The sequence below is a fragment of the Spermophilus citellus genome (genome assembly GCF_964194105.1).
Source record: "Spermophilus citellus genome assembly, chromosome: 17".
In the NCBI taxonomy this organism is placed as follows: domain Eukaryota; kingdom Metazoa; phylum Chordata; class Mammalia; order Rodentia; family Sciuridae; genus Spermophilus; species Spermophilus citellus.
In genome coordinates, this window is record NC_138199.1 from 11,376,509 (window position 1) to 11,509,402 (window position 132,894).

Here is a 132,894-nt window from a genome sequence, read left to right on the forward strand (position 1 = left end):
ATTTTAATTATTTCTTGCCTTCTGCTACATTTGCTGTTGTTTTGCTCTTCCTTTTCTAGGGCTTTGAGATGAAGTGTGAGCTCATTTATTTGTTGGTTTTTTCTTTTTTTGAGGAATGACCACCAGGCGATGGATTTTCCTCTTAAAACTGCTTTCATTGTGTCCCATAGATTCTGATATGTTGTGTCTGTATTTTCATTTATCTCTAAGAATTTTTTGATTTCCTCCTTTATGTCTTCTGTAACCCATTGATCATTCAGTAACATATTGTTCATTTTCCATGTGATGTAGGATTTTTCCTTCCTTCTTTTATCATTGATTTCCAGTTTCATTCCATTATGATCAGATAAAATGCATGGTATTATCTCCACCCCTTTATATTTACTGAGGGTTGCCCTATGGCATAATATATGGTCTATTTTTGAGAAGGATCCATGTGCTGCTGAGAAAAAAGTATATCCATTTGATGATGGTTGATATGTTCTATATATGTCAGTTAAGTCTAGGTTATTGATTGTGATATTGAGTTCTATAGTTTCTTTATTCAACTTTTGTTTGGAGGATCTGTCCAATGGTGAGAGAGGTGTGTTGAAGTCACCCATAATTATTGTGTTGTTGTCTATTTGATTCTTGAACTTCAGGAGAATTTGTTTTATGAATGTCGCAGCACCATTATTTGGTGCATAAATATTGATAATTGTTATGTCTTGTTGGTGAATGGTTCCTTTTAACAGTATATAATGACCTTCTTCATCCCTTTTGATTAACTTAGTCTTGAAGTCGATTTTATTCGATATGAGGATGGCCACCCCTGCTTGCTTACGAGGACCGTGTGCGTGGTATATTTTTTCCCATCCTTTCACCTTCAGCCTGTGTATGTCTTTTCCAATCAGATGTGTTTCCTGGAGGCAGCATATTGTTGGATTTGTTTTTTTAATCCGTGATACCAGCCTATGTCGCTTTATTGGAGAGTTTAAGCCATTAACATTCAGAGTTACTATTGATATATGGTTTGTACTTCCATCCATGTTTGATTGTTTATCCTTTTTTTAAAAAATTTAGTTTGTCCATGATTATCTTTCCCCTCGCCCTCTGTCTTTACTGAGGCACTTCCCACTGATGGTTTTGGTTATTGTTTTTCATTTCTTCCTTGTGTAGTGTTTTGCTCAAAATGCTTTGCAATGCTGGTTTTCTGGCTGCAAATTCTTTTAACTTTTGTTTATCATGAAAGATTTTTATTTCATTGTCATACCTGAAGCTTAATTTTGCTGGATACAGAATTCTTGTTTGGCATCCATTGTCTTTCAGTGTTTGAAATACATTGTTCCATGACCTTCTTGCTTTCAGTGTCTGTGATGAAAAATCCGTTGTTAACCTTATTGGTTTACCCCTGAATGTAATCTGTCTCCTTTCTCTTGTAGCTTTTAATATTTTCTCTTTGTTCTGTATATTGGATATCTTCATAACAATGTGTCTTGGCATTGGTCTACTGTGATTTTGTGTGCTCGATGTCCTGTATGCATCTTCAATTTGTATATCTGTTTCCTTTTTTATTTCTGGAAAGTTTTCTGTAATTATTTCATTCAGCAGGTTACTCATTCCCTTGGTTTGAATCTCTGTACCTTCTTCTATCCCGATGACTCGTAAGTTTGGTTTTTTTATGTTATCCCATAACTCTTGGATGTTTTTCTCGTGATTTTTTACCAGCCTTTCTGAGTTGGCTAGACTGTTTTCAAGATGATATATTTTGTCTTCATTATCTGACGTTCTGGCTTCTACTTGCTCCACTCTGTTAGTGATACTCTCAATTGAGTTTTTAATTTGGTTTATCGTTTCCTTCATTTCTAGAATTATTGTTTGATTATTTTTTATAATCTCTATCTCCTGATAAAGATGCTTAACTTCTTCCTTTATCTGTTTATGTAATTCATTCTCAATGTGTTCTTTCGCTGCTTGAATTTGCTGTCTTGTATCCTCTTTAAGGTTCCATTCCATCTGTCTAAGGTGTTCCTTGAGTTCTTTATATGACCATTTTTCTGATGACTCTAGGTCCTCCTGAATATTTAGGCTGTCCTGCATTGTTTGTACTCCTTTTCTTCCTTGCTTTTTGAAGCTGCTTATGTTACTTCTTGTTCTGTTTGACTGCTGAGTTACTGTTTACTCCTATAAATTTATTTGATGCTTGGGAGGAAATGTATTAGAAGGGAAGAGAAGAAGTCACTGTAGCCGCAGGTTTCAATGAAGTTATCTCCTCCGCCGCATTCTGATGACGTCAGTTCTCTGCCATAGTGGTGTCTCTTGCAAATGGCGACAGTTCGTTTCCCTTTGCCGGGTGACCAATGCAACGGGTGGGTCCTTACTGTCTCTCCCAAGCCCCGTTTCAAACCTGTGGCCACTACTTATGAAGGCTCGGTAGGCATTTACCTCCGTAGGATGAGAAGGGCTGACCAGTTGTTTCAGCCGGATGGATTAATGCTGAGTCACAGCTGTTTGTATGCAGGAAGCAGGCGAACGGGAGCTTGAATTCAGCCGATCAGGGTTCAGTGTGTGTTCTGAGAGGCCCAGACTGTTCGCCCCAGATCCACATCAGCTCAGCATTGCCTAGTGATCCACCTCGCCCTGCTCCGCGGACTTGTACACTCCTGACACCATCTCGTTATGCAGAAGCAAAAACAATGCCTCGTCCGCCATTTCCTGCTTATTCTTCCCGACAGATTTTCTGGCATGCGTGCGGCCCAAGTTCGATCCTCAGCATCACATACAAACAAAGATGTTGTGTCCGCCGAAAACTGAACTGGTGCCTGAGTGATGCTATTTAAATAGCTCTGCTCTGAACACAACTGGAGCATGGCTTTAGTACAAACAGTTCTGTAGGCAGACAAAAAAATCATTGGAAGAATTGGAAGCATGTATACATGCAAGTTAATGTGATAAAGTTAATATTTTAGATCAAATAGGAAAAGATGGACTATAGTCAGCCCTCTATATCCCTGGGTTCTGCATCTATGGATTCAACTAATCACAAATGGAAAATATTTGTTAATGAATTGTATCTGTAACAAACATATAGAGACATTTTTTCAACATTATTCCTGATACAATACAGAACAACTATTTATATAGCATTTGTGTTGTATTAGGTATTATAAGTAATCTGGAGATGATTTAAGGTATAGAGTGAGATGTTCAAAGGTTATATTCAAACTCTACAACATTTTATATAAGAAACTTGATAATCCACCAATTTTGATATCCAGTGGGGGTCCCAAATCCAAACCCCCTTAGATACCAAGCCATAACCACATTTAATAAATAACTGGGAACTAATTTATCTGTCTTTTAAAAGTTTGATTTGATTATCATATTTATAAAAATAAATTTCAATTGCACTAAAAATCATATAAAACAGGATTGCAAAAGTACTTTTCAGGAGTGTGTGTGTACATGGGTATATACAAGAATGTTTGCAGAAGCATTGTTTGTAATAGTAAAGAGAATAGTGTCATGGAGCATGCCCATAATTCTAGCAACTCAGGAGGCAGAGGCAGGAGAATCACAAGTTCAAGTCCAACCTCAACAACTTAGCAAGATCCTCAGCAACTCCACAAGACCCTGTCTCAAAAATAAAAAGTACTGGTTATGTAGCTCAGTGATAAAGCACCCCTGATTTCAATCCCTAGTGTCCACAGACAACTGGGGGAGGGGTGGGGAGGGAGAGAGAGAGAGAAGAGGAGAGAGAGAAAGGTATGACCATCAGAGGTTCAATAATATTCATAGTATTGAACAGGTACATCAAATATATGCTGTGACATGGAAATATTTTTAAACATAGAAAAAAATGTACAGAATAATTTTTTATTATGCAGATAGAATTAGAGCAAATTATATTCCATCCTTGTATAATTATGTTAAAATAAACCCTAATATTATGTATAACTAAAATGAGCTAATAAAAATATGTGTATAAAAATTTTTTGTATGTGCCTATTAAAACTGCATACAATTTGATCCGAAGGGCTAGGCTCTAACTGCTAACAGTGGAATGAAGGAGAAAGGAAGGAGAACATTCTCTTTATATCTCCATTGACTTACATACTTAAGTTTATCAATGTATAGAGTTATATATTACATTTTTTTAATAAAGAGTCCAACTAATAAACTTCACTACCACATAAACAGCACTAGGAAAGAGAGCTGAAAAAGAAGTCTTGGGAAATGGGAGAAGGGCTCTCTCAAGTCTATGAGTCTCCTAAGGGAAAGGACATTTAGAGCTAGGTCATGCCAGATCCTTCTTGGCTAGTAGGGCTTTTTTCCAGGCCAGAGCTGTTCCTTTGCCATCCAAGGCCCCAGTTCCCTAGTATGAAATAGTTGTCCAGGAATAAGGGCACTCTTCTAACTAAGCGCCAGGGTTAGTGTATATTTACTGATTTGTATTTTGATAAGAAAAAGCAAAGCAAAAAAAAAAAAAAAGAAAGAAAGAAATTGAAAAGAAAGGCAGTGATAAAGTATGAAAAGAAAGTTTCTTGTGATTTTATATATGATGACTTGCCAAGTTAGAATCAGTGTTACTGAGGTTTAGCGAGTAAATAGGTAAGACTGGGTCACTGAGATCACTCAATAACCATTTTCCATGGGATTTATAAAAGTAAGCCGATAAAAAAATCAGTAGTAACACAGAAAAACAGACAGATGATAGACAGGTACATGAGAGAGAGAGAATATGTTTTTATTTGCAAAAATCCCCTATATGCAACTTTGCATTTGATTTGTAAAGCATGACAAGTATATTATCCTGACCTTACATACATGACAATAGAAGCTTAGAGAGTCAAGATTTGACTAGAGTTCCCATACCTAGTCTCAGGTTTATCCAGCCATCTCGCCTCAAGGAGGAACTCCTCATAGAACACAAGAGAAAACTTTGCAGCTTCTTCAGAAATATAAAAAGAAAGGACCATCTCATCGAAGCAATGGAAAGAAAGACATGGTTATAAAAATAATCATTTAGTGATTATATGACTATATCCCATATATTTATACCTACACATAAATTCCTCTTGTTGTAGTTTACTGATGATTAAATAATAAGAATTAAAAATTACTTCAACAATGCTGTCACGGTAAGTCAAATTCTGCCAGTGTCTTAAAGCGTTTCAATGCTTTAAATTTTAATTGTAAAACATATTGCTATCAGAATCAAAAAACAAAACAAAACAAAACATTGCTATAAGGAAGAAATCCCTTTAGCTGTTATCCTGACTTTAAAAGTTCTTTAATATTGCTTGAGCAAATTGGACTTATATTTGCATGTCACAGTGAGTTAATTATCAAAAGGTTGCTGGGTAAAATTATCTTCTTATGACAAATACAGTTTACCATTTTAGGTCAGCTAACATAGCTCTTTAAAAATTTATTCTTTTTAGTTATACATGACAGTGAAATGTATTTTGGCAAATTATACATACATAGAGTATAACTTATTCTATTTAGAATCCCATTCTTGTAGTTGTACATAATGTGGAGTTACCCTGCTGGTGTATTCAAATACAAGGCTAGGAAAGTTATGTCTGATTAATTCTACTGTCTTTCCTATTCCCCTCCTCCCTCCCTTGCCTTATTCCCCTTTGTCTAATCCAATGGATTTCTACTCTTTGCCTCCCCTTCCTCCCTTATTTTGGGTTAGCATCCACATATAAGAGAGAATATTCAGCTTTTGATATTTGGGATTGGCTTATTTCACTTAGCTTGATATTCTCCAGTTCCATCCATTTACCAGCAAATGCCAATATTTCATTCTTCTTTATGGCTGAGTAATATTCTATTGTGTATGTATACCACATTTTCTTTATCTATTCATCTGTTGAAGGATACCTATGTTGGTTCCATAGCTTAGCTATTATGAATTGAGCTGCTATAAACATTGATGTGCCTACATCACTGTAGTATTCTGCTTTTAAGTCCTTTGTGTATAGACCAAGGAGCAGGATAAATGGTAGTTCCATTCTAAGTTTTTTGAGAAGTCTCCATACTGCTTTCCATAGTGGTTGCACTGATTTGCAGTACCACCAACAATGTGAGAATATTTCTCCCCACATCCTCGCCAACATTTATTGGTATATGTGTTCTTTATAATTGCCATTCTGACTGGAGGCTAACACAGCTTTTTACAAATAATAACAAGAACAACAATATTTAAAAGTGTTCACATTTAACATGCATACTTTTTTCATAAAAACCATTTATAGCTTCAAGATTAAAAGTCAACAGTTTTTGGAACTATTAAAACACATTTTTCAATATTGCAGGGAGTTGATTTGCTTATCTTAACAAAGAGACATGGAGATATTAAACATCAGGTGGGAATGCAGAGTATTTGTTGATATCCCTTAAATTTTATGTAAAATGTGCTAATCTGTTTCTGTCTTCCTGCAAGATGTGAGGGCTAGCTGAGGACATCTGATCTTCTCAAACGTGCCTGAAGACATCTTTGATATCTTTTCAAAGCACCTCAATCAACAGGCTCTTATTTCTTCAAGACTTCTTTTGAACTGCCAAATGAAGACCTTTATTTCCATCATCAATGACTATTTTTTGCTAGGGATGAATTAGAGATGATGAGGCTTAAAATGTTCTGATTTCATAACAGCTAACACACTTAGTGCACTGTGCCAAGTGTTTAATCTCCATTGTGTCCTTCAGTGGTCACACTGTTACAATGGAGGAAGTGACAGAGGTTGTCAAAAGTTAAGTAATGTGGTCAAAGCTACAGGATAATAAATTTCAACAGTAAAACTAGAACCTTTAGAATCCATGTGAATCCAGAGCGCGACTCTTCCTCAGAAAACATGAAAATGAACACCTAAGTGTGGAATCTAATTTTTGAAAAGTAGTAATTCACATGTTTAACTTTGTGTTTTCTTCATCAGCATTCTAAGAAATATTTATTGTGTCCATCATGCTCTAGGAAATAATCTCGCTGCTCATCAAAAATGGTAGCAAACCAGATCTCTTAGACTTTGGTTCTAGAAAGAAGGGCAGACAATAAATTTACAGACAAGAATACAGACAAATAATAGATATATTGGACAAGGGCTCTGTAGAGCACTAAGGAGGGTGAGGAGGAATTCTAGTTATTTGACTTGCTTGTTCTCTTTATTTATTTATTTATATATAACAGCAGAATGCATTACAATTCTTATTACATATATAGAGCTCAATTTCTCATATCTCTGGTTGTATACATAGTATACTCACACCAATTTGTGTCTCCATGCCTGTACTTTGGCTAATAATGATAATCACATTCCACCATCATTAATTACCCCATGCCCCTCCCTTCCCCTCTCACTCCTCTGCCCTTTGTAGAGTTCATCTATTCTTCCCATGCTCCCTCTCCCTACCCCACTATGAACCAGCCTCCTTATTATCAAGGAAAACATTCAGCATTTGTTTTTTTGAGATTGGCTAACTTCACTTAGCATTATCTTCTCTAACTCCATCCATTTACCTGCAAATGCCATGATTTTATTCTCTTTTATTGCTGAGTAATATTCCATTGTGTATATATGCCACATTTTTTAATCCATTCATCTATTGAGGGTCATCTAGGTTGGTTCCACATTTTAGCTATTGTGAATTGTGCTGCTATAAACATTGATGTGTTCTCATTTCTCTTCTGGGTTGTGAGCTTTCTGAGAATAGGAATACCTATTTTTGTATTCCCTGTTTTGTCTTAAATGATTTTCACATAAGAGGATCAACATATCAGTGACACACTATGTAAAGAGCAAAGTATACTGCTCATTTGAATATAAATCATGGTCTTTTGGAAATTACAGGCATTTGCAGCTTTAGGTTATTTTACCTCAATTTAGAGATGGGATGCAGGATTTTCCTTTTTTATTCTGTAGGGTGAAAGAGTGCAGACCATCTTCATTGTAGTCAGAATGTTTGGAAAACCCTGGAGTACTCTACATGGGAAGCTGTCCCTACAGGGGAAAATTTTTTTTAGTATAATTTGGTGAATATATTTGTGTTTTTAAAATCTGAACTTCTGTCTTGTTTTTCAAAACTATTTCAAAAAACAAATCTCTAGCTGGATTCAGTCATTCAATGAGCCACAAGTGCATCATTTGTTAAATAATTGGTGCTTTGGAGTAAATGGCACCTTTGAAGGGAGTATTTATCTTCCAAAGGACTCTTTGAAGTTCTTTCCTAGAAATCATCAGACACTGAAAAATATAGTTGCACATTACTCAATATGTGGGCCTCAAAAGTTACATTTTTTTTTATTGTACTTATTTTTAGGGATCCAGACCATGGGTCAGGCACCGAGGCAGGATGGAGACACAATGGTGAGCTAAACTGGACCTACCTTTGACTTCATGGAGTTTACCATGAATTCTCAGTTCTCTGAATTCTACCCTGTGTTATGTGAATCATAATTCTTAGGGGCTTGATTCTCAATCTTTAGTGCATATCAAAATCACAGATTGCTAGGTCTTATGCCTGGAGTTTCTGATTTAGTAGGTTGAGGATGGGACTGGATAATTTGCACTCCCCCCCCCCCCCCCCACCGTTTCTTCTCTTTTCTTTTTTTGGCAGTACTGAATTAAAGAAGGGCCTCATGCATGCAAGGCAAGAGCTGTACCACTGAGCCATATCCCCAGCAATAATTTGCATTTCTAACAAATTCACAGGTGATGCTGATGCTGGTGGTCTGGGGACCACACTTGGAGAATTGCTGGACGAGGACACAAAACTCAAGTGCCTGCAAGTGATTCTGATGTGCGTCTAGGGCTGAAGGCCACTGAAGCACCATGTGCCAATCACTGTGCTGGTTACAGGTGAAGCAGAAAATTACGAAATAAGCACAACTCCAGAGCCTGCTTCCAAGGAAGTTACATTGAGATAGTTCAGTGGAGACCAGAAAGCTGCGGAGTTTTAGAAAGTGAGAAGTCTTTGGACACGTTGTAGGAAAAAAGGAAGTTACCAGGGAAGATTAGCATGGAGTTTCTTTCTTTCTAATACAGTGTGGGCAACAAACTCAAGTACTAGCAGTATCTGTGATCCTGTCACTAAATTAGGGTTCTCCAGAGAAAAAGAATCAATAAGACAACAGAGAGAGAGAGAGAGAGAGAGAGAGAGAGAGAGAGAGAGAGAGAGTTGGCTGGGTTTTATAATCTTTATCCATGGACAAAGTCTTTTTGATGGCAAACTTTTGCTTATAGGTCCTGAGTAACTCAACCAACATCACAGTATTCAATTGAAGACAGTTCCCTAAAGTCTAATTCTCTTATTTCACCTAACTTAATTTATTTTTCTAAGTGCCAACTTATATTAATTACTTTAGTAAGACCTTAGTGGAGAGGAGCTATCTAAACATGCAGTTACCCCATAATGAATCTGAGTCATTCAAAAAATACAGGTAGCTCTGCCTTTCCTGTCCTTCTCCTAACTGCACAAGGGACTTTTTGTGAAGCACTTGCAAGTGTTATTCAGCTTTTCGTTACTGTAACACATATTTGAGATAATCACCTGATTATGAGAAAAGGTTTGCTTTGGCTCAGTTTTGCACATTTCAGCCCCATGATCTGTTCTCCTTATCATTTTGGGGCCTGTGGTGAGGCCGCACGTCAAGCACATTCACTGCATGACAGGGGAGTGAAGGAAGAAAAGAGGAAGGGGCACAGTCTCACTGTTCCTTTAGAGGGCAAGCCCCCAATGACTGAAAGATCTCCCAGTAACATTAACTCTTAAAGGTTCCACCACGTCCCAGTAGCACCATGTCGAGGGGAACATTTCAGATTCAAAATATGGTAGCATATATAGACACACATGGCACCCACACATACACATCCAGGCATTTGATTTTCAATCCATTAGTTTTTCACATAATTTCTGCTTTGAAAAAAATTTCAGGATTGATTAACTAATATTTTCCCTCAAGGATATGCTACGTCTTTGGGGGTTTCAATGATTATTTATTTTATTTTTGCTCAAAGAACATAGGGCTTGAGCCTCCCACAGAAAAATCAAAACAAAGCAAGATTGCCTATGTTCATTGATGGTTTATAAAAGGGAAAAGGAATTAGAAAAATCCATGAAACCTGTTGCCAAGTTTTTAAGATGGTTCAGAAGAGTGACTGGGACTTAGCTTTTGGCTTTTTGAAGCTCAGCCTTTGGCTGTCTTCCAATACATATCCAATCTCAGCTTTTGCTGAGGAATAGTGCTGTGGATGACATTGCCATCCTTTCCTTCAGGGGGGAAAAAAAAAAAAACTTCCATAAGACCTAAAAATACTCCTGTGCCTTGGAGTACAGCCTTGTTTTCATCAGCTCCGCTCCACTGGACCAGTTGCCCAACTCGAGACAAGCCAAAGCCACAAAGAAAAAGAAGCAGTTTTGAGAAAGATGATCCATATGTGAGTCTCCTTGAAATGTCCAGGTCACAGAAAGAGCAAAAGTCCCCACCCCCAACTCACACTCCTTTTTTCTTTTCTTTTTTTTTTTTTTTTTGGGAGGGGGCATATAGATTTGGTTTTATTCCTTGCTTGGGGGATATGATCTTGGCAGGATAAAATAAAAATTATTTTAATTGAGTTTTATTCTTGCAACTGAGATAAAAAAAATTGGGTTAATTAAAAACTTTTTCCAGTCCTCAAAACTGACTTTAAAAATTTCATCATAACAGTGATTTAGTCCCATCAATATTTATAGCAGCACAATTCACAATAGCTAAGCTATGTGTCTAAGCTTGGTGTGCTCCAACAGATGAATGGATAAAGAAAATGTGGTATATATGCACCAGTGATTATTATTCAGCCACAAATAAGAATGATTTTGTGATATTTGCTGGGTGGGTAATGGATGGATGAATATGAAGACTATCATGCTAAGTAAAATAAATCAATCCCCAAAAAAATCAAAGGTCGAGTGTTTGCTATGTGGAAGCTAATCCACAATAAGGATGGGGGAAGAACAGAGGTTCGGTGGAGTAGGCAAAGGGGAATGAAGGGAAGGGAGGGAGTTGGGACAAGGAAAGACAGCAAATGAATCTGACAAACTTTCCTATGTACATATGTGAGTATACCACAGTGAATCTCAACATTGTGTATATCCACAAAAATTAATTGAACAATAATAACTGCAGGTAAATGGCAGAAAGATCAATAAAGAGAGGGAAATGGGTGGTAGGGAGAGGGAATGGGGTCTGAATTAGAACAAGATATATTCCATGCTTTTATAATTACATTAAAATAGAATCTATTGTCATGTATTTTTTTTTTAAAGAGAGTGAGAGAGGAGAGAGAGAGAGAGAGAGAGAGAGAGAGAGAGAGAGAGAGAGAGAGAGAATTTTTAATATTTATTTTTTAGTTCTCGGCGGACACAACATCTTTGTTGGTATGTGGTGCTGAGGATCGAACCCGGGCCGCACGCATGCCAGGCGAGCGCACCACCGCTTGAGCCACATCCCCAGCCCCATCATGTATAACTAAAAGAAATAATTAAAAATTAAAAAAATCTCATCAGTCAATAAAAAATTTCTCAAATAAATATTAGGTTTTACTTTAAACCATTAAATTATTTCAGAGCTCAATGGTATACCATTCTAAATTAATGGCGGTGCTACTTTAGGATTAAATATGCTATTTAAGTCAAACTCTGTGTCTACCATTCAAGGCCCTTTGTGGTCACCTTCTGTGAGTGGGACTGGCAGAGTCATATGGAAAATGGATAGAAGTTATGGTTATTTCTGTTTTCAGAAGCATCAGTGGAAGGAAGGATATTGGTCAAGGAAGAGGGTAAAGGGGTAGTTGCCCTGACAGAACAATCAAGTGTGGTTGAGAGAGGAAGTGAATAAGGGCAGAAGAAAAGTCCAATAAGGGGAGGCCTTTGTGCCTACTGCACATCTAGAGGATGTAAAACCAACCTGAGAGTGCAGCACCAAGGGAAAAGTAAAGAACAGGTGGGGGCATAGTAGTCAGTGGTCTGAGGACAAAGGCAAAAAGCAGGTGCTCTGGTCAGCCTTGTGACACTCTAGGATAGAGCATTTGTTCTTAATGAGTTAGTCATAGCAATAGCTTCTGACACATCTCAGTCTAATCTGTCCTTGGACTTCTCCCTTTTACTTACGTTAGACTCTGAGTCAGACAAGACTGCTTCCTTTTCCTTAAACATACTTTTCTTCCTTTCACCTCTGTTCTTTCTGCTTCCATTCTTGCACGTAGGACTTCTTTTTTCCTGAATCTCCACCTATCAAATCCTACCCATTCCTTCATGGACCACCCTAGATTGATCCTTCAACAGATGCTACCTCTTTATTAAGGAAATCTGTATATACTGTCACAATGTACTGATTTTGAAAATACTGAGCAAATGGGGTAGCAAAAGGCTGGTGGGGGAGTGGCTATTCCATCCCATCTCCTTTAAAACTTGATATTTAAAATCTTCTGCATTCCAGAATGACTATTGGTATACTTATTATCTTACTTTCCCCACAATATTGTAAGATTGCTAATTTATAATGTAATAGTCAACCTAAAGGAGTTAGAACAATTATGAAATAAACACTAGTCCAAGTTACATCAAATAGGCATTAAAAGCAATGGAGAGTAGAGCAGGAAATCTTTGCGTTCCACTCTGATTAGGCATGCCATTTGATATTCTTCTGGATCATGGTTTTTGTCAAGGAAAAAGTGAGAATTCATCTGTGCTATCCATATCTCAGAGCTGTTGAAAAGAAAGAAAAAGTGATTCCTAGAAGATATTTACAGTCTATAAAATGCTATGTAAATACTGGCATTATCAAAATAATGTTCATTTATGTTTTGGTCATTCAACCAACATGTATTAATGCCTACTATTTGATATGCATGAGGATAATATAAACCATACACATACTGATTATATCTCTTAATTGCATAATTAAATTAACCTAATATAAGCCAGTAAGTGAATACCTAGATCTGCAGAAGTGAATGCATTTTTTCCTATATTTACCATTAAGAAATAACTTGATCATACTGGAATATAGCTTGGTGGTAAAGTATCTGCCTAGCATGCATGAAGCCCTGGCTTAGATTCCCAGCACTGGAAACACACAATCACACACACACACACGCACACACACACACACACACACCCAAAACCTAACCCCCCCCCCAAACCCCAACTTTTTATCCTTACTTTCACTCTTTTGTTGTTTTTCCCCCCAAACTTCTAGAATATCTATATACCTATATTACTTTTATAGTAAGGAAAAAACTAACAAACATTGGTTTAGTCTTAAGGGGAATTAGTTTTTCTTTTCCACAATTAGTTTGTGTTTTTTTTTTCACAGAGTTCCAACCTTCCTTAATTACATCCAGATTATGTGTTTTGTGCTGGTGAAACTGCTGAGTGTGATGTTCCTAAGTAAGGTCCATTTTCCTTTTTCCTAAACATTTCACAGGATGATTTATATGCAAGCCTTTGGATTTTTGTAGGATTTTAATACAGCACTTCTAGAAATTTTCTGTACAATTTTATTCATGAGTGCTCATGGTTACAAACTTTCCCTCTTCTATACCTATTTCAAATTAGGACTAAATAATGTATTCTTTGAAAACTAAATCTGGAACTATTACAAAGTCATGTTATATATTATAAAACCAAATTATAAATGGTTTTTGAATGATCCCCATAATATCTCTTTAAATTTTGAATATTTACATAGTCCTCTTGCTACCTTTTTTTTCTTTATAAGTCAAATCCTTAAAAAATTCTAATTGGAAGCAGAGATTTCTATTGGTGGTATTTTATACGTGTGGATTGCTGATGCAAAGGGACACAATTTGAATCAGAAAACCAGCATATTTCCTAGAAAACAATATCAGACCACATGTGGACTGACAATGGAGCTGGGATCTAGTTAATGGAAGACAGAAAAATGGCCACTGGAAAACTCACATCTTGGGTCCTGAATCCTCTAGGGCTTAATCTCACATCTCTTTAATTGTATGATTACATTTCTTTCAGTCCCATCTGTTCTATTCTTTCAATTTGTAGAAGTGTCCATGTTTTGATGATTAATCACCTTTTATTTTTTAAAGTAATAATATATGCACCTAGCACAAAAAGTACAAAAAGGTATAGTAAGAAATGTCAGCCTGGGACTGGGGTTGTGGTTCAGTAGTGGGGCGCTTGCCTTGCATGTGTGGAGCACTGGGTTTAATCTTCAGCATCACATAAAAATAAACAAAATAAAGACATTGTGTCCAGCTACAGATAAGAAATTATATATATAATAATTGCTTATATATAACTAAGTATTCTAATATAATAAAAACTTTTATGTATAAGTTTTATATATATAAAAGAAATGTCAGCTTCTCTTCCACCTTGCAATCAAGCATTCTGTTCCCTTCTTCAGAGATCACCAGTTAATCAATTTTCCATCACCCTTTCTTTTCCATTTCCACCACAAACTCCCTAAATCAAGTACTAATTTCTTCACAGAATATATTCAAGTAACAGCTGAAACAAGTTTATGTTTCTTTCTGGGTCAAACTAACTTTCTTCTACCAGATAGAATAACCCCAAATACAAAAATGTCTGGGAGAGAGAAGGGAAGTGCTGGAAAGTGACACTGGCCAAATGATATTGTTAAATTGTGCTCATGTATCAATATGTAACAACAAATCCACCATTATGCACAACTATAAGGCACCAAAAATTGTGGGGAAATGTCTGGGTAAGATCTGAAGTGGATTTAATGTACATAAGACAATTATAGAAAGATATTACATAATGTCAGTGGAAAGCTTATCTGAAGCCTACTATATAGCATAATATTCCATAAATTTTTATTAAGTCATCGAAATGGTCAATGAACAAACATTTCACATTGTAGGATCAGAAAGGAAAATAGTTTCGTTGCAAAATAGAGTTCAGAATAAGAACTAACGAAATATGGGAGCCATAGTAATCTCACAATTGTTAATATCAAATGAATAAGAAATATATGCCAGGTGTTGTCATAAACTTCTAAGTACTTTTATTATTTATTTCTCAATAACTCCTAAGAGGTAGCATTTTCTTATTTTATACAGCAGGAAACTGTATCTTGGGAAAGATTACAAATTTCCAAGGATATCCAGCTTATTTGTAGTCAAAAGTTAAATCCATTTTCATTGTTGCGAACAAAGATAAAGAAATCTGAAGCATTCTGGAACTTGTAAACTAGAATTTGGGGGTGCTAACAATATGGTAGCACCATCCAAGGTGTTAATGAAGATCAAAGAAATGCATTAAATATGGCTCCTTCCCTGAAAAGGATTTATTTGCACACAATAGTTTTTCAAACTTGTTATCATTTTGTTTTGAAGGTGACTTGAGCCTTTTTATTAGTGCTTTCTTGATTTCTCATATTATAACCCTCCTGAAGTACACAGGTCAGTTGCTGCTATTTCCTTTGAATCTTCTTCCATAGACTAAGATTAACTCTTGAATTTTCTCTATTTCTGAATTATCACCAGTCTTAAATGTGACAGATATCCTAGGAGTGAGCAATGGAAAGTGTAAGTCCCTGACTCATTAGAATAGTGGTAAAAATATTAGTAAAATCAAGAAAAAGTAAAGCATATCTTTGACTTGTTTGCAGAATGGGAAAGTACATTATTCTGACTAATGTAGTCCTTGATCCCCAGTTCTTGGAAAACATTTACCAGTCACAAGTCATGAGCCAACTGGCATAGGGAAAAATTAAGGTGTGTCTCTCAACCACTAGAAATGAGACTTCACCTTTTCTTCTTTACATTCGAAAATAATACAATGGACCATTTCATCCTCTAGACTACAGTATTCCCTAAAGTAGTTTATAAACTGAAGAAACAGAATATACAACCAAGAGAGGATTTAAAAATGAATATAATTTCATAAACAACATAAAATAGGAATATTTAATAAAGCATAAGGACAATTCTTGCAGGGAGCAGGCATGAATCAAGAGAATATAAAAAAAAATATATCAGACTGGGCTCTAAAAAGGACTATTTTGTGGGGAAATAGCACCAGAGTTCACATCAAAAAGCAGTTACAGATGTGCCACAAAATGATGATCCCTTTAATCTCAGAATGACTGGATAGGGCTGGATTCGGGGCAGAGCCTTATCTCCAGGTATGAGAAGGTTGAACAGGGGATTCCTCCAAGTGTAGTTTGGCCTATGTACAAAACTGCCCTTGACAGTTTATCTTCTAATCATCAAAGGAGGCAAGCACAATGGTGGCTTTTGGCATGTGCTAAGTGGAACCAAGAAGGACTTCAGCAGCCAGCTGAGAGTGTGGTGCTGCTTTCTGTAGCCAAGAGACCCCTGGAGTTGTTAGGAAGGTGATGTTCCAGGATGCCTGGGGCTGGGCATGAAGCCCGGAGTGCAGCCAGCCAGAGGAAAGGTGCTGGACGGCTGAATAGTATGTCCCAGTGAAGGCAGCTCTGAGTGATAGCTCCAAATCTTGGACTTTGAATATTTCAAGCACTTCCGCATATCTGTGACTGATGTGCCCTCTGACCAACTTAGCAACTAGACTCTTTTTAGCACATGGATTTTTTGAAGATTAGACCTTCATCCTCTTTTGAAATATTTGGTATGAAAGTGTTCAAATAAATGGGTTAAAATTCTATTCTTATTACCCTAAAAAAACCCACAATATTATATTTTGTCAATGAAGGAAACAGAAGAGCCAGCAAATTTTTGAAATATAATTTCAAATTATAAAAAATGTCCTTTTACGTCTTTAGCAGCTTCTTGGGCAAAGATTGCCATGATAATTATCAGTGATTATCAAAAATACAGATACTATATTATTAAAAACACTTGGATCTGGAAATATGTGTCATATTTCAAGTATAAAACCAGATATAAACAAGTTTAATTGTGGAATCTAGCTCTAGTTTCTCCCTAAAAGTTTCAAAAAGATATTACTTGGACGTTTAAGATACATTCTGCATTTAACATTTTCCTTAATGCTGTGTATATATTTGCTATTTCGTGTTACATAAAGAAAAGTAAGAAAATGTAAAAGAAAAAAAAAAAACTACTCACCAAGTCATCTATATATAATGCCAAATCTCTGTTCTATGTTCCTCTAGCATGCTATATTAATATTTGCATTATTTTCTTTGTGTGCAATGACATAAAAATACTGGGAAGTATTCTAAAAAAATCACCTTTTATTACTAGAAAATATTCAACCTTTCCTATCGCAGGCACATCAAATGAGGAAGGGAGAGGAAATGATGTGCTGCATGGAGGCAATAGACAAAAGCAGTTGTAATAAAAAACAAAAACAAAAATAAAAAACCCTGCTTTTTCACAAGAGCCAGGAAATTCCCAGAACTATAATAATACTGTGGGGAAAAAAAAAAAGAGGACTTTCTCTTTTTAAATTGTGGAAGGCACATAGCTTAATTTTGCGCTGTTGGAAAAAAAAGATTAACAAGTGAAAAAGTAAGCCTCGTATAATTAAAATAAATATGTGTATTTTATTTGTATTATTTAACATGTGAGACATGCAAAAGTGATGCAAGGCAATGCTGAATGGTATGCCCAGTAAGGCCAAAAATCGGTTATGAGAGAAGCCAGGTAACCTGGCTGCCCAGCCAATGCGGTTATCCACGAGCCTGAATCTTCCTTTCAGATCATCTTCTCAAATTATCCATAGGAGATTTATCCACATACTCAATAAGAAAAATATTTCTAATTATATCCAACCATTCTTAATATGAATGAGAATTATGCAGGGACGCCAGATTGCCAACAGGGTTTTTGCCAAACAATTCCTTTTGACTTAAGAAAGAAGAGGCAGCTGCATTGTTTCCATAACTATCCATATAAAAGAGCCCTCGGAATGAAGCTGACTCGTCCTGCTTTAAAAAGCTCCAAGGTAAGTGGGAGCAGGACTTTCAAGAGGGACACTGGGGACACTGGCTACATCGCCTGAGCTTCTGCCGCTGGTTCTGGTACTGCTGTCTTGCTACTTGGCCTTTTACACTTATGAATTCTGTTGCTTTCTGCTTATAATAGCAAGCAATTCAAATAGGATCCCCATCCCTCTTTGATTAACTAAGTGCTTTTCCTTTTTCTTTTACAGAACTGCCTTACTTTCAGGTTACATCTTTTCACTTGCTAATAAGGTAAGATTTGGACTAACCAGTTCTTAGAGGTGAATGCAAAAGGCTCTTGGATGGGTTTGTGTCACTTAGCAACCTTTCGAGAAAATGCTTACCTCAGTAAATACCTTCCAGCAACAGTAAAGGGATGGAGAGGGAGAGAGAAGGAGGGCTTTCAAACTCTTGTTTATGACTCAGGTACTGGTGAGGTGACATTTGAGCTAGAGAATCATTTATAATAGAAGATTATTTTACCTCCGAAGAAGAAGGACACAGCACTCAAATTCCCTTGCTAAAATGCTCAGATTTGATTAAAATGTATCCTGCTACTAGCATTCATTCAGTAATCATGATGCCCAAGAAATAAGAAAAAAAGTATCCAGGAAGATGCTCCTTTAAACTTCTTTAAAGCCCTTATAAAAAGTTACTCTGTGCAATGCTGAGTGCTATATAAAATGAAAAAAACTGTAGAATTTTAGTTTTCAGTAATAAAGGCATTAAGCGGCCCCATTACTACACTCTGCATTTCTAAAGAGAGAGACTGGAATAGCAGATTAAAATGATTTCAAGTAATTTGATCATGCAATGACTGTAGTGGCATTCTTTGCCAAACCAAGCATTCTACTGATGCCACTGGCAACCTGCAGACAGCACAGTCTAAAGCAACCAAGGCCTGCATTCTTTAGAAGGAAATTCATAACAGCAAAGAGAGCAATGCTTTCGGTTTTATCATTAACTAGTTTAACTGGGTTAAACTGATTGACTGGATTTGCTATGCAAGGAAATTTTGTTAGAGTGACTCTATTAAGACTCCACTAAAAGGGAAAACAAAGGTAAATAAAACTATAATCCCCCCAAATCCACTTTGAGCAAGTTGGTCTATACATCTAAAGGAAAAAATAAAGTTTTCTTCTTTGCATGGCAAGACGTGGCATTTTTAGTGACATTATAGTAAATTGACATTTTATACATCAATGATAGCCTAAGCTATTTCAAATTACTACTTGTTCAGTAGTAACTTGTTTTTTCAAAGTATCATCATGATATCTCATGGGCTGTGAATTAAGAAAGAGATATTATAATCCCTAAAGACAATGAGATCAAGTGACTTATCCACGCACACAAGCAACTTAGCAGCAGTTTTGAGACAATAACCCAGTTTCTTGATTGGAATGTGAGCCTTGGAGTATGAAAGAAGATAATGGATGTCAAGCTCTAAATACAGTATTGCATGCATAGAGATCTTTGATGCATTTCAGTTTTGGTGATTACGTTTTTTTTCAATAACTCGCTGGTGTACAGTAGAAATGCCTAGTGGAAATTCCAACTGGGCCCATGGAATACAACCAATATGAAGATCTACTGGTATAACAGCCCTTCAGAGTCTATAGTGTGAAATGTTTTATCCCTTTAGGACCTCTGAGATCAGCAGCCATGAGTTCAGACTCAGAAATGGCTGTTTTTGGGGAGGCTGCTCCCTTCCTCCGAAAGTCTGAAAAGGAGCGCATTGAGGCCCAGAACAGGCCCTTTGATGCCAAGACCTCAGTGTTTGTGGCAGAGCCCAAGGAATCCTTTGTCAAAGGAACTATTCAGAGCCGAGAAGCTGGGAAAGTGACAGTAAAAACTGATGCAGGGGCGGTGAGTAGAGACCCAGGAACCTGCCATATTTCATTGAATTGGGGGAGGGAGGGTTTGGTCACTCGATTGATGTTAATGGTTATCCTTGTTTACCAGACTCTGACAGTGAAGGATGATCAGGTTTTTCCCATGAACCCTCCCAAGTTCGACAAGATCGAGGACATGGCCATGATGACCCACCTGCACGAGCCTGCTGTGCTGTACAACCTCAAAGAGCGTTATGCAGCCTGGATGATCTACGTGAGTGTCCCCTACCAGGGGTCTTTATTACCATCACTGCATACCTTATCAGCCCATGGCCTCCACTGCAGCATAAAGAGTCCCAAGTAGTGACATATTTTCATTTTCACTATTAGCATAACTAGTTAAGCGTTCATACTATTATAATGAACTACATAATAAATATTACACTTTAGTAAGGCACAATGCAAACACCAGCCCATCTTTTCATTCAAAGCCAAGGAAGGACATTATCTTTGTTGACTAAATTGACCACAGATCTATAATTAAATATTTGAGCAGTTACTGATTATATCTCAACTATCTGCCTACATCTTCCCCACCCCCCTCTCCACATTCCAGTTGCAGAATCATTCCAAGGAGGGAAAATATAAACTTATATTTTATCATTTAAAAATGATTTTTAGGGACAAATTTCACTCATTTTCACTCTGCCCAAATAACAGTAATTTGTATTTATGTGTTTTGGTTCCTTCTATTTGGAATGCCTCCTCTTCTGTGAAACCTTTCCAACTTCCCCAGGCAGAGTCTGGTGGTGTGTCCCATTGTTTCGGTCCCTGCAATCACATTGGCCATGTTTTTCCTGCATCATTCATTATATCACTGTCTCCTGCGTTGACTGGGAATTCCTCAAGGAACACAATCTCATTTATGTTTTATTTCTACTGCCTGGCAGGGACCTGGAACATAATTCACTTTCCAATAAATATTTTAAATTCAATATATTATGTTACCTTCATACTTTTTTTAACCAGTGCTGATATTTAGCTTGGCGACACCTTTACAGGCGTATCTGGTGTTTATGGTCAACTCTGTTTTAACTGGTTGTTCTGTTATGGACTAGTTGTCAAATGTTTTAAAATTCCTCTGTTGTAATCATAATATATTTACATCATTTTTTCTTGTGTCTTTATAATTTAAAATAGTTTGAAAAATATATTCCCAGTGTTGTTATATACTGTCACGTTTACCTTTTTAAAGGTTAAAAAAATAAAAAACAAAAACATGTTTTATGTTGCCTTAAGATTTACTACAGTTCACCTAATCACTTCCTTATTGTTAAACATTTAGCTAATATCTAAATTTATGTTGTTATAAATTTCAATTATCTTAATTCTGCAAAGGAAGTATATGACTTTCTTTAAAAGAGTATAAATGTCTCATAGAACACATTTAAAAACAAGCAAACAGACAAACATGTTTTTACAGTTCCTGCCATGTAAAAAAGCACTGTGACAATTTCTGAGGGGAGAAATAAGAATTCTGAATTATGGTCCCTTCCCTCAAGGATGTTGCTATCACATTGCTGAATCCACCAACTAGTTTTCATGTTGATGCCTTAAAGAAATGTAGAACATTCACTTTAATTCCTCCTTTTTGTTAAAACCCAATTATTTATGGAACTGAGCAAATAACAGAAAAGGCCTTTAGGTAGTAATTCTTTCTTTCCTTGCAAAGACCTACTCAGGACTCTTCTGTGTCACTGTCAACCCCTACAAGTGGCTGCCAGTGTACAACCCAGAGGTAGTGACGGCCTACAGAGGCAAAAAGCGCCAGGAGGCCCCACCCCACATCTTCTCCATCTCTGACAACGCCTATCAGTTCATGCTGACTGGTGAGTTGGTCAGATGTTTTGTGTGTACATAGTATTTCTAGAGCAGAACCATAGAGGAGAGGGTGGGGGAGAGAGGGAGAGAGAGAGATTCTATAACCAAACCAATTTCAACATACTTCAAAACTATCCCCTCGAGGTGAGACAGGTATATTTATGAGATATTATATAATGGCTAATGATTTCTTAAATGTTTAAACTTTAATAAAGGTTGTCCATGATTAAATAATTTACTTTTGAATTACTCAGAAATTCAAATAAATTTGAACAAAAATAAAAACATATCTGTGTACATGTACACACATGCACATTCAGACACAGAATCACACATACAAACTGGATCTCCACTTATCCTAAGCCAAAAAACAGGAGAGTAAACCTTGCCTCTGGGGTTTTATTCTCAATAACATAAATTGTGACCAATGAACATAAATTAAACATGCCACAAATGCTATTTCTCTTTCCCCAGTGCCAATTTGAACAGTCCTAATATTTTAAAGTATATAAGGTATTAAGACAGTTATGTTAATCTGTTTTTTACAATATTGTTTCAGATAGACTTATCGTAAGTACCCAGCACTCCTCTGGAAAGAGCTTCAAGAATTCCTTGTTAGAATAAAACATCGAAACAAACTTTTATCCTCCCCTGAAAAATATGACTAAACCCATGAGTACTTTCATAGCAACCTCCTTTTACTATTTTTCTTACTTTTCCACATGCTAAAAATATCTCCAACATCCATTTTTCATTACTTCTTTCATCCACAAAAAATATGTAACTAACTAAAGTTGTCATCAATACTCAAATCATAATGTCAAGTTGGCTTTTGTTATTTATTTAATGGTAGAGTATTAAAAAGAAAGTCTGACGCTTCAGGAAAATAGAGCCATGTGATTATCAATTATACTCTGGCTTTCAAACATTTTCTTTCATCCCAGAATCTTCTCCTCAAATGAAATATTTCTTGAAAGACTTGAACATAAGACAGATAAAAGTGGCAGTGTTAATTTTAAATGAGTGCATGTGTGCAAAAGCGGGGGAGAAAGTAGAAAAGAGAGGTACTACAAAGATGGTAGACCCAGTACCTACAAAGCCCAAAGGATTGCAAAACCCAGGCTTAAAAATATTAAGTTCATTCCATTTTATTTTGTCATTCACAAATGTATAAGAAAACAGTACTAAATGTCCACATTTTCTCTTTTGTAGACCGGGAGAATCAGTCAATCCTGATCACGTAAGTAGATTTTATGCTTTCTTTTCATGAATGTGATAGCTGCTAGCTTTGGGACCTCATTTGATTTTGTTGTGATTTGACAGTGGAGAATCTGGTGCAGGGAAGACTGTGAACACCAAGCGTGTCATCCAGTACTTTGCAACAATTGCAGTTACTGGGGAGAAGAAGAAGGAGGAGGCAACCTCTGGCAAAATGCAGGTGGGTCTGGCTGCCATGGTCAGAATCCAAGCTCTGTTAGGGCTCTCAGGTATAAAATTCTTGAGCCCCAGATGCAAGAACTGCTCTCTCCTTTGCAGGGGACTCTGGAAGATCAAATCATCAGTGCCAACCCCCTACTGGAGGCCTTTGGCAATGCCAAGACCGTGAGGAATGATAACTCCTCTCGCTTTGTAAGTCTCTTGGACGCTATGATTGGCTCTGTTCACAGGTCAAAATTGATGGGATGCTTGTGAATACATCCTTTGAATCTTTTATTAACATTATATTACACTGACTTTTTTCTTCTGAACATGGATCAAAAATCCTGTCTTAAAAGATATGTGCCCTTTTCTAAGTTCATTCTTACCTGTCATTATATTATTATTCACAATTAAATTTTTCATTTATTTTCAATTGATGATAATTGATTACCTTTATGAGGCAGACAATGATGTTTTAATATATTTATACAGTATGAAATCAAACTAACATATCACCTAGCATGTGTATCAAATGTACAAATTTTAAGATAAAAGAAAATTCTTTCACTTACAAAATAGGTTTTTTGTTTGTTTGTTTGTTTTTTAGTTCTAGACACAAATCGTCTCTAAATTGATTTAGTATTAAAGCCTTACCATCTCAAGTGTTTTGGAGTTTGCAAAGATTTGATATTATTGAAAAATAAGGGAATAATATTAGTTTTTCTTTCAAGGGTAAATTCATCAGAATCCACTTTGGCACTACAGGAAAACTGGCTTCAGCTGATATTGAAACATGTAAGTGCTCAAATATCCTTGAAAATAATTTCTGTTCCTTATGAGCTATAAAATTAACCAAAAATCAAATTTTTACATCACAGGAATTTTTATACTTTACCCGTGTATTGTTTGTTTTCTTCTAGATCTGTTAGAGAAGTCTAGAGTTACCTTCCAGCTTAAGGCTGAAAGAAGTTACCATATTTTTTATCAGATCACATCAAACAAGAAACCAGAACTAATTGGTAAGAAATATCATATTTCCTTTTCAAAATTCCTATAATATTACCTATGAATTTATGTCTGAATTTTGTTGAATTTATACATACTTTATTTTAATTTTTGTGATACTAGGAATGAACCCAGAACATTCTGCCACTGAGCTACATCCCCAGCCCTTTTTATGTTTTTATTTTGAGACAGGATCTCACCAATTTACCCAGGCTGGCCTCAGATTTGTGGTTCTTTTGCCTCAGTATCCTGAGTAGCTAGCTGGATAAAAAGCATGTGCCATTCCACCCAGCTTGTTATTTAATTTTTAAAAGAACTTTGCAGGATAGGGGTATAACTCCACGGTAGAATGCTTCCCTACTATATGCAAGGACCTGGGTTGGATTCTCAGCATGGCATAAACAGCTTGTAACTTTGTTAAAATGTGTATGTGCTCACTAAAAGAACTCATAAGAAAGAAAAAGGAAAACTGAAATAACACTTCCAATTTCTATCACTATAGTACTAAAATATTATTCTAGTCATTTTCAATATGTAAATCATAACATGGATACACACATACAACTTACATAACTGAAATAATAGTTACATTCCCTTTTGTAATTTTTTGCTGAACCTATCATGGTTTTCTCTATGTCAATAAATATAGATTCACATTCTTACTTTTAATGGTTGCACAGTATTCCACTCTAGAAATAAGCATAATTTACTTAATCATATCATACCTTTTAATGATATTTAGGTTGTTTTCAAAATTAAATTGTAAATAGTCAACACTGTTACTACTACTTACAGATACAACTTTTTTCATATATAATGATTTTTGGATTATAATGGTGTTTAAAAATAGGGAATGATAGGAGATACCCTGACAACAACTTTAAGGGATTTGAGATGGTGTTAAATATCCTTTAAGAGTCCCTACACTGCCCATCAAGCATCTTTTAACCAAGCATCATAAAGTGATCTTAGAATTTGTCTAGAAATCTCTTGCTTTGATGAAGAAGATTATTATGCTTATCTTTGCTCTTTTCTATGTATTTAGAAATGCTTCTGATTACCACAAACCCATATGATTACCCATTTGTCAGTCAAGGGGAAATCAGTGTAGCCAGCATTGATGACCAGGAAGAGCTGATGGCCACAGATGTAAGTAGAACATACAAAAACTGGAATTACTACATTGGGTCAGAGCAATGGTCCATTTAGATAAATATTTAGTATCCCATGGAAATAGCAAAGACTGAAGTGTTAGGAGCATATGCATGCCTCCTGGAGTCTATGAAAATGTTAAGATCTGCCTCTACAACATTTTAATTTACCTTAATAGTCTAAAAATTTATTATTTTGGAATTTAAGCAATTTAACTATTTTTATATCTATTTTCTATGGACCAAACCACCTCTCAAAATAACAAGGGCCTTAAATTTACTATCCTTGTTCCCTAAGTTTACTTTTTGAACCCTCAGATGATACACACCTAAAATTAGATTGCTCTGTGCTGGTTTTTGGTTGACCAAACCTTTTATGCCCAATCTAAGGAATTTCTTGCCCCCTATTCATACTGGTAGTTTCAGTTTGACCAATAAGTCAGGAGTGGGAATGTGAACTATAAATAGCAAGTGTGTGGACTGTAACCTAACAGTTACATTATTGATTATTTGACAGAGTGCTATTGATATTTTGGGCTTCACTAATGAAGAAAAGGTGTCTATTTATAAGCTCACGGGGGGCGTGATGCATTATGGGAACATGAAATTCAAGCAAAAGCAGCGTGAAGAGCAAGCTGAGCCAGATGGCACTGAAGGTATCAGCTGAGTTGATGTCATATTTGTTTGACTCACATTTTTAACCTGTTCCTGTGAGTTTTCCTAAAGAAGACAAATTCACTTTTAAGAAGTGTTAATTTATACCAAAATAATATATTGTGTGAAACATGGGCATTAGATAGTTTCTATCATTTCTAAAGTTCTTTAGGGCAAACTACCCATTACCAACGTCTTTAACTTAATGAAAAAATGGACAAGAAAGTTCAAAAAGTTATACATAAAAAACTGTACAAAACACACGTAGCTTAAAAAATTTAAGGAAGTGGGTATCTTTGGGCCATAATAAAATTGTTCTACCTTGTTTTCCTTTTAGTTGCTGACAAGGCAGCCTATCTCCAGGGTCTGAACTCTGCTGATCTGCTCAAAGCCCTCTGCTACCCCAGGGTCAAGGTCGGCAATGAGTATGTTACCAAAGGCCAGACTGTAGAGCAGGTAGGTACATAATTCAAATTCATCACCAGGACAAAGAACATTTTTATAGCCATTACATAATTTTAAGAGCTCTGTCTTTGTCTTTCAAGGTGACCAACGCAGTGGGTGCTCTGGCCAAAGCCGTGTATGAGAAAATGTTCCTGTGGATGGTCACCCGCATCAACCAGCAACTGGACACCAAGCAGCCCAGACAGTACTTCATTGGGGTCTTGGACATTGCTGGCTTTGAGATTTTTGATGTGAGTATGTAGCTGGCTGGTGAAGAGATTTTAATAGTAGGATATGGAAATAGTAACAAGAAAGATTTTATGAATATCATGACCTTTTCTTACAACTGTCAGTTATATTAAGACTTAGATTGATTTGGCAGCTACAAATCATTTATTGTAGTGGCAATTCCACTTCTATGAGAAACAAAATGCTTAATGACAACCTGACTTGCTAAGTGATTCAAAGGGAGTTATGAATTAATCTGGTGTTGTGAAGGGAGGAGGATTCTAAAAATCCCACAAAGCAAAATGAAGCTAATGTGAAAATATCAAAGTAAACCTTGTGATTAAGTATGCTCTGAAAATATTGTGGAGAAATCATTTGGAAATACTTAAACAGATAATAAAAGCTGAGAAAAACTTTATAATTTAGATTCAGCATTCATAAATGAAATTAGCTTTTAATGCTCATTAATGTGATATCATGAAATAAAAGTTCATATTTGATCATGAGATACACTTTTCCTGCTTATAGTTTTTAAGAAGTTTATCTTCTTCCTAATTATTAAAGTAAGATTTGGACATTACATAAAATATAAAAAAAAATCAAGGGAAAAGATTCCACATAATTGGATTTTATATCTAGTTAATGTTAATGTTAACATTTTGGTGGAGTTTTAAAATATAAGTGTATATTCTCATACTGCACGTGATTTTTGGTATTATGATTTTTTTTCATTTCACATTAAAGAATAGAAGTGGTAATTATTGCTCACTTGAAGTGCTGACCAAAGTGAATTCCTCATAATGTAGACTCCTAGACAATTTCTCAGGGGTTGCAAGTTGGCTCATAAGTCCACTGAAAACTAGGAGCCCTCTAAAAGATGTAGAAAATAATGGGAATAAATATGGGATGATTAAGTAGGAACTCAAGAAAACACCTGAGTAAACTTTAGCAAATGCAGGGGAAAATAATACTAATAGAATTTTCTATAAAATGGCAGTAGGAGAAATAGTAGATTCCACACGTCTTCAAACCTTCCATACATTTTACTTTTTATTTCAAAGGAATCTCTTTGGTCCAGTGATTTTCACATCTATCATCTAAAGGCTATTGGACAAAAAGTTTTAAATTTAAAAGTACTGTATTTTTTTAAATGCTCAATTTTTTAAAGAGAGAAGTAAACACATCTATTTATTTAGTTCAACAGCCTGGAGCAGCTGTGCATCAACTTCACCAACGAGAAACTGCAACAGTTCTTCAACCACCACATGTTCGTGCTGGAGCAGGAGGAGTACAAGAAGGAAGGCATCGAGTGGACCTTCATTGACTTTGGGATGGACCTGGCTGCCTGCATTGAGCTCATTGAGAAGGTAGTCTCCTCTGTCTACTTGGTCTCTACTGCCCATGTACTCTGCTTTTCACATTTACCCAGATGCCTTTTACCTTGTCTTAAATTCAGCCTATGGGCATCTTTTCCATCCTGGAAGAAGAGTGCATGTTTCCCAAGGCAACAGACACCTCCTTCAAGAACAAGCTGTATGAGCAGCATCTTGGAAAGTCTGCCAACTTCCAGAAGCCTAAGGTGGTCAAAGGCAAGGCTGAGGCCCACTTCTCCCTGATCCATTATGCTGGCACTGTGGACTACAACATCACTGGCTGGCTGGACAAGAACAAGGACCCCCTGAATGAGACTGTGGTTGGGCTGTACCAGAAGTCTTCATTGAAAACTCTAGCTTACCTCTTCTCTGGGGCTCAAACTGCTGAAGCAGGTAATACCCAAAAGTCTAACATTTTCTGTAGATATTACAAAATGTGATGTTAGATTGAGTCTGGAAAACTCATAGTCCTGGTAGAATGTTTGCTGGCCAAACCCATTATTCCCCTAAGCATTGAGTAGGCAGGCTGGTCTATAATTATACATGTGTGGCTCGAGTCACTACAAATAGGGGTCCTACTTGCAAAGAGTGAGAGAGGAGGAACTATCATACTCTCAACCAATGAAAAGCCTCAGCTTCTATGATTGCTTCTGCTTCTTCCACTAAACTGAATATCTGGAGATATTTAAGATAATGTAGTGACCAACTTCTGCCTCTCTATACTTGCTTTATTGATGATTTCTGAAGTTAGTATATCCTAAATGTCCAAATATAGGGGTGTCCATTTCTATATGATAAAGGGAATGGCCTTCACATTATTTCCCAATGAAGAATGAATCACAGAAAAGTGGATGAAAACTTAGTTAAAAATACAATTCAAACAGAGGCACCAAGAGAGTGAGGAAATGCTCCATTTGATGAACACAGAAAAGCACAGACATCTGCAAATTGGCAAGGATAGCCCTTTTGATTCAGAACCACATTGAAATGATACTTCTTCTTTTTCTCCAGAGGCAAGTGGCGGAGCTGCCAAGAAAGGTGGCAAGAAGAAGGGCTCCTCTTTCCAGACTGTGTCTGCCCTTTTCAGGGTAAGGAAAAAATTGTTCTTACATTTCCCAGTTACTTTGGGAATTTTGTTTTTCTGCTACTAGGGAATGAACGCAGGGCCTTGCATGTGCTAGACACTGAGCTAAACCCCTAGCCCATAAATTCGTTTTCAGAAACATAAGATCTTCTTTTCAAGAGACATTAGGAAAGAACTGACATTAGCTAATGACTTCTATTGATTTAAATTTAGAGAGAAAGGATTTAAATTACTCAGAAATGGTTTTCTCACCTTTCATGCTAAGTCAAATAGTGAAGAACATGTGATAGGAAATTTCATAAAACTTAATGCTCTATATTCATAATCTAGTGAGTCTGACAAGGAACAATGACATGTACACAGAGAGACTAACAAGACATTGGCAAGACTAATGACATCTAGCAGATAACCTACCACAAAGCTCACCTGGTGTCCTTACTCTTAAATTAATTCTCAATTATAACTGGTAGATTTGCTTACTTATAGATAATCTTATGTCCTAAAATTTTACAGAGCTGGAAAGAGGGAGCTATATTTATGAGAAAAAGTTCAGTTGTGTGCAGGCTTGCATTTTTGTTTTGAAGAACTATAGAGTTTAGTAGAAGAAAGTGTGATCATCTAGTATGGGTAGCAGTGGCCTTGTGTCTGCGGGTAGCCAAGAATGTAGGTAGAAAGAAGGACAGTGCTGGTATAAACTGAAAAGAAGCACATTTGGTTGCTGTGAGAAACTCCTGCCAACCTAAATTCAGAAAAATGTACTGAGGAAGAAACTAATCTCAGGAGAAGCATTTGAGTTATTCTTTTAAATGAAAAGGTCCATTCAGGTCATTCAACCCAACCATAAAGACTGGCTTTATAAACACTGTCAATGTTCATTACCATGTCCACAGTCTGAGATGACAGGATTTTTCCTGGTTTTACAGGAGAATTTGAACAAACTTATGACCAACCTCAGGAGCACCCACCCTCATTTTGTGCGGTGTATCATTCCCAATGAAACTAAAACTCCAGGTAAGAAGTTCTAGAATGAAAGAAGAAGACATGATTGCCACACCCCCTTATTCAGAACTCTGCAGTGAAATATATATGTGTTTTTTTAGGTGCCATGGAGCATGAACTTGTCTTGCACCAGCTGAGGTGTAATGGTGTGCTGGAAGGCATCCGCATCTGTAGGAAAGGATTCCCAAGCAGAATCCTTTATGCAGATTTCAAGCAGAGGTCAGACTGTCCTAATTATGGCATATCTTGAAGTTTTATACAAATAAATTTAGTACAAGCAGAACAATTTAGTGAAAAATTTTTAATTAGCCAAAAAAGTAAAAAGTGTACACCTCAAAAATACCTTTAAGGTATTTAATAGGTATATTATATTTTAACCACTGTGTAGAATTTTCATTGAATTTACCAAGCTCCCAACTAGTTTACAGATGTGTGTGCATTAATTTCAATTTAGTTATGAGAGCTATCTTTTTGAATACTTAGTATGTTTGGATTATCTTATTTAATCATTATAAAAACATAGTATAGTAGGCACTAACATGACTTCATTTTATAGATGAATAACCTGAGGTTTAGAGAGATAAGTTATTTGCCCAAAGTCAGACATTTAATAAGTGGCTGAGTTGGTAACTCTCCCATGCATGTACAACTTCAAATAATTCCTGTTCTATTGCTTCCTTTAATTGTATCTATCTTCATTTTTCTCTCATACATAAGCTTCCAAGTGTTTCGCAGAAACAGAGGGGACATGTCACAATTCCTTAGATCCTTTTTCTCCTTCCTAGATAAGCCTGTCTTGTAAATCCAAGAATAAGCTTGGGTGGCAGCTGTAGGGAGCAGGTCTCTCCTAAGTCTAGGTCTGGTGGAGTTGGACAGAGAGCTTCAGTGCTCAAGACTCGATTTGATTTTAAGTTTGATTTTAAGTGTTTAGGGCAGTTCTCCATACCTGAAGTATCTTCTACCAGATTTTTCAATAAAAAGCACTCTTGGACTCAGGATTTTAAACAGCAAATTCATCAAGCAGGGATAACGTTATATTTTATAGGTCATCTATAGCTTAATGTGAACAAGATTATAAAGTTCTTTTCTGAGAACAGGGTCTGATGAGGCAAAAAAGAAAATTGCAACTCTTTAAGAGATGGTAAAATGGAGTACAACTTGATAGCCAATAGGTTGACCATCCATGTAAGCAATGTCATCCCTCTTTGAACAAAGAATAATATTTTTAAGAACTTTTATTTTAAAATAAATCATTTAATATTTAGATATTATTTGTTTTATTAGTAAACCAAGCATTATTTTATTTTTTTAAACTGCATTTGCTTTACAGATACAAGGTACTAAACGCAAGTGCTATCCCTGAAGGACAGTATATCGACAGCAAGAAGGCTTCTGAGAAGCTCCTTGCGTCCATTGATATTGACCACACCCAGTATAAATTTGGTCACACTAAGGTAACATTCTCTAAATCCAATCTGATACTATTCCTGTTCTTTTGAATTTTATGCAACATTTCTAATCTGGAACACTGCCCCCACACAGGTCTTTTTCAAAGCTGGTCTTCTGGGGCTCCTAGAGGAGATGCGAGATGACAAGCTGGCCCAACTGATTACCCGCACCCAGGCCATGTGCAGAGGGTTCTTGGCAAGAGTGGAGTACCAGAAGATGGTGGAGAGAAGGTATAAAAATGTACTGTTTATTCATGTCTTTCATCCTCAAAAACACACTGGAGGTGGCTTACAGACTCAACTGCGCTGAGGACACTGAAGGAATGGTAAGAGTCCCATAGAGAAATGAAGGAAAACTTAAAGGATCATCACCATGAAATATATTCCGAGTGTTTGGGTAAAAAACTGAGAAGCATGAAGTGTTCATAGTTTTCATCTAACAAGAGAAAATACATCAGTGAGAAAGCAGAGACAAATTTTTACTGTAGCACTTGGTTCTAATATGATTTATTAGGCAGATGACTAAAGAGAGGACATTGAAATGTATAGCATTTTCAAGAATGGTTTTATATAATTCTGTATTATCCTTCCTCCATCTGATCATTTCTATTATTGAACTATCATGATTTAAAATATTAAGGGCATTTGTCTATGAAAGACTTGTTGTAGTAAATTAATACAATGTCATCAAGGGATATGGCTTCCTGGTGATCTAATTTGTTGAAGGGACAGAATTCAAAGACTATAGTGCTAGGCTTCTCAGGCTGCAGGATATACATGACCAGGACCTATAGTGATATATGCATTTTACATTGCCATTCTATGTATATTCACACATATGTGTAAATATATAAACAATTTACATAAAACAAATTTTATTTTTACTATTTGAAATTATGCTTAAACTTCCGCGGTATTCTATTTTACTAAAAATAATAAATTTGGGTCATATATATATATATACACACACACACACACACACACACACACACACACACATACACACACACATACACACACATATATGTAAATAATTGTCTATATATGAGGGTAAATAATTTATTCAAATAACCTAAATTAAAGCAAATGTAGTATTATAGAGTATAATGCAAAATTCACACCCCATTAAAATATAAAACTAGAGATTGTCAAATAAATTCTAGCATCTTTAATCAGATACCCCACAATCTTTAAAGGTTGTGTTCACCTCCTGCTTCCCTTATGGTATTTTAGTAAGAATGTCTGAGAGGCACTGAGGCACAGCAGTACTTCTCAAAGTGTAGTCCTTGATTTGCATTATCACCATCCCTTGTCAACCTGTTAAAAGTGCACAATTTCAGGTCCCACCCCAAATCCTCTGAATCTGACTCTTTGGAGTTCAGGAATCAGTGTTTTATCAATCCCGTCAGGTCATTTTTATTCATTCCAAAGTTTGAGAAGCAATGAGGTAGAGGAATGAGTAGAGGAATTGCAAATCCTCAACTATCACCCCCAAAATATCACTTGCTTAATCTGTGCATTTCAAAGAAGGTGAGGATTAGAGTGGGGACAGAACCTCCAACTCTTGCTGCCTAAATTTCAGCTCATTTCATCATCCACACAATACCTAATTTGCAGTCATTGAATTTTAGGGAGTCCATCTTCTGTATCCAATACAACATACGAGCCTTCATGAATGTCAAGCACTGGCCCTGGATGAAACTGTTCTTTAAGATCAAACCTCTGCTAAAGAGTGCAGAAACTGAGAAGGAGATGGCCACCATGAAGGAAGAATTCCAGAAAACCAAAGATGAACTTGCCAAGTCAGAGGCAAAAAGGAAGGAATTAGAAGAAAAGATGGTGTCACTGCTAAAAGAAAAAAATGACTTGCAGCTCCAAGTTCAGTCTGTAAGTTGGGGTACCATGTTGGGTATTGCTAATCAGAATGCAGGTGCTAGAACTCTGACTATTATGGGCAATGGGCTGGATAGTCAGCAGGGCAGACAAGCATTGGAGAGAGAAAGTTGAAGCCCTCCATGTATCCCTTCACTGCCTGTTGAATCCCTGCCATACAGCACCACAACAATTAGGTAGAAATGTCCATCATCTTTCATTCTACAATTTTATTAAACTCCAGGATTTATGTCTTTTCCTTTTGAAGAAAGTCCTTGGAAGCGATTTTAACATGAAGTAATCCCAGATAAAATATTAAGGGGAGGACATCACAGAGGGAGATTTTTTTTCCTGAAGCTTCCTTGAACACTTTTTTAATGTCCATGAGTCTTAAATTACAATATTGACAGCTGGAAAATGGCAGCATTCAACACCAAATTTGATTGAATTATTGTTAATTATCGATATAAAAAATTCTTATCCACTCTTTACAATCTATCACCACAGTCAGTACCCTATTACATCCACACCTAGATTGCTTCATCAGTATCTAAATTGCTCTGCCTACTTACAATTCTCTCCTATTCTGTCCAAGCTCCTCACTGCTCGCTCTTGGGCCAACCATTTTAGAACTGCTACCATCAACTTGGAAATGCAATTTATAGGACTGTTTTTCATTTAGAAAGAATTGAATTGGTCTGGTATAATTTACTCATCACAAAATCATATTTTCTTTCTGATAAGATTAGTCTCTGCTGTCAAGTTTGGGCAGTATAATAACTCCTTCAAGATTACAGTAGGAAAAAAGAGCCTCCCCTTGCATTTTTTTTCTTTATTGCCTCTACCCCCTTCAAATCTATTCCAAATTTTTTTTCTGTTCTCCCCAAAGATTTACTCAGAATCTGTTCTATACCACTACATTCACTACATAGCTATACAGAGAATATATTCTTCTGTGTATTCAAAAGTTGATATGGAGGATCACTGGTGAATATAAATTTCATGTTTCTCTCATTTTCTGCCTGCTCTGTTCCCATTAATTGGAAACAGTGGGTTGCCAGGAATTTTTTGATTACTTTTTGCCTCAACTTGAATTTAAAGCATCATAACCAGGGTCATCTTTCAGTACTACAAAGAAATATGTTTCAATAGCAGTTGCAGGTGGAAATTTTCTGGCAGGAATGCTTCCCTATCCCCCACCATGATTTTCTTCCTAATAAGTTGATTTCTGCAAACCTAAATACTATCCATCTCTCAAGACTTAACTCAAATACCAATTCTTTTATTAAGTCAAATTTGGCCCAACTTCTCTGTTCTCTGATGTCATTAATTGCTTTCTACATTAACGGTAGCCTTTGAGAGAGAGGTTTTCTAATCTATTGTGGAATATACTCTTCTAAAGGAATAAGTCAACTACCAATACTTTTTGGTTTTTCTACATATGAAAATGTACTGCACTTTAGTAAGTGGTCATGAAACAAAATCTGTGAAGACATAAACAAGTGAATACAGGAAATCCAAGAAAAAAAACTGTAAACATTTATACTTTTATCAGTTTAAAGTATTTTATTCTTTCTTCTCAATTGTAATTTCAAGGAAGCTGAAGGGTTGGCTGATGCAGAGGAAAGATGTGACCAGCTGATCAAAACCAAAATCCAGCTTGAGGCCAAGATCAAAGAGGTGACCGAGAGAGCTGAGGATGAGGAAGAGATCAACGCTGAGCTGACTGCCAAGAAGAGGAAACTGGAAGATGAATGCTCAGAACTGAAGAAAGACATTGATGACCTTGAGCTGACACTGGCCAAGGTTGAAAAGGAGAAGCATGCCACAGAGAACAAGGTATGAAACATACTCTGTTGCACTGTATCCAGGTTCTTCTCAGTCAGTAGCAGAGGTCACCTCTTTTTTAACCCCTATAGGTGAAAAACCTCACAGAAGAGATGGCAGGCCTGGATGAAACCATTGCTAAGCTGACCAAGGAGAAGAAGGCCCTCCAAGAGGCCCACCAGCAGACCCTGGATGACCTGCAGGCAGAGGAGGACAAAGTCAACACCCTGACCAAAGCTAAAATCAAGCTTGAACAGCAAGTGGATGATGTAAGTCCAGCATTATCAAGGAAATTATTTCTTCTAAAGGAAACTGGGAATTCTTAGTTCCTACTCAACATAATTTATATTTAGCTTGAAGGGTCCTTGGAGCAAGAAAAGAAACTTCGTATGGACCTAGAAAGGGCTAAGAGGAAACTTGAAGGTGACTTGAAGTTGGCCCAAGAGTCTATAATGGACATTGAAAATGAGAAACAGCAACTAGATGAAAAGCTCAAAAAGTAAGTATGAAAGAATAGCTCAGGAATTTGCTTCCACTGCTGGGTATGAACTAAATTATTGCCATTTGCTGCTTTCCCAAAAGGAAAGAGTTTGAAATGAGCAATCTGCAAAGCAAGATTGAAGATGAACAGGCACTTGGTATTCAATTGCAGAAGAAGATCAAGGAGTTACAGGTAAGTACATGATCTCCATCACTTTAATTCAACAAGAAAAATAAATGACTGATACAAGGAACTGAGTTTGTATTTTTCACCATTTCCAGGCTCGCATTGAGGAGCTGGAGGAGGAAATTGAGGCAGAGCGGGCTTCCAGGGCCAAAGCAGAGAAGCAGCGCTCTGACCTCTCTCGGGAACTGGAGGAGATCAGTGAGCGGCTGGAAGAAGCTGGAGGAGCCACTTCAGCCCAGATTGAGATGAACAAGAAGCGGGAGGCTGAGTTCCAGAAAATGCGCAGGGACCTGGAGGAGGCCACCCTGCAGCATGAAGCCACAGCTGCCACCCTGAGGAAGAAGCATGCAGACAGTGTGGCTGAACTTGGGGAGCAGATTGACAACCTGCAGCGGGTCAAGCAGAAGCTGGAGAAAGAGAAGAGTGAGATGAAGATGGAGATTGATGACCTTGCTAGTAATGTAGAGACCATCTCTAAAGCTAAGGTACAACAGATATGGGAAAACTGACATTAATGACAATAACCCATATGGACACATCACAGTTCACAAAGGACACATTATACACATTAAGTCATTTATTATTTGCAGTTATCCAGGAAGGTAAGCATAAAATAAATAAAGCCTTTTTAATTATTTTCATTTAACATATAAATAAACAGAAAACCAAAGCACAGCAGCGTATCACCCCATTTATAATAACAGTGCTAGCTTTGGAAAATAGGTCATTTGTGTTCTTCAGTCCCCCAACTGGAGAGTACAACTCTCCCATGTTTTCAATTATCCAATAGCAAGGTTTCAGTGTATAGAAACGCAATGCAGTAGTTTTTAATATGCCTTTAGAGTATGTACCATATAATTCTTGTGGAATCTTAAAATTGAAACCTACTATTTAACTTTTATATTAATACTGCACATAGCTTCATGACTAGCTTTTATAAAATAAAAATAAATAAATTCTTCTACATCACAGTGCATATTAGATAATTTGACTTATGAATCAAAACAATTATTAGATATTTCATTTGGGGAGAATTCTTAGCTTCTGCAAAGATCACTATCTTGAAGGGTCTCCACTTCCTTCTTTCGCTTTTTATCCTGTAGGGAAACCTAGAGAAAATGTGCCGAACTCTAGAGGACCAAGTGAGTGAACTGAAATCCAAAGAAGAAGAGCAGCAGCGGCTCATCAATGACCTGACAACCCAGAGGGGACGCCTACAGACTGAATCTGGTAAACCTTCCCTCTTGTTTGGTGCCTAAGAGTGGTGGTGATGATGATATGGTTAAGAACAAATGATTTGGTGGCAGTCTAATAAAAGCAACTGAGATCATGTGTGATTCATTGAAAGGCTCAGACTCTCCATCTAAGTGCAAGGTCATTTGGGGACAACACTGGAATAAATATTTTCATATAACTAAACTAAGCTCTGCTCCAGAAAGGCCTTGAATATTTATTTTTCACAAAGGGGATGTTGGAATAGAGGTCATTCCAGCATGGGTTCAGGACTTCTTTGTCAAGACACATTTTTTTAAAAAAAATTTGTATCAACATTAAATTAACGACTAGGGCAATGGACAGGCCTATCTCTCAAAAGTCTATGGAAGTGAAACTATGTAGAATTGGACATTTTCTCTCCCTTTTTGACAGCCTTCAAAAGGTTTTTCAACATATAAAAGGCTAAAATAATTAGTTATGGAGAGGACAAAAAATTTGAGCTATATTTATTCATATGGATTGATATGGAAGTTCCACCATAAATACCCAAATTTAGCATTGACTATGAAGATGCCAATATAGAATTCAATAATCTGAGTATTCATTTGGGGGGGGATAAGGATAAAATTTATTTTTAACATGGGTTTGCAGAATATTTTCTTCATTTAAAAAACAATGTGCCATTTCTTTGTCTAGGTGAATTTTCACGCCAGCTTGATGAAAAAGAAGCTCTGGTGTCTCAGTTATCAAGGGGAAAACAAGCATTTACTCAACAGATTGAGGAATTAAAGAGGCAGCTTGAAGAGGAAGTAAAGGTAACAATTATTCTGAGTTGACCATAAACAGATCCAGTTATACCAGCTTTTAGACGGTTTTGAATTGAAACTTAAAAATTAAACAATTAAACATCCAGTAAAATGAAGGCATAACTATCTCCACAGGCCAAGAATGCCCTGGCCCACGCCCTGCAGTCCTCCCGCCATGACTGTGACCTGCTGCGGGAGCAGTATGAGGAGGAGCAAGAATCCAAGGCAGAGCTGCAGAGGGCGCTGTCCAAGGCCAACAGTGAGGTTGCCCAGTGGAGGACCAAGTATGAGACTGATGCCATCCAGCGCACAGAGGAGCTGGAGGAGGCTAAGTATGTGCACAGCACTGAAAGAATGTGCTGAAAACTTGGCACAGTCAGTGAATTAGTTTGACAATGCTTAATTAACTAGTTTCTATTTGCCAGTCACTACCAAGTCCTGAGAATGATTCATGAATAGAGCAAACAGTAGTCCCTACTGCACAAGACTAAAATCCAGTTAAGAAATCAAAAATGGCAAATGATTACTAATTACAGAGCTTAAGCCATATGCCAAGCACACCAAGCTTATCGCTGCTTTAGGGTTTTGTGCAGTTCCCTCTGTTTAGAATACTTTCCATACTGGTCTCCCTCTAGCTCATTGTGACTTCTTTCAGATCTTGTGACTTGACTCAGATGTTATCTCCCAAGGGAGGCCTTTCCTGAATACCTGAAGTAGTTGCCCATAATGTACCCTACTTTACTTCTCTTTGTCATACTTATATCTGAAAGTGTGGTCATGGATTTTTCTGACTTGCTTATTGTTTATCTCTCCCACTAGTTTGTAAGCTTTATGGCAGGGAACATTTTTGTCTTATTCATTGTTGTCTCAATGACTGGTTTATAAAAAGAGCTTGCTGATGTTTGTTGATTGAACTCATAGATCACGTTAGTGTGAAGTTTCCAATATGCTTCAGTGTGCTAACAATTCGTGATTGTTATTATGTTTATTTCTCCCTAAAATTTTATATAATTTTTCAGGAAGAAGCTGGCTCAGAGGTTACAGGCTGCTGAGGAACACGTGGAAGCTGTGAATGCCAAATGTGCATCCTTGGAGAAGACAAAGCAGAGGCTGCAGAATGAGGTCGAGGACCTCATGCTTGATGTGGAGAGGACCAATGCTGCCTGTGCAGCCCTGGACAAGAAGCAAAGGAACTTCGACAAGGTGATGTCTGTAGCATTCACTGCTCTCTGTGACTTTTTTCTGCCCTATACAGCAAGTAACCACTCTGGATTTTTCAGATCCTGGCTGAATGGAAGCAGAAATATGAGGAAACACATGCTGAGCTGGAAGCATCCCAGAAGGAGGCCCGCTCCCTTGGTACTGAGCTGTTCAAGATGAAGAATGCCTATGAGGAATCCTTGGATCAGCTAGAAACCCTGAAGCGAGAGAACAAAAACTTGCAGCGTGAGTCCCTTTCACTTTCAATAATATTCATGACTTGGAGGAATCTCTCTCTCATGCATGTGTTTGACCAAGTTCTTACCTGTCTTTTACCCAAACAACAGAGGAGATTTCTGACCTCACGGAGCAGATTGCAGAGGGAGGAAAACGTATCCATGAACTGGAGAAAATAAAGAAACAAGTAGAACAAGAGAAGTGTGAACTTCAGGCTGCTTTAGAAGAAGCTGAGGTACAGATTGAATTGTATCTTATACACCAACAAATCAGAAAAAATTAAATACATCTCTGTAGGTTGTAAAAAGATAGACAGAATAAAATTAATGCCTTGCAGAAAAACTTCAGAATGCTTCTTGCTAATGTCATCTTTTGCGGTCTTTAAGGCATCTCTTGAACATGAAGAGGGGAAAATCCTGCGCATCCAGCTTGAACTGAACCAAGTCAAGTCTGAAATTGACAGGAAAATTGCTGAGAAGGATGAGGAAATTGACCAGCTGAAGAGAAACCACATTAGAGTCGTGGAGTCAATGCAGAGCACACTGGATGCTGAGATCAGGAGCAGGAATGATGCCATCAGGATCAAGAAGAAGATGGAGGGAGACCTCAATGAAATGGAAATCCAGCTGAACCATGCCAACCGCATGGCTGCTGAGGCCCTGAGGAACTATAGGAACACTCAAGGCATACTCAAGGTAAATGGCTTCAAAAGATGGACCCGGGGGGCTGGGGATATAGCTCAGTTGGTAGAGTGCTTGTCTTGCATGCACAGACCCTGGGTTCAATCCCCAGCACTGCCAAAAAACAAAAAGATGATTCCAGGACAATTGGAATGACTGCAGCCTGAGAACGTGATATCTCAATGATCTCTCATTGCCCAGGATACCCAGCTGCACCTGGATGATGCTCTCCGAGGCCAGGAGGACCTGAAGGAACAGTTGGCCATGGTTGAGCGCAGAGCCAACCTGCTTCAGGCTGAGATTGAGGAGCTGCGGGCCACACTGGAGCAGACCGAGAGGAGCAGGAAAATCGCAGAACAGGAGCTCCTGGATGCCAGTGAGCGTGTCCAGCTCCTCCACACCCAGGTGGGATTTAGAACAAAGAACTCCCCTGTTGGTTGATGTTTACATGCCCAGAATATACAGGCCTGAATTTTTTATATGACGGCCAGGTTTCATACTTTCATCATTTTTTTACTGTATTATTGAGAAAACTTCCACTATTTTATGTTAAACAAATATTATTGACTCACTTCCTATAATAATCTAATAATTGTCTATTATTTTTTAAGTTTTACTGACTCTTCTTATTAATATTGACATTTTATTGTGCAGAAATTGAATCTTGTGAACATTATTATTTTATCCCTGTGAATGGTTTCACTGGTAAATGATAATTTTAATATTATACAGCTATTTAGTCTGCTTATGAAGTATGTTCTTGAAGATGTTCAATATTCTATAACATTTCTATTTTATTTATTTGCACTACATAACAAGATTCCTTAATACTGAAAGCATTTCTTGTAGTTTTTAACCTAATTTTTTTTCAAAAAATGGTACTTGGATAGCATAAGAAGAAGATGTATATGTTATTTTAAAATAGAACACTAGCCTGATCAACACCAAGAAGAAGCTGGAAACAGATATTTCCCAAATGCAAGGAGAGATGGAGGACATCATCCAGGAAGCCCGCAATGCAGAAGAGAAGGCCAAGAAGGCCATCACTGATGTGAGTAGCAGGCATAGTTCTCCATTAATTTAGCAGTACGACTGCCTACAGCAATAGTTTTCTTGATTTTTTTGGTTTTTTTGCTAACCAGGCTGCAATGATGGCTGAGGAGCTGAAGAAGGAGCAGGACACCAGCGCCCACCTGGAGCGGATGAAGAAGAACATGGAGCAGACAGTGAAGGACCTGCAGCTCCGTCTGGATGAGGCTGAGCAGCTGGCATTAAAGGGTGGCAAGAAGCAGATCCAGAAGCTGGAGGCCAGGGTGGGTCTCCTAATATCTATTTCCTTCTGCTTCCAGTGCCTGATTTGATTAAAGTTTTTCTAAGAGCCTACCTATTTGCAGGTGCGTGAGCTGGAAGGGGAGGTTGAGAGCGAGCAGAAGCGTAATGTTGAAGCTGTCAAAGGTCTGCGCAAACATGAGAGGCGAGTGAAGGAACTCACTTACCAGGTACAGCATTAACTTTTATCACCTAAGCATTCTTCCAAATCAATGTGAAATGCTCATATACAATGACACAATAGCGCTTTAGAAATAAGGTCCTATGGTTTTTATGATCTTTCAGACGGAAGAAGATCGGAAAAATATTCTCAGGCTTCAGGATTTGGTAGATAAACTTCAGGCAAAAGTGAAATCTTACAAGAGACAAGCAGAAGAGGCTGTAAGTATCTTTAAAATAGAAGGGAAGAATGAAGTCCTTGGGTTAAGAAAAGCTAATAGGTATTTAGATTCATTATCCTGTTCATTTTTGTAGTTTTATTTCTTATCATTTGTAATATCAGAAGCTTGGTTTTAAAAGTTAACTTTCACTTAACAAAGAAACAAAAATTTAAAAGCAGAAATAACACAGGCCATAATCTCTGGTCATTGTCTGCTAAAATTGCCAAGTGAGGGCTGGGGATATGGCTCAAGCGATAGCATGCTCGCCTGGCATGCGTGGGGCCTGGGTTCGATCCTCAGCACCACATACAAACAAAGATGTTGTGTCCGCCGAAAACTAAAAAATAAATATTAAAATTGCCAAGTGATGAGAAAATATAAACAAAAATCCCTATATTTAAATGCTAAAGAAGAAACTTTCCTTTATATTTCTTTGGATAAATTTAAAATAAAAATCATAATTACTGAATAATTAATTATAAATAAAACTACAAGGAAGATGCTACTTTTACAAACCTACATAATGAAGTCAAAGCTATTGACTGAAAGTTACTTCATTGCTGTATGTGCTTTCATTATGAGTCAAAAATAAAAATAAATTAATAAGTGGACAGTGTAATCAAGAAATTATGAATAACAAAACAATGGAAATAAGAAGCACTATTAAAAAAAGGTAGAAATTGATAAATTGATTAACTAGAGTGTAATATTTTCTAATTTGACTATTTTAGTTATATCTAATAACTTTGGGGAATTGATATACTTTTGAGTAGTTTAATCAAGGGGAAAGTGAGAGAAAATATAAACTCACAACATTATAAATAAGAAAAGAAATAAACCATGGACATAAAAAAAAATTGGTGTAATTACTATGTAAACCTACCAAAAAAATTGAAATCCTGAGGAAATTTATGATTTTTCTAGGAGAATATAAATTACCAATTTGGCTGGATAAGTTATTTCAGAATTACTTCTGAAAATGGACCCAGGACCGGATAGGTCTTTCAAAATTTCAAGGGACAGATAATCCCCCAGCTATGTAAGCTGTTCAAGATCATGGGAAAAGACAGAGAGCTTTCCAATTCATGTTAAGAAGCCCGCATAACCCTCATACCAGAACCTGTCCAAGAGAGAACAGGGGGAAGAAAATACAGGCCATTTTATTCATGAGTGCAGTTGTAGCATGGGTAAATTACTAAGTTGTAAGACCCTTACTTTATTAAAGAAAATTTCTATTGGTATTTAAATAGGCTTAGTTCCTACAATGTAAGGATTACTTTATATTAGGGAGTCTGTCAGTACAATTTTTACATCCAAAGTAGGAAGAAAAAAGTGAATGTATTGTGCCAAAACATTCATAGTAAAATACATCATTTATTTCAATTTTAAAAACTATTATTAAATTCATCCTTAATATGATAAAGAATACTTAATTTTAGGGAACAGTCATCATCTAACATCAAGTATTAACAATTTTGACTTTAATATTCTTTCCTTCTCCTCTGATCTTAACATTTTTTATTGTTCTATTTGTGGTACACATCTTTTAATATGCTTTGGTTTAAAAATTAAGGATGTGATTATTTATGAGGCACCAAGCCCCAGTTAAATCACAATATTAATTTCAATGATAAGCAAAATCTAGGAGATGGTAAGATTCTGCTTATCTATAGATGCCAAATCCTTTCATCCCTTAAGTCTTTAGTCTAGAAAGATGCGCAGTATGGGCTTCTTACAATTCCATTTTTATTCTCAGGAGGAACAATCCAACACAAATCTATCTAAATTCCGCAAGATCCAGCATGAATTGGAGGAAGCAGAGGAAAGGGCTGACATTGCAGAGTCTCAGGTCAACAAATTGCGGGTAAAGAGTCGGGAAGTTCATACAAAAATTATAAGTGAAGAGTGATCAAGTCCGGATGCAATGGAATGACCGAAGAGAGGCACAAAATGTGAAGTCTTTGGTCATTTTCCTCTGTAATTTTGTCTATTCTACCCTATTGTGAAGGAAATAAAAAGTACAGAATACTTTGAAAACCATATCCTTAGGCTTTGTTTGTTTTCTCTCCTAAAATGATGTGAAAGTTTAAATAATCTCAAGCCTCTTAAGCAATCACATTTAACCTGCCACTATGATAATACTTGAAAACTGTGAAGCTGTCACTTATCAGAGAAGCCAGTTCTGGTGAACAGAAATCTGGATATAATTTTTCTTTCTAACCTTTCCTGATATTTGGGGTATAGTAAAATCCTAGAAAGTTCCTGCTTCCTCTAATTTTTCAGGTCTATGCAAAGAATGGCACTAGCTGTATTTTCACATGGGCAATTCAGGATGAACCACATCATTAATTCTCCTTGATTAATAACTGATAAAGAACACAAATGAAATGTATTAGTTAGTTGGTACATGAAGATTTCCAATATTAATACTAATATGCTGTGCACATAGCGTGGGTGCGGTTTGATATGATGAATGAGATGTGACCTTTCTCCCTACGAAAGACACAGGGTAGCAATCAAGACTGGAGCCATAGAGATTATTACTTTATATATTATAATATTTCCAGACTTCATGGCCTCCTAGATAATCATGTAAAGAATCAAAATCAACAACAAGAATATCAATAAAATGTATACACACATAGTGATGAACATGAATTTGGTACAAAAAGTAGATATGGTAGCTATCTAAATTACTGAGAGAAAATTTCTTGGAAGATTAAGATTTTTAAACTAGATACAGCTGAGATACATAAGCCAAAAATATAAACTTCCTGGACAGTATGAAAGAAAAGCTAAATGCTAACTTCCTGTAAAAATAGAAAGCAAGAATAGCTTGGCTTCAATGGCACCATGTGAGAATGATTTAAATTAGACCCGTGGAGGCAATTTAACAGGTAAGTTGGATTCATGCTGTAACACCAGATTTAGGAAGGGTGTGGGATTGCTCTTCTCACTGTATCCGTCCCTTTTTCACTTTGTTCCTATATCACCTGTGAATGCTGAAGTGCCTCTTAACTTGGCAGTAATTACCAAAAAAAATAAAGTCTTGCTTTCCATTTACTGAATAGTTTTTCTAAAGTAGAACAAAAGTCTGTCTAAAATTCCCACCAAATCCTACTGAGAGCATTATTAAAATGTTCTCTCTTCCTGAGAATTATTACCTACATTTTACAGATGCCTAATAAAGAAACAGACATTTAAGAAAACAAAATGATGTACCTGTAGTAACAAAGCGAGTTAACAGTTGACTACAAAAGCCCCTCTTGGACCCACATCCTTTGCAAGACTCTTCCTGATGGCTTTAATTGACTCCAGATAGAAGAATTTCACCAGGAAGTGTTTGGGACTGCAAGTCAGATGACTGGGGTCTGGACTGCTGTGTGATTTGTGGAAAGTTTCTTCTATTCTTTGAATTTCAGTTGCTTTATTAGTAAAATGACTAGATGGTCTCTTAAAATAATAAAATAAAATGAGGATTACTACCAGCATCTCCAGAAATCTTTTTCACAAGGCAATCCACCTACTTCCATTACAACAATTGAAGTATAAGGACAATAGTACAGATATGGGTGCAAACGGGATACAGTGGGTCTCAGGACCAGTCAAACAATGTTGACAGAGATGCAAAGTCACAGAGACAATAAAACAAACATGTTTTAAAATCAAAAGTTAAAATAGAAAGCAATGTCAAGATATTATTTTCAAGCAAAATGTTAAATATATATTTTAGGTATCCAATGGAAAAGAATTCATACACACTTATGTTTACAGGGAGAAATGCTCCGTTTTAAATATTTTTCCTATGTTCAGTTTCATAGAGGAAAAAGGATTTAACAAACAATTTGCATTTTTAAATATGAGAAAAACAGGACATTTTCTGCTCAGTAAGGCAGTTCAATTTTGGAACAAGTCTGAAGTGGGAATGGAATGATTTCACGATGAATAAAAGGTGAATGACTGGAGGAAACAAAAGAAGCTGTCTATCTTTGGCTGCTCCTTGTGAAGCAAGTTTTAAAATAAGTTCTGAGGCATAATTGGAAAAGCACAATGCATTGCAAAAAAAAAAAAAAAGTCTTCTTGGGAGGAACCAGCAAACTCCTTCTGATATTCTGCTAAAGAGCAGAAACTTTCCTCCCTGGTATAATATTACAATTGTAAGGCAGTTGAAAAGATTTTACTCAGGCTGCTCAGTGAAATAGAAGAGCAGTAGGCAACAAAGTCCAGGCATTCCAGAACTTGGCTGTCTTTGAAACAACACCTTACATTATTCCAAGGGCAGATCACTTTCAGATTGCCAACAACTCAAATTATTTATAGGAGATTGGTTCATATACTTAACCCAATGTGAGAGGAAATATTTCTAATTATATCCAGACATCTTTAATATGAGGGGAATTAGGCTTGGAGACCTTCTTTGCCAAAAACATGTTTTGCCAAATATGTTTTAAGAAAGAGGAGGAGGTTACATGTTTTCCATATTTGAGCCTATAAAAGTACTCTTGGAATGAGTTGACATGTCTTTCCTCATAAAGCTTCAAGGTAAGAGTGTGTGAGGACAGAGCTGTGTCTGGAGGACATGAAGGGATGCTGGCTGCTTGCATGCATGCCACACATCCTGGTTCCCACTGTCCCTGGCAGCCTTGCCAGTGAAGCATCAACCTACCCCACAGCAATTTTAATTAGATGTTGTAGTCTTCCCAGTAACTTCCTGGTTCCAAATTAAGAATTATAATAATATTAGTAGTAATTATTAGGATTTAATCAGAAGAATTTTATTCTTTTTCTTACAGTTCTGACCCAGTTCAAGGTTGCATATCTAAAGGTAAGAGCCTCCCCGCCCCCATTCCTCACAGAGTGCAAAAGATTTTCTGCAATGGTTTGGATGGGGCATGGAGTGGGTGCTAAAAAATGAAAGTGTTTCAGTTTCACAACTGATCATGCTTCTTTTGAAAAACTCTAAGGGGGACTTTATAAATCATTTCTAATTAACTCAGATCCTTTGCAATATATGAAAATGTTTTTTTCAGTCTTTGAGAGTTTCATGTAGAGTTTTTTTTCCTATTTCTAGCATTGTAGTTTGTCTTTTAAATGATTATAACATGCAATGCTATACTTCAGAGGGGTATTCATTTATAGGGAAAATGTGAACTTTCCATGCTACAGTTTTTACTCAGAACTATATGATATAAAAACTGAGATAATATCTACATGGATGCGCAGAATGGTCTAAATCCTTGCCTTGGAAAAGCTGCTTAACTCCATGTTGTTTCACAATGTGTAAAATGGAAATTTAAAAAAATATAGTATTAAAATGGTTTTCAGCAAGAAAAATCATTTTAATGTGTTAGCTGAGTCATTATAATTTGAATGAAAAAATGTGAAATAGTTTATTCAAGTGAGCTTTCCTGGAAAAGGTATCTTTGTTATTACAAAATATATATGATGATCAAGGACAGTATTTATTAATGTTAGTTAAAGCAGCAAAAGATGAATTTGGAAGGAAAATGTTTGTAAAATTTTTACGAGAATATTAGTAATAAGGTAAGAAAACATGTGTAATATATTTTATAATAAATCTTTGAGAAAATGCTAAAGACTGATGAAGAAGCTGGGTTTGTCAGAATTAAGGGGACAAGATAAATTGATGTATAATAATTTTTTCCCCAACAGAACAATGTGAAGCATAGCTCTTCACAATTCCACTTTCTTATATATTAATCTTTGTAACTCCCAACTTTATAATAATAACATTTTTACTATGTACAAAATAGTTCCTAAAATTTTGCAACATATGCTTCTCATTCTTTTACCTCAGAAAGCCAGCCCTGAGCCCTTCTCTGCATCCAGCATGTATTTTTAGAGGTACAAAGGATGTGTAAAGAGAAGAATGCTCCCTGCCTGCAAATTGCTTATAATCCAATAGGGAAAATAAAAATCATGCCTGAAAGACCCCACAGCATCCTGTTGTCATCTTGGCTTTGGGTTCTGCATAAACCAGTGATAGGCAGCTTATAAAGATCAATATATAACAAATGAAACACAGACAGCAGTCAGGATAGATCTCCCAGTAGGTGAGCCAGAAACAAGCGTCTCTTTCCAAATGCATGATTGAGTAGCTGTCAGCACTGGCGCAGAACAAGGAGACTGATATTCCACCTACAACTAAGCCAGGGAGGTGGTGATACCCAATGCAGTGCTAAGCACCCCACGGTCAGTGAATTTAAAACAAACAAAAAAACTCTTTTAAAATGTGATGAATCTAATGGTCTAGTTTATGAATTTCTATAATTTCCTTTCTTTCTTTGCCAGGAGGCAGGGTCCTTAATTGGGCTGCCATCAATAACCCGCAGCCATGAGTTCCGACGCTGATATGGCCATTTTTGGGGAGGCTGCTCCTTACCTCCGAAAGTCTGAAAAGGAGCGCATTGAAGCCCAGAACAAACCTTTCGATGCCAAGACATCAGTCTTTGTGGCGGACCCTAAGGAGTCCTTTGTAAAAGCAGTAGTGCAGAGCAGGGAAGGGGGGAAGGTGACAGCAAAGACTGAAGCTGGAGCTGTGAGTAAAACATCTGCAGTTGATTAGACTGAACTACGCCTTATTTGGGGTTAGGTTAGCTGACCATTATTTTCTCATCTGGTTTCTCCTGTTTTACTGGGTAGACTGTAACAGTGAAAGATGACCAAGTCTTTCCCATGAACCCTCCCAAATATGACAAGATCGAGGACATGGCCATGATGACCCACCTGCACGAGCCTGCTGTGCTGTACAACCTCAAAGAGCGTTATGCAGCCTGGATGATCTACGTGAGTTCTTATGGCCTTCAACTCATAGGGAGCTAATATATATTTTTTAAAGAGTAAATGATAAAAGTTCTTGACAAATAATTATACTTCTTTAAAATATGTATTTTCTTTACTTTTTTGGTGCAGACCTACTCAGGCCTATTCTGTGTCACTGTAAACCCTTACAAGTGGTTGCCAGTGTATAATGCAGAGGTGGTAGCAGCCTACCGAGGCAAAAAGCGCCAGGAGGCCCCGCCCCACATCTTCTCCATCTCTGACAACGCCTACCAGTTCATGCTGACTGGTGAGTGGCTTGATTGGTTTTCATGTAAATTATTTTATCACAAAATGTTAGTGTTAAGAAGACATTTAGAAATAATCCAACCCAATCCTCTGGTTGTTAAGAAGAGGTGACCAAAGCCCAGAGAGGTATATGCTATCAACACTGGGACTAAATCTCAACTATCTATCCCCATGATTCTATCCCCATGAATTTACCAGAACTTACTAATGCTTCATCCCTGTTTCATTTGTTTATAGGCTTCTTGCTTAGAAACACATAACAGATTTTATACATTTAAATAACAAGAGCAAGTCTAAGTAATATCTGAATCATATCCTGTCTGAATAGAAAAGCCAAATACATTTTAAATCCTTTCATTCCCTTTTTTATTGTTGATTATCAATTATATACTTTTAGAAGTATTAATTATCTTTTAAAAGCCATTAGAGTATATCTCAGGGGTGATAGCCTCTCCTTGAATGAAGATGATGTTTTGGGGTCACATGCATACAAACAGAAGTTGTTCTATTCCCTCATAAAAAGATTTCTTTTTGATTGAGACACCCTTTCTCACCTGATCTTTCTTTAACACAATGGTACACTTTTGGGAAGGCCAATCATATTAAGGTTCTAATTTGTGCCATAGGGGAAAAAAAAAGTTTTTCTTTGTGAGGCCAATTGCCCCATTTAGAAACTAAATCTCAACACTGGCTTGAAGAATGCTATTTCAGCCTGTCAGATCATAGTTCAAACCCATAATATAAAATGAATTTTTCAGTATCATGCATTAATCAATAGACAGCAGGCCACTGAAATCTACAGATGGCAACTCTGGTAGTGTCTGGCTTTGGGGTATGGGGCTCTTTATATTAAATCAACAGGATATACTTCTTATATTGACTTAAAGAATCTAAGATATGACAACATTTTATGTTTCTCTTTCCCAACTTAATTGGCTTAAGAGTAATATCATGTATAACATGACAATAACATTTTGGAAATACCATTGAAAATATGATACTTATATACTCACATGTTTCCCTATAGAAAATTTTATTTATGTAACTAATACATATGCTGATTGCTCACTATTTTTCTTTTAGATCGGGAAAATCAGTCTATCTTAATCACGTACGTATTCCTATTCTGAGACTTATTGGTATTTTTTTGTTACTAGAAAAATGATAAAAAAAAATAGTGAATACCCTCATACTAAAGCAATGGCAGGATCAGTAAGAAACTAGATATCAGTTTAGCTTTATTGTAGGATGTAGACTGAGTCCAAATGTAAAATAAAAATGCTCCAAATTATCTCATTTGCTAGTTTAGTCCTGAAAATCCCACAGGACTTCCCTGGAAGTTGGATATATAAATTACCTTCTATGATCTTGACTAGATCCTAATACAGGGCAGAGAAGAGCCCACAGCCTTATGGGAGGAAGAGTTGTTTGGAAATATACCAGTGACACATTTGCAAGTCCTACTTAGGGAAAATCTGTCTCTTCAAAGATATAACTTTCACCTCATCTGTAGTCTAAGGAAGCTGAAGAACAAATGCACATTCCATACAGTGTCTTACTTAATGTTTTATTTACTATGTAGTTGTTGAGTGGCTGCTTTGTGTATCCCTCATAACCAGATCTAAACACCTAGAAATGAATAAGGAACATTTTAAAGCACTCAAGCAATATGTGTTAAAATGAATAATGAATGGATTTCTCTATTTGTCAGTGCAAAGCAAGAGAAATAATATGAGCTATTTGTAGGCTGAAAAAAGATCTAGAAGATTCTCTGACAGAAACATATAAAAACATCTAGATGCATGAGGTAGTAAATGCTAATGGTAGAAATTATTTCATTTGTCACAATGCATATTTTCTCATGTATGTTGGTCCTTGTGGACAGTGGAGAATCTGGTGCAGGGAAGACTGTGAACACCAAGCGTGTCATCCAGTACTTTGCAACAATTGCAGTTACTGGGGAGAAGAAGAAGGAGGAGGCAACCTCTGGCAAAATGCAGGTGGGTCTGGCTGCCATGGTCAGAATCCAGGCTCTGTTAGGGCTCTCAGGTATGAAATTCTTGAGCCCCAGATGCAAGAACTGCTCTCTCCTTTGCAGGGGACTCTGGAAGATCAAATCATCAGTGCCAACCCCCTACTGGAGGCCTTTGGCAATGCCAAGACCGTGAGGAATGACAACTCCTCTCGCTTTGTAAGTCTTTTGGTCATAGAAGGGTATTCTCTATCTTTAGATACCAGAGGAAGCATATTTAAATTATTTCAAACACATTTCTCTTGTCTACCTCCAAGTTTAGTATATAACATCATCTTTTTTTTAATTTACAAGGGTAAATTCATCAGGATCCACTTTGGCACTACAGGGAAACTGGCTTCTGCTGATATTGAAACATGTGAGTAACAGAACCTTCTAAACAGAATTCAAGAATGATAAATGATGATTTGGAAGAACACTGCAGCTCCTGCTGAGAGTAAAGCCTATAAAACCCTAGTCTTCTGCCAAACATGCCTGTGATTAGTGCCAGTCTTATCTTGAGCCCACATGTACTTTACCCATTCCAGGCATGAGCTAATGATTCTGTTGAAATCATTGGGAACTAATGGGACTGTCTAAAGTATCCTGTTATCAAACTATTTTCACATTTTGCCAGGAAAAAAAAAGTAACATTAAGGGTAAACGAATTGCCTATGGGTGGAAGACAGGTTATTTTTTCCTCATCTGAGCCTTGATTACTACTGCTCTTAGTAGCCCCTCTGGCACAGAATGACAAGAGACCTTGGGGAAGGAGCAGTCTTGAGACTCAATTCATTCCAAATGTCAAGGTTCTTCTGTATGAGAAGTTAATGATGTCTTCTGCCAAGTATGTATCACTGCCTTTCTGGAGATGATAGAAGAGACTGCAGTGGTATTTGTAGAGACATTGTATGTGGTACCTCATGGGAACACTCAGCTGAAATCTTAAGGGGCCAATAAGATTTAACTGATGACCTCAAGCTCTAAAAATCACTCCAGAGCACTTTTCAATTTTCCCCAAATTCAATGTTTATTATCCTTTGCAGATCTTCTAGAAAAGTCCAGAGTTACTTTTCAGCTAAAGGCAGAAAGAAGCTACCATATTTTCTATCAAATCATGTCTAATAAGAAGCCAGATCTAATTGGTAAGAAAAAACTTAAATACATAGCCTAGAAGTTAATTTTTGTACTAATATTATCTAAAATAAAACTTATATCCTCAATTCTGTGTGCTCAGAAATGCTCCTGATCACTACCAACCCATATGACTATGCCTTCGTCAGTCAGGGGGAGATCACAGTGCCCAGCATAGATGATCAAGAAGAGTTGATGGCCACAGATGTAAGTTATCCATTATGTATAAGAATGACAATAATAGCCCACTGTAGGTGTGGTTAAGAATAAAATTCTCCTAAATAAGTTAGTGTCTTTCTAACTTTTATCCTTTCATCTCTCCTGGTAGAGTGCCATTGACATTCTGGGTTTCACTTCTGAGGAAAGAGTATCCATCTATAAGCTCACAGGGGGTGTCATGCATTATGGGAACATGAAATTCAAGCAAAAGCAGCGTGAGGAGCAAGCTGAGCCAGATGGCACTGAAGGTACCAAACCAACCTCCATCTGAGTTTAATGAAAGAATATAGGGCAAAAAGCTGAATCCAAACTTGTCTCCTTTACAGATGATCTTTGGATGAACATATACAAATTTACCCTCACACAGACCTTTTATAATACAATATACTCACTACTCTCTCCCTATGAATTGTGGGGCCCAAGAGTAGGTCATATTTTGTACCTGAATTATGTTTCTGCAGTTGCTGACAAGGCAGCCTATCTCCAGAGTCTGAACTCTGCTGACCTGCTCAAAGCCCTCTGCTATCCCAGGGTCAAGGTCGGCAATGAATATGTCACCAAAGGCCAGACTGTGCAACAGGTAAGTGCATGATCTCAATGAATCACACCCATTCCAGGCCTCCATGACATGTTTTGGATAATATTAACAAACATTACTGTTTGTGAAGGTGTACAATGCAGTGGGTGCTCTCGCTAAAGCTGTCTATGAGAAGATGTTCTTATGGATGGTCACCCGCATCAACCAGCAGTTGGACACCAAGCAGCCCAGGCAGTACTTCATTGGGGTCTTGGACATCGCTGGCTTTGAAATCTTTGATGTGAGTTAGCAGAAAGTTTGTAGCAGAAAAGTTTACAAATTTTGTTGCTGTAGTCATACATGGAAAAGATCTATAAAAAATATCTTCACTATAAACCTAATTCACACATGAAAAAGGTTCAAAACATCATAAAAAAGCAAAAACTTTGAAATAATACAGAACTAAATTTAAACTCCAACTCTGCAATTCCTAACTATGTGATAAGGGAAATGGTATTTAATTGATCACTGAGCAATTTCAATGAAGACCCATAGGTAAAGCATCTTGCATTTCAGATAATACATTCATTTCTGAGATCTTTTTGCCAGTAACAAGATTTCTGAATTTAAAGCTACTACACAGTCCCAAGCACATAGTGTTTAAGATGATTGTGATTGAGAAGATGGTGAAGGCAAAGATGGCATCAAAGAGATGGTAAAAACACAATGAAAAAATTCAAAGAAAGACTTTAAGATTCCTATCTGATTAATTAAGGGAAGTGATGTTTAAATACCAAGGTATAAAGAATGGAAATGGCATCGTAAATAAATTCAAATTTGTCTGCCTAGGAAATAATACTACATAGCATAGGAAATAAGGCTACTCTTGGTCCTCTACCTGACATCAGTATTTTCTAAGGTACTATCTCATCTAGAGGACCCATTTCTAAACTTTTTCTATATGTGGACTGATAGAAACTGGATGAAATTCCAGTCAGGGCTTACCACAGGAGGACAAAATCTATCACCCTAAGAGGGAAGTCAGCCTACTCAACTGAGAAAGCCCCTTTCAGAGATAAAACTTTTGTTATAAATTTAACTTTAATTTGTTTTTTCCACTTACTTAGTTCAACAGCCTGGAGCAGCTGTGCATCAACTTCACCAACGAGAAACTGCAACAGTTCTTCAACCACCACATGTTCGTGCTGGAGCAGGAGGAGTACAAGAAGGAAGGCATCGAGTGGGAGTTCATTGACTTTGGGATGGACCTGGCTGCCTGCATTGAGCTCATCGAGAAGGTTCGTTTGCTTTTTTTTTTTCAGACCACAGATTATACCACTGTACAGTGTGTAAAAGAAACTCATAAAACCTTGGTATGTTCTATGATAAAATATTTTTATTTGTACCATGATAAAATATTTTTATTGGATTCTGATAAAGCTAATTTTCAAGTCATGCTTGGACAAATATTGCTCTGAGGCCCTTGGCATAAAGACACAAACTCCCCAAAAGCACAGCCCTCATCTCTCTTATTCTGTCATGTTCCAAAACCTGATATAACACCTTATTCTTCATAGACACTCAATAAATATTTGTTAAATTAGTGACATCTGACCAAAGAGATAAGAGTTCATTAACTCTGTGGAATTAAAGAATGAATTAGTCAAATGGATTATTAATGTCCCATGTTGTTTCTCTAAGCACACAGAATTCATGCAGCATTTGTTTCTTTTCATTCTCCCAGCCCATGGGCATCTTCTCCATCCTGGAAGAGGAGTGCATGTTCCCCAAGGCAACGGACACCTCCTTTAAGAACAAGCTATATGAACAGCACCTTGGAAAGTCCAACAACTTCCAGAAGCCTAAGCCTGCCAAGGGGAAGGTTGAGGCCCACTTCTCGCTGGTGCACTATGCAGGCACTGTGGACTACAACATTGCTGGCTGGCTGGACAAGAACAAGGACCCCCTGAATGAGACCGTGGTTGGGTTGTATCAGAAGTCTTCAATGAAAACTCTAGCTTATCTCTTTTCTGGAGCTGCAGCTGCTGCTGAAGCAGGTAATTTTCAATAAGTCAATCTTTTACATAAAACATAAGCAAAGAAAATGGGTATTATGATTGCTTGTGCTTTCTTTGCCCCACAGAGTCTGGTGGAAAGAAAGGTGGCAAGAAGAAGGGTTCTTCTTTCCAGACCGTGTCTGCTCTCTTCAGGGTAAAAACTTCATTTTCTCTCTAACTGAATATAGGACATTAAATTTTACTCTACTGTGTGGAGAAAGGGATATAAATCTTGCAAGAATTTTAGAACTGAGTATGACTCAGGGAAGCTGGTCAGTCAACAGTGGCAGAACTGAGTTTTAGGGAGCATCTGGATAGTTTGGAAGAGAAGCCTCAATAAATAAGAAAGGAGAGCCAAGAAGTGATGCAAGCGAATGACAAAAATATCAGGTGGCAAAATTCAACTTTGGGGTTTGGGAAGGTCCCCAAGGGAATAGGATTTAGTGTAGCATGAGACTTGCTTGAGCCTCTGGGAGCCTCCAAGTGATTCAGGTACTTAAGCTTATATTAGGATAGCACTGAAATGAATAGATTTTGAAAGCCAAAGACAGATGAATAGTGGTGGGAACTGGAGGGTGAGTCAAAAGAAAGAAATAAAATAAAACAGACATGATAAGAAATGGCTCTTTAGGGAAACTTTACTCTTCTTTTGGCAATTCCATCCCAAATAACTGAAGCTCTGTTATTCCAACTGGAGGATTTCTATAGAATGGAAAACTTTTTACCCTGGGTAACATGGCCTTTGGTTTTCTGTCAATTCCCAGAATGAGATATTAAAAAGGCTACTTTCTATGGAACCAATAGGGGGACACAACTCTGTATCTACAACATAATATATGATAAAGGAATAAACATGTGATAGAGAGGTAGACAAAACTGAAAGCTGGGTAAAGAGAGAAATGGGAGAGCTGGAGGAAGACAATGAATTATTACTAAAACCAGATCTTATATCTAGGCAGAAGACTAGGTGGAGTATATTTCCATATGTTTAAAGTGTCATACTAAATTTACAGCATAAGCTAGAAAATTCAACAGCATTGAACAACCACTTCGAAAGCTAATAGGAAACATATATAATGTATAAAAATACCAAATCAGATCACATGTTGGGAAAGTGGAAATTCCAGATAACTCTTTTGAAAACTCTAATCTAAACTATTCAATAGAACTGAACCAATGCCAAGAATGGGATCATTATGTCTGTATATATAAAGGTACAAAACATTGCATTTTAAAATCAAATATTCATGACTCTACAGGAGAATTTAAATAAGCTGATGACCAATCTGAGGAGTACTCACCCCCACTTTGTAAGGTGCATCATCCCCAATGAAACCAAAACTCCTGGTAAGAGATTTCCAATATCTATCCAGACAAGCTCCAACATGTTTGCTGTAGTCCATGAGATATGGCACATGCATTATTTATTTTAGGTGCCATGGAGCATGAACTTGTCTTGCACCAGCTGAGGTGTAATGGTGTGCTGGAAGGCATCCGCATCTGTAGGAAAGGATTCCCAAGCAGAATCGTCTATGCAGACTTCAAACAGAGGTCAGATGTTTTCGTGTGAATAATTTAAGAAATTTCATTAATTTTTCAATGAAGAATCCTTTATGCCTTCTATTAAAATTGAATAGAAGAGAAAAAATAAGACTATTTATGGACATATAAAAAGTATAAAATCCTTTGAATATACAGAGAATAGATATAAAAGTAGATACGATTTCTTGTTTAAGTTAGACCACCCAATGGCTATGTTGTTCCTATGCTAGGAAGATTTCTTGTTGGTGACAACAGCTATCATATATTTGATATTATTTATTTATTTGGCTTAAACAGATACAAGGTATTGAATGCAAGTGCTATCCCTGAAGGACAATTCATTGATAGCAAGAAGGCTTCTGAGAAGCTCCTTGGGTCCATTGATATTGACCACACCCAGTATAAATTTGGTCACACTAAGGTAACATTCTCTAAATCCAATCTGATACTATTCCTGTTCTTTTGAATTTTATGCAACATTTCTAATCTGGAACACTGCCCCCACACAGGTCTTTTTCAAAGCTGGTCTTCTGGGGCTCCTAGAGGAGATGCGAGATGACAAGCTGGCCCAACTGATTACCCGCACCCAGGCCATGTGCAGAGGGTTCTTGGCAAGAGTGGAATACCAGAAGATGGTGGAGAGAAGGTATTAGCAAATATAATGTTACCTAACCTATCATCCTAGCATTTTAAATTCTGATTCTTGTTATAATCTAATTTTGAACATTTCTTTTCCTATCATAGAGAATCCATCTTCTGTATCCAGTACAATGTCCGTGCTTTCATGAATGTCAAGCACTGGCCCTGGATGAAGCTATATTTCAAGATCAAGCCCCTTCTCAAGAGTGCAGAGACAGAGAAGGAGATGGCCAACATGAAAGAAGAATTTGAAAAAACTAAAGAAAGCCTTGCAAAGGCTGAGGCCAAAAGAAAAGAACTAGAAGAAAAAATGGTTGCTCTGATGCAAGAGAAAAATGACCTGCAACTCCAGGTTCAATCTGTGAGTATCAGAACTCATTTTCCCCCCAATATCATGCTAAAATTTCAGTTCAGTGATCACTAAGGAAAGATCTAGATTCCACATAGCAGAGTGACTTGTTATCAGTCTTTTCTAACTCACAATTTCTTTGAATGTTCTATAATATTTCATGTACAACATTGCTAAAAATCAATGTGGTAGGATTCCTTATTGTTCAGGAAGCAAAAATAAAAAAACAAAAAAAATCTTTCCTTTCTTCTAGTTGTCCTTCCTGGAAGAATCCTGGATAGGAAATAAAATCTTGGCTACCTAAAATTTTCCCTATTGAAAAAAATGCAAATAAAAACAGAAAAATTGACCAGTATAGTCAATGAAGAGAGAGAATTTGTAATGAAAACACGTGAACTTGAAAACAGTGTTCTGAGCTTTTATATCTCCTGTCCCCTACAAACTTTCTGCTCAATTTTATTTTTAGAAACTTTCTACTGCCTGAAAGAGTAGGAGTGTATTAAGGATAATGGCAAGGCTTTCTAGAGATAATGTCAATTTTTATACAAAGCATGAGACACAGAGCTGATAGTCTCTTTCTAAAAACCCAATAAATATTCAGAGGCTTGAGGAAAAATATTTGATGAAGGGCCATTGTCTAATCTACTATTAGGCCCCAAACTGGCATCAAAATCAATAAGAGAAACATTAAAGTTTACACCCCAGTTCTCTGAATTCAGAAGAGGAATCTATTGGGCCCTTGGGTCTATATATTTTCTACACATAGTTTAAAAATTGAAAGAAAGATGAATTACAAAACAACTAGGTTGGTCTATAATTTTCTTGCACTTTGAATAAACTAGAATTTTCTAAATTGAGAAGAGGGTCATCATACTTTCAAGAATCAAGAGATAATTAAAGGGAATATGTAAGTGTGATTCATGTATTCTCTTCTTCTTTGGGTACAGTATGACCTCTTTTCAACAAGACTCCATCAAATACCAATTCAGTAAATATTTTATGTATTACAAATACTAGGGATACAACTTTGAGCAAGAAATATTTTCCATGGTGTCACAGATTTTATTTTTAAACTCTTCTTTTTTTCTCTTGAGCAGCACACCTATTACTTACCAAATATCACCTTTTAACATGTCCCCTTCTCCTTCGTTCTTCCATGTGTTCTCTTTAATTCCAAACTATTCTGTCACTGGAGGACAAATCTTCTCTTTAAGTCACTTTTCTGTTATCACCCTTTCCTCTCAGCTACTTCCTAAATACTCAAGCCTTTTGTTTACTGGTTCTTCATATTCTAAAGTTTTCTTAAAATAAACATTAAACAAAGAAAACTGATCTGAAATTATATGCCCCATATTAAACATAGGTCATAGCAAATATAACAATATCAAAATTTAATCAGGAACCATGATTTAAATTTCTTTTTAATCTCCAATTAATAATTAATGGCCAATTAGTGTTTTCTTAATGGTGAAAAGCTAAAAAAAACAATGCAATGCCTTAAAACATAATTTGCTTATTTGGGTTTATCTAAGAAACCCAAATCTAAAAGTGTCTATTGTCTCTCCATAGGAAGCAGATAGCTTGGCTGATGCAGAGGAAAGATGTGACCAGCTGATCAAAACCAAAATCCAGCTTGAGGCCAAGATCAAAGAGGTGACCGAGAGAGCTGAGGATGAGGAAGAGATCAACGCTGAGCTGACTGCCAAGAAGAGGAAACTGGAAGATGAATGCTCAGAACTGAAGAAAGACATTGATGACCTTGAGCTGACACTGGCCAAGGTTGAAAAGGAGAAGCATGCCACGGAGAACAAGGTATGAAACATACTCTGTTGCACTGTATCCAGGTTCTTCTCAGTCAGTAGCAGAGGTCACCTCTTTCTTAACCCCTATAGGTGAAAAACCTCACAGAAGAGATGGCAGGCCTGGATGAAACCATTGCTAAGCTGACCAAGGAGAAGAAGGCCCTCCAAGAGGCCCACCAGCAGACCCTGGATGACCTGCAGGCAGAGGAGGACAAAGTCAACACCCTGACCAAAGCTAAAATCAAGCTTGAACAGCAAGTGGATGATGTAAGCCTAGCAGCATGTAAAAATAATTTTTCATTTTATAACTAAGCACACATGAATTTTCATTCCTATGATTCAATGAGTACTCACCAAGTGCTTCCTATGAATAAGAAGTATAGAACATAATCCTCACTGCAAGGGCCAAGATATACACACAAGTAATTTTACAAAGTCAGTAATGATAGTTAGCTATGAGTAACATATAATATGGTTAAAAAGAGTTAAGGGGAAGAAAGGTTTGTGTGTTCATCAAGAAAATCTGTACAAACAAAAACAGATATTTGGCTAAGATTGAAAGGCTAATGACTATGGGAGGATAAGAAACAGGATTGTATTCTAAGCAGGGAACACAGTAAAGAATAAATAATGGTCATTAAAGTTTAGACTATTAAAAACAAAGGGAACTCTAAATAAAGAATTTGGAAGATCAATTTGGCTTTAAATGTGATCTGATATCTAATAAAGAACCAACTGAAAAGGCATGAGTAAGGGAAACATTAACAAGAATCATTGTTTGAAATATATTGCCATGGTCTCCATCCCATGTGGTGAAGTATTGATTACAAGGGATTCGAATGGGGAGAGAGATACAGAAGACATGATGTCTCACTAGTAGTTTGTTGTATAGTTCAGCACATTTCACCTTTTAAATGCTGAATCCTTGGACTAGGTAAATATCAACAAGCATGGAATTGATGGGATAATTTTCCTAATTCATATAACAACCAAAATAATTTGCTGATAAGATATGAATTAATATTTAAAAGTTCAACCTGAGACAAAAAGTGATGCATTCTAGGAACTATATTCATATATTACTAACTTTTAGCTTGAAGGCTCTTTGGAACAAGAAAAGAAAATCCGGATGGACCTAGAAAGGGCAAAGAGAAAACTGGAGGGAGACCTAAAATTGGCCCAAGAATCCACAATGGATATAGAAAACGACAAGCAACAACTAGATGAAAAGCTTAAAAAGTAAGAAGCAAGTGACAAAAGTTTCAGGAGCTGAAATTACTATTAGTATTTCTGTGATTGACATAAAGTGTTCTTCTAATAGGAAAGAGTTTGAAATGAGCAATCTGCAAAGCAAGATTGAAGATGAACAGGCACTTGGTATGCAGCTGCAGAAGAAGATCAAGGAGTTACAGGTAAGTACATGATCTCCATCACTTTAATTCAACAAGAAAAATAAATGACTGACACAAGAGAATGAGTTTGTATTTTCCACCATTTCCAGGCCCGCATTGAGGAGCTGGAGGAGGAAATTGAGGCAGAGCGGGCTTCCAGGGCCAAAGCAGAGAAGCAGCGCTCTGACCTCTCTCGGGAACTGGAGGAGATCAGTGAGCGGCTGGAAGAAGCTGGAGGAGCCACTTCAGCCCAGATTGAGATGAACAAGAAGCGGGAGGCTGAGTTCCAGAAAATGCGCAGGGACCTGGAGGAGGCCACACTGCAGCATGAAGCCACAGCTGCCACCCTGAGGAAGAAGCATGCAGACAGTGTGGCTGAACTTGGGGAGCAGATTGACAACCTGCAGCGGGTCAAGCAGAAGCTAGAGAAAGAAAAGAGTGAGATGAAGATGGAGATTGATGACCTTGCTAGTAACATGGAGACAATCTCCAAATCCAAGGTATAATTATGATTTAAGTCTCAAGGAGGTTTTTGTAGGACAGAAACTTTCAATAATTGGCAAGAAGAGACTTGGGTGTGAAACTTTCAATAATTGGCAAGAAGAGACTCGAGTAATACAAGCTGGGGCACTTGGAGTAGGGAATTAACCCCAGCTTACTCACTCTTTACTCAACAGTAGACATACCCAAATAATATGGAGGCTGAAAACTTAGCCTATTTCAAACAACAACAAAAAAAATACATCCAACTTGAGATTTTTAAAACACTTCATACTGATTACTGAGCTTTTATTTTCCCCTTAGACACAATATAATTTGCTATTCACAAACATCTCATGAGCTGACTTAGTTGTTATTAATCTCATATCAGTTAATACAATTTACTAAAGATGTTAAATTCTTTTTTAAATTTTTAAAATACTTTTTTGGTTGTAGATGGACATAATATCTTTATTTTATTTATTTTTATGTGGTACTAAGGATCCAATCCTGTGCCTCACATGTGCTAGGCAAGTACTCTACCAGTGAGCCACAACCCCAACTCAAGATATTAAATTCTCAAAGCAATGTTTCTCCTCCTCCTCCTCCTCCTCCTCCTCCTCCTCCTCCTCTTCCTCCTCTGTCTCCTCCTTCTTCTTCTCCTCCATCTCCTCCATCTAAGGTCCTTGTTGTTTTATTTGTTTATAACAATAGTTTATTCTCAAAGTAAATGATTATTGCAGCTATGTAAGTTTCAGATTACTGAAATTTTCTTGGGGGCAAATACTTGCTTGAGATGCCTTCTACTACTTTTTGAATGCAGGGAAACCTTGAAAAGATGTGCCGTACATTAGAAGATCAAGTCAGTGAGCTCAAGACTAAGGAAGAGGAGCAACAGAGGCTGATCAATGAGCTGACAGCACAGAGGGCACGCTTGCAAACAGAATCAGGTGGGCCATTTACTGTTGCTTATCTAGAATGCAGATTTACCCTGGTTATGTTACTCTAGATCATATATTACTGCTCCTGGAGGTATTTACTAACATGAACAAATTATTGGCCACTGGCATGTACCTGCTTTCTTTCATAGATTGATGAATCAATTGACGGTTCAATCATTTCAGGTCCTTTGGTTTGGGAACATTTTAAAGCAGATTTGGTTTTAATCAAAAAGTTATCAAATACCAAGAGTATCCCCCACAGTAACCCTATCACCTTTTCAAAATGCTTTCACAAACTACTTGTTTGTTTTCCTCATTAGCCTGTGTAATGTTATCTCTACTGTAAAGACAACAGATTATGGAAATGATGAAGTAACTTATCCAAGAATACTTACTCCTGTGTTTTTCCTGAAGTCTTGCCAACTGCTGATAACTAGCACAGTCAGGCAGGGCAATATTCTGGATAACAACTCAGCCACATACAATTCAAATAAGATTGTGTATTTTTGATTAGCAAAATTGGAAAGTATCTGTATTTACTCTTTTTACTACTAACTTGTCCAACTTTCTACCAAAGTTCTACCTCCCTAAATAAGAGGTAACATGATGGAAATTGGGGGTAATTTCAGTTATCAGAGAAATAGGCAGGTGAAAGTGTTGGAGAACAACTTGACTCTTTCCCAATTATGCAATTTTTGGCAGGGAGGGGTACCAGGATTGAACTCAGGGGCACTCAGCCGATGAGCCACATCCTCAGTCCTATTTTGTATTTTATTTAGAGACAGGGTCTCACTGAGTTGCTTAAATCGCCTCACTTTTGCTAAGGCTGGCATTGAACTTGTGATCCTCCTGCTTCAGTCTCCCAAGCTGCGGGGACTATCATGCCCATCTTAAATGTTTTTTATAACAAGATTCAAAGTAAAGTTTTTAGTTATAAAGGCAGGAAGTACATTTCCTGAAAATAAAAACTATATTCTCAAAGAGTCAAAAAGCTCCTTGTGTTTTTTTTTCATTCTTAATACATGTTTATTCCTAGTAATAATTAATTGCTTATTAGTAAGTAAATAAATACTATGAAAGAAATAAAACTTGTGATTCTTATTAAAGTCAAATGAGATGTTTTCCAAGTAACTAGGTTTAAAAAAATGGTGCTGAAGGTTTTCCTCCTCTTCTAATATAATCTAGTGTATAGTCTGAATTACAGCACTTAAAGAATTGAAGACAAATTTAAATGCCATTTCATTTAGGAACTGATTAGTTATTCAGAACTAACTCATCCTGGGCTTAGGAGGACCACTAATCATTTATTAATATAAAAATGCTTCCAAACTTTTCTTTTGAGCATCACTTCTACTTATAGAATCAATTGTTTAGAGCCTCCTACATTTCATAGAATAATTTTTGTTTGTTTGTTTCAATAAACTTTCAGTGGTCAGAAAACCAACACCACTGCCTCAGGTAAAAAGCATTGAATGTTTCGTTGGTTTGATTTACATTTCTTTTCACAGGTTTCTTCATCACTTTCTACTGTGATCATATAATCTTAAATGTCATCTGAAATCTTTGGGGTTGTTCATAAGCATGTAATATACTTTGAAGGTCTCCATACTTCTTATTTTTCCATAGATTTGCTCATCAGGGTTGAAGCAGATATTGGTGTTTTTTGTATTCATTCTCTCCAGCATGTAAGTCAGGTTGAGTTTTCTGGATCTTGGTGTTCACAGGCGAATATTCACGTCAGCTGGATGAAAAGGACTCATTAGTTTCTCAACTCTCAAGGGGCAAACAAGCATTCACACAGCAGATTGAGGAACTGAAAAGGCAGCTTGAAGAGGAAGTAAAGGTAAATCCTACTTGTCATCAGTATAGTTGTTTTTTGGTTGTTTTTAACTTACTTTTACAAATTTTCTACTGGTGATCTATAGGAGCTTGGGGAATAAACACTACTTTAAAGATATAAAATTAGGTTGCCAATCTGTATATTCTCAGGCAAAGAGTGCCCTGGCTCACGCTCTCCAGTCCTCCCGTCATGACTGTGACCTGCTTCGGGAACAGTATGAAGAGGAGCAGGAAGCCAAGGCTGAGCTGCAGAGGGCCATGTCCAAGGCCAACAGTGAGGTTGCTCAGTGGAGGACTAAATATGAGACTGATGCCATCCAGCGCACAGAGGAGCTGGAGGAGGCCAAGTATGTTCTGGATTTAGTTAAAATGGAAATACTTCTGTTAACAAAGTACATCTGTTATGAGTTCTAAATGGGCAAAGAGGATCCCTGCTCCCTCCCACCAAAACATAAATACAACCCTAAGCAAGAAATACAAGCGCCCTTGGATAGGGAAAGAAATGACAGTAGCAATTTGGAAGAGAAAAGGATAAAAAACAAGAGGAAGCTGAAGGATTCATTTTTAAAGGGGGAACTTTGGACCTCATTTCATCTACACAGGGACTAATTGAATAAAAGTTACTTGCATTCTGCCATTTCTCTTCCCTCTCAACCACTAAGGGAATAATTGGTCCAGGGTAATGGGTGTAAAACTTTAAAGCTCAGTTCTTTCTTTTTAGATGTAAAAATGTGATTATATGTACATTTATTTTTTGTAGGGGAAAAGTAGAGATATGTTGTTAAAGACCAAAATGTGTAAGAAAATGCTGTAATAAGAAAGAAAATATAGTTTTTAAAAAGGAGTAAATATTCAAAATAATTAAAAACTAAATTGTAGTAAGAAGAATATGGACAAGAAAGGACCAACAGATTTGACAAAAGTTTAAGATGACATTGAGTCATTTTTTCTTCTGGAATGAATGTTTTGGTAAATGCTTAGGAGAGATTCTGAGATGAGTTTTCAAAGCAAAATATATATTGAGTTGGGAAAGCTTCTTTTAATTAGTGGATTAATAAAAAGCCAGTAAAAAATAAGGGACATAATTAAACATACAAAATCAAGTGTATTTCATTTGAGTTCAATATACCCAACACTTGAGTCCTTAATATGTATGACAGCTCACAAGAATACAAAGATTGGTATGATACAGACTCCACCTGCTTGGGATTAAAATTAAGTAGAGGCAGGCATGTATAACATTAATTCAAGGTAGATGTGAATATTCTACAAAGGAAGAATAAACCAGCTACCTCGAAGATGCCTCAGACTTGTCATGGATAGCCTTAATGGCAGACTCTGTGTCCAACAAAATTGAAATTTGAAAGTTTTCAGTATTAGTTGTAGGGTAGTAGCAGTGGGTTAATATAGAAGTGGAAGCACAAACCAAGCCTGAGAAGTGAAGTGTTAAAGAGGTCTGCCCATGGGAGTTGCTCACTTGTCCCCACTTGAAACACCCAAATCTGTTGGTAGTGAATCACTATCAATAGTGATTCACTTCTATCATTCGTATTTCACTGTTTAGGAAGAAGCTGGCTCAGCGTCTGCAGGATGCTGAGGAACACGTGGAAGCTGTGAATGCCAAATGTGCTTCCCTGGAGAAGACAAAGCAGCGGCTGCAGAATGAGGTGGAGGACCTCATGATTGATGTGGAGAGAACAAATGCTGCCTGTGCAGCCCTGGACAAGAAGCAAAGGAACTTCGACAAGGTATTCTATCCCATCTCTGCTTCCATATTCAACACATGATTAACCAGAGCCTGTGACCTTCCGTGTGCCTCATTCAAACTACCTGAGGGTTGTTCTCAGTAGCTTGCTTCTCTGGTAGGTGGGTATGAAGGAGATGTTCCTGTGCTTCCTATTCTTATCGGTCACAATTAGTTTTCAGTCCCAGATCACTTCAATTCTGGCTGGGAGCTGCCAGAATAGATAGCTTTCATCCATCAAACTTTCTCCCTAAGTTTCTGGACCATTTCTTGCCCTTTAGATCCTGGCAGAATGGAAACAGAAGTATGAAGAAACTCATGCTGAACTGGAAGCTTCTCAAAAGGAGTCCCGTTCCCTCAGCACAGAACTGTTCAAGATTAAGAATGCTTATGAGGAATCCTTAGACCAACTTGAAACCTTGAAGCGGGAAAATAAGAATTTGCAACGTGAGTATATTTTACCTGTTCTTTAATAAAAGATTTGAAAGAATGTTTCCCCTCTCAACGAAATTCTCTATTTGTTCACCAACAGAGGAGATTTCTGATCTCACTGAACAGATTGCAGAAGGAGGGAAACGTATCCATGAACTGGAAAAAATAAAGAAGCAAATTGAGCAAGAAAAGACTGAACTTCAGGCTGCTTTAGAGGAGGCAGAGGTAGACATTTTATTTTACACTCTAAAAGGAGTTAATTCATTTCTTTTACACTCTAAAACAATTACAAGAGGAATTAAGGTCTAGTGAATGCAAGGATTATTAAATCACGAGAAATGAAAAATGATTTTTACTCTGTGTACTATAAAGATGAAGATGAAGAATTAAATATGTATAAGAATAAAATACCTATACATTAAGAACTGTGCTAGAGAACGAGAAAACAAAGATAAGTAAGTTAAGTAATGGTCCTGCACTCAAGGGCATGATCTAGCTGTGGAGATAGAGGCATACAAAACAATAACACATTTGTAGACATTTCTTGAACAATGGAATAAAGATGTATCATGGCAGCACAAATATAGGAAACTAATTCCTATTTCTAGAATATTACACACTTCTATACCCCTGCTAATGTTACTTTTTGCGGACTTTAAGGCATCTCTTGAACATGAAGAGGGAAAGATCCTGCGCATCCAGCTTGAACTGAACCAAGTCAAGTCTGAAATTGACAGGAAAATTGCTGAGAAGGATGAGGAAATTGACCAGCTGAAGAGAAACCACATTAGAGTAGTGGAGTCAATGCAGAGCACACTGGATGCTGAGATCAGGAGCAGGAATGATGCCATCAGGATCAAGAAGAAGATGGAGGGAGACCTCAATGAAATGGAAATCCAGCTGAACCATGCCAACCGCATGGCTGCTGAGGCCCTGAGGAACTATAGGAACACCCAAGGCATACTCAAGGTAAATGGCTTCAAAAGATGGTCCTAGGACAATTGGAATGACTGCAGCCTGAGAACATGATATCTCAATGATCTCTCATTGCACAGGATACCCAGCTGCACCTGGATGATGCTCTCCGGGGCCAGGAGGACCTGAAGGAACAGTTGGCCATGGTTGAGCGCAGAGCCAACCTGCTTCAGGCTGAGATTGAGGAGCTGCGGGCCACACTGGAGCAGACCGAGAGGAGCAGGAAAATCGCAGAACAGGAGCTCCTGGATGCCAGTGAGCGTGTCCAGCTCCTCCACACCCAGGTGATTATAATACTAGAATGGTAAATAAAGTACAAAGGAGGGGCTTAGGGTGTAGCCCAGTGGTAGAGCACTTGTCTAGCATGCATGAGGCCCTTGGTTCCATCCCCAGCACCACCAAAACAAAAAATAAAGGAGATGAAATTCTTGCTCAGATCTTAGTGCTACTTAGAAATTTATTCATAATGTGTTATGGAGAATTAAGTTTAAAACTTTCAATATTTTTGCATAACAATATTTTTGCTAATCTGAACTAAGACATACAGAATTATCTTTTAAAAATATATTTAAAAATTATCTTTTAAAAATATATCAGATCCTTTATGGAACAACAAAGGATACTAGTTAACTAAGAGCTCATTAGAGCATTGGACATGCTAACTTTGCTCTCATGTACTTAATATTTCTAAATTTGATATTTTAACCAGAACACTAGCTTGATCAACACCAAGAAGAAACTGGAGACAGACATTTCCCAAATCCAGGGAGAGATGGAGGACATTGTCCAGGAAGCCCGCAATGCAGAAGAGAAGGCCAAGAAGGCCATCACTGATGTGAGCAGAGGACAACACATTGGTGGGTAAACTTGAATCCCACTGTGCTCTCTCAGCTATTAACTGATTCTGTTTTACTACTAACCAGGCCGCCATGATGGCTGAGGAGCTGAAGAAGGAGCAGGACACCAGCGCCCATCTGGAGCGGATGAAGAAGAATCTGGAACAGACAGTGAAGGACCTGCAGCACCGGCTGGATGAGGCTGAGCAACTGGCACTGAAGGGTGGCAAGAAGCAGATCCAGAAACTTGAAGCCAGGGTAGGTCTTTTCAACATGTATTCCTATCACATTCCCAACCAGCTTATAACTCTGAATAACTAGTATTGCTGGATGATGAGGGCATCCTAAGATAAAGGAGAGATATTCCCTACAGTCTGAGAGCTCATAATGGGGCAGTTGGATGAGGACATCAAAATCCGCATATGAAGGTGATAAAAGAAATATGTGGATCATTTGAAGAAGTAGAAATCCATTGAGTAAATGGATGATAGTAAGTTTTCCTTCTCTTTTTTTTTTTAATGTCCACTTTCTTTCAGGTACGTGAACTTGAAGGAGAAGTTGAAAATGAACAGAAACGCAATGTTGAGGCTGTCAAGGGCCTGCGCAAACATGAGAGAAGAGTGAAGGAACTCACTTACCAAGTAAGGAAAATGGCCTATCTCGGTTCTTACCCAACTACAATAGATTAAAAACTGTGTACAACAAAAGATGATGATATTGATACTTTCAAGAAATTCACTCCTTAAAATATTATTTCAGACTGAGGAAGACCGAAAGAATGTTCTTAGACTCCAGGACCTTGTAGACAAACTACAAGCAAAGGTGAAAGCGTACAAGAGACAAGCTGAGGAAGCGGTGAGTTTAGAAGCCCTGGGCAAGAGTGACTGGGCAGCCTCTAGTTCTCAGATGTTACCAGGCTGATTTAGTCAAAGGGATAAAATAAAGGATGAGTAAAATGAGGGAAAAAAAAATCAAAGAAAAATGATTGAGTGAAGGCCTGACAATGAGATGAAACCAAACATTTGACAAGTCAGAGAAAATGTTCTATGGAATATGTAACTCAGTGGTGGAGTGTGGGCTTGACACACGGGAGGCCCCAAGTTCTATTCCAAGTATATGCAAGGACCCATACACATACGCACACAACATTTCTAGGAAGGGGAAAGAGCAAATGCAAAACTTTTTTTTTTTTTTTTTTTTGTACTAGGGATTGAACTCAGGGGCACTCAGCCACTGAGTCACATCCCCAGCCCTATTTTATATTTTATTTAGAGACAGGGTCTAACTGAGTTGCTTAGTGCCTCACTTTTGCTGAGGCTGGCTTTGAACTCGCAATCCTCCTGCCTCAAACCGCTGGGATTACAGGTGTGCACCACCACACATCAAACTCTTTTGAATGTAAAAGAGTTTGATTCAAGAAGCAGAAAGATAAGGAAGAGAGCAGCCTTAGAGGGGGCTGGAGAACTAGGCAGAAGGCAGATCACAGTGTCTTCCAGACCATAGCAAGACATCTGGATTTTATTCTAAGTACAATGGGGTACTGGTTTTCACCTGGGTCAGTCATGACTTGATTTATATTTTTTTTGAAGAATATGTGGAGAATACCATATATCCTGAGTAACATCAGTGGGCACAGGGAGACATATCAGGAGGTTTTCCAGGTGGTTTTGTGGCTTGGATAATATAGTAATAGAGCAGAAAGAAAGAAGTAGAAAGATTCAAAATATGTTCTGGAGGAAACACAACACAAGATATGGTAACAGGTTGCACTTGTGATGGTGAAAGAAAGGCAATCGAGGGAACTCATCAAGTTTACAGTATAAGTAACCAGGTGGATAGCGTTAACAATGGCTAAAATGAGGAACTAGGGAAAACCAGATTTGCAGGGCAAGAAGGAAACATGAATTCTGTTTTAGATACATTAAATGTGAAATGCCATTATATATTCAAGTTATGCCAACTATAGAGTTGAATGTAAGAGTCTGGAGCTCACAGGTCTCAGTTATGTTCAAACCAGTAGATTCTTGGGGCTCCACCTTCTCTCATTTTCCCATCCCATAATTAATCTAAAATAATAATTAAATAATGCCAATTTCCTAAATACAAATATACATATCTATATATCACAAATGAGTTCTTCTAGTTGTTGATTGTTTTTATTTTTTTCCCTGGCCTCTAATGTCTGAGAGAAGAGAGAGGGTGGGGAAGTGTGTGTGGTGGGGAGATAGGAAGGGAGAGAGAATAAAGAAAGACCCACGTGTGCACATTCACACTCATACCTTGGACAAATTGCTTAATTTTTAGTTCCTCTTTCCTCATCTGTAAAAGGATGATTGAGGTGTTGTGGGTTTTTTTTTTTAAGGTATGCTATTTAGTGATTCTAAGTTTTATGAATGTTCCAAATTTGAATGTCACATCTGGGGAGGATTCTTAAAGAGACTTTTAGAAAAACAATGAATTATGGAGAATAAACTAGAAGTGGTCTTCTCAAATTCTCTGCTATATACTTAAGCATAATCAGAGACCACTCAGACTTTTTTAGGAAATTATATACTTGTTTAATTTGTAAACCTAATTAAGTGGCAACAATTTATATTCAAGGCTAGCATTTTGGTTTAAAATAGATTGCCTTCGTGCATTTTTAAAAGGTTTGGTGTTCCATTCTCAAGATCCTGGGGAAAAAGAAAGAAAGAAAAAGATTGAAAACCTGGCATATTTAGTTATAGTTCTAACATGTTTAGCTTTTCTTAAAGTTCAGAAAAAAAATATCATTTGCCTTTCCATATTATTTGAGTTTAGGAGCATAAAAGTAACTAATACAACAACAACAAAAAAATAAAAAGCGTTTCTCTAGATTTCTTTAAAAATTTTACTAGTGAATCACTTTTAAGTAAAAAGAAGTTCAAATTACATTGACCTAAAAATCTAGAAATTTGAACATTTCTTCCTCATAAATGCATTCCCATTCACAGGAGGAACAATCCAATGTCAACCTTGCCAAATTCCGAAAGATCCAGCACGAGCTGGAGGAGGCCGAGGAACGGGCTGACATTGCTGAGTCCCAGGTCAACAAACTACGGGTGAAAAGCCGAGAAGTTCACACAAAAATCATAAGTGAAGAGTAATTCATCCAAATGGTGAAAGTGACCAAAGAGGCACAAAATGTGAAAATCTTTGTCACTCTGTTTTGTACTTATTACTTTTGGAGATAAAAAATTTATCTGCCAAGAACTTGTGAGTCTCTCTCTCTCTCTCTCTCTCTCTCTCTCTCTCTCTCTCTCTCTCTCTTTTTACTTCCTGTCAATTATCTATTTTTGTGACCTATTTTTTAAAATTTATTTATTTATTCTAATTAGGTATGTATAACAGTAGAATGCATTTTGATGCATTATACACAAGTGCAGCACAACTTTTCCTTTCTCTGATTGTATGCAATGTAGCGTTACACCACATGTGCAGTCATACATATGCCTAGGGTAATAATGTCCATCTCATTCTACCATCTTTCCTGCTTCCATAACCCCTCCCCTCCCCTTCCTCCACTTTGCCCAATCAAATTTCCTCCATTTTTTCCCATGCTCCACCCCCTATTATGTAGCAGCATCCACTTATCAGAGAGAACATTTGGCCTGTGGTTTTTTGGGGGATTGGCTTCCTCAGCTTAGCATGATATTCTCCAATTTCATCCATTTACCTGCAAATGCCATATTTATTCTCTTTTAATGCTGAGTAATATTCCATTTGTGTATGTATGTATGTGTGTGTGTATGTGTATGTGTGTGTATGTATGTATGTGTATATATATATATCTCACAGTTTTCTTTATCCATTCATCTATTGAAGGACATCTAGGTTGCCTCCAGTTTAGAAATTATGAAATGACCTGCTATAAACATTGATGTGGCTGCATTACTATAATATGCTGATTTTTAAGTCCTTTGGGTATAGACTGAGGAGTAGGATAGCTGGGTCAAATGGTAGTTCCATTCCAGATTTTCTAAGGAATCTCGATACTGCTTTCCAGAGTGGTTGCACCAATTTTCAGTCCCACCAGCAATGTATGAGTGTGCCTTTCCCCAGACATCCTTGCCAACACTTATTGTTGTTTGTATTCTTGATAGCTGCCATTCTGACTGGCATGAGCTGAAATTTTAGTCAATTATTTTTTTATACACCAAGAAAAGAAAAAAATTATTTTGCTTAAATTTTATGGAAAAGTGCTTAAGTAAAACATGATAGAGAGTGGTTATGCCAAGCCCAGTAATTATCACCATTGACAGTATTAAGTACTGTTAAAATATTTAAAACCCCTCACTATAACTACATGAATTATTAAGCTAAAATTAGGATTCCTGGAGAGGGACCATGCTCTGAATATTTACTGGTTCTCTTTAAATACACTAGACTTGAGGGGTTTTGTTAACTACAGATGTTAAATTGTTTTATTGCATCTTCTCCCTAGTTATCATGTTAGAATAGTAAAGAGGGAATAAGAATGAATGTTCCTAATATTAATTGTTCTCTTTAGAAATTTCTATATTTTATAAGTTTTTTCCTAGTAGATAGCAACAGGTTAATTAACATATAAATGTAATATATAAAGCATATATTTTTGAAATTCATTCCCATACTCTCATTATATTTAGAGTTTGATATTGTGCTTTTCTAGAGTTCAATGACAATTATTATCATCATTATTGTAACTACTACAGGTTTATATGTGCTATGGTTAGCACAGGCCTTCTATTTTTGTCAATTTTAATAGATAATATAAAAATTACAGGTATGATACCTATTAGAAATATAACAAAGGTCTTGTGAGAATAATAATCAACCTATTGAAAGGAACAATATATAATTAAATATTTTTTATATTACCATCCAGTAGGTTAAACTATTCAGACCTCCTCTCCTATGGAAAATTCCCCTCTGGTTATGTGCTTCATATCATTTCTGTTAATCACTGAAGTCAACTAATTATTATAATGCTATATCTTTTTTTTTCATGGTGCTGGGGATTGAACCCAGGGCCTCGTGCATGCAAGGCAACCACTCTACCAACTGAGCTATATCCCTAGCCCTGTAATGCTATATCTTGAGCTAGACTTTAAAATAATTTACAAATCAATTTTTTGACAGTTTTTAATATCCTATTTTCTACCAAAGGTTTCTACCTAAAAATTCCAATTCCACATTGCCATTTCATTTAGTTGTTGACTTAATGAGTACAATGGATATATAAATGGACAAATGTTAGGTAAAGAGGCAGGAAGAGAAGGACCTGATTATGGTAGCAATTCTTAGCTGTATCTTCTCTTATTATTGACCTTCGTGGAAAACACAAGATCCCTGTGTCCCTGAGAACACCTACCCAAGCCCTTGGTTTAAATTGAAATCTGCCTCCCCTGATTACAATGCTTACCTCTTAGGAGTGACCATTATCCTCTCATGTTTTAAGAACTCCTCAGTTCTTATCAGAAATAACCTCTCTCTCAATCCCACTACTGCTTATCCTCTGGTAGAAAGATCTTCCTACTTTGAGGTTTATGCTAGTTAACTCTTCCACATAATTATTTTTGCTATCTACTGAATTTTTATTCATTAAATATTTTAGCACCTGCCTCCCCTCTCCACCCAACGCTTAGCACATTCTAGGAGATTTCAATGTCCACAGGCATGATTCATCCAATTCACTGACTCCCACCTCCATCACCTTCTCTTCTACTCTATCTCACCCTCAATAGTTCTCTATAAAATATCCGCAAAACTGCCCAACCTCCAAAGTCACAAAAATAAATATCTCTGTCCTGATTTTCTAGCTTTCTTTTTGGACTACTCCCAACATAAAACTTCTTCAACTCCGCTGGCACCTCCAACAGAATTGGACTCTCTTGCTTCTTCTATATTTATCAACCCTTATTTTCTTTTTCTTTCCAATTAAGCAAAAATTCATAGCCTAACTTTATGGCCACTTTCTTGATAAATCCTTAAATTTCTTTGTCACTCTCTACCCTCTTGTCTCACCTAAGTGGAAATTGTACAATTATTGGTTCCCATTTATTCCCACTTATTAAACCTACTGGTTTTTCAGGGATAAAGTTATATAATCAAGTATCTTAGTCACTCTCTTTATTTCTATTTTAATTTTTCTCCACTCTCTTTAAAACTTATTCCCCTTTTGGTCTCAGCAAATGATCTCACATCCTGCCTAAAAGAAAAACAGATCAGCAAGTTGGTGGAATAGAAAGTCCCCCAGTCTTATCTCCCCACAGCAACAATAATTCTGCAGCCATCTATGGATAAAAGTGTCTTTTTGAGAGCTGTGGGACTCAGGTAGGAGAATGTGAAACCCTGGTCATCCCAAGACTTGGGAGGGGGTTTTGAGAAGCCAGACTCACATTCAGGAAGCAGACTCACTGATCATGGTCCCAGCTGCAGACTTGTGAACTGGTATATGGTCCCATGTGGCTTTGACACTGCTACCAGAACCATCTGCCAAAGGACTCAGGAGGGATAGAGTCACCAATCTCATGGATCCTTAAATAGAACTGTAATTTGGCTTCATTAGCTCTCAGCTATAGTCTAAGAGTTGTCCTGCCTATCCAGTGACTCATCTATAGATGTCTGAAGACCTCAAGCTCTGTTGTAGAATCCAAAGTAGCCTGTGACTCAGTTCTAGCCCTTCTTAACCACTATCCAGAGCCAGCACTGAATGTTCAGGGAAACTCACAGTGACCCAGCAGGAGTACTTACAAGAACTCAAAGAAAGCCATATTTGTCCACATACCTGGTAACAGGCCCACCATTTGTGAACCCTGCAGTAGACTTTCATCCCAGTACCAGCCTGGCTTACCAAGGATCCCAGAGGCAATCAGTCTATCCAGGGACTAGATAGACCCATGCTGCTTGAAACCCTCATAACAGACCCTCCAACCACAGATCCCACTGCAGACCTTAATGCAGTCTTGTTATCAGTTCCAACTCCACTCAACCACAAACCCAGAGGTAACCCCATGAACTTGGGAGGCCCAACAGGTGAAGGTCTTTACTTGCTAAAGTGCATCTATAAAGACTGGAAGATGTATTTGCCCCTTCATATGCATAGATACCAATGTGAAGCTACAAAGATAACAAAGAATAATATAACCACAAAAAGAAACTAATAAAGCTTCAGTAATCACCCCCTTCCCCAAATACAGATGAATGAATTGTCTGAAAAAGAATTCAAAGTAATTTTTATAGGAATTCAATGAGATGCAGGAAAACAGAGATAAATGACTACACAAAATTAGGAAAATAATATATAAACAAAACAAGAAGTCAACAGAAAAAGTAGAAACCATGAAAAAGAACAAAATAGAAACACTGGAGATGAACAGTACAGTGACAGAACTGAAAAATTCATGGGAGAACTTCAACAGCAAACTCAGTCATACAAAAGAATTAGTGAACTCAAAGGTTTGTCATTTAAAATTATTTACTGAGGAGTGAAAAGAAAAAAGAATGAAGATAACATAGATACTATGGGAGACCACCAAGCATACAAACACATGAATTATGAGAATGCTAGAAGTAGAGAGAAAGTGGAACCAAAAGCTTATTTAAAGAAATGATGGCTGCACGGAAGATGGAAGGAGACCCTCATTGTTATACAAAATTACATATAAGAGGATGTGAGGGAAAAGGGGGAAAAAAGAGAGAGAGAGAGAAATGAGTTACAGTAGATGGGGTAGAGAGAGATGATGGGAGGGGAGGGGAAGGGAGGGGGGATAGGAAGGGGATAGGAAAGGCAGCAGAATACAACAGACACTAGTATGGCAGTATGTATAAACGTGGCTGTATAACCAATGTGATCCTACAATCTGTACACGTGGTAAAAATAAGAATTCATACCCCATGTGAATCAAATGTATGATATATGATATGTCAAGATCATTGTAATGTTTTGAGCAACCAATAAAAAAAAAGAAATAATGGCTGAACTTTTTTTCAAATCCTGGAAAGCATATGGACATCCAAATTCTTGAAGGATCCCAAGAAATATTAGACCAAAGAGTAATACTTCAAAATATATTATAAGCAGATTGCCAAAAGCTAAAGATAAGGCAATGACTGTGAAAGAAGCAAGAGAAACGTCACTTGACACACAAGGGAACATACATAAGGCTAATACTGGATCTCACAGTAGAAACCAGCAATGACATCCTTCAGAAATGAAGAAGAGAGAAAGGCATTTCCAGACCTACAAAAGCTCAGAGAGTTAATCACTATACAAGCTAGCTACCATACAGGAAGTGCTAAAGAGAATTCTTCAGGTTGAAATTAAAGAACTCTAAATAACAGAATGAAAGCATATGGCAGTATAAACTTACTGTTTCATTTCCAACCCAAATGGTAAGAAACTAAAAATAAATAATAGGGAATTTTGAAAAATTCACAAATATGTGGAATATTAAACAACACACTCCAAAATAACCAATGTGTCCAAGAAGAAATTTTTAAAGAGTGTCTTGATAATGAAATGATAATAAAAACATAACATAAAAAACATGGGATGCAGTAAAAGCAGTTCTAAAAGGGCAATTTATAGCAACAAATATTTATAATTAGAAAAAATAAATGATTTCATATATGTTACACCTCAATGAGTTAGCCCAAAGTCATAATAAATAAGGAAATAATAACGATTAGAGAAAAATAAATGAAAGAGCTAGAAAGACAATAGAATAGATTGAAAAAACTAAGAGCTTTTATTTTTGGAAAATATAAACAACACTGACAAATCTTTAGCTGGATTAACCAAAGAATAAAAGGACTCAAATACTTAAAATTATAAATGAAGGATACCACAGAAATAAAAAAAGGACTTCTATGAGCAATTATACACAAACTGAATAATCCAGGAGAAACAGGTAATTTCCTAAACATATACAACTTCCCAAGACTTAATCATGAAAAAAAAAAAAATAGAAAATCTGAACAGACACATTGTGACAACATAGAGGAACCTGGAGGATATTGTGTTAAATGAAATAAGTCAGGCACAGAGAAAAAAACACCATATGTAATTTATGTGTGAAATAAAAAAAAAATAGAACTCATAGAAGCAGAGAGTAGAGTGGTAGTTACCAAAGGCTGGTGAGAGGTGGAGTAGACAGAGAAAAGGGAGACCTTTGTCAAAAGGTACAACATTTCATTTAGATAGGAAAATGGTGACTACAGTTAATAACAATTTGTTACATGTTTCAAAACAGCTAAAAGAAAGGAATTTTTTCACCACAAAGAAATGACAAAAACTTGAGGTAATTAATGAATGTGCTAACTAGTTTGATTTGATCATTCCACAGTGCATACATAGAAATGGCCAACAGATAGATAAAATGGTGCTCAACACCATTATTATTCAGAAAAGGCAAATTAAAATCACAATGAGAGATCACTTCATGAATGTTAAGATGGTTATTATAAAAAAGACAAGAAGAAACGTGTTTACAAGGATGTGAAGAAAAGGGAACCCTTGTACACAGTTGGTAGGAATATAAATTGGTATACTCATTATTGAAAACAATATTGAGATTCCTCAAAAAATTAAAAACAGTACTGCTACACAATTCAGTAATATCACTTCAGGGTATATATCCAAAAGAAATAAAATCAGTATCTTGAACATATATTTCCACCCCCATGTTTACTGCAGAATAACTCACAATAGCCAAGATATTAAAATAACCCATGTCCATTAAGGAATAAGTTAATAAAGAAAATGTGAACACACCCAATTGAATATCATTAAAAAGGAGATCCTATTATTTGTAACAACATGGTTAAACATAGAGGACATTATTCTACGTAAAACAAGACAGACCCATAAAGACAAATATCACGTGATTTCACTTAACGTGGAATCTAAAAAAGTCCAACTCATAGAAGCAGAGAGCATAATGGTGGTTGCCAGGAGCTGAGATTTGGAAGAAATGAGGAGATGTTAGTCAAAGGATATAAACTTTCACTTACAAGATAAATAAATCTAGTGTGCCATATATGTGGTGATAAATGTGTTAACCTGATTGTGTTAATCTGCAAACGGGTGTGGCCAATTTGAAAAGCAGTATGGAGATTCCTGGGAAAGCTGGGAATGGAACCACCATTTGACCCAGCTATTGCCCTTCTCAGACTATTTCCTGAAGACCTTAAAAGAGCACACTACAGGGATACTGCCACATCGATGTTCATAGCAGCACAATTCACAATTGCTAGACTGTGGAATCAACCCAGATGCCCTTCAATAGATGAATGGATAAAAAAAATGTGGCATTTATACATCATGGAGTATTACGCAGCACTAAAAAATGACAAAATCACGGAATTTGCAGGGAAATGGATTGCACTAGAGCAGATTATGCTTAGTGAAGCTAGCCAATCCCTAAAAAACAAATACCAAATGTCTTCTTTGATATAATGAGAGCAACTAAGAACAGAACAGGGAGGAAGAGCAGGAAAAAAAGATTAACATTAAACAGAGACATGAGGTGGGAGGGAAAGGGAGAAAAAAAGGGAAATTGCATGGAAATGGAGGGAGACCCTCATTGTTATACAAAATTACATATAAGAGGTTATGAGGGGAATGGGATAACAAACATGGAGGGAAATGAATTACAGTAGATGGGGTAGAGAGAGAAGATGGGAGGGGAGGGAAGGGGGGATAGTAGAGGATAGGAAAGGTAGCAGAATACAACAGTCACTAATATGGCAGTATGTAAAAATGTGATGTGTAACCGATGTGATTCTGCAATCTGTATTTGGGGTAAAAATGGGAGTTCATAACCCACTTGATTCTAATGTATGAAATATGATATGTCAAGAGCTTTGTAATGTTGTGAACAACCAATTAAAAAATAAATAAATAAATCATTAGAGAATGATATGTATATATAGCAGATAATCATGCTGTATACTTTGAATATATGCAATTTTTTATTTGTAAATTAACTTTGTTAAAATTTAAGAGAAAGATATAAGTCATCAAATGGAAATGGCCTCACATTTTTACCAAGCAAACTTCTTTCCAGTGAGGAGGCAACTATCTCTATTTTAGGGCCACCTCCTCTGCTTGGCATTAAATCTCATCCCCTCCAACCTTCTTGGAAAGTCATACAATGGAGTATCTTTCTCTTTCATTTACATTTCTAATCTCTCCCATCCTAACTAGATCCTTTATTAAACTCTCCCTTGATCTTATTTTCTCCAGCTATTATCTTTTTCTTGACTTTCCTTTATAACTATATATAAACATATACACACACTGTCTCCATTTCCTCATCGCCCAACTCTTCTCTCACTATAATCTGGTTTTTGCTCCCTCTACTCCCCTTAAATGGATCTCACTATGATCCTCAGTGATTTCTTTGTTGCTAAATAAAACGGACATTTCTTGATCTTTAATTAACTTCCCCCTGCATATTATAATCTGACCATCTTTCTTTTTGGAAATGTTTTTTTTTTTTCTTGATTTCCAAAACTCTGCCCTTCCCTGACTCTCCATTCTCTTCTTTCTCCTTTATCAGTTTATTTTCAATTGGTGACTTCCCCTACTTTTCTCAAAATTTATGTATATTCTGATCCTGTTTCCTATCATAGTGGATGGCAACACTATCCACTCAGTTGCTCAAGCCAAAAATCTAGAATCTGCCTTGTCATCTACATATTCTTTATTCCCCCATATCCAGTCCATCATTAAGTTCCTTTCTTACTACTCCTAAACATCTTTCAAAACCACCAACTTCTCTCTTATTTTTTCAGCTATCTTTCTCATTCAAACTACCATCATTGTCTGGTCTCTCACATACCTATGCTTCCATCCCAGACCTAAGACATTCTTAGCTACAGCCAGAAAGAACTAAAAACATTCTCTAGCCAAAATTCCAAAGATGACCCTTGCTCACTCTATAAGCTTCGCCTTGTGAAACTCTCCTCTTTCCTTTATTTTGTTTGAGCTGCACTTGGCCTCCTTTCAGTTATATGAATCAGAGACATAGCATGTGATAGTCCCTCAGCCTCAAGATCTCTGCCTCACCTCTTACCTCCATATTTTGATTAGCTAAGGCCTGTTCTTCCTCCATACCTCATTTTAAATTACACTTCTTTAAGAAGTATAATTTTCAGTAACTACATACTCCAATAAGTATGAGGTATATACACAGTATGTATATTTTCCTCACCCCCCCCCCAACTCTTCATCTCACTATAATCCGGTTTTTGTTCCTTCCACTCCCCTTAAATGGATTTCATTATGATCCTCACTGATTTCTTTGCTGTTATGTCAAATGGACACTTCTTAATCCTTAATTAACTCTACCTTACAACTGTATATTATACATCTAAACATATTCCTAGACCCTTCAGAATACCTCAGGTTTCCCTGTGATCTGTTCTCTTCACCTATCACTTACCATAACTATAGTAAATAATTTTTCCCTCATTAAAGTGTAAACTACATGAATACAGGTTTGGGATCTTGTTTATTCTTCCCTAGTAGAAAGAAAAACCTTTCTAGAACAATTACCTGATATTTTCTCCTGTCTTATCTTTCTGGTTTAATTACTCCATCCTGATTATCTCTTCCATTCAGTAACTTCTTCCTGTCTTAACTTTACAGTTCTGATATTGCATACTATCTTATCTCTCAGTTTTATTTATTGTATCCAGTCTTATCTCCCATGTTCAGTTTTCCATTCTGTCTTATATTTCCCTACATTTATTCCATTTCACCTTATCTCTCTCATTCATTTTTATCCTGTCGTATCTTGCCTGCTCATTCATCATATCCTCTTTTATCTCTGTAGTTCAGTTATCCCATCCTGTCCTGCCTCTCATGTTCATTTAGCTCATCCTGTGTTACCTCTTCTTCTTGTTTTTTACATTGTCTCCTCCTCTCCTCCCTCCCCTGCCCCCCCCTCTCATATCATTTCTTATCATTCATCCTCAATCACTGCATCTTGACTTCTCTATTTCACTCAAGTGAAATGCTCTTTTCTCTCCTGTCAATTATTCCATACTGTCTCATGTTTTACCTTCAGTTATTGCAGCCCACCTTACTTCTCCTCTTTGATTACTGCATCCTGTCTGACCTCTCCTGTTACTCAAGGCAAGTCCAGATTCTAGGCCAATGTTTGTTTTACTTGCTTAAAGAAAAACAGCTGTATTTATTCAAATTTTTCCTCTGAATTTTCCACAACCACAACATATATTTAAGAAAATTTTTATTTTTCCTATCTTTTAGTTTCAGTGCCTTCAAAATCAAGAGGCTATGTTTAAACAGCAAATTTATAGAAATACAAAGTACCCACAAAGAATTTGTAGATTAAAAATGAAAAATATTTATTTTCTATCACAGCTGCCTCTTACGTCTTTATAGTCACCTCTTTTTGATATCCTGCCATTGGGAAGATCATGTATTCTCCTACTTCTAGTTTCAATACTGTAGAGATGTCAGCTATCAACAGAGACAGCAGCAATTTTCCAGATTTCTTTTCTAGATTAAAGATACATTAGTACAACCACTCTATTTCGTTCTTCAGAGTCTCATTGAATAGGCTTATATCTATTAAAGGAATTAAAAAATAATTAATCATTTTCTAATAAAAAAATCAGGCTCACAATATTTCACTGGTAAATTCTTCCAAACATTTAATAAAGAAACTATACTGATTCTTCAAGATATCTTCAAGAAAACGGAAGCAGAGAGAACATTTTCTAACTCATTCTATAAGCATGACCCTATACCAAAACCCAAGTAAAAGACATTACAAGAGAAAAGAAAACTACATATCAATATCTCTCATGAACACAGATTTTTAAAATCCTTAACAAAATAGCAAATCAAATACAACAGAATGTAGGAATTACACACCACAACTGAGTGGCATTTATGTTAATCATTCTCTCTTTTTTTTTATTTATTCTTTTTAGATATACATGAAAGTACAGTTTATTTTGACATAGTATAATTTTTTTATTGATTATTTAAAGCATTACATAGCTCATGATATATCATCTTTCATACATTTGACTCAAATTGTGTTTTGAACTCCCATTTTCACCCCAAATACAGATTGCAGAATCACATCTGTTACCTATTCACATTTTTACATAATGCCATATTAGTGACTGTTGTATTCTGCTACCTTTCCTATCCCCTACTATCCCTCCTCCCCTCCCCTCCCCTCCCATCTTCCCTCTCTACCTCCCCTGCTGTTGTTCAATTCTCTCCCTTTTTTTCCCTCCCCCTTGCCCCTCATGACCTCTTATAATTTTATGTATCATTGAAGGTCTCCTACCATTTCCGTATGCTTTCCCTTCTCTCTCCGTTTCTCTCCCCCAATTCATCTTTGTTTACTGTAGTCTTTTCCTCATGCTCTTCCTTACTGTTCTGTTCTTAGTTGCTCTCTTCATATCAAAGCAGACATTTGGCATTTGTTTTTTAGGGCTTGGCTAGCTTCGCTTAGCATAATCTGCTCTAATGCCATCCATTTCCCTGCAAATTCTATGATTTTGTCATTTCTTAATGCTGCATAATACTCCATTGTGTATAGATGCCACATTTTTTTATCCATTCATCTATTGAGGGGCATCTAGGTTGGTTCCACAGTCTAGCTATTGTGAATTGTGCCGCTAAAATCATTGATGCAGCCGTATCCCTATAGTGTGCTCTTTTAAGGTCCTCAGGGAATAGTCCGAGAAGTGCGATAGCTGGGTCAAATGGTGGATCCATTCCCAGCTTTCCCAGGAATCTCCATACTGCTTTCCAAATTGGCCTCACCATTTTGCAGCCCCACCAGCAGTGTACAAGTGTACCCTTTTCCCCACATGCCCGCCAACACTTATTGTTGTTTGACTTCATAATGGCTGCCAATCTTGCTGGAGTGAGATGGTATCTTAGGGTGGTTTTGGTTTGCATTTCTCTGATTGCTAGAGATGGTGAGCATTTTTTCATGTACTTGTTGATTGATTGTATGTCCTCCTCTGAGAAGTGTCTGTTCAGGTCCTTGGCCCATTTGTTGATTGGGTTATTTGTTATCTTATTGTTTAATGTTTTGAGTTCTTTGTACATTCTGGATATTAGGGCTCTATCTGAGGTGTGGGGGGTAAAAATTTGTTCCCAGGATGTAGGCTCTCTATTTACCTCTTTTATTGTTTCTCTTGCTGAGAAAAAACTTTTTAGTTTAAGTAAGTCCCATTTGTTTATTCTTGTTATTAACTCTTGGGCTATGGGTGTCCTATTAAGGAATTTGGAGCCCGACCCCACAATATGTAGATCGTAGCCAACTTTTTCTTCTATCAGACTCAGTGTCTCTGATTTGATATTTAGCTCCCTGATCCATTTTGAGTTAATTTTTGTGGATGGCGAGAGAAAGGGATTCAATTTCATTTTGTTGCATATGGATTTCCAATTTTTCCAGCACCATTTGTTGAAGATGCTATCCTTCCTCCATTGCATGCTTTTAGCCCCTTTATCAAATATAAGATAGTTGTAACTTTGTGGATTAGTCTCTGTGTCCTGTATTCTGTACCATTGGTCCACCTGCCTGTTTTGGTACCAGTACCATGCTGTTTTTGTTACTATTGCTTTGTAGTACAGTTTGACCTCTGGTATCGCTATACCTCCAGATTCACACTTCCTGCTTAGAATTGCTTTTGCTATTCTGGGTCTTTTGTTTTTCCATATGAATTTCATGATTGCTTTGTCTATTTCTACAAGAAATGCCATTGGGATTTTGATTGGCATCGCATTAAACCTGTAGAGAACTTTGGGTAATATCGCCATTTTGATGATGTTAGTTCTGCCTATCCATGAACAGGGTACATTTTTCCATCTTCTGAGATCTTCTTCTATCTCTCTCTTTAGGGTTCTGTAGTTTTCATTGTATAAATCTTTCACCTCTTTTGTTAGGTTGATTCCCAAGTATCTTATTTTCTTTGAGGATATTGTGAATGGAGTGGTTTTCCTTATTTCCATTTCAGAGGTTTTGTTGCTGATATACAGGAATGCCTTTGATTTATGCGTGTTGATTTTATAACCTGCCACTTTGCTGAATTCATTTATTAACTCTAGCAGCTTCTTTGTAGACTCTTTTGGGTCTGTTAAGTACATTATCATGTCATCCGCAAATAGCGATAATTTAATTTCTTCTTTTCCTATTTTTATGCCTTTAATTTCTTTTGTCTGTCTAATTGCTCTGGCTAGTACTTCGAGAACTAAATTGAATAGAAGTGGTGATAGAGGGCATCCCTGTCTTGTTCCAGATTTTAGAGGGAATGCCTTCAGTTTTTCTCCGTTTAGGATGATGCTAGCCTGAGTTTTAGCATATATAGCTTTTATAATGTTGAGGTAAGTTCCTGTTATCCCTAGTTTTTCTAGTGTTTTGAACATAAAGGGATGCTGTACTTTGTCAAATGCTTTTTCTGCATCCATCGAGATGATCATATGGTTCTTGTCTTTAAGTCTATTGATGTGGTGAATAGCATTTATTGATTTCCGTATATTGAACCAGCCTTGCATCCCAGGAATGAATCCTACTTGATCATGGTGCACAAGTTTTCTGATATGTTTTTGTATTCGATTCGCCAGAATTTTATTGAGAATTTTTGCATCCAAGTTCATTAGAGATATTGGTCTGTAGTTTTCTTTCTTTGAAGTATCTTTGTCTGGTTTTGGGATCAAAGTGATGTTGGCCTCATAGAATGAATTTGGAAGAGCTCCTTCTTTTTCTATTTCTTGAAATAGCTTGAAAAGTATTGGTATTAATTCTTCTTTGAAGGTTTTGTAGAACTCCGCTGTATACCCATCCGGTCCAGGGCTTTTCTTGGTTGGTATTCTTTTGATGGCTTCTTCTATTTCTTCCTTTGTTATTGGTCTGTTTAAATTGTGTGTGTCTTCCTGTCTCAATCTGGGCAAATCATATGCCTTAAGAAATTTATCGATATCTTCTATTTTATTGGAATATAGGGTTTCAAAATACTTTCTAATTATCTTCTGTATTTCTGTAGTGTCTGTTGTGATATTGCCTTTTTCATCCTGTATGTTAGTAATTTGAGTTCTCTCTCTTCTTCTTTTCGTTAGCATGGCTAAGGGCTTGTCTATCTTATTTATTTTTTCAAAGAACCAACTTTTAGTTTTATCAATTTTTTCAATGGTTTCTTTTGTTTCAATTTCGTTGATTTCTGATCTAATTTTAATTATTTCTTGTCTTCTACTACATTTGCTGTTGTTTTGCTCTTCTTTTTCTAGGTTTTTGAGGTGTTGTGTGAGTTCATTTATTTGTTGGTTTTTTCTTTTTTTGAGGTAAGAACTCCAAGAAATGAATTTCCCTCTTAAAACTGCTTTCATTGTGTCCCATAGATTCCGGTATGTTGTGTCTGTATTATCATTTGACTCTAAGAATTTTTTCATCTCCTCCTTTATGTCTTCTATAACCCATTGATCATTCAATAACATATTGTTCATTTTCCATGTGATGTAGGATTTTTCCTTCCTTCTTTTATCATTGATTTCCAATTTCATTCCATTATGATCAGATATGGTGCATGGTATTGTCTCCATGCCTTTATATTTACTAAGAGTTGCCTTATGGCATAATATATGGTCTATCTTTGAGTAGGATCCATGTGCTGCTGAGAAGAACGTGTATCCACTTGATGATGGTTGATATATTCTGTATATGTCGGTTAAGTCTAGGTTATTGATTGTGCTGTTGAGGTCTATAGTTCCTTTATTCAGTTTTTGTCTAGAGGATCTGTCTAATGGCGAGAGCGGTGTGTTGAAGTCACCCATAATTATTGTGTTGTGGTCTATTTGACTCTTGAACTTGAGGAGAGTTTGTTTTATGAACGTTGCAGCTCCATTGTTTGGTGCATACAAATTGATGATTGTTATGTCTTGTTGGTGGATGGTTCCTTTTAACAGTATATAGTGTCCTTCTTTATCCTTCTTGATTAACTTAGGTTTGAAGTTGATTTTATTCGATATGAGTATGGCCACTCCTGCTTGCTTCCGAGGGCCATGTGAGTGGTATGATTTTTCCCAACCTCTTACCTTCAGCCTGTGTATGTCTTTTCCTATCATATGAGTCTCCTGAAGGCAGCATATTGTTGGATTTGTTTTTTGGATCCAGGTTACTAGCCTATGTCTCTTGATTGGTGAGTTTAGGCCATTAACATTTAAGGTTACAATTGAGATATGATTTGTACTTCCAGTCATGCTTCTTTATTTATTTATTTTAGTTTGGCTACTTTTACTTTTTGGTTAGTTTCCTCCCCCTTTACTGAGATACCTCCTGCTGTTAGTTTTGGGCACTATTTTTCAATTCCTCTTCTTGTAGTGTTTTGCTCAAAATGCTTTGCAGAGGTGGTTTTCTTGCTGTGAATTCTTTTAGCTTTTGTTTATCGTGAAAGATTTTAATTTCATTGTCAAATTTGAAGCTCAATTTTGCTGGATACAGTATTCTTGGTTGGAATCCATTATTTTCAGCGTTTGAAATACATTGTTCCAGGATCTTCTCGCTTTCAAAGTCTGTGATGAGAAATCGGTCGTTAACCTAATTGGTTTACTCCTGAATGTAATCTGCCTCTTTTCTCTCGTAGCTTTTAATATTCTCTCCTTGTTCTGTACGTTGGCTATCTTCATAATTATATGTCTTGGAGTTGGTCTATTATGGTTTTGAATGTTTGGGGTCCTGTAGGCTTCCAGGATTTGGCAATCCATTCCATCTTTCATCTCTGGGAAGTTTTCTAGAATTATTTCATTTAATATGCTGTCCATTCCTTTGGTTTGAATCTCTGTGCCTTCTTCTATCCCTATGACTCTCAAATTTGGTTTTTTTATAACATCCCATATCTCTTGAATAGATTGCTCGTGGGATTTAAGCATCTTTTCTGTGTTGACTATATCCTTTTCAAGTTGATAAACCTTGTCTTCATTATCTGATGTTCTGACTTCTACTTGATCAAGTCTATTTGTAATATTCTAGTTTGAGTTTTTAATTTGGTTTATAGTTTCCTGCAATTCTAGGATTATTGTTTGATTTTTTTTTAAGATCTCTATCTCCTGGTAGAGCTCGTTCTTTGCCATTTGAATTTGTTTGTTTAATTCATTTTCAAAATATACTTTTATTTCTTGGACTTGCTGTCTCATGTCTTCTCTAATATTCCTTTCCATTCGAGTTAGGTATGCCTTGAGTTCTTTCCCTATCCCTGTTTCTGATGTTTCTATGTCCTCCTGTAGAATTGAGTTGTCTTGCATTGTTTGTAATCCTTTTTTCCCTTGTTTTCTCATGTTGTCCACGTTACTTTCCAGCTCTATTTGATTGTCGTGTTTCTGCTCTCTTCTATAGATTTGTTTTGTTTCTGTATTACTCTGATGTCTCTCCTTTGTGTTGTTAAACTATGCCTGCTAATGTGGATTCCGCTGGGAAGGACTTCCAACGTCCGAGCTCCAGTGACGACACTACTCTGCTATGACGGGCCCCAGTCTCCTTGCTGGGGTGTCCTAATGGGGGGGTGTGACTGGACTGTCTCTGTTTGGTTTCAGCTCCTGGTCGCCGTAGGCGGGTGGTCTCCAGCCACCCAGTATCACAGGCCGCGGGCAGGTGATCAGTCGCCAGCGGGCGGGCATTCTCCTACCGCCCAGTTACGCGGGCAGTGGGTGAACTGTCGCCGGCGGGCCTGCAGTTTACAGCCGCCCAGTCGCGAGGGCCTTGCCGCTAGTCCCCTGGTTTCTCCTGCTAGTCTTGGTTTCTCCTGCTAGACCAGATTTCCCCTGAGTGATGGTTCTTGGCAGTTCAAACTGTACTCTGGGCCTGCCGTCTGTTGGGTGTGGAGCGTGGCTATTGGGAACCCCGGCACTCTATTGTTTTGTTTCCCTTGTGGGGGATAGAACTGTACCGCTTCCTTCCCCGTCTGAAATCCCGTACTCAGCCCGGGGGTCAGTGCGGGCGTGGCTGGCGGGATTCCACTGTGTCGCAGCCACTTATCTCCCTGCTTGCTAGTTAATCCCTTCTCTGCAGCGCCATGCCTTCTGTAGCCACGGGGCAGGCCGCGCGAATCAGACAGCCTGGATCTCCGGGGTCACACAGTTGGCTTTTGGGATCCCCGGCACTCTATGGTTTTGATTTTTTCTGCTTGCCCCTCCCCCAGCACTGGCTAGACAGGTTTTGTTTTGGCTGCTGATGGGAGGGGGGGTTGAAGGTCAGGTGCCTCTAGTTTTCCCTTAGTCTTTATGCAGGCTCACTCTGATACTCCCTCCCCTGGAAAGTCTAGTAGGAGAGATTTTATGCGAAATCCCCCTATGTATGGGGGCTGAGCTGAGTGACACACACCTGTTTTGTTGTTGCAATCTGTCAGAGAGTGGCGGTGGATACTTCAGCTCTCCAAGATGGTGGCCGCTGATTGCCTTAGTGGAGTGTCCCTTGTGGGGGATGGGACTGTACCGCTTCCTTCCCCGTCTGAAATCCCGAACTCCTGTTAATCATTCTCTATCCAATAGTTCCTCCTCTTACAGCTTGCAGACTCAAAATTTCCTAAATTGTGGTTCTTTGACAACATCAAGAACTTCTATCAATTGACCTCCAGAATTTCCTCATTTTTCTTATATGCCCATTCTCTTTATTCTCACCTCCTTAAAACTTCATGGTCCAATATATAATTATCACTTTGTGGGATTCCACCTCTTGGGTCCCCTTCTTCCTCCGGGAGAAGTCTTTTCTGCTGTCCTTTAATAAACTTCTAATTTCTACTCTGAAAAAAAAATAATAATTATCACTTTGTCTTAGTTATATTGCACTTGGCTAACAAAATTGTACCTCTGTTAAAACCCAACTATTCCCCTTTTCTGTGGCCACACCTAAGCAATTAAAGTTGATTGAGAAAAACACAACTTTGCCAAACTGATTTCACTATAACTTCATGATTTTGACTCAGTATTTTGGACAGGTGTGGGACACATCTTTCTCTGCAAAATGAACGCTTTACATCTTCTCTCTGTGTATACACTACATCCACTCCATCAATGACCTTACCCCATACTTCAAGGAGAAAACAGAAGCAAGCAAATAGGGACTCATGCATCCTCTTTCCATCAAATCTGCCTACTATCCTGAGTCTTGCCTTCGCTCTCAGTCTTCTTTTCTAAAACACAAAATGCCCCTGCCCTCATTACAGTCCAGTTCTTCCATTTGGCCTCTGAATTCCATCCCTTTTGCCTTGTCTTCCACAATTTGCCCTCCCTATCTCATGTCTTCAATTAAATCTAACTATAGGATCCTTGTCATTAATAATAACACACCTTGTCTCACTCTTCTTTCAACAATATGTCTGGTCTCTACCATCTTGATTCCTTATCTGCCTCCAGATACCACTTCATTTATTGGCTTCCCTTCTCAACAATTTTTTTTTCTCTGACCTTTCTTAAGGGACAAAGTATTCGCTGCTAGCTGTTTAATCACCCCTAGGTTTTTGGTTTTCAGGATCCTCAGATATTCCAGAACCAGGATTGCTGTGGGTTTTGTTTTATTCAGATTCCAAATTCCTAACTCACAGAATCCAGGTACATAATAAAATGATGGTTTTTAGTCAGTATATTTGAGATATGTGGTTACATGTACAGTAACTGGAACATGGTCCAAGCCATCATTACATTCCATAAGCACTGTTGCAATATCTACCTTCCCTAACCCTGCTACCTACCCTGGGCCTATCCTTGCTGCCTACAATCTACACTCAACACCAAGATCAGAGTGGTTCTTTTTAACCTTCAGATTACATTGCTCCTTTCCTAAAACTTCACTGGCTCCCCACATCACTCAGATTAAAAGCCCAAGTCCCTACATTATCCCATAAGGTCCTACATTAATCTGGTCCTCCACTTCATCTTTTGCTACTAACTGCTTAGTAGTAGATCATGGGGTACAACATGATGTTTTAAAATATTCATACATTTTGAAATGGCTAAATCAAGCTAACTAACATATATGTTACCTTTTTTGTGGTAAGAATACTTAAAATTTACTCTTTTGGTAACTTCAAAATATATAACACATTGTTATTAACTAGCAGCCATGTTGTATAATAAATCTCTTGAACTTATTCCTCTTAACTGAAATTTCATATCCTTTGACTAATATTTATTCAAGCTCCATGCCCACCTCTCAACCCTTGGAAAACACCATTGTATTCTGTGCTTCTATGAGTTCAACATTTTTAGATTCCACTATAAAAATGATAACATGAATTATTTGTCTATCTATTCCTGGTTTATTTCACTTAACATCATGTCATCCAATTTCACCCATATTGTCACAAATTGAACATATTGAGTGTATTCTTCTTTCTGGACCTCTGCACTTCCTATTCCCTCTATCTGAAATATTCTTCTAGACTTCCATGTGGCTTGCTCCTTCACTTCTATGAAACTTCTGCTCAACTTCCACCTTAATATAGAAGTCCTCAGATCTTCCACTCAGTGTAATTTCATTTCCTTTCCCTCTTACTCTACTTTGTTTCCCTTTTAGTGCTTAATACTCTCTGATATACTATAAATTTACTTATTCATTCATTTATATATGTCCACCCCCATTGACTATTATTGCCAGGAGGGCATGAACTTTGCCAGTATGCCCTGTGCTACAACAGTACCTGACACACAGTGGACAGTTGATAAATATGTTTTAAAAGACAAATGAGTGAATAACCTCCCCACAAGATGTAAGGAGAGATATGTAGAACACAACAAATAGTTGACTTGAAAATGAATCTACAATATCTTTTCAGTAGTGATGACTCTTTGGAACTCAGAGAAATTTAAAATAAAAGAGCAGTTTGGCTCACTGAATGTCAGGGGTTTTATTGATATTCTGTGTTGCTGGACATCATAGAAGTTAGAACATGAATATCTCCTGCCTGCATCCCAATTTTAATTTCTTAACAAAAATTAGATAAATAAAAAGTAACAAACAACCAAAATAATCTTGTTCTTGGATATTTCCCAACCATCACCTAACTTCAGCCTTTTACTATCACTTTAACTCCTTGCGAGAAGGGGAGAAGTAGCATTCCATTGTGATCTTTCACAATTATTAAGAAGTGCTTATCTTGGCGCCCCCTGGTGATACTGCCTAAGCAATTTACACATAAATGTGTGTATGAACAAAATAAGATTATATATAAAATCCCATACATATTATAGTAATCTAAAATATATATAATATCATTCAATTCATACAATCATGTAATATTAAAGTATATTATATTTCTACCAGATTTATACTTTTGATAGATAAAGAAGTTCAAGATCACAGAAACCTGTATTTCCTAATTTGTGAGGACAATAGGGGGGAAATGCCAGAGAGAAACTTTTATACAGACTGCTTAAATATAGTATTCATAATAACTCTCCTAATCTTGATGAATGTTGTTCTTCCCTCTCATATCTAATCATAAAGTACCACACAAATACAAGAAAGCTTATTACTCATTTCCTGTATTTTCTACTTAGACAACCCTAAGAGAAGCAAATATAAGGGAATTGTCTCCTTCCTCATTCAGTGTTACTTCTCTTCTTTCATCTAAAGCTCTGCAAGGTTCTCTGATAAGCTCCTGGTGGTCCACACTAGTTGCCACTAGAACGTCATTGTCTTGTTTCAGACTTTTAAGATCTGAACGATTGGTCTATGTGCATCTCCTCAAAGATCTGACTTTCAGGTAGAGAATCCTTGTTAGCTATATTTCTGTAATTCACCCTTTGGGTCTTGGTCTCATTCAAATATTCCTGTTTCATCTTTCAGTACAAATGTAGTATGTTTAGTAAACAGTCATGTCTATGACTATATATCAAGTTCCAAAAGAAATAAAAATAAATGAATTATGAAAATCTTAGCAAAAATCTAAACAATTTTCTTTAGGGAAGTCAATAGATTTATGTGAGTCATTTCCATGAAGATTTAAAAAAAAATAGGCTGACCACCTCTTTCACAATATTGTATCAAAAGAAACTTAAAGAACATAAAAGATTCAATCTATCAATGTGTTAAAGAGAAATCCTAAGTCAATAAGACTATAAAATCAGTAATCTCATTAATCAGTAATTTAAGCTAGCAGATGATATCATGCCGGACCTCAGGAACACACTTAAGAGTAGGTAGATTTCCTGTCATATTCAGCAAGACTGTCAAAACTATCAAACCCAATTTATGAGTATTGTGGGCATATGTGATGATCCACCCATTCTCTCAGTCCACAGGAAGTTTTGTGGAGATCATATTCTTCCCCCAACCAAATAAAAATATGCAGTACCCACCTCATTAGAGCTACATCTAGTCAAGAGGGTTTGCCCATGACCTAGGAATGCATGTTTGGGTCTCCCTCCATTATGCAGTAGAAACACGCATGGAACTTCACACCACATCCAGTTATCCCTTCAGTGAAAACAAACGAGCTGGAAATATCCATGGTAAGTCTTCCAGAAAAGGTACAGAAGTGTTTATATCTATTCTAAATCCCCCAGGCCTCCCTCACTGGTCTATCACCACTGCCTAATCTAAGAATTCACTTTCTACTTCATGTGTAGACTTTCAGACTTTAAAAGAATCTATCACCAGTCTTTCTAAAATCCAGACCTTGGCTAGGAATTTTCTCTCTTAATATCCATCACTCACTGCTTCCAATCATAGTGTCAGATCCAAAATTCATTTAAGACTCCTTAATGGCTCTAAGCACTAACAAATCAATTAGTCCTAAACTCCTCATGTTGAGCCATATTGTTGGACCAATTTTACAGGCAGGAGAGTGAGCAGGGACCTGGCTTTAAATTCTGTGATGAATGATGCAACAGCCAAGCTGGAGAAGCAGTCTCAGAAGCCCTGAATCCCCATCCCCTATCAAATGCCTAAAAAGAACCCTAGATCATCCTCCGTCAAATTATTTATAGGTGTCAAGAAATATTTCTAATTATATCCATTCACAGCCACAGTCAGTGAATATTGTGCAAACAGATTGCCAAACAAGGTTTTGCCAAGTAGGTTCCCCACTAGGACAGCTGAGGTAGCTGCTGTGTTTGCAGAACGGCCTCTATAAAAGTGGAGCTGAGATGCCTCTGTCCTGTCCTTCCTCAAAATTCTTAAAGGTATGTATATGTGAAAGAACATGGTTAATTTTACATTCCTGATATTGATTTTTCATTTAAGGGAAAAGACTACTATTTCCCAATCCAAATTTTTCTTTACATATCTCTAAGGATGACATTGCGCACAATATAGTTACTGAGTTTTGTGATTAAACACAAACAAACAACAACAACAACAACAACAAAAACAATCCTGCATTCTCTGTTTTTTCTTTCAACAGTAGTTGTCTGCTTTGAGCCTGCCACCTTCTTCATCTGGTAACATAAGAGGTAAGAGGAATTTATTATTACACTCTAAAGGACAAAGGGATATTGCTACACCTTAATGAGCTACCATTTAACTTCCTAGATTAGAATTGGATATAGGACACAAGAGCAGCTGCTCTTGAAAATGACCTCTCATAAAATTTTGACTTTTCAGGCCATTAGTCCAAACAAAATTTAATTAAACTGCTCTTTTACATTTTGTTGGAACTTTAGAAAGAATGAATCCATCATATGTACTATTTAATGTGAATTACTACTCCCATTTAACCAATTATACAGGTCACATGGTAAAATAAAAAATGTGTCAACTTGCAGTCAAAAATCTCGAGGTGCCAATCCAGGCTTTTCTAGTTGCCTGGGCTCAAGCCAGTTATCTTTTATGTATCTTCCAACACTGTGTATTGCAGTGGAATTAACAATGAACTCAGGTTTAGGAGAACAGCTCTTATGTCTCATCATTGCCACTTACCACCTCTGTGACACTGAATGACTCTTCACCTTTATGAGCTTTAGTTTCCTCATCAGTAAAATGAAGAGGTTGAATTCTGCTAAGGTCCTTCCAATTCTTGCTCTATATGATCCCAATCAGTGGTATTAAGGATCCCTGTACAGAATGACAACATCTAATGATCTTCCCAAATATTCAAGTTGAGACATGTACTTTTAGTATTATGTTAAGAATATAAATAATGATGAAAACCTAGTATGCATTTAACAATGATTTTAAATGAGTTTCTATTTAATATAATAGCCATATTCATTTAAAATTTAAAAACATGTTGATGTGAAATCATTGCTTGCTTAAATTTAAGGCAGTTATAACTGTGTGGATTCAAGGATTCCCTACATCAAACATGAGGCTCCTTGGGGGCTTGTGACCACAACTGATCTAAGATATGAGATAGAAAGATTACATCTTCCCTCTGTTTCATAGATAGACTGTACCACAGTAATTTCTGGATGGAATTATATTATAAATTCAAAATTATTTAATGTAAAAACAAACACAGACACTTGATGTAATAGAATAACATTTCTCCTCTAAAGAAAAAAAAATCAAATGTTCCAGTATCTGTCCCCTGGAAATACATTTAAATTTCACTGAATCACCTGGAGACTTGGTAGAAATGATTGATTTTTGAGACAGAGTTTGTGGCAAATTCCATATCTAACATTCTAAGTCGAGAGGAAATTTAATGTTGATGTCACAGAAGACTAAGCCTCTTTCTGCAAAGCCTACAGAAGGTTGAGGGTATTATTGTTGTTATCATTGTTGACATTGGCAACCAATGCACATCTCCCTATAAACCATCTCCTCTTCCACTTAACAGAGGTCCCTTTCTTTGAATCTAGTCAGAACAAAGTGATTTATTTTACATTCTCATAATTTATTAGTGGGGAAAAATTAAGTTCATTCTGACTTGAAACTGTATACTGGCTATCAATTTCTAAAAGATTTATTTTGTTTTTTAAAAAAAGAGAGGGAAAGAGACAAATATGTAACCTAAAGTAATAAGAATTAGATTTAAAGAAACAGATATGCTAAAATCTAGTGAAAAACTAAAAAAAAAAAAATGGAAAATACACAACCACTGTAAAATTTTAGTAAAAATTTAGATGCTGTTTTTCTCCAAGAACATTTTAAAGTTACTGACTTTCACACAAAATAAAAGCTGATAAAAGAGGCTTAATTTTGATTTAAGACAAAATCATCTATTGGATTTTTAGCTTTCATTGGACTTATTTTTCCCTTTACATATCTAATACCTGTCAGTTAACCATCAGAATATTTATGTTTAGTAGGTATCTTAAACCTGGACTTACGTCCTGAAAGAAAAGATGAACATTTTAACATCCAAATTTAACTTTTACATTCAAGTTTAGTAATTTGGGGAAGGAGGAAAGTATGCCTAAATCTTTGAGCTTTTAAAATAATTTCATTTAGATGATGATACCACTTCTCTGTATCATCATAATGTTAAAAAGAAAAAAAAAAAGAGTGGTTGAAAAAAGGAAAGGAAAAAGAGCAAGTAGAAAAGAAAAGATTCCGAACACACAGGGACATAACAAATGCTGCTGGTTGAATATCAACCCTACATATTTCTCAACTAAGGTTCACATACAGAGGAAAGAAGGGAGGCTTAAAATGTTATTGTCACAAAAATTAAGCTGCCAACATAGGGCTTTCACCTCCATGAGTTGATCTCAGCACCTTGACAGAGTAGACAGCAGTAATCTCAAATGCAGAGGCCAGGAAAACAAGTGTGGAAATGCAGCATGTTAAAGTGCAATTAGCTCCCACTCCGGCCCTCAGTAGTCACCTCATTCTGTTTTTTCCTTCAGGTGCACCTAGCCCTGAGCTGCCATCGATAACCTGCAGCCATGAGTACCGACGCTGAGATGGCCGTGTTTGGTGAGGCTGCCCCTTACCTCCGAAAGTCTGAAAAGGAGCGCATTGAAGCCCAGAACAAGCCTTTTGATGCCAAGACATCAGTCTTTGTGGTGGACGCTAAGGAGTCCTTTGTAAAAGCAACAGTGCAGAGCAGGGAAGGGGGGAAGGTGACAGCAAAGACTGAAGCTGGAGCTGTGAGTAAAACATCTGCAGTTGATTAGACTGAACTACGCCTTATTTGGGGTTAGGTTAGCTGACCATTATTTTCTCATCTGGTTTCTCCTGTTTTACTGGGTAGACTGTAACAGTGAAAGATGACCAAGTCTTTCCCATGAACCCTCCCAAATATGACAAGATCGAGGACATGGCCATGATGACCCACCTGCATGAGCCTGCTGTGCTGTACAACCTCAAAGAGCGTTATGCAGCCTGGATGATCTACGTGAGTGTCCCCTGTGACATCATTCTCACCAACTCCACATACTTGATGGGTTTGTTGATTCAAATTGAGGACTTCATTTTCAGATTTTGCCATTCTATTGCAATATTCTCTTAAGACCACTCATTTGGTTAGTGTAAATTCTGATTGATTTGAAATTGTACGTGCTGGGAAGCCATCTGCTCAACTGCATTAGTTGGAAAACTAAAGCAATCTGTGCAATAGCAATGACAGAGAGAAGCAACAAATGAACCCAAACCATTAAGCTTCTTGAGAACCAACCCAGTTCTTAGGTCTCTCTCCCCTAGCCCTTAAGCAGTATTTCCAATGTACAATCATGAGGTAATTGCTGACTAAGCAGTCCTATCCTTTCCCACAGACCTACTCAGGCCTCTTCTGTGTCACTGTCAACCCCTACAAGTGGCTGCCAGTGTATAACCCTGAGGTGGTGGCTGCCTACAGAGGCAAAAAGCGGCAGGAGGCCCCACCCCACATCTTCTCCATCTCTGACAACGCCTACCAGTTCATGCTGACTGGTGAGTGAATCCATCACAATTCTATAGGTATTGGAAAATATTTGTGAACTGTTAACAAAGAAAATATCTGGACAATACTTTAAGAATAAAACATTCAATACAAACATGATAATATCAATAACAACAGTGGTAAAATGGATTTAGAATAATATGCACTGGTTTCAAAAATGTAGAAAAAAATGCTTATATTTCTACACTGAAATACAAATTAACTAAAACTAATTATAGATCAAAATTAACCAAATGGAGGTATTAGCTCTGCCTTTTAATTATAGGTAATACACTCTCTCTTCTAAAAAGTAAGCTTTGAAGTTTCATAGTGACAAGTTATCACAAGCATTATAAGAAAATGTGGATTAGACATTAATGTGAAGAGAATTTTAAACTATGAACCAGGTGACTGAATGGCACATGAAATAGTTATTCATCTGACATTGGCTGATTATTCTGATGAATAAAATGGTGAAATAATGCATTCCATAACTATCACATTATAGCAATGGGAGTGTTAATGGATTAATGAACATATCTTTGCCCCTTATTTTGAAAAGACTTGTAAAAGTAAAGCATACATTTATATAGTTCTTATTTTGCCGATGGAGAATTTTAAAAGGCAACTTGGAGTTTACAGGTACTGTGTTCATCTAGGTGGTAAGTGTGTTATTTTTTCTTGTTCGTTCATTAATTTTACACAATCTTTGGTTTCTCTTTCACAGATCGTGAGAATCAGTCAATCCTGATTACGTAAGTAGATATCATGCCTTTCTTTCTTTTGAGTTCTGATCTTTGTAGTGGTTATTACCACCTTACATTCTGATTTCCTTCTATTTGGTCTTGACAGTGGAGAATCTGGAGCAGGGAAGACTGTGAACACGAAACGTGTCATCCAGTACTTTGCAACAATTGCAGTTACTGGGGAGAAGAAGAAGGAGGAGGCACCTACTGGCAAAATGCAGGTGGGTATGATAATCATCTGAGAAAGAAAGAAAGAACAAACAGGTTTTTAAAGATGTGATCATAGTACTCCAAAACCACAGTGATAAACTGTATTGGATACCAGAATTTGGAAAATAAATCTTGAATGGGCTTGTGAGAATGAGATGAACAAAGCAATGAATCAGCAGCTTAATTAGGCAAGAGTTCCTACAAACATTTAGTAGGACAAAAGATGGGCCTGAGAGACACAGAAATCAAGGCCACATCATTGGAACATCTCATTCCTGGATTTGTCGTCCATTCCACTCTCTTTACAAAACCTTACCTCAAATTTCAGAATGCTATGAAGGGGCAAGGTGAAAGGGAAGGAGGTCAAAGGGAAGTTATTTTAGTACATTGCATCTCAGCTTTCCTAAATTTCTTTATCCATCTTATTCATCTTTCTTAAGGGGACCCTTGAAGATCAAATCATCAGTGCCAACCCCCTACTGGAGGCCTTTGGCAATGCCAAGACCGTGAGGAATGACAACTCCTCTCGCTTTGTAAGTTTTTTGATCTTCCTTTTCCTTGTGAGAATTGGCACTGGCATTCTGTACCTGCAGTGTCGATATTTCCTTCATTTATTTGGTCCATGGCTAACAAAAAGTTTCTGCCTTTTAATCAGTGCTCCTTTGCCTTCTTAAGGGTAAATTTATCAGGATCCATTTTGGTGCCACAGGCAAACTGGCTTCTGCAGATATTGAAACATGTAAGTCAATAAATACTATTGGTTGAGAATCTTTGAGGGGTGGGTGTGGAAACTCTTTTTATGTATGTTGTGTAAAATTTTCAATGCTTAATTTTTCACTGTGGCTCTTTATTTTAAATTTGCTTAATCTGACTTTCCAGATCTGCTAGAGAAGTCCCGAGTCACTTTCCAGCTGAAGGCTGAAAGAAGCTATCACATATTCTATCAAATTATGTCCAATAAGAAACCAGAGCTTATCGGTAAGGCACTTCTTGATTTATTTCTACCAAAGAAGAATAACAGCTTGTCTATAACATCCCTTTGAAATGTTTTTGATGACCAAAGTAACTCTTTCTGTATATGGTTCTTTTCCCTGTGTTCAGAAATGTTGCTGATCACCACCAACCCATATGACTTCGCCTTTGTCAGTCAAGGTGAAATTACTGTGCCCAGTATTGATGACCAGGAAGAGCTGATGGCCACAGATGTAAGTAATTGGAAGAAAGCAGGAAAAAGCAAAGTAATATTCCAGTATATATCATTCTCCTTCCTATATTAGGGTGAAAAGCATTAGCAGAAAATCTATGACTAGGCAATACTACTATCTTTTAGGCTTTCTTGCCTCTTGAAGAAAATTACAGTATATTTCAATGTCCTTCCACACTTGTTAAAAAAGCTTTAAATGCCTGTGATAAACGTTAGTTCTTTGATACCCCTTACTTAATTGGTTTTTTAATTCTTTCTTATCATTTTTGGTCAATATTTCTACCACAACATTGTTGTTGTTGTTGTTGTTTTTCTATTTTATACCAGATCCTTTACCCAAGAATCTGGGAAAGAGCTACAATATTTTCATGTTTTAAAATAACAAAACATGGAATTTCTAGTCACAGATGTAAACACAAAACTTTGGTTTGAATAAATGTCTGTGGCCTAACAGTACAGTCCCTTGCCTTCCCTATGTAGCATTAGAAAAATATGGGTTGTCTATCTCAAAAATATTCTTTGGGGGACTCTTTGAGCCTTGATATTTATTTTTGAAACTATAAATTCCTTCTTTCTCCACATCTTTTTTCTAAGGATTATTACTTTGGGGCTTATTTTCTTTACATATAAATTTTGTACATATTTTGTATTTTCCTTTGAATTTCTGGATAACTTTTGATTGCAACATTTTTAAACTTTAACATCCCAACACCCCCAAAATAAGGTTGACAGTTGCTTATGAAAATACCTTCTTTCAAAAAGTTTAAAATCTACTTGTGTGCCTTTATCTTATAAATGTCAGGCTTTATTCCTTATCTATAACTTATTATTATGTTCATATGTCCAAAAGTGATATGGAGTTGAAAAATACCCACTAGTTTAGGAAGTTAAAAAAATGTAACAGTCTTATTCTAGGACTTCTGGATGGTCCCTATTCGTGCGTGTAAGGACATGAGAAAGTTACTTAGCCTCTCTGAACCTGGGTTATCGGTGTGCCCCATGGACATGCAATACTACTGAGCTAGAACTGGAAGACACTAATTCTGTGAAAGAGTCTTGGAAAATAAGAATGGTACATAAACATACTTTCCTCGACCTTCTCTAATCTCTGCCCACATTTATAAATCTTTGCAAAGCCTAGCATGGTAATCAAATGTGATAAGAAAAAATAATTCACTGAAATGAGAAACTTCTTTTCATAAATGTCTCTTCCCTGCATGAATAGTGAACAACCAGATTCATTTCACTGCCACGCATCTCATGATCAGTTGAGCTATGACTTTATATCAGAGAGACATATGGAGAAATACTTGGCACAATTGCTGTTTTCATATCCTCTTTCCAATTGAATCATCCATGCCCATTAGGATGGGAAGATAGACAGTGATTGCATATTAGTTTAGGAAAATATAGGAGAAGAAGAAGTAAAAGAGATTTAGGAGCCTGGAGATGAGAAACAAGAACCAAAACCATAAGAAGCATGTGCCTGTGCAGCAAGGGCAGGCTGAAATAGATGGTGAATGCCCTGGTCTTGGCATCAGTGGTTATGGGTCTGAGTCTAGTTGAGTGAGTGTAGAGAAGTCATACAACATCCTTACAGTTCACATAACTCAAACAGAAAGACTGATATATGCCTGTTGGTGTTGCTATGTGGATCAAAGAGTTAAGAAAATGAGTGCCTTCTGAAGTATAGGCAAAGTGTTAGTGAAATACAAGTCAAGGCATAATGAAGAAAAAGTATGTAGGCAGACCCTCAGTGGCCTGAGTACATCAGCATAGTGATAATTGGAAGGTGAGTAAATTCAACTCTTCCAACAGAGCGCTGTGGACATCCTGGGTTTCACTAATGATGAAAAGGTGGCCATTTACAAGCTCACTGGGGCTGTGATGCACTATGGGAACATGAAATTCAAGCAAAAGCAAAGGGAAGAGCAAGCTGAGCCAGATGGCACTGAAGGTACCACTGCTGTGGATAGCTTTCATTTGAAAGTACACATGTCAGGAGCTTTGCAGAGACAGAGTCCATGTTTTTTACTTTCTTTGACCTATCTCATGAGAGGCAAAATTATATGGAAATGTAAATGACACAGTGTCTGATGTTTGTAATTTCTGTCCAAAATTCATTCTTCACTGACTTTTTAAAAGTTTTTTTATTTTTTATTTGTTTCTTTTAGATATACATGACAAAAGAGTGTATTTTGACATATAATACATACACAAAGTATAATTTCCCATTCTTCTGGTTGAACCTGTTGTGGAGCTACACTGGTCATGTATTCATGTATGAACATAAGAAAGTAATGTCCAATTCATCCCTGTCCCTTCACTCCCCTTTGTGCAAACCAATGAAATTCTACTCTTACCTCCCAACTGATCTAATTGTGTGTTTGAATCCATACATCAGAGGATTCATTGACTTTTTGTAAACTACTTGGTTAAAAGATGTTTTATTTAGTGAATAATGTTTGCCCACAAGCACTGGGGGAAAAATTGAGATCTGAATTTCCTTGTCACTACTAGGTTAGGTTTTTAAAATTATTTCTATGTGTGATATAATTTTGCCATATTTTAAATATTACATAGATTATCTGATTCCTCAAGCTCCAATGTATTCTTACAAAAATAACAAATGAACATGAACAGTGGCAATGCTTTTGAAACCATATAAATAAATGAATAGATTTCACGACATTTGCACAAATTACTATCTAAGCAAAATTCTTTTTTTTTTTCCCCATCATCATCCTTCCCTTCTTAAATTGTGTAAGCCATGTTTGGTTTCACCATCTTCACTTTGTTCATGCAGTTGCTGACAAAGCTGCCTATCTCCAGAGTCTGAACTCTGCTGACCTGCTCAAAGCCCTCTGCTACCCCAGAGTCAAGGTTGGCAATGAATATGTCACCAAAGGCCAGACTGTGCAGCAGGTAAATATGATTTCACTTGAACCACAGGAGACTCAAGAATTCATTATTGTGTCCAGTTCAAAAAACTAACATCACAACTCTTCTTGAAGGTATACAACGCAGTGGGTGCTCTGGCCAAAGCTATCTATGAGAAGATGTTCTTGTGGATGGTCACCCGCATCAACCAGCAACTGGACACCAAGCAGCCCAGACAGTATTTCATTGGGGTCTTGGACATTGCTGGCTTTGAGATTTTTGATGTGAGTAGTGAACTGACAAAAATCACCAAATGCAAATCAGTAATAATTTGACCAATCTTATTAAAGAATTCAAAATTATAAATGTACTTTACAAAAAGTACAAACTATAATTCTTGCTGAAAAGAGTCTTTGAAGAAATGTGAATTTAAGTAAATAGGTAAGACTAGAAAAAATAATTCTATTCTTTCACATCTAGAAGTCTTGAAATATGGTCCATGAAGGGTTAAAATATTCAAAATCTATCCTGGACCAAATCAGAGGAGTATAAAAATACTTTTTAAAATTATTCAAAGGGAGTAGCATCCCCATGTAACAGCATTTTGCCTAGTATGCATGATTTCATGCAGTCACTTGGAAAGTGTCTGAGGATTCTATTCTTTGTTAAGAATTATATCATACTTTAAGAAAATAATATGAAGGTTTATAATGTAATTGACCAAAATACTTTAAATTCAGAAGAAAATATTAGTAACTACACTGTAGATACAAATACTTAAGTTATGATTAATTTCCTATATTTATCCCTTCCTATAGTTCAACACCTTGGAGCAGCTGTGCATCAACTTCACCAATGAGAAACTGCAACAGTTTTTCAACCACCACATGTTTGTGCTGGAGCAGGAGGAGTACAAGAAGGAAGGCATTGAGTGGGAGTTCATTGATTTTGGGATGGACCTGGCTGCCTGTATTGAGCTTATCGAGAAGGTTGGCATGACTTTTTAAGTCTTCAAAACAAGAAAAACAAATTGCCCACCTACCTATGTTTAATTACAATCCCAATTCTCAAAGAACAAGCAATGCTGTTCCCATGACACAGTTGTGCAGTCTTAACAGTTATGAGATGTGTGACAAGTGATTCATTATTAATCAATAAAGTACAGTAGTTTATAGAAAAATGACAATAATACACACAGGTTCACATTTAAAACTCTATGAACTTCTTCTCCTTCACTTTTATTCCTACATGATTTTATAATTATAGGAGAAAGGAATAAAATTACAGTTAGTCCTCTGAGTACTGTAACTAACACTGGTGTACCCACGACAGTGTATTATGCTTATATTATCCCTCATGTATAATAAGGCAAGATATATCAAGATTTCTTAAGCCAGGTGCAATGGTGCATGTCTATAATTCCAGTTGCTCAGGAGGCTGAGGCAGGAAGATCGCAAGTTCAAAGTCAAAGCCTCAGCAGCTTGGTGAGCCCCTAAGCAACTCAGTGAGACCCTATCTCTAAATAAAATATAGAAAAGGACTTGGGATGTGACTCAGTGGTTAAGTGCCCTTGGGTTCAATCGCAATACAAAAAAAATATATATCAAATGTCGGATAATTAGCCCTTCAACTGTTGAAGTCATCAATTTACTCTCTACTCAAAATGACTACTGAATAAACACCAGACTTCTAAACGACCTCACCTAGAAATAAGCTCTGAATTACAAATTATTAAGTGGGTATAACAATAGTTATATCAGATTTGGATATATTAAAACTTATTGAGCAAAAAAAATTATCAAGCAATTTTTAAACACTTTCAAAACAATTGAGTTCATCATTTAGCTCCCTACTGATACCAATGAAGTACATGTGTGAACTCTACCCTAAGCAGTGTAAAGGAAGAAAAAAAAATGAAATTGCTCTCCAGGAAACCTTCAAATACTCAGTTCAAAATTCACAGAAATGTGAAAAAGAAGCATATAAAAGCAGACTAGAACTGCACAGTTTAAAAAAATGTTAATTTAGTGACATAAAATCTCCATTATTCATGAGAACTGTATAGAAAGGCACTTATTTTCTTCTCTAGTATTTGAGTTTCTGCCTCATCAAAATGGTTTTTGGGAAATAATTTGTGAATTTGTGATATCATCAAAGTTGAATTACTTTCAGTCTTTCATATCAAATTTACTACTGAAAAGCATCAAACTGCTTAGAAAGCAAAACCAAATTACCATTACTTAACTCCATTGTGGTGGAGGACATAGTTTAAAGTACATAATTTTAATGATATAAAACAAGATGCATTTTTCTCGTCATTAGTTCATTTTTAGTCATCGACATAATCTTTTCTCTTCATACATTTGTCATGTCTAGATTTGGGGTAAAGGAAGTTCCACTGCCAGTAGAAAAGAAAGTATGAAATAAGAATTATTTTTAAATGATACTTGTAGAATTTAATTTTATATACTTAACATGAAGTTTGCCAAATGGCACATATAAGATTTTTTTAACTCATTCTTTCTAGTAAATATATTTACCTTACATCCTTTGACACATAATGATTGTTACACATTTTGGCAATTGAGAAGCATCATTAAAATAGGATCATGCCTATTTAACATGTCATTCCAAGTCTTTGAAACATTATATTTTTAGGTTTCCACCAACTGCATTAACTGCTGGAACACAATTTTCTCTCGGGGACTCATCATTAACATCCTTTTTTTTTTTTTCCCTATTGTTAGCCCATGGGCATCTTCTCCATCCTGGAAGAGGAGTGCATGTTCCCCAAGGCAACAGACACCTCCTTCAAGAACAAGCTGTATGAACAGCACCTGGGAAAATGCAACAACTTCCAGAAGCCCAAGCCTGCCAAGGGCAAGGCCGAGGCCCACTTCTCGCTGGTGCACTATGCAGGCACTGTGGACTACAACATTATTGGCTGGCTGGACAAGAACAAGGACCCCCTGAATGAGACTGTGGTCGGGCTGTACCAGAAGTCTGGACTGAAGACTTTGGCTTTCCTCTTTGCTGGGGGACAGGGTGCTGAAGCAGGTAATTTTTTTAATATTATATGTTCTAAGAGTCACAAAATAGAAACACACCATTTCAGAACACATAGGAAAATCTAACATGAAAATACTGGCCAATATGGGTCTAATGAAAGGAAGAATATTTAATAGCTGTAGTTCATAGTTAAGACTTGCAGAACTCACATTAGCACTATGGATCATTTAGTCTACAGCCTCATTTTATCAATGGGAAAACAGAGACACAGGTAGGTTAAGTGACTTGCTCAGAATTATACAACTCACTTTTACCACTTTTACAGTAATGTTCCTTCAAGGATCCAGCTAAATTGGAGATAAGGAAATCCTTTGTCAGTCCTAGCACTTGGGGAATTAAGGTTTTGTTCTCTTAAGTACCACAAGACCAGATGTGCAAGTAACAACATGTAAGCACAGGCAAATAGAAAATAAGACTTCCCTGTAGATAAGCAGAGGCTCACCAACAGGCAACTTGCCTGTCCTGGGGGAATGTGTGCATTAACAAGGCCATCCTATTCTGTCTCCTGGCTACATCCTTCTGGAACAGGCATTGCTGATTTAGAGTCAGGGAGTCCCATCCCCTTTACATATCTAACTTTTTAACTCACATCTTTTTTTTCCCTGAGTGCCTATAATGTGAGTCAATGATTGTATCTTCTTAGTCTACAATTGAAGGAGGAGAGACATGGAAATAAAAGGAATAAGTGCAAATTTAAATTCCATAGGGGATTTTGGCAATGTAATGTCTGTGGATTGTACTTCAAAGATTATTGCAAATAATTTTTTATTTTATTTTTCAGAGGGTGGCGGTGGTGGAAAGAAAGGTGGCAAGAAGAAGGGTTCTTCTTTCCAGACAGTGTCAGCTCTTTTCAGGGTACAGTATAAGCATGAATTCCAGAGTAATACTTTTATTTAAAAATTAAATTATTATAACAGGAACTTCTAAAAAGTTATCTTAGGTAAAAATGAAAAAAAGTAGTGGTGTATTAAAGAAAAAAATCTGAGAAATACCTCAGGAAAAATTTAACAAAAAGGAGACATATTGTGTATCTCTTCACATCAAACATTCTAATAAATGAGTCATTTTCCCTAAGCCCCAAATCTAAGAGATCTGGTATCAAAAAATTTCATATGAAATCAAACATTCTCCTAAAAGCATCCATTATATTCAATTACACCTGCTCCATATGATCAAAGTCTCCATATAAATTTTGTCTGTCCAGCAGTGCTTGAGAAAAACTGAAACTGACTGATTTTGTATAATCAGGAATTTCCTATGTATATTCCATATGGATGATCATTCTTGGTGATCATGATTAATTAGAAACAGCTTATTAGAATGTGAAATGGAGGTTAAATGAATTACAGAGCATTGACCAGGGACTCTCATATAGATTCATCTATAATTACTTTAAAAATTTTCATATGGTTTTATAGGAGAATTTAAATAAGCTGATGACCAATCTCAGGAGCACTCACCCCCACTTTGTACGGTGCATCATCCCCAATGAAACCAAAACTCCTGGTAAGACACTTCTGATATCAAAACAAGACTCCAATGTGAATTCTATTTAGACTATTATATTGAAAATATACCCTTTCTTAGGTGCCATGGAGCATGAACTTGTCCTGCACCAGCTGAGGTGTAATGGTGTGCTGGAAGGCATCCGCATCTGTAGGAAAGGATTCCCAAGCAGAATCATTTATGCAGACTTCAAACAGAGGTTTGTGTCTCATCTTCTCAAGTGTTACATGAAGAAATGTTTGGTTTTTAAATGACATTTTGTTCTCCAAAACTTAATCTATCCATGTTTTCAATGCTACCTACTGAGTGTTTTTTTTTTTAATGAAGAAAAACCACCTTTTTATATTGCTTTTATTTTGACAGATACAAAGTTCTAAATGCAAGTGCTATCCCAGAGGGTCAGTTCATTGACAGCAAGAAGGCTTCTGAGAAACTTCTAGGATCTATTGACATCGATCACACCCAGTACAAATTCGGTCATACCAAGGTACCACCCAACCCAAATTTCTATCATAATTTCATCACTTTTGGACTTTCTCAGGAGTGAAAACCAAATATTTAACTTTTCCTTGGCAAGGTTTTCTTTAAAGCTGGCCTGCTGGGGACTCTAGAGGAGATGCGAGATGAAAAGCTGGCTGAGCTCATCACACGCACCCAAGCCATCTGTAGAGGGTACCTGATGAGGGTGGAGTTCAGAAAGATGATGGAGAGGAGGTGAGGGACAAAGCAAAAGTTTCTTCCTTTTCCACACCTTATAACTGAATTCAGTGAAGTCACTACTTTTGCTGATGCTGACTTTCCACATTCTTCTCCATTTTCATCTGTTTTTTCTTTTCAACAGAGAATCCATCTTCTGCATCCAGTACAATGTCCGTGCTTTCATGAATGTCAAGCACTGGCCATGGATGAAGCTATATTTCAAGATCAAGCCCCTCCTCAAGAGTGCAGAGACAGAGAAGGAGATGGCCAACATGAAGGAAGAATTTGAGAAGACTAAGGAGGAGCTGGCAAAGTCAGAGGCAAAACGGAAAGAACTGGAAGAGAAAATGGTAGCTCTGATGCAAGAGAAAAATGACTTACAACTCCAAGTTCAATCTGTGAGTATTATGCATTGCACAGTTCAGCCATATCTGACTAAGTATAAGAGTTTGTTTTCTATTTGGGGGTAGGGAGTACCAGGAATTCAATTCAGGGGCACTAGACCATTGAGCCACATCCCCAGCCCTGTTTTGTATTTTATTTAGAGACAGTCTCACTGAGTTGCTTAGTGCCTTGCTTTTGCTGAGGCTGGCTTTGAACTCGACATCCTCCTGCCTCAGCCTCCTAAGCCACCAGGATGACAGGCGTGTGCCACCATGCCCAACAAGAATTTTTTTCCTTAAAAATGAAAAGGTTTCCATTGAAACGTTTGTTATGATTGCTCATCCTTTAAAAATATTAAGACTCGAACCGAAAGAAGCAATAGATGCAAAGCCACATGTGCTACATATGTTCATATGTGCACTTATACATAATTTGGTTACCAGTCCTAAAATATTCCTAGACGTGTTCCTTTCTTTATGAGTTTAATCTCTTAGTTTATATCATTCTCTACTTAGCAAATATTTTTGTGCATAAAATATAAGTTACATTGTTTCTTCTAGGCAGAAAAAAAAAAAGACTGGGTTAACCCCTCACCCTTAAATGTGAAAAAATAATCTTGGAATGAATAAGTGACTTTTCCAAAAATAGCAATTTTTGTAGATTTTTTTTTAATTAAAGGGATAGTTTTCCTGATTTGACCTTCCACACATATATTTGCAAGAAATGTGTCACTATTAACTAGTAGACTGGTTAAAACAATGTTAACAATATTTTGTCTACTGATTTTTTTAAAGTTGGCAATTTTATTGGCATATCTGTTGACAAAATTGGTAGTCACTGAAGTTTCTACCTTTTAATAAATTGTTGTGTGTTTGTAGATACAGCTTAGAGAAATGAAAATGTTTAATTTCTTCCTTTAGGAAGCAGATGGCTTGGCTGATGCAGAGGAAAGATGTGATCAGTTGATTAAAACCAAAATCCAGCTTGAAGCCAAAATCAAAGAGCTAACTGAGAGAGCTGAGGATGAGGAAGAGATCAATGCTGAGCTGACCGCCAAGAAGAGGAAACTGGAAGATGAATGCTCAGAACTGAAGAAAGACATTGATGACCTTGAGCTGACACTAGCCAAGGTTGAAAAGGAGAAGCATGCCACAGAGAACAAGGTACAAATTGTTATCTATTTTAGAGTACTTACAAGCATTAACTTGTTACTGATGTATTTTAATTGAAAGTTTAATTTTAAAATTATTGAGTATGAAAGAAAAACACAATTATGTCTTCTCTTTAGTCTTCACCACCTCTATCATATTTGCCTTTGCCTTTATCTCCTATTGTATTAAGCCACATAAGCCTAGGTTAAACTTCTGGTTTCTATTTTCCTTGTCAGGCTAACATTGTCCTAAGACACTACCATCCTTTTCAAGACGACAGATTGTCATTAGCATTCCTATTACCTGTTCAAATCTATAGGTGAAAAACCTCACAGAAGAGATGGCAGGCCTGGATGAAACCATTGCTAAGCTGACCAAGGAGAAGAAGGCCCTCCAAGAGGCCCACCAGCAGACCCTGGATGACCTGCAGGCAGAGGAGGACAAAGTCAACACCCTAACCAAAGCTAAAACCAAGCTTGAACAGCAAGTGGATGATGTAAGTGTGAAAATAAAATGTTTCCCCTTCAGATGAATAAAATAAACAACTATGACATGCAACCATCAGTGATGTCCATAGCCTTTAACTGCTGGTTTGTAAATAAAATTCTCAAGATATTCGTTTTATCTTTTTAAATTTTCCTGAGTATCAGGCCAGTGGCATGGGTTAAGTGCTAACAAACTTAATAATACCATTATGAATTTAGCTTGAAGGATCTCTGGAACAAGAAAAGAAACTTCGCATGGACTTAGAAAGAGCCAAGAGAAAATTGGAGGGTGACCTAAAACTGGCCCAAGAATCCACAATGGATATAGAAAATGATAAACAGCAACTTGATGAGAAACTCAAAAAGTAAGTTTAGTTCAGCAATTAACCTGCTCAATGTATATCAATGCATATGAAATGTATGTTTAGAAGGTCTCCAAAACATTAATTCATGGCATGTAGAAAAAAAGGAATAATGCCATCTTTGATTTTTTTAATTAAATGAAATGGCACATTATAGATATGTAAAATTGTCCTACTTCCTCAACACTAGTGGTATAAAGAAGTTTAATTATACATGGAAAAATAAAGATTGGTAAGAGAATTGCCTACAAGCTAATGTGCTACTCTTCTACTAGGAAAGAGTTTGAAATGAGCAATCTGCAAAGCAAGATTGAAGATGAACAGGCACTTGGTATGCAGCTGCAGAAGAAGATCAAGGAGTTACAGGTAAGTACATGATCTCCATCACTTTAATTCAACAAGAAAAATAAATGACTGACACAAGAGAATGAGTTTGTATTTTTCACCATTTCCAGGCTCGCATTGAGGAGCTGGAGGAGGAAATTGAGGCAGAGCGGGCTTCCAGGGCCAAAGCAGAGAAGCAGCGCTCTGACCTCTCTCGGGAACTGGAGGAGATCAGTGAGCGGCTGGAAGAAGCTGGAGGAGCCACTTCAGCCCAGATTGAGATGAACAAGAAGCGGGAGGCTGAGTTCCAGAAAATGCGCAGGGACCTGGAGGAGGCCACCCTGCAGCATGAAGCCACAGCTGCCACCCTGAGGAAGAAGCATGCAGACAGTGTGGCTGAACTTGGAGAGCAGATTGACAACCTGCAGCGGGTCAAGCAGAAGCTAGAGAAAGAGAAGAGTGAGCTGAAGATGGAGATCGATGACCTTGCTGGAAACATGGAAACTGTCTCCAAAGCCAAGGTCTTTCTTAATTTGTTACCTTTTAAATCTTTATTTGCAATCATTCAAAATGGCTGACTTTACATCTGTGTATATGTAGCCAATTTGCATAAATATTAGATGTTACCTGAATTTCAGTTTTTTCTTAATAGATATCATAGTATTAAACTGAATCACTTTAGTTTCATATCTTATTTGTAGAAATCACTTTAAACTTTGTAGCTATTATCAAGAAAGATGCAATTACAAAAAAAGACATCTAAAAGTTACATTCTATATGATGTAGGATATAAATGATGTTCATGCTTTCCAAAAGAAAATAATCTAATTTTGACAATCATATGTTCATTTGTTTAACCAAAATTATGTTCACCTACTGTTTCTTCTAAGCCCCTGCCTCACAAGATTCTAATGGAAAAGTAAATACAATTCAGCCCCTTTCCACAGTAGTTTGGATCTTCAAATCCCAGCTTTCTAAGTAGAAATGTATTGTCTTATTTTCTATTTCCCACCACAGGGGAACCTTGAGAAAATGTGCCGCACCCTGGAAGACCAGCTTAGTGAGGTGAAAACGAAGGAAGAGGAGCAGCAACGCTTAATAAATGAGTTGTCAGCCCAGAAGGCACGTTTACACACAGAATCAGGTCAGTAAATGGGTATCCTTGGCTCTTGGAGAGATATAAAATGAAAGCAAGCCTCCATCCCTGAAACACAAATCATGCTTTGAATGATGGACACCCATTTGCTATTTCATCCATTTACTCCTTCACCTTTTTACCCAGAATTGATAAAACACGGAGGTTCTAAGCTATAACTGGAGAAAAAAATTAAGTTCCCTGGGTTCAGGAGATTTTTGTTGCCTCAGCATTACTCAAAAATCCCACATACTGGGCTGGGGATGTGGCTCAAGCGGTAGCGCGCTCGCCTGGCATGCGTGCGGCCCGGGTTCGATCCTCAGCACCACATACCAACAAAGATGTTGTGTCCGCCGAGAACTAAACAATAAATATTAAAAATTCTCTCTCTCTCTCTCCTCTCTCACTCTCTCTTTAAAAAAAAAAAAAAATCCCACATATTAAAATGTCAAAGAAAGCTCATACACCTTAGAGGAATCAAGAAATCACCTTCTCAATATCACTAAAATTAAGTCTTGAGGTTTTGTTTGTTTTTTTTTTTTTTCATCATATGAAATAAAAAGGTTCACATATTATTCCATTCTTTAAATTATTCTTCGCCTCGACAACAAAGCCAAATCACTCATGTTGTCTTCCACAGGTGAGTTTTCACGACAGCTAGACGAGAAAGACGCATTGGTTTCTCAGCTATCCCGAGGCAAACAAGCATTTACACAACAGATTGAGGAATTAAAGAGGCAGCTAGAAGAGGAAACGAAGGTGAGAATTCTCCACTTGCTTTTTTTCAATCACTTGAACTGTACAACATGATACACACATAGAACGTAAACTTATACTATACATTTTTTGCTCGGTCTAGGCCAAGAATGCCCTTGCCCATGCCCTTCAGTCAGCCCGCCATGACTGCGACCTGCTTCGGGAACAATATGAGGAGGAGCAGGAAGCCAAAGCTGAGCTTCAAAGGGCTATGTCCAAGGCCAACAGTGAGGTTGCCCAGTGGAGGACCAAATATGAGACAGATGCCATCCAGCGCACAGAGGAGCTGGAGGAGGCCAAGTAAGGGTTTTTTGGTGAGGGCAGCAAAAAGAAATGAAAGTAAAAATAGTGAAAAAAAAATCAAAGAGAATATTTCAGGCATGCAGCTAGGTGAAGAATTTTATTATTGGGAGGTAGATTCTACCACATCCTCCTCCTTATAGCCTGGTGTATGCCCCCATCTCCCCTCAGGCTTCTGTTACAGAGCATATTACATTTCTTTCCACCAAAATGGGTTGTTATTAGCTTACTCTGTATAAATTTAATTTCCTTTAAAATAAGAAAAATGCAGATTATCTAGCAAATTATTATGAATATTATAATTAATAATGGTCAGATTTTCCTTAGCTAGAGTGTTGAATGTTCAGAACAAGATTATCATAACCACCAGTGTGGAAGGACTTATTCATGAATTACATATACTGTTTGTGGAATAAAACTCATGGAAGGGAAAAATCATCATACTCTTAGTGAAGGAAGCCTTCCTACATTTCATTTATCTCACAGTAGTTAGAATTAAACCAAATGAGAGGGTCTGGCACACACTTTCAGAGAAAGCATTCTAGATAAGAATGTACATGACTAGAAGAGGTCATGAATTGGGGGAGCTGGTAAAGGGAGCAGTAAATATGACTTTGAAGGCTATTTGAGAAAAGTATTAATGGAAGAATACTTATTTTCTGGCATCATCAAATCCAGAAAATTACTGATTAATCACACTACTTTGAACATGTCACTCTGGATCAGTTTCCTTATCTGTACAGTAAAGAGGACCATACTAGAAACTGTCTAAAAATTCTATTCAATGCTAACATTCTTTGATGAATGTTACCATTTCTTCCTTATCCTCACATTTTTCACACTGCTTACTCAGCTTAAGTGCTGATTCATATCCTCTCTGTCTCTCAAAATGGTTTAATAAATATGTGTAACAACTGAGATGACGAACCCAGGAGAGAAAAGAGTTCTAGGAGAGATAAAATGGATACTAAGAAGCTACTTGAGAAAACTTAACAACTTGTGGACATAGGGGTAAAAAAAAGTTGGAGAAAATATGCTTTTCTAGTCACATATTTATAGTCTCTTGTGGTCACTTTGATTCTTCTCTTGGTTACTCACATGGACCATTTTTTTCAGGAAGAAGCTGGCTCAGCGTCTCCAGGATGCTGAGGAACATGTGGAGGCTGTGAATTCCAAATGTGCTTCCCTGGAGAAGACAAAGCAGCGACTCCAGAATGAAGTGGAAGACCTCATGATTGATGTAGAAAGATCCAATGCTGCCTGTGCAGCTCTCGATAAGAAGCAAAAGAACTTTGACAAGGTGGCTCATCATTCCCAAGGGGACATCAGCATAATTCTTGTTTTCAGAAGCTAACTATTGATGCACTTCTAGGTTCTGGCAGAATGGAAACAGAAGTATGAGGAAACTCAGGCTGAACTTGAGGCCTCCCAGAAGGAGTCCCGTTCTCTCAGTACGGAGCTGTTCAAGGTGAAGAACGCCTACGAGGAATCTCTGGATCAACTTGAAACACTAAAGAGGGAAAATAAGAACTTGCAACGTGAGTCACTATAATCATTCTATTTCAAATATGGGAGAGATCTTCTCAGTTTTTCCTTCTCCTCAACTGAATTTTGCTCTTTTCTTATTAAACTACAGAGGAGATTTCTGACCTGACTGAGCAGATTGCAGAGGGTGGAAAACATATCCATGAACTGGAGAAAATAAAGAAACAAATTGATCAAGAGAAGAGTGAATTGCAGGCTGCCCTAGAGGAAGCAGAGGTATATTTCATTTGCTCACCTATGTATTATAAATACATTGAAAAATAATACAACTAAGATCTATTATGTTTCAAGTCTTGAGAGGATAATGCATATAATTCAATGAAAAATGCTGAATAATACCTTGGTAATTAAAAAGACTAATTGTCAAAATTAAGATTTATGGAAGTTTGTAAAGTTTTTTTAGATGTCTCCTTGGAGAGATCATCATAATGTGGGGTAAGAAAAAAAGCTCTTTAGTTAACCTAAATGTTATTTTTCTTAAGGCCTCTCTGGAGCATGAAGAAGGCAAAATTCTTCGCATTCAACTTGAGTTAAATCAGGTGAAATCTGAGATTGACCGAAAAATTGCTGAAAAAGATGAAGAAATTGATCAGCTAAAGAGAAACCATCTCAGAGTCGTGGAGTCAATGCAGAGCACGTTGGACGCTGAGATCCGGAGCAGAAATGATGCACTGAGGATCAAGAAGAAGATGGAGGGAGACCTCAACGAGATGGAAATCCAGCTGAACCATGCCAACCGCCAGGCTACTGAGGCAATAAGGAATCTTAGGAACACACAAGGCATACTTAAGGTACATTGGGGTAAACACACCTGGGGTCATACAATCTGGTGCCATTACAAAACTCCAATTTTAATAGCTTATGAGGATTATGGGTAATACATCACCTAAAGGATATGGTAATCAATTAAACTTTCTAGTCACATCACTGGAAAAAAAAAATTACTTTTTGTCTGAAAGGCCCAGGACAGTTTGCTTTGTTATTTGCAGAGAAGACAAAGTGGTGAGGGTTAGGGAGACAGAGAGATGAGAGAGTTTAGCCACATGCTAGTGCATTTATCTGGACTTTGCTTATTTAATATATAAAATAACACAATTAGACTAGCTGATCTTTAAGGTTACTTTTCTGATTCCAAATTTTGTAGATTTACCATGGTGCTTTTTATGATTCAGGATTGAAAATAATATGTCTTTTGAGTGCTACCTTAGGCTTCCAAGAATTTGTCATTAAAGGTTCTTGTAGATTGTTCCTATCTAATAATGCTCTAAGTTATTAAGATCCACGTATATTCATGACCCTAAATTTGTATCCACTTTAATTGGAACATGACTAAGAGTCTTTTTTTCTTTCTGTATAGGACACTCAGCTACATTTGGATGATGCCATCAGAGGGCAAGATGACCTTAAAGAACAACTGGCAATGGTTGAGCGCAGAGCTAACCTGATGCAGGCTGAGATTGAAGAGCTCAGGGCATCCCTGGAGCAGACTGAGAGGAGCAGGAGAGTGGCAGAGCAAGAACTTCTGGATGCTAGTGAGCGTGTGCAACTTCTGCACACTCAGGTGAGGTTCAGGACTATTGTTTAGCAGACATGCTTCCAAAGCTAAAGACAATTTGAGAGGATAAGTTTGTTTATGAAATAGGGAATTATCTTGGCATGGATCCATTCCTGAATTTCTAGTACTGAGATCTAGCTGGTTTACAAGAATTTTCATAGATTGGCATATTCATGTTGACTTGAAATATTCCAGAGTTTTAAACTTATATAATTAAACACAGGTGCCAATCTGTGAACAGTGTTGGTGATCATCTTGTCTTTTACAACTCTAATCTGTAAACAAATAGGCACACAAAGTAAAGACTAAACTATCAGATATTATTTGTGCATTGCATATGCACATTAGGTTAGTCTCATGGGATATAAAAAGAAGTTCTTGAGCTCAAATTCATGGCAGTCATCATTCCTGCTAGTTAGCATTGGTTGTTGATAGTGGATTTATTAAATAAATGGTGGTATATCCTCACAATGGCAAATATATAGTAATTATAGAACACATTTATTGCAATGGAAAGAGGTTCGTAATATAATAAGTGAAAGAGCAACTTCAAAGTGATATGGACACATGATCTTCTTTTGTTAAAAATATACAGAAAATATTCAAGAGGATTAACAAAAGTGTTATGAATGGTTATCTCTTGTTAGTGAGAGTATGATAATTATTTTTCATCTCTTTTTGGCTAATTTTTATGTTCTCTTTTTTACAATAAACATATTATTTACTTATGAAGTTGCAGTATGTAGAAAGTCATTACAGAAAAGTTAAAACTACATTCTATTTTTTTAAGAGAGAGAGAGAGAGAGAGAGAGAATTTTTTGTTATTTATTTTTTAGTTTTTGGCGGACACAACATCCTTGTTTGTATGTGGTAGCTGAGGATCAAACCCGGGCCGCACGCATGCCAGGCGAGTGTGCTACTGCCTGAGCCACATCCCCAGCCCAAAAAAACTGCATTCTAAAAATAACTTTAAAGTCAAGTTAATAGGCAACATTTTTCTTACTCATTATGAGTACCTTGAATTGATTGGATATTTCAAATACTACCAATTTTCCAAAAACAAAAGAGATTCTTGGTTCAATTTCTGTACCAATAATAATGCTATTTATGCACTTGTGATATGGAGCTAACAATATGAATGGCTAAAAATTAATAATTCATTTTTCATCAGCTGTGTGGTGTAAATACTACATAGCACATTAAATTTGGAGGGTTTAACTTTATGTTTACAGACAGCCACTGATAACAGTTGAATATGTTTAGTATTAGAAAAAAATTTTACCTAGAATAAGTCAGGATAAGTTTTATGAACAGAGATACATATGGTAGATAGAAGGAAAGGCAAAAACTTAGACTTCTAATTTTTTTTATTCTGAATATTTCTGATGTTTAGCAACTTATGTCTGTGTATGCTAGTTCAAACAATAATGTAAGTGGTATCATATAAGTTAATGTGATTTTCCTCTTATTAATTTGCTACAGAACACCAGCCTAATCAACACCAAAAAGAAGCTGGAGACAGACATTTCCCAAATCCAGGGAGAAATGGAGGACATTGTCCAGGAAGCCCGCAATGCAGAAGAGAAGGCCAAGAAGGCCATCACTGATGTGAGTAGCAGGCATAGTTCTCCATTAATTTAGCAGTACGACTGCCTACAGCAATAATTTTCTTGATTTTTTTGGTTTATTTGCTAACCAGGCCGCCATGATGGCTGAGGAGCTGAAGAAGGAGCAGGACACCAGCGCCCACCTGGAGCGGATGAAGAAGAACATGGAGCAGACAGTGAAGGACCTGCAACACCGCCTGGATGAGGCCGAGCAGCTGGCACTAAAGGGTGGCAAGAAGCAGATCCAGAAACTGGAGGCCAGGGTGGGTGTCCACACGTTCATTTGATTCCCAACCCGTTCATGTAGCTAGTTACAGCCAAACTGTTAAGTGCCTTTGTTCTCTTCCAGGTGAGGGAACTTGAAAATGAAGTTGAAAATGAACAGAAGCGCAATGTTGAGGCTGTCAAGGGTCTTCGAAAACATGAGAGGAGAGTGAAAGAACTCACCTACCAGGTGACTGGCCTTTTCATATTTTCCAGGGCTATGGCTTTCAAGAAAAATTTTTAAAAATAAGATATTTTCAAATAATGGCACTATCTATTTACTAACTCTTTCAGACTGAGGAGGACCGAAAGAATGTTCTCAGGCTGCAGGACTTGGTGGACAAATTACAAACTAAAGTTAAAGCTTACAAGAGACAAGCTGAAGAGGCTGTGAGTATCTCCACAGTGAAAGAGAAAGGTTTAGGGGTGTAGCTCGTGCCTTAAAGTCTCTAGAACTTGAGGAGCTTTCTTTATGGCAAAGAACACAAAATTGGGAATGCAAAATTTGGTAGAAAAATAAGTATTAATTTAAAATGAAGTTGGGTGCAGTGGTGCATGTCTGTAATCCCAGCAATTCAGGAGGCTTAGGCAGGAGGACTGCAAGTTCAAAACCAGCTTCAACAATTTAGTGAGATCCTAAGCAATTTAGAAAGACCCTAAATAAAAATAAAATAAAATATAAAAATAAAAAGATCTGAGGATGTAGCACAATGGAAAAGCACCTCTGAGTTAAACCCCTAGCACCAAAAGTAAATAGATAAAATGAGAAAACCTTGACACAAATTACTACAGCTTTGGAGTTTCTGGTTCATTTCTTCTGAGACCAACAAATTTCCTTTCCTATCCAAATTCCAGTATTCATATGCAAATGAGGATCTGAATTGTAAGCCTTATTTAAAGTCATGATAAATCCATCTAGGGAATTTTTTTTTCTTTTCAATTTGTCTTATCTTGTTAATTCTGAAATCTTCCTTAATTTCTCTGCACCCACACCACTACACCTATTTTTCAAAATTTTGTTTTACAGAATCAAGATTCAATCGGATCCCCCCACTATTTTGATCTCTCTGTTGTCATTGTAGCATTTTACTTTGCCAGGGAGAGTCAAATGAAAGACAGTGAAGAGGGGGGTTGTAAGCACAATTATGTATATAGGCAAGTTTTCATGATGCCCTGTCCTCATATAAGTGTGTCATAAATATCAGAACTTTTTGTGTTTGCATTAATGAAGCAAACCCTGTAGCTGCTTTTAGTAACAAAGCAGTAACAATCAGCAAATGTCAAACTTTCTTGTTCTCTCAAATGCAATTCTATTCACAGGAGGAACAATCCAATGTCAACCTTGCCAAATTCCGCAAGATCCAGCACGAGCTGGAGGAGGCTGAGGAACGGGCTGACATTGCAGAGTCCCAGGTCAACAAACTAAGGGTGAAAAGCCGGGAAGTTCACACAAAAGTCATAAGTGAAGAGTAATTCATTCTACTGCTAAAAGGTGACCAAAGAAAATGCACAAAATGTGACATTCTTTGTCACTGTTCTGTATATCAGTGAAATAAAATCTGCAGAGAATTTTGCAAATCTAAACATGCATTTGTCTGTTAATTATAAGGTTTACAATGTTATTAAAACGAATTCATTTATTCAACATTTGTTGAGATACTACTGTGCACAGAGATGAAAAAATTATTATGGGCAGTGACCCAACTTTAATAGAAGACCAATGACTTAAAGTACTCTGAGGGTATGCCAGAATGATACATGTACCCTTAATTCATTCAACCAGTCTTATAGAGTATCAAGTTATGTGTCTGGTATAAAATGGGCACCGAGGAAATGACAATCATCCCTATCTGTGAGGAGCTCAGTTCAGTGAGGGGGACAATAATTCAGACAAGTATGATACAGCACACACAGTCTCATAAAAATATAAAAACCAAGTGTGACAATGATTAAGTGAGCTGCTAACGTGGGTAGTCCAGAAAGCTCTTCAGGAGACTAGAAGCTTATTACTCAAAGATAAGTAGATAGATGATAGAGAAAAGAGGACCGTCGTTCTAAGAAGACAAAAAAAACATGATAATTCAGAGCCATTTAAGCATAGGCTTCATCAGCAAAGTGTAGTAGATGAGCCCAGATGTGACTGTGAAGGGTGGCTTCATATGCACTACTCAGGAGTTAGGACGTGCATGAAACAAATCCAAATTTCATGAGGAGAGGCGATGCAACTCTGGCCGTGGTATGTAGGACTATATGAGTAGGACAAAAAGACAGGGCCTGAGAAGACTGTTAGAAAAGATGATTCTAAAATTAGAGGCAATGGTGATGGAAATAATAATATAGAGTGAAAGCAGGGTTCTAAAACCATGTAAAGAATGGGCTCCACAGCCAGGAACGCTCTGAAGAGGCTAAACAGTTTAAGAGCAATTTAAAGCTTCCAGTTACTTTGTAATTACAGAGTCTATTTCCTTTAGGGAGAAATTCTTTCCCTCTGAATATTTTCCCCTCCACGAAAAATGGACAGAACAGTTTAGGTAAATCTTCCTGTTGACCTTCTACTTTCTACAGACAATTCTGCTCATCAAGAAATTTGACTTTTCTCTGTACATTACATATTTTAAGGAGGAACCAGAAAGGGAATCAACTTCTTTTTTTAAGACATTTTTAAAAAATATTTTTTAGTTGTAATTTGGACACTCGATTTCTTATTTTCATAAAAGAATATGACTGAAATTTTATCAGAGCTCTTGCCAGAGTGATTTTCTTTTGATATTTCTTGGAACTTCAAATTTGGCTTCATTATATAGATACAAAAAATAAGATAGTAGAATACCAAGTTATTACTTTACAATGGTGGATATCCCTTTCTAATGAGGAGGCTGCTTTGAGAAATCTCCTTCCTCAGTGTGGAAATCCTAATTAGTAATGAGGAGCTTGCTTCAGGAGAAGAGAATGTCAGAGGGATAGAAAATAATTATGAGGAATATTTCACCTAAGCCATAAAGACTAATGAAATATCCTGCTTAGAGTAGGCATTTATTATCAAATTTTAATTAAGCTTTGTAGAGTTAACCTATTAACCTCAGAAGCACTGAGCAACTGCTTTTTTTATTCTGTCTCCTATTTAAATAATTGCTTATATAGACAGTTGAGAGTGGATTCCATTATATATGGGTCAATTATTTCTTGGTTCCCTGATTAAAACAATAAGCATACTGTGTCACAGGTATTCTGATTAATATTCTTCCTCATCTTCCTAACAGATTAGGGATTTGTAGACTTATATTCTTATCTACTAGAACAAAACCATGCACAACAATCTCAGATGGCTTATAGAATTCTTTGCTTTTTCTTTAATTGATATGAGTTACTATTAAGAAATGTTTCTAACCTACTAATGCTGGATATGAGAGCCCAAACAGGATGCAGACAAGGGGAAGAATGAAAAAATTTAGGAGTAATGGAGATAGTTTAAGTCTAATTTCTACCTGATCACAGCTCTAACCCTGTGATGGAAAGAAACTGAGATTGGGAAGAAGACTGTGAAATGTTATTAAAAATAAGGAACTTTTTCTCTACTTATAAAATTATTTAAAATGTATGCACACAGATGACTAAGCTCTAAGCAGAGATGACCATGCTCTGGTATCTTTGGTAACCAGGTATCATGGCACTAATAAAACTTCATAAGAATCTCTTATAATAAGATCAGTTTCTTTTCTTCTCTATGTTCTGAGGATTTAAAGATCATGGTTACTAGAAGCCAATTCTGAGACTACTGCCATTCTGATACTTGGAAATATCATGAATCCATCCATCCCTCCCTGCCTTCCTTCCTCCCCCCATCTTTTTTTTTTTTTCCTTTTTTGCATCAGAGATTAAACCTAGGAGCACTTTCCCACTGAGCCACATCCCCAGTCCTTTTTTTTAAAAAAATTATTATTTCTTTATCTTTTGAGACAGGGTCTTGTTAAGTTGCTTAAAGCCTCACTAAATTGCTGATGATGACCTCAGTCTTGCAATCCTACTGCCTCAGCTTCTTGAGCACCTGGGATTACAGGTGTGCACCATCACGCCCAGCATCAATCTTTTTCTTGTAATTCAATTCACAAGTGTTCAAATAATCCATCAGATATAAATAACAGGAAAAAAAATCCCAACATCACCCCCACTTGAAAACATTACTATCCAAATCTTTTGTGATTACAAACTGAATTTTTGGGACTTGGAAGTATATTCACTTTAATTAATTTCTTTATAAATTGAATTGCACTAATTTCAACTAATACCCTAACTGGGATTATTGGCTAATCAACAATGAAAGCATCTAAAGAAACAGGTTTCTTGAGATATGCCTGCAGGGAAGGTAGCTCTCAGGCAGAACAGGGTGGAGGAAACAGAGAAAACGCATCTATAAAGGTCACTTGCTCATATTTTTGTTGAAGACTGAGCCTGAGCATTAAGTTTTCTGGTGTTAATATCAAAGAGTCAAGGGATTAGTGAAATCTCCCCATCAGTGCTTCTCAAATTCAGCATGCATTAGAATCACGTGGAGGGCTTATTAAAACACAGACTGCTGGGCCCCATCTCTAGAGTTTCTAATTCAGAAGTTCTGAGTTGGGCCCAGAGAATTTGCATTTCTAACAAATTTCCAAGTGATAACTACACTACAGTTCAGGGATTACATTCTGCAAATCACAACCTTATATAAAATCGCCAAATCTTTCACAAAAAATTTTGCAAACTATAGTGTGTAGTCCTACATTAACACCTAGAAATTAAGCCACAACAACTCTAGGCCTCAGTTTCCTCATCTGTCAAATGAAGAGGTCGCACTGAGTAATCTCTAAAATATAACCTAAATGTTTTTGATTTCAAGCAGATTCCAAGCACTGTTGGTACCAGTGATAATAAATGCAGCATTTTATATCTACAGCACCATTTGTTTTATTTGAAAAATGTTTTCATTTGCAATTTGTCAGTCTGGATTCTCACAACCATGTGAGATGGACAGAATCCTTTTTGAAACTGAGATACAAAATGTACAGTATACCTAAATAAGCGATAGAACCAGACTTAAGTAAGATCATCTAATTCTTCCCCTAGGAAGTTAGTTCTGGATTTTCTACCCTACCTTGACCCGTGAAAAGTTGCGATGACATTCATCCCTTAGAAATATGATCAGCAATCTAATCATTTCACCAAATCAGGGGAAGAGTCTCTGCTCTTCAACTGGATATCCATTTGACTACTTCCATAATATCTGGAGGATTCTAGTCAAATTACACCTTATTGTATTCCATGACTACCCAGTATCAAAAGATAACTATTTTGCCCTGCCCTGCTCTACCAATTATACTTCTTAACTCCTTGATTTGCTTTATTTCTGTCTATGCACTTATCACCACTTGGTTATTAATTAAGTTTTTAAAATATGTCCCCCTCTGCTAAAGTATCAGTTCTACAATAGCACAGAGTTTGTTTTGTTCACTGTTGAGTATCTGAGGAACGTTAGAACGTGCCTGGTGTTCAAAAAAGTATTTGTGCAATGAATGAAAAAGATTAGTAAAAACAATTTGTGCTATGCACCATGCTAGGTTAATTTAGATGCATTATCCTAAAATAAACCTTAAATGAGAGATTATTATGGCATCTCTTTCTCAATAACTGATAGAACTACCAAATATTCATCATCATCATCATCATCATCATCATCAGTAGGGAGTCTTTTACTTCTAGGAAAACATAGTAGTTGTGCTTTTACCTAATCTTCCCATTAGGTACAAATAAAGACCTTGGACATTATATATAAAACTAACAAAGATGGAGAGAAGAAGATGGACCAGCTAGGTACCTCAAAACCCAAGGAACAATGTGGTGGTAAGTTCCCACGGTTTTCTTTTTGCATTACATGCCCAAGACATGAAGCTGAAGCAGCAGACAATATGGAAATGCCAATGAATACAGACAAAATTAAAATAAAATACAAAATCCTTTATCTCTATGCAGAAGTCAAAGAAATGGGCAACATACTAACAGAAAACTTTAATCAATAACTGCTCTATGCAAACCAAACAACATGGAAAAAATGTGGCCCCAACAAAAGCTGACTGGAAAACTATACTTCTACCTTTATGAAGCTATACTGAAGTGCTCAAAATCACACTAAAAGGGTGTCAAGGGAGGCCAAGTAGAAGATGGATTTTTTATCCCTGCTAGTCAGTAACAAGCTCTCACCAGTGCTATCAGTAGAAATAACATGGGCATCCTTGACTCTTTCCCACCTGGGAGTAATACAACACCTCTTGTCTTTTCCACTGTTAGAAGACACCTAGAATAAAGTAATCTCTTTTACCGCTGCCCAGTGGTAATAAGATCACCACACCCAGGATTAATAAGGAGACCCCCCTTGAGATTCAGCAGAAGAGAATCTGGACTTAACCTCTACCTGGAAGTAACAAGGTAGAACTACCCTCCTTCTCTTTCCAGGGCAGCGTTACAAAAATAAGATCCGAAGCCCAAGTACATGATGCAAAAATTATTCAGGTCTCAATTGGAGTCATTTATCATATTAAAAAAATATTACACTGAATGAAGAACAGATAATTTATATCCACAAAAAAATCACAGGTGACTATGTAATTTAAATAGTCTAACATAAATTCATATTTCTCTTTCTTACTTTATTTCAAAGCAATTGTATAAAATGACATACATAATATATTATTGGACCTATAACTTAAGTAACGTCAAACGTGTAATATATTTACACACAAGAGGTATATGGGAACAGAGTTGTATTGGGCTAAGAAAATGACCACAGATAAGAAAATAAGTTTAATACTGTAGTCTTGGGTTTGTAACATTAAGAGATATACTATATATAAAAATTAAATGTGAATATCTTAACAAAGTTTGGCAAATCAAATCCAAAAATATCTAACAATATATGAAAACAACAATGATGACAATTTAATAATAATAAATCATGACCAAATGGATTTATCATAGGAATGCAAGGTAGATTTAATATTCAAAAATCAAGTAACTCATCATAGAATAGAAGATATCATATGATCACCTCAACAGATGCAGTAAAGCACATTACAATATCAAACACTGATAATAAAAAATAAATAAAAACTCAGCAAATTATCAATAAAAGAGAATTTTCTCAACCTAATAAGAGTCATATACCAAAAAAAGCAGAAACAAAATACCTGCTTAATGCTGAACTATTAAACACTTTCTACTTTAAATCAGGACTAAAACAAGGATGTCCACTTTCCCCACTTCTAACTGCACTAGAGGTCCTAGCTAATGCAATAAGGCAAGAAAATAAAATAAAAGGTATAAAGATTGAAAAAAATAAGTATTACCATCTTTATTTGCAGAGGACAAAAATATATATATATAAACATTTAAACAAATCTATAACAAACTAAATTGAGCATGTCTAAAATTGCAAGGTCAATAAATTTTTAAAATTCTATTTGTATTGGCAAGTGGAAATGAAATTTTAAAATAAACACCATTTACATATAAAAACCACAAAATTTTCTAAGATACTCTAAGAATAAACTTTAAAAAGCATAAAAAAATCAATTGCTGAAAGAAAATTAAGAAAAAAAACTAAAAATCATTGCTGAAAGAAAATTAAGAAGATATATTAGACAGAAAAGTTGGAGAAGTAGGTAAGAAGAGAGGGAGAGAGAAAGAGGCAGAGACTGATACACTCTGCTCTTGGACTGGAAAATTCAATATTGTGAATCTGTCTGTTCTCCACAAACTGTTCTTTGGATTTAATGTACCCCACTCAAAATCCCATCAGATTTGATGGCATGGGGTTGGGGGAGTAGAAATGAAGATGTTATTAGAATGCACATGGGAATATAAAAAAATCTCAAGTAACCAAAACAATTTTGAAAATGTAGAAATTACTCAATAGACCTTAAAACTTAGTATAAACCTACAGTAAATAGGATAGTGTAGTATTGGTATAAGGGTAGAAAAATACATATAGTGTAACAGAATAGAGAGGAATATAGAGTTTGACAATAGATCCACTGTAAATATAGTCAAATGACTTTTTACTAATTTGCTGATGTAATTCAATGTGGCAAGAAAAGCTTTTGTAAAAATTATGCTGGGTCAATTAGATAGCTATATGGAAAAATAACAGGTAATATATAATAATTAATCCAAAATGAATATAAATACTCAAATTACAAATTTCCAAGAAGCAAGCATGGGAGATAAACTTTGTGATCCTAAGTAAAAATTCTTAAACAGAACATAACAAGCACTAAATATGACATAAAAAATGATAAACTGGTCCCATTCAGAAAATAAAGTTTGGTCATTTCTCAAAAATTAAAAATAGCCACCTTTTTATCTAACGATTTCACTCCTTGTTATTTAGCCAAAAACATTAAGGTTTGTCCACAAAAAAATAAGAAAAATATCCATCAGCAAGAGAATAGATGAACAAAATGTAGTATATTCTCATAATGGAATATTATTCACCAATATAAAGAAATAAATAATAGATACATGCAAAAATATAGATGAATCTAAATAAACATTCATCTTTGGCATGAGTCACATGTAAGTCAATTTGTTTTCCTTTGGTTGAAGAAAAGATAATTACAGAATTTCATAACAGAAAAAGTAGAGCTGTCTTAAGTGGTTGTAATTCATGTACTTTTACTCACTGGAGAGAGAAAATAGAGGAACTCTTATGGCAGAGAGAATCTTAGGAATTGAAAGCTAATTTCTGGTAGTGACTCTTAGAGCAGAAGGATCATTAGAAATCGTAACTTAATGCTTCCCTGGACTTAGTTGTAAGGGGATACTAGCAAGTAGAACAAGGACAAGGGATATATGCCAGACCTTGGAAGAGTCTTTAAACTTAAAAGAAATGAACTGTCACACAAGAGTTCTGTAAGAAATATCTGTATGATGGTGAAGGGTTAGAATATAACGATACTTCAGCATTAGCAAATATACCTTGCAGTTTAGTTTTCTTACATATTACTCACTAAAACTCCTTACTTCATTGTTTAATGCTATTTAAAATAAGCGTTTCAGTATTACATCTCAAAGAGAACCAGTGGAAAATGCCTTACACCGATCCAAATCTCAGATTAAAGTGAGTGCCAAGTTCCAACCACTAACCGCATCATCAGATCACCATCACTTAACAGGTGGTCATCTAATTAAACTACAAAGTAACTGAATGGACATTTAAGCTGTTTCCAAAATTTTGCTATTAGAAGAAATGCTAATTTCACAATCTTGAACATACCTTCCTAATTTATGTATTTCTGTAGGAAAGAGGATGAGAAATGAAATCATGAAATTTTTAATTTCAAAGCTACAACAAATTGCCCTGGAAATTTTACACACTTCCTCATAGTGTATTTATTTCCCCACACTACTGCCATTTGCTATCAACAAAAACTTTTCTTTTTCTTTTTTGTGAACCTCATGGGCAAAAGGCACTAGCTCTGTTATTTGATCTTATACCTCTTGAGGCTGAATATGTTTTCAAGTTTATGGCCATTTATATTCTTATAAATCTTTTTTATTTTTTTCTATTTGCACATATCTCATTTTTTACTTACTTCTGAATATAACTTCTTTGTGATATATGTTGCTAGTAGTTTTTTTCCCAGCCTGCCACTTATCTTTTGATTTGTTTATGAAGTGTTTTTTAACTCATTGAGAAATATTAAATCTTGATGTACTCGATCTTATGAACATTTACTCTTTTCGCCACATTAAAGACCTCTCCTACCCATAGGACATAGACATACTCTCTCATATATTCTTCAGTTACTTTTATAGTTTAGTTTTGTTTTCATGGATAAAACTTGAGTTCATCTAGAACTTACTTTTATCAATGGCTTCAGGCAAAAAAATAATTGAATTTTTCTTTCAAATGGTTATGTCTCAACCCAGTTCATTGAATTGCTGTCCTTTTACTAATAATATGAAATGTCATCTTTACAATGTATTACCTTATTATACACACAAAGTCCATTTCTGGACTGTGTTATATTCTACCTGTCTTCATACTAATTTTACACTGTTTAAATTTCATATTTTAAAATGTGTTTTGATGTGGCAAAAGCTTTTTATTTCTGGAAATTTGCTCTGTTTTACTAGGAATTCTACTGTTGCAATTCTCCACCCAGGGAAATAGCTCTATCATTTGTTTGTTACTTCCAAGTCAATTCCCTTCCATGACAAACATTAGCTGCAATCATAGGAAATTCCATTTATTTCTAATTATCTTACTGTATAACCAATTTAACTAGATCCTTAATACAAAAAGTTATTTTCATTTCACCAACAGCAAAGGCAGTCAAGTCTCCAACGTATCTCTTGATTCTTCTTCTTCCTTTTCCAAAAGCTATTGGCTTAGTTCCGGCTTGATTCTTTCCTAAAATAGCTTGACAACTGCTTAAGGAGGTTCTGCATCTCTGTTTCACTCCTCCAATCCATCTTTCATGCTGCTATCATGATTGTGTTTAAAACAAATCTTAAGGTCAGTTCTAGCAAATTATATTCCATGCAGGCTTGATTATGCTAACATGAACCTATTTTGTAGGATTATAATGCACTAATAAAAACATTTTTAAAAATTTTTTTAGTTGTTGATGGACCTTTATTTTATTTATTTATATGTGGTGCTGAGAATCGAACCCTGTGTCTCACACATGTGAGGCAAGCACTCTACCACTGAGCCACGACCCCAGCCCAATAAAAACATTTTTAAGAAAGTTAGATGCAATAAAATAATTCAGAAAGACTGAAAACTATGGTAGGGGAAAAGATAATTCATATATATGCTACCCAAAAGTAAAAGCAAATATAGCATTGACATTAGATGAAATAGAATTCAAGGCAAAAATGGTACTAAAAGAAGTAGGGTAGTTCATATTGTATTTTTAGAAGATATGACTCACCAGAAAGATATAATGGTCATAGATTTTTATGGGGTTAGCAATTATCTTTTGATTTATACAAACCTAGTAAATCTGTTTGTATAAATCAAAAATTTAAAGAATTCAAGTGTGGCACTTGTACATAGTGGACTACTACTCAGAAAAGAAAGAATAAAGGAAGGAAGGAAGGAAGGAGGGAGGAAAGGAAAAAAGGAAGAAAAGGATAAATGACTGATACATACAACAACAACATGGATGAAAACTTAAAAACATGTTAAGGTAAAGAAGTCAGACACAAAAGGCAGCACATCAGCAGAATTCTATTTATGTGAAATTTCCAGAAGAGACAAAAAACTATGGAGTCAAAAAGATCAGGGGTTTGGGGTTGAAGTGGGAACTGATTGGGGAAAAAAAAGCACAAGGGAACTTTTTGGGTAGATCAAAGTGTTCTAAAATTGGGTTGTGAAGAAGGTTATACAACTATATAAAATGTGCTAAAACTCCACTGTATTCTTGAAATGGATAACTTTTTCCCTTTATTTGTTTGTTTATTTCAGTACCAGGCAATTAGATCACAGATGCTCTATCTCTGAGCTACATTCCCAGTCTTTTTTTTTTTTTTTTGTACCAGGAATTTAACTCAGGAGCACTGCACCACTGAGCCACATTCTCAGCCCTATTTTAGAGACAGGGTCTCACTGAGTTGCTTAGCACCTCACTTTTACTGAGGCTGGCTTTGAACTAGCAACCTTCCTGCCTCAGCCTCCCAAGCCACTGAGATTACAGGCATGTGCCACGGTGCCTGCCTCCCCAACCCCAGTCTTTTTATTTTTTATTTTTTATTTTTAGACAGGGTCTTGCTAAATTGGCCAGCCTGGTCTTAAACTTGTGATCTTCCTGCTTTGGACTCCCAAGTCACTGAGTTTACGGGCATGCACTACTACACCCAACTCCCTTGGATGACTTTTAAGGTATGTAAAATTCCATCTAAATAAAGTTATTAAGAAAAGAAAAAGGAACTTACCCATACACAAAGCCATGAAAGAAATCTCCACTAATTTGCAAACAAAATATCATACATGTGACAATTATCATGTAAAAGATAAATGTAATTAAATTAAATTTAAAACCATAGCTGGACATGTGGCACATGCCTGTAATCCCAGTGGGAGGATAAGGCAGGAGTATTTCAAGTTCAAAGCCAGCCTTAGCAATTTATCGAGACCCTAATCAATTTAGTGAAACCCTATCTCAAAATGAAAAAGGGCTGAGGGTATGGCTCAGTGGTTAAGTGCCCCTGTGTTCAATCCCTGGTACAAAAAAAAAAAAAACTATAGAAAACAAACTAAGAAAACTGAAAAATTGTTCTATAGTAGAATGAATTAATAAATGATTATATTGTCATATAATATAGTACTGAACAGCAATGAAAATATAGTTACAAGAAACTTCATGGGAAAATCCTCACACCAATAATTTGGGTCAGAAGAAGAGAGATACTAAAGAATAAATAAAGATGTATTCAGGACTGGGGTTGTGGCTCAGTGGTAGAGTGATTGCCTCTCATGTGTGAGGCACTGGGTTAGATTCTCAGCATCTCATATAAATAAATGAATAAAATTAAGGTCCATCAACAACTAAAAAAATACTAAACAAAAAATATGTATTCATATGAAGCTCAAAAACAGGCAAAACGAAATAACATTACTTAGGGATACATATTTAAATATTAAAATTATAAAAAAGTAGAGAAATTATTATGATTTCTAATTATCTTTGGAGGGAAGGGAAATCAGAATTATAATAAAAAGGATTACAAGAGGTTTGTATGATGCTGATAATGTTCTTACCCAGATAATATCACACACAAACACAAACACAAGAACTAAATCCCTCATTCCTAGTGGGCTTACTAGGATATAAACTGTACCCCCCCGACCCCCCACCTACCCACTACAAAGATTTTTAACAGATATCCCTCCCAACATCCAATTTTATACATATGGAAGTTTAACATTCAAACGTGATTTAAATAATTCTAGGATTAAAATGAAAATCAAAATTTTGAATAAATTATTAAGAAAGAAAGCCCAATAAAATAGAATAAAGGAAATATTTAAATTAAAAGCAGAAAATAATAAGTTAGAAAACAAAGTTATTCAATAATGGTAAATTAAAAAGACAACACTTTGGCACATATGGGAAGCTGAGGTAGGAGGGTTGCAAGATCAAAGCCAGCCTCAAAAACTTAGTGAGGCCCTAAGCAACTTAGGGACCCTGTCTCAAAATAAAAAAATATAAAAGGGCTAGGATGTGGCTCAGTGGTTAAGTACCCCTGGCTCCAACCTCTGGTGCAAAATAAAATAAAATTAAAATATCAAATTAAACAATAAAAAGAATAAAAAAGACTAAGATGACTACAGGATTTTTTAATTGTTATTATAAAATGGTGCACAAGGGCTGGGGCTGGGGCTCAGTGATAAAGCGCTTGCCTCGCACCTGTGAGACCCTGGGTTTGATCCTCAGCACCACATAAAGTAAATAAATAAAAATAAAGATATTGTGTGCATCTACAACTAAAGCATCAAACATCTAAAAGTTCACATGAAATGAATAATTTTCCAGGAAAGTATGTTATAAGTTATCCAAATGAGCCAAGAAAGAAGTAGAAACTCTAAAACAAAAGATTTATGCTTCAAAAAGCTTACAGGCCAATATAGTTTCACAAAAAAACTATCAAATCTTTCAGGAACAGACAATTCACACTCCAAACATACTAAATGGGAAACCACTTTATTTACCTTTACAAGACTAACATGATGCTGATATAAAAACCCAAAAATGATAGCACAGGAAAAGAAAACTTTGACTTTGTCATATATGAACTCAGGAAGAAAAATCCCAATAAAAATTGGTTGACTGAAAAGAATAGGGAATTTCTATCATATCAATAGGTTTATTTCATGAGTTCCAAGATAGCAAAGGTGAGAAAAATCTACCATACACTTCACTACAATAACAGGTTAGCAATAAAAACCAATAACCTCAAAAGATAAAGAAAAACTGATAAAATCAATGTATTTTTCTTAGATGCAATTCACTGCCATAAAATTCACTATTTAAATTATAAAATTAAGTGATTTTTAGTAGATTCACAAAGTTATTCAATTATTACAGAAATTCCAGAATACTTTAAAAATCATCCTAAAAAGAAATTCCATGTCCATTTTTAGTCACTCCCCATCACTCCCCACCCTCTGGCAATCACTTGTCCACTTTCTGTCTCTATGTGTTTGCCTATTTGGGACATTTTATATACATAGAAACATGAGAGATGGATCTTTTGATTTGAGCACTTTGTATCTGGCTTCTTTCACTTGGCATTATATCTTTGGGGTTAATCCATTTTATATTATCTACCAGCATTTCATCCCTTCTTATGGCTGAATAATGTTTCACTGTATAAAACAGATTTTATCTATCTGTCAAATGACGAATATAAAATTGTTTTCCACTTTTTGACTATTATGATAATGTTTCTAAGAACTTCGTGTACAAGTTTTTGTATAAACATGTTTTTTATTCTCCTGAGCATATACCTAAAAATAGTACTATTTAACTCACTTTCATGAGCAAAATTACCATAAAACTAGATATAAAGTATATAGAAAATATCACACATAATGAAACATTTCATATAATCCACTATATACATCAAAATATCACATTATTTCCCTTATAAAACGGCACAAGTAGTATGTCAATCAAAAATAAAATAAATTTTTAAAGGACAAAACCAGGTAATGATGTCTTATCTTATATAAAATAGATAAATGAATACCACAGAATCAGTACTATAGTAATACTATATTACTACATTAATATGTTAGTAACATGTTCATACTAATCTACATTTTCCTAAATTCCACAAATAAATAAAAGAAGAAAAAATAACACATAAGTTAGAAGAAAAAAAAACAAAATTGTGATTATCTATATATAATATATTGAAATTTCAAGAGAATCAAATAAATTACTACAAGTGACAAAAGAGTTTCGTAAGGGGACCATATAAGATGACACAGAAAAATCAGTAACTTTCTGAAATGTCATGTATCTTGTTAGGGATTGTTTGTGTGTGACAGAAAATCTGAATAAACAGTGTCTAAAAACAAATTAATGGAAGCCAGGCACAGTGATGCACACCAGTAACTCTGGCAACTTGGAAAGCTGAGGCAGAGGAACAGAAGTTGGAGGCCAACCTGAGAAACTAAGTAAGACCCTGTCTCAAAAATAAAAAAAGCCTGCAGATGTAGCTTATGATAAGTGTGCCTCTGGGTTCAATCTCAAGTACCAGAAAAAAAAAAAATCATATTGTCAAGGAGGCTTTCCCTAACTCAAAGACTGCAGGTCATACATAAATTTTATATATTCTCAATCAACCTAATGATTTTAAGAAAATATTGATATTTTTAACCCAAGTGTGTATGTGATTGGTTTCTGGATTCCACATTTTGTACCATATTTCCGTGTCAATAGCACATGGGATTTGATGTCTAATAGGGCAAATTTTCTCTCATTATTCATCTACTTCAAAGTCATCCTGACAATTCCTACAGTCTACTATATGAGTTTTAAAATTAGTTTCTTAGAATATGTGGGAAATTCTATTGGGATTTCAATTTTGATTAATTTAGTAGGTTGATTTGATAAGATTAGATGCTTTTACAATAGTGAGTTTTTGGATCCATAAGTTTGATATATTTTTTGTTTATTTTAAATCTTCAATTTTTTTTCTTCATTTCCCCCCAGTTTTCTGAATATAGGGATTCTACACAGAATTTTTACAAGTAATATCAAAATAATACATACATAAATGTACAAAAAAGATCTGGAATATTACAAACCAAACTGATATTGGTGGCTACCTCTGAAGAGAAGTTCTGCATGAACCCCTATGAGCTCATGAAAGGAGAATTTTAGCCTAATGTATAAGGATTTAAGTTTTACACAATTAAAATGTAAGAGGTCCCACAACTGCCTATATTTATCAAAACTCGTAGAACTGCAATTATTCTGCATTCCATCAATTATGGGAGTTACATGAATCAACACATAGGTAAAAAAAAAAAAAAACTCATAGAACCACTCAACAAAATAAGTAAATTTTATTGAAAAGTTTAAAATTTTTAAATCTGTAAGCAATTATATAACTGTCACCTAAAATAGGTGAGTTAGGATGTACATAAATTATACCTCAATATTCATGACCTTAAAAGAGTTTAATTAAAAAAGAACAACCATAACTTGTTTAAAGAATA

General features: G+C 36.6%; 2 protein-coding genes across 3 annotated transcripts; both read left to right on the top strand.

The window, feature by feature from the left end:
• The first annotated feature begins 17,907 nt into the window (after positions 1-17,907).
• LOC308635926 (myosin-2-like) lies at positions 17,908-43,693 on the top strand. The gene is made up of 40 exons (XM_081270815.1): positions 17,908-17,998; positions 18,130-18,172; positions 19,563-19,786; positions 19,883-20,026; positions 21,485-21,641; positions 22,846-22,873; positions 22,957-23,071; positions 23,170-23,262; positions 23,784-23,847; positions 23,973-24,071; positions 25,103-25,206; positions 25,726-25,864; positions 26,200-26,318; positions 26,408-26,557; positions 27,731-27,901; positions 27,991-28,300; positions 28,919-28,995; positions 29,915-30,002; positions 30,092-30,209; positions 31,321-31,444; positions 31,533-31,669; positions 33,070-33,325; positions 34,907-35,149; positions 35,230-35,406; positions 35,491-35,636; positions 35,720-35,810; positions 35,900-36,289; positions 36,908-37,034; positions 37,716-37,834; positions 37,961-38,157; positions 38,845-39,028; positions 39,106-39,271; positions 39,373-39,497; positions 39,649-39,957; positions 40,144-40,347; positions 40,868-40,993; positions 41,085-41,255; positions 41,337-41,441; positions 41,557-41,652; positions 43,408-43,693. Exons 3-40 carry the CDS (start codon positions 19,583-19,585, stop codon positions 43,558-43,560), a joined length of 5,826 nt encoding a protein of 1,941 aa, XP_081126941.1. The 5' UTR covers positions 17,908-17,998; positions 18,130-18,172; positions 19,563-19,582; the 3' UTR covers positions 43,561-43,693.
• Positions 43,694-46,076: 2,383 nt separating this feature from the next.
• On the top strand, positions 46,077-118,208 carry LOC308635927 (myosin-4). Of its 2 annotated transcripts, none has more exons than XM_081270816.1 (40): positions 46,077-46,193; positions 46,445-46,476; positions 47,964-48,210; positions 48,315-48,458; positions 96,297-96,453; positions 97,170-97,197; positions 97,295-97,409; positions 97,839-97,931; positions 98,074-98,137; positions 98,278-98,376; positions 98,500-98,603; positions 100,421-100,559; positions 101,409-101,527; positions 101,617-101,766; positions 102,301-102,471; positions 104,230-104,539; positions 105,333-105,406; positions 105,970-106,057; positions 106,139-106,256; positions 106,421-106,544; positions 106,635-106,771; positions 106,899-107,154; positions 108,061-108,303; positions 108,611-108,787; positions 108,996-109,141; positions 109,414-109,504; positions 109,594-109,983; positions 110,480-110,606; positions 111,238-111,356; positions 111,457-111,653; positions 112,770-112,953; positions 113,026-113,191; positions 113,290-113,414; positions 113,681-113,989; positions 114,556-114,759; positions 116,236-116,361; positions 116,453-116,623; positions 116,710-116,814; positions 116,919-117,014; positions 117,945-118,208. In XM_081270816.1, the coding sequence occupies exons 3-40, from the start codon at positions 48,007-48,009 to the stop codon at positions 118,095-118,097; spliced, it is 5,823 nt and encodes a 1,940-aa protein (XP_081126942.1). In that variant the 5' UTR covers positions 46,077-46,193; positions 46,445-46,476; positions 47,964-48,006; the 3' UTR covers positions 118,098-118,208. The 2 variants fall into 2 exon arrangements, with proteins under 2 accessions (XP_081126942.1, XP_081126943.1); XM_081270817.1 differs by lacking the exons at positions 46,077-46,193; positions 46,445-46,476; positions 47,964-48,210; positions 48,315-48,458 and adding exons at positions 92,801-92,819; positions 93,041-93,089; positions 95,430-95,672; positions 95,777-95,920.
• The last annotated feature ends 14,686 nt before the right edge of the window (positions 118,209-132,894 follow it).

What these genes read in the sequence shown, in the direction of transcription:
- LOC308635926 (XM_081270815.1), top strand. Translation starts at nt 19,583, where the DNA reads ATGAGTTCAGACTCAGAAATGGCTGTTTTTGGGGAGGCTGCTCCCTTC. An exon ending in CTGGCTTTGAGATTTTTGAT is followed by an intron (nt 26,558 to 27,730) that starts GTGAGTATGTAG and finishes CTATTTATTTAG; the next exon opens with TTCAACAGCCTGGAGCAGCT. An exon ending in TTGAACAGCAAGTGGATGAT is followed by an intron (nt 35,407 to 35,490) that starts GTAAGTCCAGCA and finishes ATTTATATTTAG; the next exon opens with CTTGAAGGGTCCTTGGAGCA.
- LOC308635927 (XM_081270816.1), top strand. Translation starts at nt 48,007, where the DNA reads ATGAGTTCCGACGCTGATATGGCCATTTTTGGGGAGGCTGCTCCTTAC. An exon ending in AAGGCCAGACTGTGCAGCAG is followed by an intron (nt 101,528 to 101,616) that starts GTAAATATGATT and finishes CTCTTCTTGAAG; the next exon opens with GTATACAACGCAGTGGGTGC. An exon ending in GTATTGAGCTTATCGAGAAG is followed by an intron (nt 102,472 to 104,229) that starts GTTGGCATGACT and finishes CCCTATTGTTAG; the next exon opens with CCCATGGGCATCTTCTCCAT.